This window comes from Rutidosis leptorrhynchoides, chromosome 3, assembly GCF_046630445.1.
Source record: "Rutidosis leptorrhynchoides isolate AG116_Rl617_1_P2 chromosome 3, CSIRO_AGI_Rlap_v1, whole genome shotgun sequence".
In the NCBI taxonomy this organism is placed as follows: domain Eukaryota; kingdom Viridiplantae; phylum Streptophyta; class Magnoliopsida; order Asterales; family Asteraceae; genus Rutidosis; species Rutidosis leptorrhynchoides.
The window spans coordinates 172,751,289-172,895,467 of NC_092335.1; the positions used below are offsets into that span (position 1 = coordinate 172,751,289).

The following is a 144,179-nucleotide window of genomic DNA, read 5'->3' on the forward strand; positions in this document are numbered from 1 at the left end:
CAAAGTACAAGCAAAGAGGTTCAAATTATTAATGAGGAACGCTTAAAAATGACAAGAGTACAAGCCGCAAAATACAAAGTACAAGATATTAAATTATACGAAAGGACGTTCGAAAATTCGGAACCGAGACATGAACCAGCTTTTAACGTACGACGCAACGGATCGGAAATTATAAATTAATTATGTATATAAATATAATATAATATATAATTAATTATATAAATTATATATTTATATTATATTTATAATAAAAACCGTCGGCAGCTTAGGATCCTGGTTTGGTGAGCTGAAATTGTGGGCTCCGCACTCACGGAGCTCTGAAGAGTAAAATCAACCGCACTCGCGGAGCATAGAATTCTATAAAAGCCCATGCAATTCGACGGTTTTGAGATACCTTTTATATTTATATATATTTTTCTTTCCCTATTTTTATGTATCAAGTATCACTCCAAATCGTAATCTCAATTTGTAATTTTAATTTTAAGTAAGTGATAATAATAAGGATCGATTAGTCGAATGTTTTAAAGTTTTGTAAGTCGAAACTCTGTCCGTGTACCACTACGCTAATAACACCCACTGTAAGTTATGTTTATGTTATTTTCATTAATGTCTCATAGCTAAGTTATTATTATGCTTATTTAATGCCGAAGTAATCGTGATGTTTGACTAAAAATATTAAAATTGGGTAATTGGGCTTTGTACCATAATTGGGGTTTGGATAAAAGAACGACACTTGTGGAAATTAGACTATGGGCTATTAATGGGCTTTATATTTGTTTAACTAAATGATAGTTTGTTAATTTTAATATAAAGATTTACAATTGGACATACCCATAAATAACCATATACACTCAATCGGACACGATGGGCGGGGTATTTATATGTACGAATAATCGTTCATTTAACCGGACATGGGAATGGATTAATAGTCTATAGAATTATTAAAACAGGGGTGAAATTATGTACAAGAACACTTGGCGTAATTGTTAACAAAGTATTAAAACCTTGGATTACACGCAGTCGATATCCTGGTGTAATTATTAAACAAAGTATTAAGACCTTGTTACAGTTTAAGTCCCCAATTAGTTGGAATATTTGACTTCGGATATAAGGATAATTTGACGAGGACACTCGCACTTTATATTTATGACTGATGGACTGTTATGGACAAAAACCAGACGGACATATTAAATAATCCATGACAAAGGACAATTAACCCATGGGCATAAAACTAAAATCAACACGTCAAACATCATGATTACGGAAGTTTAAATAAGCATAATTCCTTTATTTTCATATTTAATTGCACTTCTAATTATCACATTTTTATTTATTGTCATTGTATTTAATTGCACTTTTAATTATCGTACTTTTTAATTATCGCAATTTTATTTATCGCAATTTCATTATCGTTATTTATTTTATGTTTTAAATTAAGTTATATTTATATATTTTACATTAGGTTTTAACTGCGACTAAAGTTTTAAAATCGACAAACCGGTCATTAAACGGTAAAAACCCATTTTTATAATAATAATATTACTTATATATATATTTGTATTTTTATAAATTAAAACTAATATAGAGTTAAGCTTTGTTTAAAAGATTTCCCTGTGGAACGAACCGGACTTACTAAAAACTGCACTACTGTACGATTAGGTACACTGCCTATAAGTGTTGTAGCAACGTTTAGGTATATCCATTCTATAAATAAATAAATATCTTGTATAAAATTGTATCGTATTTAATAGTATTTTTCTAGTAAAATATACGCTATTTCCTAGTACGCCTCGCACACATCATGTTAGCATCACTTTGACCAAGATTCAACCATCAACACACAATATGTTAAGACAAAGTAAGAATACAACTCACTTAAGAGTTTTAGAAGGATGATGAACCAAGGTTACATCATATTCTTAGTCTTAACACAAATACAAGTTCTATTTTCAACTAAAGCTAAAAACTTTCCTTCAATCAAACAAGTATGAACACAAACTTGATCAAATAAAGTAATGGAACCCTAAGCTAGAGAGCTTGGATCCTTTTCACACAAGTTATGAGATTACAAAGCTAGAAAGCTTGAATCTTTGGTGTTCTTGAAGATCTTGAAACATAAAGCTTAGATCTTCAAATTACATGAAGATCATAAACACAAGTTTTGATCTTTATAACAAAATAATGAGATCATAAGTTAGAAAACTTAGATCCAACAAAAGAAATGAAGATTCAAAGCTAGAAAGCTTGAATCTTGGTTGTTCTTGGAGATCCTTGAAGCATGAAGCTAGATCTTCAAGTTACATGAAGACCACAAACACAAGTTTAGATCTTTACAACAAAATACAAAGATTATAAGCTAAAAGATTTAGATCTAACAAAATAAGTGAAGATTCAAACCTAGGAAACTTGAATCTTCCATGTTCTTGAAGGATTCAAATCCAAATTTGAATCTACAAGATATAACAAGATCTAAAAGCTAAAGAGCTTAATCTTCCAATGATGATGATGTCGTGACCAAGAAAGGAAGAAGAAGAAGAAAATCAAGAAACTTACAAGTTTTAGAGTGAGAAAGACTAGAGACAAAATAAGAGAACAAGTGTGTGAAAAATGAGAATAAAATCAAGTATGAAATGTGAGGAAATGTCTTGATATTTATAGGGGTGGGGAGGCCCTTTGGCCGTCGACTTTAGGGGGACAAAAGGGGGGACAAGTTGCTTTTTGATTAGTGGTGGTCTAAAGGAGGTGATTATTGTTAGGATCTCATGCAACATTAAGGATAATGGTAAGCAAAAATGCTAGTTTGTTGGCTCTTATAAATGGGCATTTGTCTTACATATAATTGGGTCATAATCCACTAATAATTGGGCTAATTAAATAGTCCACTAGCTAGAGTAGGGTGGGCTAAAGTCCAACAAGGTAGAAAGTCCAACAAGACTAACTAGTATGTTCTGGTAAATTACTAAGCGTAATTAAGCATCCAAAAAGCCCAAGTAATTTTTATTATAAAATAAAAATTAGTATTTCGTAGTCATAATATTCTGATTATGACCAAAGTTAAACGTGTACCAATAAACATAGCTCGTTCTAAACGTTAAGTGACACTAACGGTCGTAAAGGCTTCCGGGGATCAAGTTAAGTAACCTACGTACTTAATGACACGTTTTAATATATAAACGAAAGTAATCCACATGTAGTAAGATACCATAGTATAATATAGCTCAGTACGCACAAATACGCAGTTTCGTGAAGGCACAAAGCACAAAAGCAAGTCAAAAAAGTCGGGTCGTTACATTACCCACCTGTTAATGAAAATTTCGTCCCGAAATTTTAAGCTGGGGTAGATGGTAGAGTTGTGAAGAGGTGATGATATTTCTGTTTCATCTGATCCTCTCGCTCCCAAGTAAACTCAGGTCCTCGTTTTACTGGGGTAGATGGTAGAGTTGTGAAGAGGTGAAGAGGTGATAAAATTTATTTAACGGGTAGGTACTGTAGTGACCCGAACTTTTCCATGTTTATATATATTAAATGATATTGTTATTTACATGATTAAGTGTTTCCAACATGTTAAGCAATCAAACTTGTTAAGACTTGATTAATTGAAATAGGTTTCATATAGACATTTGACCACCCAAGTTGACCGGTGATTCACGAACGTTAAAACTTGTTAAAAATATATGATGACATATATATGGTTATATATATAGTTAACATGATTTTATGATAAGTAAGTATCTCATTAAGTATTTTAACAAAGAGTTATATACATAAAAAATGAGACTATTAATTAAGAAACTCGAAAATGATATATATAACGATTATCGTTATAACAACGTCTTACTAAGTACATATGAATCATATTAAGATATTGATACACTTGGTTAATTATGTTAAATGATAAGTAAATATATCATTAAGTGTATTAACAATGAACTACATATGTAAAAATAAGACTACTAACTTAATGATTTCGAAACGAGACATATATGTAACGATTATCGTTGTAACGACATTTAACTGTATATATATCATACTAAGATATATTATATATCATACTATCATGATAATGTAACAATTTAACATCTCTTTAGATATAATAAACAATAGGTTAATAACATTTAACAAGACCGTTAACCTAAAGGTTTCAAAACAACATATACTAACGATGACTTAACGACTCAGTTAAAATGTATTTTCATGTAGTGTTTTAATATGTATTCATACACTTTTGAAAGAATTCAAGACACTTATCAAAATACTTCTACTTAACAAAAATACTTGCAATTACATCCTCGTTCAGTTTCATCAACAATTCTACTCATATGCACCCGTATTCGTACTCGTACAATACACAGCTTTTAGATGTATGTACTATTGGTATATATACTCCAATGATTAGCTCTTAGCAGCCCATGTGAGTCACGTAACATATGTGGGAACCATCATTTGGCAACTAGCATGAAATATCTCATAAAATTACAAAAATATGAGTAATCATTCATGACTTATTTACATGAAAACAAAATTACATATCCTTTATATCTAATCCATATACCAATGACCAAAAACACCTACAAACAATTTCATTCTTCAATTTTCTTCATCTAATTGATCTCTCTCAAGTTCCATCTTCATGTTCTAAGTGTTCTTCATAAATTCTATAAGTTCTAGTTTCATAAAATCAAGAATACTTCCAATTTTGCTAGCTTACTTCCAATCTTGTAAAGTGATCATACAACCTCAAGAAATCTTTCTTATTTATAGTAAGATATCTTTCTAATACAAGGTAATACTCATATTAAAACTTTGATTCAATTTCTCTAACTATAACGATCTTATTTCGAGTGGAAATCTTACTTGAACTTGTTTTCGTGTCATGATTCTGCTTCAAGAACTTTCAAGCCATCCAAGGATCCTTTGAAGCTAGATCCATTTTTCTCATTTCCAGTAGCTTTATCCAGAAAACTTGAGGTAGTAATGATGTTCATAAGATCATTCGATTCATACATATAAAGCTATCATATTCGAAGGTTTAAACTTGTAATCACTAGAACATAGTTTAGTTAATTCTAAACTTGTTCGCAAACAAAAGTTAATCCTTCTAACTTGACTTTTAAAATCAACTAAACACATGTTCTATATCTATATTATATGCTCACTTAATGATTTAAAACCCGGAAACACGAAGAACACCTTAAAACCGGATATACGCCGTCGTAGTGAAACCGGGGGCTGTTTTGTGTTAGAAAAATAAAAACTATCTTAATCTTTGAATTGAAAGTTTATTTTCTGGAAAAATGATATTTAATATGAACATGATAATATATCCAAAAATCATGGTTAAACTCAAAGTGGAAGTGTGTTTTTCAAAATGGTCATCAAGACGTCGTTCTTTCGACTGAAATGACTACCTCTTACAAAAATGACTTGTATCTTATATTTCTGACTATAAACCTATAATTTTTCTGTTTATATTCATAAAATAGAGTTCAATATGAAACCATAGCAATTTGATTCACTTAAAACGGATTTAAAACGAAGAAGTTATGGGTAAAACAAGATTGGATAATTTTTCTTGTTGTAGCTACGTGAAAATTGGTAACAAATCTATATTAATCATATCCTAGCTAACTTATATTGTATTATACATGTATTCTAATATATTATGTAATCTTGGGATACCATAGACACGTATGCAAATGTTTTGACATATCATATCGACCCATATGTATATATTATTTGGAACAACCATAGACACTCTATATGCAGTAATGTGGGAGTTAGCTATAAAGGGTTGAGGTTGATTCCAAAAATATATATACTTTGAGTTGTGATCTAGCCTGAGACATGTATACACCGGGTCGTGGATTGATTCAAGATAATATATATCAATTTTTTTCTGTACATCTAACTTTGGACAACTAGTTGCAGGTTACTAACGAGGACAGCTGACTTAATAAACTTAAAACATCAAAATGTATTAAAAGTGTTGTAAATATATTTTGAATATACTTTGATATATATGTACATATTTGTTATAGGTTTTTACTTCCCGACGAAGTAAAAATCTGTGAAAGTGAGTTATAGTCCCACTTTTAAAATCTAATATTTTTGGGATGAGAATACATGCAGGTTTTATAAATGATTTACAAAATAGACACAAGTACGTGAAACTACATTCTATGATTGAATTATCGAAATCGAATATGCCCCTTTTTATTAAGTCTGGTAATCTAAGAATTAGGGAACAGACACCCTAACTGACGCGAATCCTAAAGATAGATCTATTGGGCGTAACAAACCCCATCCAAAGTATCGGATACTTTAGTACTTTGAAATTTATATCATATCCGAAGGATGTCCTGGAATGATGGGGATATTCTTATATATATGCATCTTGTTAATGTCAGTTACCAGGTGTTCACCATATGAATGATTTTTATCTCTATGTATGGGATGTGTATTGAAATATGAAATCTTGTGGTCTATTGTTACGATTTGATATATATAGGTTAAACCTATAACTCACCAACATTTTTGTTGACGTTTAAAGCATGTTTATTCTCAGGTGAATACTAAGAGTTTCCGCTGTTGCATACTAAAATAAGGACAAGATTTGGAGTCCATGTTTGTATGATATTGTGTAAAAACTGCATTCAAGAAACATATGTCGATGTAATATATTTCTATTGTAAACCATTATGTAATGGTCGTGTGTAAACAGTATATTTTAGATTATCATTATTTGATAATCTACGTAATGTTTTTAAAACCTTTATTGATAAAATAAAAGTTATGGTTATTTTAAAAATGAATGCAGTCTTTGAAAAACATCTCATATAGAGGTCAAAACCTCGCAATGAAATCAATTAATATGGAACGTTTATAATCAATATAAACGGGACATTTCATGAAAAGTGCAAGAGGAGTGGACATTTGGCTGCCGAGTGTAAAACTGGTACGAACATGTGTTTTGGGTGCGGAAAAGAAGGTCATTTCCGGAAGGATTGCCCAACTGCTAGTAAGACTAATGAACCTGCAAGAGGAAGAGCTTTCAACATTAACTCCAGTGAAACTCGTGATGATCCTAAGCTAGTCACGGGTACGTTTCTTCTTGATAATCAACATGTCTATGTACTTTTTGATTCTGGAGCTGATAGAAGCTTCGTGTCTAGAGATTTTTGCCATAATCTTAAGAATGTTGTATCGTCACTAGAAAACTTATATTCCATAGAGCTAGGTAATGGTAATCTAATGAGTGCTGATAAGGTTTTCCGTGATCGTACTTTGACTTTGGCTGGAATGTTGTTTAAGATAGATGTGATACCGATTAAACTAGGAAGTTTCGACCTTGTGGTTGGAATGGACTGGTTAGCCGAGAATAGAGCCGACATTGTTTGTCATCAGAAAGCGATTCGCATTCCTGTTACTAAAGGTTAACCTCTAATGGTGTATGGAGAGCGAAGCAATACACCGTTACATTTCATTAACTATTTGAAGGTGCAAAAACACATGAGAGAGGGTTGTCTTGCTATGCTAGTTCACATGAGCAAAACTGAATCTGAAGGCAAGAAACTCGAAGATGTGCCCATTTTTAGAGAATTTCCTGATGTTTTTCCAGATGAGTTACCCGCATTACCTCTGCCTAGAGATGTAGAGTTCCAGATTGATTTAGTTCCTGGAGTGGTGCCAGTAGCGCGTGCACTGTATAGACTTACACCACCCGAATTACAAGAGTTATCTAGTCAACTACAAGTACTTTTGGACAAAGAATTCATTCGACCGAGCACGTCACCTTGGGGAGCTCCAGTACTATTTGTGAAGAAGAAGGATGGATCTATGAGACTCTATATTAATTATAGGGAGTTGAATAAGTTGACTATCAAGAATAGATATCCGTAGCTGAGGATTGATGACTTGTTTGATCAATTGCAAGGATCGGCCTGTTATTCTAAGATCGATCTAAGGTCAGGTTATCATCAGATGAGAGTGAAGGAAGCAGATATACCAAAGATAATGTTTAGGACAAGCTATGGTCATCATGAATTTACTGTAATGCCGTTTGGATTGACGAACGCACCGGCTGTGTTCATGGATCTCATGAACCGTGTGTGTAAGCCATATCTAGACAAGTTTGTTATAGTGTTTATCGATGATATATTGGTATACTCTAAAAATGAGAAAGAACATGAGCAACATCTCCGTTTGTTACTAGATATGCTCAGGAAGGAGCAGTTGTACGCGAAATTTTCGAAATGTGACTTTTGGTTGCGAGAAGTGCAATTTTTGGGTCATATCGTGGGAGTCAATGGTATTCAAGTTGATCCTGCGAAGATTGAGACAGTAAAGAAATGGGAGACTTCTAAGTCGCCAACGCATATACGACAATTTTTAGGACTTGCTGGTTACTATAGAAGATTCATTGAGGGATTTTCTACTATTGCCCGACCATTAACAGCATTGACTCACAAGGGTAAGAAGTATGAATGGACAGAGTTGCATGAAGCTGCATTTCAATTGTTAAAAGAGAAGTTAACGACTGCACCAATTTTGTCTTTGCCCAAAGGAACCGAGGATTTTGTAGTCTACTGCGATGCTTCACGACAAGGTTTTGGTTGTATGTTGATGCAACGTACGAAAGTGATTGCTTATGCATCCCGACAATTGAAAATACATGAGTTAAACTATACGACTCACGATCTAGAACTTGGTGCTATAGGTTTTGCACTGAAAATGTGGAGACATTATCTATATGGTACTCAGTTCACTGTATTCACTGATCACAAGAGTCTGCAGCATATTTTCGATCAGAAACAGCTTAATATGAGACAGAGATGTTGGATCGAATTGTTGAACGATTACGATTGCGACATTAGCTATCATCCTGGTAAGGCTAATGTAGTGGTAGATGCTTTGAGTAGGAAGGAGAGAGTTAAGCCTATTCGAGTTAGAGCGTTGAATTTGACTATTCGAAGGAACCTTACTTCTCAGATACGTGACGCACAACTAGAGGCCTTGAAAGAAGAGAACGTTGCTACCGAATCACTTCGAGGAATTGATAAGAAGTTTGTTATTCGAGACGATGGAACCCGGTATTTTATCGACAGGATATGGGTGCCGAAGTTTGACGGATTAAGGGAACTAGTGCTAGAAGAGGCACACAAGACAAGATATTCTATTCACCCTGGATCCGACAAGATGTACCAAGATCTTAAGGCACTGTATTGGTGGCCTAATATTAAAGCCGAAATTGCTACTTATGTTGGTAAGTGCTTGACTTGTGCTAAAGTTAAGGCAGAGCATCAGAAACCGTCAGGTTTGTTGACACAACCAGAAATTCCCCTGTGGAAGTGGGAGAATATTACAATGGATTTTATCACTAAGTTGCCTAAAACGGTAGGAGGTTATGATACAATTTGGGTTATCGTTGATCGTCTTGCGAAGTCTGCTCATTTTCTACCGATTAAGGAAACAGATAAGATGGAGAGGTTGGCACAGATTTACATAAAGGAAGTAGTTTCATGACATGGAGTGCCACTATCCATTATTTCCGACAGAGATAGTAGATTTACATCTAGATTTTAGCAAGCTTTGCAAGATGCCATGGGAACTCATTTAGACATGAGTACAGCCTACCATCCGCAGACTGATGGGAAAAGTGAGAGGACGATTCAGACACTAGAATACATGTTAAGAGCGTGTGTGAATGATTTCGGAATTGGATGGGATAGACATCTACCGTTAGTAGAGTTTTCCTACAACAATAGTTATCACGCAAGTATAAAGGCAGCGCCTTTTGAAGCACTTATGGCAGAAAGTGTAGATCACCTTTATGTTGGACTGAGTTAGGAGATAGTCAGTTAACTGGTCCGGAGATTGTACATGAAACGACTGAGAAAATCGTGCAGATTCGAGAAAGAATGAAAATAGCACGAGATCGTCAAAAGAGCTATGCAGATCTTAAAAGGAAAGATTTGGAATTTCAGGTTGGAGACAAGGTTATGCTTAAAGTGTCACCCTGGAAGGGTGTAGTGCGCTTTGGAAAGAGATGAAAGTTAAGTCCGAGGTATATTGGACCGTTTGAGATTACCGAAAGAATTGGACCGGTAGCGTATAGATTGAAACTACCGCAGGAACTTAGCGAGATTTACGATACTTTCCATGTTTCCAATTTGAAGAGGTGTTTATCAGATGCAAGTTTGGTGATTCCTTTAGATGAAGTGCAAGTAGATCTTAAGATTAATTTCATTGAAGAGCCTGCTGAGATTATGGATCGCGAGATTAAGCAACTAAAGCAAAGCAGAATTCCACTGGTAAAGGTTAGATGGAATGCCCGTAGAGGACCGGAATTCACGTGGGAGCGTGAAGATCAGATGAGACTTAAGTATCCGCAACTGTTTCCCGAGGAGACGACTACGGCGGATGACCACTAAAATTTTGGGACGAAATTTTTCATAACAGCTGGGTAATGTAACAACCCGACTTTTTCCGTTTACTATCATTAATTTTCCGTAAAGTATTTAGAGGTGATTGCTTAGATTTGTGTGTTTAATAGAATTAAATACATACTTATTAGAGGAATGTTTGAATTAATATGTTATATTAATTTACGAACTTATTTCGGTTAGCGAAATAACTAGAAATGTTACGATTAAGTTTATCGTCTAGAAAGCTTTCCAGTTTACGGAACTCAGAAAAATGACACAATAATTATTTTCGATAATTATTGACTTTAAGAAAATTATTTTTAATTTATTATTTATTTAATGAATTAAACTCGGTGATTGCGTTTCAACGACTAGTTAATGTTCCGGAGACCCGGTACGATTAACGGCAACGAAACGGACCACGCGCATATGAGTAACTTAGAAAATCCGAGCCCAGGACACCCTTAAGTGGGCCAATCGGCCGAACCCACCCCCCATGCACCTTATTAGACTTGTGTTGGCTTAGTGGGTCATTAGTGGTCTTTTAATTTAGGGCCTAACTTAATCTAAATAACAAGTAAACATCCCTAGCTCCTCATTCTTCACTTTGATCGACTAAAAACTGCCCCCCCTCCCTCTCCTCTAGGCCGTCGGCCATCACCACCACCATACCACTCTCAAACTTCAAAATTAGATAAAGTTTTGTGCATCAAAGTTGCTCGTTACATCGTTCTACATCTAGTATTGTGCATTGATTATGCTAGAAAGGTATAGTTGTAAACCCTAATCTCTATAAATCAGTTTTTTGATCAACTACATAGTGTATTAGAGTCTAGTGCTCAATTAATGATGTCTAGTGTTGTTAATTGTTGATTGATTGTGTAATTAACGTTGTTTGATTGATGAACGAATTTGTTTATTGATGATATGATTAAATTGATATGAGATCTGACTTTTTAATATGTTTATTTAGAAATATATCGAAAAGTTATTAATTTTAGACTCCGATTTTGCGTGATTTCGTTATCGTATGCTCAAGATATGCGTAATCGAAGTTTACGTTAGGGTTTGCATGAAATCCGAATTTTCTGAGTTACATGCTATGTGTTTAGCTTGTATAAATTGTACTAATGTATTCCTTGTGAAAATTTATGCAATTCGGACTAAATATTTGCGTCGAAAGGTTATGTAATGCTCCCGTTATGATAAAACGAATATTTGATTTGTAAAGTATGCTGAATCAGTTTTCAAGTTCAAATAAAAAATTCTAGGATGAACTAGGAATTGATTTAGACTTTTATCTTCTGGAATATGCTATTTTATATGTTACTTGACATGTTTCATTTGTATGCAAACTTGTGAGAACGTGATTTTCCATAAGATAAATGCTCGTCTAAATGATATGTCCGATTGATGGTAAAAAACTGATGAGTATGTAATGTTTTGCAAATATGTACGAATTGGATAAAGCAATGCTTCTGATTATTTTATCACCTAAATTTTGAGATGTCTTGAGATGACAGCAATTGGCCGTTCATTAAAATCTATTTTCTATATTTTTTAAAAAATGTTTAAAAACTAACGCGCGAGCAGAAATTTGTGTAATGAACTCAGACTTGATCCCTTCTGACTTCTGACTTTTAATTATCGTATGAGGTTTTGGCCAGACTTTTTGGAATTGATTTTAAGTCTAGTTATGATCTAGAGTTGGTCATAATTTTATGAATTATGTGCTATGTGCTATGAGTGTATTTCTTTACGGCGTATGATTTTCGAAGGATTACTCTAAGGTACGAAAAATGCAATTTGCTAAACTACGAGCGTTAACATTTTATACGACCTATGTTTGACTTATTGACCATGTTTTCATGACCTACTGAGATGTTTGACTTTAGTTGACTACTTTGACCGAGTTAACTTTTGGTTTGACTTTGGTTGACTTTTGTTGACTTGCTTGGATTAGTTGACTTTTACTTACTCGTTGAGTCAGTCTGAGCACTAGGACCTTGCGTACACTATGGGTTGACGAAGTTTGACCTATTAGTGTATACTTAAGATGATTTACTTGATTAGATTGCATTGTTCAGTCGAGAGTTTCGACAACAGTACGATTTGCTAAGATCTTTACGAGTGCTTTTGCTAAGGTGAGTCTACAGTCCCTACTACGTTTTACAGGGATGAGATGCATGCTTTTTACAAATGTTTTACGTGTTTGGCACAAGTAACTTACTAAGAATATACATATAAGTTCATATCAAAAATCCCTTAGCTTGATTATATTAATTACTTTGTAAGCTCGACTTATAGGGACGGTACCGTTAGGTTTGACAAACCTCACCGCAACGTTAAACAGGTGCTTATGTAGTTGTAACACGTACACTTGATCGGTGTATCACCAGTATATGGTAAACTAAAGACGTATGCTCGGCTCACTCAAAGGTTAAAGCTTTATAATCAAGTGCTCATGATAATGTATACTTTTCCAATGATGTTTTCTAAGAAAATCTTGTGGCCTTACTTAAGAAATGATTTACTAAACCTATAGATTCACTCAACGTTTTTCGTTGATGTTTTGCATGTTTCATCTCAGGTACATAGAGCTAGTGCTTCCGCTTTATTTGAAGTTATATGCTGTTTGCTGCTAGAACTGGACGGCGTCCAGCATGTTTGTCGAATTCATTTCAAGAACATATATTCGCATTTAAACAGTTTTCTTTTAGGATGTTTGGGTTCATATACATTAGTCATTGACGTCAAATGTTTCCAGTTACATTTTCTTTAATAAATGACTTTGTTTTAATGATTAATGCGAATACTTTTCAGAAACGTCTCATATAGAGGGCGTGACCGCTAAACTGTGGGACCAGGAGTTAATATTCCGTTAGTGGATTCTGACGTGGTATTACAGTATCTATGGGACGTATGATGTTGATGTTTGAGGTACTGAGTGTGATGTTGAGGCGTGGAATGCAGATGTTGTTGCTGGTGAAGCTGATGCTGTTGGTGGTGATGCTGATGGTAATGGTGGTGTTGGTTATGCTGCTGCTGGTGCTCGTAGGTTTTGCACCATATTTTCTAAAGCCAGTACTCTAGCGCGAAGCTCGTTGACTTCTTCTACTATTCCGGAATGATTGGCAGTTCGGACAAGGGGATGAATAAGATCTAGAATTCTAGATATTATATATTCGTGGCGGGATATCCTGGAAATGAGGGTGAAAATGGTGTTCCGGATTGGTTCGCCGGTAAGTGCTTCAGGTTCTTCGCCAAGAGGTGAATTCAGTTGGTGGAAGGGATCTCCTTCTTCTTGTCTCCATTGATTGAGTCGACTACGAACCCATCCCCAATTCATCCAGAATTGATGATGGCTAATTGGTTCATTCGTACCGGTTACGCTGCCATTGGAGCTCGAGGAATCAAGTGAAAAATCCATATTATGTGATCGGAATAAGGGTTTGATATGAGATGGGTGTTGGATACTGAATGATATATTTGTCTCCTCGAATACGTATATATAGCAAAAAGATTTCCGTAATTTACGGAGAAAATTTAGAAAAAGTGTTAGACAAAGTCTACTGGGATAGATATGATAAGATATGATTTGTCTATACTCCATTTATGCAATAATTGCAGTATGACGTATCTAGATTAAAAATGATAAGTATGTAATCAGATAAACTTTCGATTAAAGACTTTCAATTCGTAATGGCCTATTCAGGTCTAGGGGCTTGAGCTATAGGATCCTTTAAATCGGTAATCCAAACCCTTCCATTCTAGAGTTTCGTAGACGCCGCCCGTCAAGAAGGTTCAATGATCAAAAATAACTAGAAAACAAAAATTTTAAAAGTAATGAATATGAATAGTGATGACATTATAATGTCTTTGAGTTATCGAGAATCTTTATGAGTCAATAATGACATTTTTTGGTTCTCAAACCAATGCACAAAGGCATAAGGGCACATAGGTACGTGATATAACAAGGAGGTTATATACGTATGAGTATGAGTAGTAACAAACATAGGAGTTTCAAAAATCAGGGATGACATTTCATGTAATACATACGTAATACACAAAACCAGGATAGATGACATAGGAATGTCAAGAATTTCAGAAATCATGAGTGACATCCCTCAATTTCACCAACCGAGGTGATCTTATAAAGATAATGTGCGTGAGTTATAGAATATTGTGAATCACAATGGGAGTTCCTCCCGGAGTCACAGAATAAGAGATATGTATATGTATGATGAAAGTAATAATGTTCTAAAGCTATAGGTCAGGCTGTAGACTAGACTTTAATGCACCCTATAAATCTGGGTTATCCATGAGAATTTCAGTCAATATGGCCTAGATGGCCCACTCATCAAAATTTGATTTTTTTAATTAGCCTGAACAATTAAACGAGCGCGATTCGAGAAAAATACCGCTACGCAAATTAAATACGCGAGAAGAATAATAACTCAAGAAATAAAACATAGGAATACTTTATTAACTCATACGACATCGGAATATCGTATTTAAAATAATTCGGATTTGAAAATCTTGAAAGTCTAATCATTGATTTGGAAACCGAGACGATTCATCGAATACGTTATACGTAGGAACGTACAAACACGTAGTCACACCTTTTTATTTAATAAATAATATAGGAATATTAGAATATAATTTAGTCACATAAAATGACTTCATAAAACCTTTCAAAATTTTGAGACTCATAATAACAAGTTTGTTTATCGAGTCGAAAGCATTTAATCATATAGAGAATTGACTTAAAAATAAGTTGAAATTTTCTGGCAATAAATGATAAGTAAAATTTAAAATAAACAAGTACGGTCAAAGTCCAGACTCACTAATGCATCCTAACAACTACCGGTTAGACACATTAATGCAAATTCTGGTTCGCTAAGACCAACGCTCTGATACCAAATGTAACGCCCCGTCAAAAACCATTAACGGCGATGTTAACTCTGGTCCCAGTGATTGGCTTGACTTCTATGTAACAGCAAAGTTTTACAGCGGAAGCAAAAAGTACATAAGAATAAACATGCTTAAAAAGTCAACACGAGGTTGAGTGAATTCATAGGTTTGTCATAATTAATGATTTTGATAATAGTAATAGATCACAAGATTTCAATTTTCATAAATATCCTTACACCGCAGTGTAATAAAAATATTTCTACAACCATGGGCACCAGGTAACATCCTTAACGATAATAATATAATAATGAATACCCCTGATGTGTATAGAGCACCGAATCAATTGCGATAAATACTCTTGAAGTACTAAACATCCGTTGACTGCTAGCGCGACTAGCCCGGATGGGTTTGTCAAACCCGATAGATGTGATGATCTGTCCTAATCCATCTGGACGAAGTCCATATCGATTATAAATGATTCACAACAGTTGATTACATCGCGAGGTACTTGACCTCTATATGATACATTTTACAAACATTGCATTCGTTTTTGAAAAGACAATCTTTCATTACATCGAAAGTTGACGGCATACATACCATTTTATAATATATCTAACTATAATTGACTTAATAATAATCTTGATGAACTCAACGACTCGAATGCAACGTCTTTTGAAATATGTCATGAATGACTCCAAGTAACATCTCTAAGATGAGCAAATACACAGCGGAAGATTTCTTTCATACCTGAGAATAAACATGCTTTAAAGTGTCAACCAAAAGGTTGATGAGTTCATTAGTTTAACATAAATAATCATTTCATAATTTTAATAGACCACAAGAGTTCATATTTCCATTTCTCATAAACATACGTCTCATGCATAGAGATAAAAATATCATTCATATGGATTGAACACCTAGTAACCGACATTCACAATATGCATATATGAATATCCCCATCATTCCGGGATCCTCCTTCGGACATGATATAAATTTCGAAGTACTAAAGCATCCGGTAATTTGGATGGGGCTTGTTGGACCCGATAGATCTATCTTTAGGATTCTCGTCAATTAGAGTGTCTGTTCCCTAATTCTTAGATTACCAGACTTAATAAAAAGGGGCATATTCGGTTTAATAATTCAACCATAGAATATAGTTTTAAGTACTTGTGTCTATATTATCAAACATTTATAAAGCAGCGCATGTATTCTCAGTCCCAAAAATATATATTGCAAAAGTATTTAAAAAAGGAGCAAATGAAACTCACCTAATGTATTTTGTAGTAAAAATACATAGAACGACAATGAACAAAAGTAGGGTTGGCCTTGGATTCACGAACTATATCATTTGTGTATATATATATATATATATATTAATACACATAATCGTAATCGAATAAATACATATATAATTTTCTTAGTTATATCATTTTTATGTTAATAACTTATATGTTGTATGTATTCATTTTATATATTTTAACTAAATAAGATATTAAGTTTGTTATGTTTTATATATTAAATATACTTATATATATATATATATATATATATATATATATATATATATATATATATATATATATATATATATATATATATATATATGTATGTATATCATTTGTGATTTAAAACAGTATTTTAATAATACTAAGATAATATGATATTACTAATATTAAATATAATGATAACATCAATAGTTTTAATAAGATTGATAATTTAATAATAATTGTAATGATATTAAAAATTTTGATATTAATACATAATACTTAATAATAATTATAATTATAACAATCTTATTACTAGTAGTAATCCTAATAATAATTCTTTTATTCATAATAATAATAATAATAAGTCTAAAATAATACTAATACTTTTAATCATGATAATAATAATAAAAATAATAATAATAATAATAATAATAATAACAATTATGATATTTATAATACTATTTATAATGTTAAATTGTATTATGTTCTTAATAATGTTAATAATAATAATAATCATTATTATAATAGTAATATTACATATATTAATATTAATATTAGTAATAATAACAATAATATTAAGTAATGATAATGAAAATAGTAACTTTTATGATAATACATAATACATAATAATAGGTAATATTAATAATATTACTTATGTTAATCATAATCATAGTCTCCATGTTTAATTTCTTAAATTAATAACTAAAGCTGCTATAACCTCAGTTCGCAATCCTAATAATAATAATAATATAATAATAATAATAATAATAATAATAATAATAATAATAATAATAATAATAATAATAATAATAATAATAATAATAATAATAATAATAATAATAATAATAATAATAATAGTATTACTTATATTAATAATACTCCTAATAATAATAATGTTTAATGATAATAACAATAATACTAAATATTAATACTTGGTGAGGATAATAATAATAATATTAGTAATAACAGTAATAATAATAATTATACTTACTATATATATATATATATATATATATATATATATATATATATATATATATATATATATATACATATATATATATATATATATATATATATATATATATATATATATATCAATATTTGTATATTGTATATGTATTTATATTTATATGTATTTATATTATACATTAAATTTCTATTAATAATTAATATATGTTAATAATAATAATAAAAACAAATACTAACAATAATTATAATGATAGAAGTACTGTATTTTTTTCAATGGTAAGGATAATTAATAATTTTAATAGTAATAATGGTTCTTAATATTTAATAACTATATAATTTTAATAGTACAATTAATATTATAAATAAAAATCAATTACTATATTAATATCGATAATACAAATAATAATATTGATATTAACATTAATATTAATGATGTGAATAATACTAATAATATAGATATAACAAATTTTTATATTACTAATAACTATATTGATAATACAGATATTAGTATTAATGAATGTAATAATAACAATAATATTTATATAACATTTACCTTAACTTGTAATTAAATTTACTATATCAATCTTATGTATTATTAATTATGTAATATCTAATATATTATATAATAGTTTATATTGAATAATTAGTATTTATACTTTTTATATATAATTCAATATATCATAATAATTATTTATAGAATCCATATACATTTATATATAGCTTTATTTTAATAATCTCATAATATATTATATACTAACTCTTATTAAATATTTACACTTTATAAATAATACAATATTATAGTGATCATATAAATTCATTTTTAATTACACTTAATTATTTTATTTATTATTTTTACATTTTAATTTTAATGATTCATTTATTTTTATAATTTCCAACACATACATTTATATTTAAATATATATATTTATTTATTTACAAACAGTTGTTCATGAATCGTTGGGAATATAGTCAATGGTTCACTGAATCCATATAAATAGTTCAAGGGTCAAATGCAATTATGAAAATAGTTCAAAGTTTTTAAGGTTTCACATTACAGACTTTGCTTATCATGTCAAAATTATATAACGATTAAGTTTAAATTTGGTCGGAAATTCCCGGGTCATCACAGTACCTACCCGTTAAAGAAATTTCTTCCCGAAATTTGAGTGAGGTCGTCATGGCTAACAATAAATATGTTTTCCTGACGAATATGAGCTGATAAATAGAGTTTTATCATTATTGAATAATACAGATAAAATAATTCGATTATTCGAAGAGCACGAATGAGGCTATCACAAAAGAGTGAAATGAATAAATAACGATTCGTCTTAACTTTTGACGTAGTCAAGTTTGAATTTAGAAAATAAGATGCGTCAAATCTTTTGACGTTGTCTTAGTTGAATTCCGGAATTCAAGGGATTTAAAGAAAATCTTCGAAATCCGAAAGATTCGATTCTTCGGCGAATACGGAAATTAGGATCTCTTTAATTAAATACGGAGATCTGCCTCGATTTCTCCATCTGATATTTCCACTATAAATTTAAGCTCTTCATTCTATTATTCTCACCATTCCTATACTTTCTTTCTTAGTTCATACATCAAAAAAATTATGAAAATGCTTATTCCCGTTCTAATCCTTGTTATTTTCCTAATTATCATTTCTGTCATCCTTCTTTCAATCTCCCACCAGAAAAATCTGTCTACTTCTGCTATTACCTTGGGGTGATACTATTCTTAATTATACCGTGTTTTTATATTGCTATTCTTATTAATATCCATTGTTTGTGACCTCAGTGTTGTTATTGGGCTTTATATTTTCTCTTATATTTTGGTGCTCTTTGCTTTTTTTTATTATCCTCTCGACCTCTAATAAAGCGAGTAACGGTCCAAAATTCATAAATATGGAATTTCGAATAGACTTAATGTTCCAAACAAGAGAGAACGTAATCGCATGATTTGATTTGTCAAATTACCAGAATTACTGAGAATAGAACTATCAAGAATATACTTTCTTGATATGTTCAGAAGTTAAACAAAATGAAAGAGTTACGTGACATGGCACGTGATGACGTTATGATCTGTGATTCATCTCGTTCCATTAGAAACTCAGCATGACTTACTGTAATATAATCACGTTGATCAAGTGTCATTATATTATACTAACTCATGCATCAGTTCCCAACATTACTTCAATAACATTCATATTTTAAGATCAAAAGTTTACAGAATATAGAAACTAACAGTTTTTATATGATGTAATACTGATAGCACGAAGAGATTAATGATTTCAGATAAGAATAGTTATAAAAATATCTTTAGAAATATGGAGAATATTTATAATAAAAGATACGATGATATCTTGGAGTTTCTAATATCGATGGATGATGAAGAAGATTTATCCTTAAGGGTTTAGATTCGGAAGCAAGGTATTCGTTAAAGATTTCATCAGAAACAGAATTATCAGATTCTTTAAATACCGAGTTTGGTCCTTGAATTTGTCCTTGATCTCCTTCGTGGTTAGCTCAATCCGTTTTCCAGTTCCAATTTTTCTGAGCTTTTCCAACATACTATTCCTTATCATTAAACTTCTGACGATTAAGGTCGTTTACGGTTGTCTACAGTTTCTGCTGCTTCATTCAGCTTTTTCAACATTCAGAGTATTGATTTGTAGACTGAGTGCTGTTCAGAATTTCAGAATGGAAGATCATAATTCTAAGAGATAAATGTTATATGTTTACATATAACTGTTGATGTAGACATGCTGCAAGATTTCAGAATATTGATTGCTGATTCTCGGTGTTTGGTACAGCAATTCTCGTTATCAGATGCAGATGAGTAGATGATAGGATTTCAATGAATATAATAACTTTTCATAAAGTCAAAGATCAATGATGTTGCTAGTAAGTTTACTGCTAATGTGGTGGGATATAAACGGTTTCCCGGTATCGATGACGAAAGACAACTTATATATTAGGGTTATAATAAGATGGTTTCGAGCGAAAAGTCGAAGTTGACTTGTTGGAGCTGTGACAAAATAGGCTAATCCGAACGAGATTCGAAGTTGATTTGCTAAAGCTGTGACAAAATTGGCTACTTTGAAGAGGGATTGTAAAGTTATTTTCGGTAATAACAACGCCAAAGGAGATAGCACAAATACGTGTTAAACGTTTACTCAGATTCCAAGAGTTTTTCAGGTGCATATCTATGTGCATAAATCTTTCCTTCCGTAGATGAAGTGCGGTTGGTTCATCATCTCGAGTGAGGTGTTTTCAAGAATCATGAATGGGTTGAACGCGGATTGTAATTGTCAAGATACAAATGAGGTTTAATATGAAATCAAGTGGAAAACTTGAAGAATTGTTTAATTTCATATGTTATAATCAATATTTTAATTCATTTTAATTGTCCAATGTTATTAGTCCACAGTCGATAGTCCACAGTTGGCAGTCCAATAATTCATATATAATTTAATATATAATATTCGAATTAATTAACACGTATCGTGACCCGTGTACATGTCTCAGACTCGATCATAACTCAAACTATATATATTATTATAGAATCAACCTCAGCCCTGTATAGAGAACTCGATCATTACTGCATATAGAGTGTCTATGGTTATTCCAAATAATGTATATATATGCGTCGAAATGATATGTCAAAACTTTGTATACGTGTCCCGATATTTAAAGTGCGTAAAATAAATACATAAATTAAATGACGATAAATAAAATTGCGATAAAATAAAATGTGATACAGAATTAACAGTTAGCTAGGAACAGTTAGCTAGGATCTTGTTAGCGTGGATTCTTAACAACATTTCTCATAGTTAATTTGTTTGTTTCTATCAAATTTTTATTTCGTCAAATGTTTTCTTCATTATGCCACTTGTTGAATTCTGATATGTCAAAATCCGAATATGAAATTGAATAAAAATGGTTATTCTGCGGTGAACGGATACGTATATCGGTGGTTGTAAGTAAGATAGTAAATGACTGTTGAATCATATTCGAAGAATGTACAGTATAACTTATTAATGTGAAATCTAAATATTTCTCGGGTATTACCTATCAGTTAAAATATTTTCACCATTAACAGTTTGTACGAAAGAATTTTTAATTACAATCTTTATGAAAATATATATACATATATATTTTCTTCAAATGTAATTATGGATTTAATGAGTCAATATGATATTAAACTTATTAAATTTTCGGTTTGAGCTAAGATAAATAATCTCTAAAACTTTTAGAAACCACATATTCTTCGCAGAATATTTCTTCAATGAAGTTATGAATTAATACTTCATCGTTCATTGTTGTTGGTACTCCTTGGTATCCATGGTGCGTATGACGTTGATGTTCGCGTGACAGATTGTGAAGTTGAGGTTTGCGATGTGATTGTTTTTGGTGGTGGTAATGGTACTGTTGGCGTTGGTGGTGGTACTGGTTATGCTGCTGGTGCTGCTGCTGGTGTTTGTAACCTTCGCACCATATTCTCTAAAGCCACTACCTGAGCGCGAAGCTCGTTGACTTCTTCTATTACACCGGGGTGATTTTCGGTTCGGACTGGCGGATAAATATAATCTAGAATTTGGTATAGTATATAATCGTGGCGAGATACTCTGGAAATGAGAGAAAATATGGTGTTTCGAACGGGTTCACCGGTAAGTGCTTCAGGTTCTTCGCCAATAGGGCAATGTGGCGGATGGAAAGGATCACCTTCTTCTTGTCTCCAATGATTGAGGAGGCTACGAACCCATCCCCAATTCATCCAGAATAGATGATGACTTATTGGTTGATCCATTCCGGTCACACTGCTTTCGGAGCTTGAGTGGGATTCTATTTCGGAATCCGAGTGACTTGAACTAATAACGAATTCCATTTCGTATGATTGAATAAAGAATTTTTAGATATGAAATGATTTTCTGGCTAACGGATGGTATTCTAATTACATAGAATATCCATATATATAGAACAAAAGGTTTCGTAGATTACGGAGGAATTTACGGGATACGCCAGGTAAGGTTTATAGTAACAGATACGCTAAGATATGAATTTTGTCTATACACTATTCATGCAATCAATGCAGCAAGACGTGTCTAGACTAAGAATGATAAGCAGATAATTTTCGACACAAAATGATAAGCAAAACTTTTTGACATGCAGACCAGGTCGAAGTCCAGACTCACTAATGCATCCTTACAACTACTAGTTAGATACACTAATGCAAGACCTGGTTCGCTACGACCATCGCTCTGATACCAACTGTGATGACCCGTCCTAATACATCCGGACGAAGTCCATATCGATTATAAACGATTCACAACAGTTGATTACATCGCGAGGTACTTGACCTCTATATGATACATTTTACAAACATTGCATTCATTTTTGAAAAGACAATCTTTCATTACATCGAAAGTTGACGGCATGCATACCATTTTATAATATATCTAACTAGAATTGACTTAATAATAATCTTGATTAACTCAACGACTCGAATGCAATGTCTTTTGAAATATGACATGAATGACTCCAAGTAACATCTCTAAGATGAGCAAATGCACATCGAAAGATTTTTTTTCGTACCTGAGAATAAACATGCTTTAAAGTGTCAACCAAAAGGTTGGTGAGTTCATTAGTTTAACATAAATAATCATTTCATAATTTTAATAGACCACAAGATTTCATATTTCCATTTCTCATAAACATACGTCTCATGCATAGAGACAAAAATATCATTCATATGGATTGAACACCTGGTAACCGACATTCACAATATACATATAAGAATATCCCCATCATTTCGGGATCCTCCTTCGGACATGATATAAATTTCGAAGTACTAAAGCATCCGGTAATTTGGATGGGGCTTGTTGGACCCGATAGATCTATCTTTAGGATTCGCATCAATTAGGGTGTCTGTTCTCTAATTCTTAGATTACCAGACTTAATAAAAAGGGGCATATTCGGTTTAATAATTCAACCATAGAATGCAGTTTTAAGTACTTGTGTCTATATCGTCAAACATTTATAAAGCAGCGCATGTATTCTCAGTCCCAAAAATATATATTGCAAAAGCATTTAAAAATGGAGCAAATGAAACTCACCTAATGTATTTTGTAGTAAAAATACATAGAACGACAATGAACAAAAGTAGGGTTGGCCTTGGAATCACGAACCTATATCATTTATGTATATATATATATTAATACACATAATCGTAATCGAATAAATACATATATAATTTTCTTAGTTATATCGTTTTTATGTTAATAACTTATATGTTGTATGTATTCATTTTATATATTTTAGCTAAATAAGATATTAAGTTTGTTATGTTTTATATATTAAATATATTATATATATATATATATATATATATATATATATATATATATATATATATATATATATATATATATAGTGGACCAATCCATGGATAAGCACTAAATGGGGCACAAACTGGATAAGTAAAATTTCAAATTTTTTTTTTTAAAAAAAAACGATCCTTTAATATGCAAATAGAAGAAAACGAAAAAATTTTAAAAAGTTTTTGAACAAAATCGTTCGAAAATCGATGATGAATGGTAAAAATTGATGATGAATGGTAAAATTAACCATTCATCTGGTTAATTTATCATTCATTTTTGTTCGCGATGAATAATAAAATTAATCAATGCTAAAAAAAAGCAGATGAATGGTTAATTTAACCATTCATCTGTTTATGATGAATGATAAAAAACAGATGAATGGTTAATTTAACCATTCATCTGGTTTTTTTTAGCATTGATTAATTTTATTATTAATCGTAAACAAGATGAATGATAAATTAACCCAATGAATGGTTAATTTTACCATTCATCATCGATTTTTGAAAGATTTTGAACTTTTTTTTTATGAAAAAAATTGATTAGAGGTGCATTTTAATGCAGATTTATGAATGTAAAAAAAATTCAAAAAAAAATAATTTTATTTTGCTTATCCAGTTTGTACTCCTTTTAAGCTTATCCATGGATCGTGCCCCTATATATATATATATATATATCATTTGTGATTTAAAACAGTATTTTAATAATACTAAGATAATATGATATTACTAATATTAAATATAATGATAACATCAGTAGTTTTAATAAGATTGATAATTTAATAATAATGTTAATGATATTAAAAATTTTGATATTAATACATAATACTTAATAATAATTATAATTATAACAATCTTATTACTAGTAGTAATCCTAATAATAATTCTTTTATTCATAATAATAATAATAAGTCTAAAATGATACTAATACTTTTAATCATGATAATAATAATAATAATAATAATAATAATAATAATAATAATAATAATAATAATAATAATAATAATAATAATAATAATAATAATAATAACAATTATGATATTTATAATACTATTTATAATGTTAAATTGTATTATGTTCTTAATAATGTTAATAATAATAATCATTATTATAATAGTAATATTACATATATTAATATTAATATTAGTAATAATAACAATAATATTAAGTAATGATAATGAAAATAGTAACTTTTATGATAATACATAATACATAATAATAGGTAATATTAATAATATTACTTATGTTAATCATAATCATAGTCTCCATGTTTAATTTCTTAAATTAATAACTAAAGCTGCTATAACCTCAGTTCGCAATCCTAATAATAATAATAATAATAATAATAATAATAATAATAATAATAATAATAATAATAATAATAATAATAATAATAATAATAATAATAATAATAATAATAATAATATTAATAATAATAATAATAGTACTTATATTAATAATACTCATAATAATAATAATGTTTAGTGATAATAACAATAATACTAAATATTAATACTTGGTGAGGATAATAATAATATTAGTAATAACAGTAATAATAATAATTATACTTACTATAATCATAATAATAATTATAGGCATTAAATAATAACATTAATAATTATAACTCAAATTAGATTAACAATAATAATATTAATAATAATTTTTGGTAAGGAGATATACCTTTAAAAACATCTATAAAAAAAATATGCCCCAACCCGGGCTCGAACCCGAGACCTCTCGATAAACCAACATCACCCACGACCACTGCACTACTTACTACTTTCTGTTTAAAATCGTCTCCTAAAATACATAACCCATTTACTATTCTAGTTCCTTCTCTTCATCTCCTTCGTCACTGAATCGAACAGGGATCAAGTAATTTAAGACAACGAATTTGTGACAACATTTAAGGCTTGTAACCAATATAGAATTAGAAATGATGGGTTATTGATTGAATAAAAATGAAAAAAAAATCAAGAACACTGCTACTGCAGTCGCGACAGAAAAGAAAGAAAAAAATTTGAAACTCGATTTAACATTCGTTTTAGACAAAGTTTATAATACAAATTGTGTTTCAAAAGGTTCATAGAAACTTTATAAATCATTAATTTCAACAAAATCATCCATACGATTCCGAATTTTGCTATGAACAAAATGTTTGACTTTTTGAATTCGTAAGTTTGACTCTTAAATTCTCACTTGTTTTAAAGAATCCAGGATTGAGACTTTACAGACAGATTAGATAGATGATTTCAAGCATAACTACTTTTAAGGATTTTGAAAAACAATTCGATATCGCGTTTTGGCTGAAAACTGGAACAACAGAGTGAACGGCTTTTTTTATACTTTCTACATAATTCAATTTATTCTGATATCAAGTGTAAATGAGATAGTAATATAATACCAATTTAGTTAGGTTTTGTTTTGTATCAAAAAGTGGTTCGACAGCTTGCAAATCAGGAACATCAAGGGAAGAAAAAATAAGAATATGTTAAAATTCATTGATTCTATTTGTACCAACTCCAGATTTTGTATATCAGTTAATTTAATTAAACAAGCATATTATTTGTATCTGTATATTTATGGATTTAACAGTGTATATTTAAATAGCTGTATATCTATATATTCGTATTATATACATGTATATGTATTTATGTATATTTGATTTTATATATATATATATATATATATATATATATATATATATATATATATATATATATATATATATATATATATATATATATATATATCAATATTTGTATATTGTATATGTATTTATATTTATCTGTATTTATATTATACATTAAATTTCGATTAGTAATTAATATATGTTAATAATAATAATAAAAACAAATACTAACAATAATTATAATGATAGAAGTACTGTATTTTTTTCAATGGTAAGGATAATTAATAATTTTAATAGTAATAATGGTTCTTAATATTTAATAACTATACAATTTTAATAGTACAATTAATATTATAAATAAAAATCAATTACTATATTAATATCGATAATACAAATAATAATATTGATATTAACATTAATATTAATGATGTGAATAATACTAATAATATAGATATAAAAAATTTTTATATTACTAATAACTATATTGATAATACAGATATTAGTATTAATGAATGTAATAATAACAATAATATTTATATAACATTTACCTTAACTTGTAATTAAATTTACTATATCAATCTTATGTATTATTAATTATGTAATATCTAATATATTATATAATAGTTTATATTGAATAATTAGTATTTATACTTTTTATATATAATTCAATATATCATAATAATTATTTATAGAATCCATATACATTTATATATAGCTTTATTTTAATAATCTCATAATATATTATATACTAACTCTTATTAAATATTTACACTTTATAAATAATACAATATTATAGTGATCATATAAATTCATTTTTAATTACACTTAATTATTTTATTTATTATTTTTACATTTTAATTTTAATGATTCATTTATTTTTATAATTTCCAACACATACATTTATATTTAAATATATATACTTATTTATTTACAAACAGTTGTTCGTGAATCGTCGGGAATATAGTCAATGGTTCACTGAATCCATATAAATAGTTCAAGGGTCAAATGCAATTATGAAAATAGTTCAAAGTTTTTAAGGTTTCACATTACAGACTTTGCTTATCATGTCGAAATTATATAAAGATTAAGTTTAAATTTGGTCGGAAATTCCCGGGTCATCACAATAGATCTATCAATAGGATTCCCGCCTACGGTACAGAGACCAATAAATTACGTTACAAAGCTAGGAGAATATTTGTGATTCTAACCCACGTAGAATTAAGTTTAGTACTTATATCTATTTTGTAAAACAGATATAAAACATTGCATGTATTCTCAGCCCAAAAATATGTGATGACCCGGGAATTTCTGACCCAATTTAAACTTAACCTTTATATAGTTTCGACAAGATAAGCAAAGTCTGTAGTGTTGAGTCACAAAAATTTTGAAACTATTTTATATATGCAATTGACCTTTGGCTACTTCCGACGATTCACGAACAAATGTGGTAAATAGATAAATATATATAAGACAATTATAATTTTCATATTTAATATGTAAATACATATTATATAGTGTATTTATATTTAAATGAATAATTAATAAACATATGATATCATATAATATATATGGTATAATTAAAATATATAATAATAATATGATGAATGTAATTACAAATATGAGTTTTATACTAATATTAATATTAAAATTTAGTGTTAGTATTATTATCTTTTGTAATAGATAATATATGGATAAGAAAGTTTATATATATAGATTGATATATTATTATTGGTATTATTGTTATAAATTTTATAATGGCTACTATTATTATTATTAGTAATAATATTATTACTATTACTATTATATACAATATACAAATGAATGCAGACAATTAAGTTTCATATGATTTCATTTAGATTTACTATTTTTTTTTATTTTTTTTATTTTTTATTTTACAAACAATGTCATGCAGAGTAATATCCACATATATAATGCAGTATATGCATTTAGTCCATTAGATAACAAAACCCATTACTTTTTCTGTTTCATTTCACTATCAATATCTATATATATTCAACGTTACTGTATTGATTTTTGTCTTCATAACTTTATAGTGTACGGAATAAAATAAATAAATATGTTATACTCATTCGTTCATTCATCACCAAGAACCCACTTTGAAAACATCTTTTTACTTTTTAAATTATTGTCAAGCTCCACATACAAACCAATTGGTTACTACTAGTTGCTGTATTCCATATAATCATCACCAACATCCACCATATAATCTGATCTATCTATATATATATATATATATATATATATATATATATATATATATATATATATATATATATATATTATTTACATATACAAATGCAGAGGAAAAATGATCGACCAAAACCACCATAACAACCCAAACCCATGATCAACAAAACCATCACCTTTCTTTCTTTCCTTCCTTCTTTCTTTCTATTTTGCTTTCTATTTCTAATCCCAAAAGACACCATCATCAAACATTTTAAATCACTGCTCAACCGCAACTCATCATTAACTGCTGTGCTGCTACTCTTATTCTGCAAAAATCAAATAACTGGTACCATTTAAATCTTCTATTAAACTATTGCAAGGTTTTATATTTCTGTCTATTTGACTATCCCACGAAACCCATAAAAAAAACTACTTCTTTCCTGTCCTCTAACCTGCTGTTGCATACCATGTTTTCTATATCTAATTTTAATGAAAGTGATGAACTGCAACCTGCAGCCAGTGTTCGCCTGCCAACACCACCACACTTTGTATTATCATCATTTGCAAATTCTTTCCTCTGTTTCCTTCTTCTTCCTCTCTATAGTTGATACATTAACACAAATTTCATAACATATTATCAAAATATATAAGTCATAACTAAAAACAAATTTATAGGATGCTATTCAACCACTTATGTTTCTATCCAAATACCTGAGTAATTTTTGCTTTTCGAATCAGGTCACAATCATATCCTTGAATCACTACCGCCCTCAATCACTTATTAATTACCTTCCTGCTTGAAATCTTTTCAAACCCAGAACAGACTGCTACTGTGCTAACCATTATCTACTGCTGCTATGATCCTGTTTCTAATTCTGTTTCCTTTCCTGGTTGATACTCGATTCGAAACCCACTTGTTGTAGTAGATCAGAAACCAAGAATTAAAACACTATCATCAATTTTATCATCATCATCATCATTGTTAATTTATCCCTGTCATGATTATTCGACAGTCACCAAACAAAGCATCATATTTCGATCATTGTTGCTACTGTATAGAAATCATAACCAAAAATTATCATCAAAACAGTATCAATACCTGATATTAACTGCTATCAATCTGCTACCGTGTTATTGTTTGCTCAAACATACTCAACAAACCGAAGTCACCATCATCACATATTCTGCTACAAATAACCAATAAATCCATTCATACAACAAATAATAAATTAAATCTCCTTCCATCAACTAACTGATTTTCAATTGATTCAAAGAAATTGAGATCTATTTTCTTGTATCTGTCTATTCGATTAGAACAAAGTAAAAGAAAGTACCTATGACTTGTTCCCATTTCCTGAAGAAGAAGCTGGAATGAGCGAACGATCTAGGGTTGATGAATGAAATAAGGATGAAGACGCTAGGGTTTCTATTTGGGCGTAATTGATTGAAGGAGATGAATACGGTGGAAGTTATTGGGGCAAAAAATAAATCAATCCGTGATGAGGGATAGGAACCGAATGATTTATGTACACTATCAGGCTTTTTAATGGGTTTAAACACTTTTGAAGGGCCCAACATTTAATGGACTGACTTTATGCTTTTATGGCCCAACTCATTTTTCCAGCCATAACATGGCCCATCGAGATACGGTTTAGATACATTTCAGTATGTGATGTTAATCAGAAAAAAAACAGGATAGACGAATGGCTAAGGATGTGTTTGGGGTAGTGTGAAGTCATGGGTTCGAGTTTTGGCGGAGGCAATTTATTTTCTTTTTTTGAAACTTGATACTTCAAAGGTAGTATGATCATTATTATTATTATTTATTGTTATTATTATTATTGTTCTTCTAATTATTACTAATATGATATGATTATAATTATTATTATTATTTTTAATATCAATATTATTATTATTATTATTATTATTATTATTATTATTATTATTATTATTATTATTATTATTATTATTATTATTATTATTATTAAAAGTAACATTACTAGTAAAGTTATCATTTTAATTAAAATTATCATTTCCAATGTATCATTATTTTAAGTATCACTATATTATTATTATTATTATTATTATTATTATTATTATTATTATTATTATTATTATTATTATTATTATTATTATTATTATTATTATTACTACTACAAATAAAATTTCTAGTATTATTATTAGGATTAGTATTTTCATTATAGAAACTAATTATTATTATTATTATTATTATTATTATTATTATTATTATTAACACTATTTTAATATTAGTAAGGTCATTATTTTAACAAACCATAAGTTATTTATACAAAAATATGTCAAATACATATATCGTAACTATATGAATATTACATTATTATTTTAAATAAGTAAGTATATAATTAATATATACAAACGGGGTTGATTATTATTACATGTTAATTATATGTGTTAATATAAATGTACAAATGATATAGATTCGTGAATCCGAGGCCAACCCTGCGTCGTTCAATATAGTCATATGTATTTTTACTACAAAATACATTAGGTGAGTTTCATTTACTCCCTTTTTACTCATTACATTTTTTGGGCTGAGAATAAATGCACTGTTTTAATAACTGTTTTACAATATTTATATGTGTGAGTTTCATTAATCCCTTTTTAAATGCTTTTGCAATATTTATTTTTGGGACTGAGAATACATGCGATGTTTTTATAACTGTTTTATGAAATAGACACAAGTACGTGAAACTACATTCTATGGTTGAATTATCGAAACCGAATATGCCCCTTTTTATTTAGTCTGGTAATCTAAGAATTAGGGAACAGACACCCTAATTGACGCGAATCCTAAAGATAGATCTATCAGGCCCAACAAGCCCCATTCAAAGTACCGGATGCTTTAGTACTTCGAAATTTATATCATGTTCGAAGGAGGATCCCGGAATGATGGGGATATTCTTATATACATATTGTGAATGTCGGTTACCAGGTGTTCAATCCATATGAATGATATTTTTGTCTCTATGCACGGGATGTATGTTTATGAGAGATGGAAATATGAAATCTTGTGGTCTATTAAAATTATGAAATAATTATTTATGTTAAACTAATGAACTCACCAACCTTTTGGTTGACACTTGAAAGCATGTTTATTCTCAGGTATGAAAGAAATCTTCCGCTGTGCATTTGCTCATTTTAGAGATACTACTTGGAGTCGTTCATGACATATTTCAAAAGACTTTGCATTCGAGTCATCGAGTTCATCATGATCATTATTAAGTTAATTATAATTGAATGTATTATGAAATGGTATGCATGTCGTCAATTTTCAATGAAATGAAAGTTTTTCTTTTAAAATGAATGCAATGTTTGTAAAATGTATCATATAGAGGTCAAGTACCTCGCGATGTAACTAACTATTATGAATCGTTTGTAATCGATGTGGACTTTGTCCGGATAGATTAGGACGGGTCCTTTCAGTTGGTATCAGAGCGGTGGTCTTAGTGAACCAGGTCTTGCATTAGTATGTCTAACTGATAGTTGTTAGGATGCATTAGTGAGTCTGGACTTCGACCGTGTCTGCATGTCAAAAGTTTTGCTTATCATTTTTTTTTTCGAAAATCATCTGCTTATCATTCTTAGTCTAGACACATCTTACTGCATTGATTGCATGAATAGTGTATAGACAAAATTTATATCTTAGCGTATCTGCTAATTCATATCTTAGCGTATCTGTTATTGTTAACGTTGCCTGACAACTTTCGTAGATTCCTCCATAACTTATGGGATTTTAGTATTATATATGCATATGTAAATTATGTATTACAGGGTACTAATCTACATCCTATAATCTATTTCTTATCGAAAATCCTTCATCTGATCGTACGAGATGAATCCATTAACAAGTTCGAGTCCCTTAGACTTCGATAGCTATTCCGATAGTTATTCCGATAACTATTCCGACATAGATATTCACCTAAGCTCCGAAGAGGTGTCACCAGAATGAATCAACCAATCAGCCATTATCAATTCATCTGATGGGTTCGTAGTCGACTTAATTAATGAAAACGCGCAGAAGGCAATCTCTTCCACTAATCGAATTCACCTCTTGACAATGAACCTGGAGCGTTTACCGGCGAACCTGTTCAAGACACCATTTTCAGTCTCATTTCCAGGGTAACTCGACAAGATTATATTCTATCCACAATTCTGAACCTTATTCATCCGCTCGTTCCGACCGACAATCATCCTGGAGTAATAAGTCAATGAACTTCATGCTCGAATAATCAATTCGGAGAATATGGTGCAAAATGTACCAGCTTCAGCAACATCACTGGCACCAACAGTACCACCATCAGCAGCATAACCAGTACCAACAACAATAACATCATCACATGTCTCAACCTCGCAAACTATACCTCAAGCATAATCATCGTTCTACGAATCGTTCTACATAAACTATCTTCGTCCTTCGTGATGATTATGTAATCTCTAATGTTTTAGAGATTATGTAATCTAGTTCTAGCCGTAAATCAGATGAGTTTAATATCACATTAACTCATTAAATCCATGATTACATCTGAAGAAAATATATATATATATATATATATATATATATTCATAAAGATTGTAATTAAAAATTTTTGCATACAAACTGTTAATGGTGAAAATATTTTAACGGGTAGGTAATACTCGAGGAGTATTTAGATCTCACATTAATAGGTTACACTGTACATTCTTTGAAGCTAATTCAACGGTCAGTTATTATCCTACTTACATCCACCGATATACGAATATGATTCACCACAGAATAACCATATCCATCCAATTTCATATTTGGATTTTGATTTATCAAAAATCAAGTGGCATAATGAAGGAAACATTTGACAAAATAAAATTTGTTAGAAACAAACAAATTAACTATGAGAAATTTTGTTAAGAATCCACGCTAACTGTTCCGAGCTAATTGTTCCCAGCTAATTAATTACACTTTATTTATCGCAATTTAATTATCGCAATTTACATTCTCACAATTTTATTTATCGTCATTTAATTTCTATATTTATTTTACGCACTTTAAATATCGGGTCACGATACGTATTAATTAATTCGAATATTATATATTAAACTATATATGAATTATTGAATTACTAACTGTGGACTATCAACTGAGGACTACCAACATTGGACAATTAAAATGAATTAAAATATTGATTATAACATATGAAACTAAACAATTCTTCAAGTTTGCCACTTGATTTCATCTTAAACCTCATTGTATCTCGACAATTACAACCTGCATTCAAACCTTTCATGATTCTTGAAAACACCTCAATCAATAGGATGAATCAACTGCACTTCATCTACGGAAGGAAAGATTTATGCATATAGTTATGCACCTGAGAAACTCTCGACAATTGAGTAAAAGTTTAACACGTAGCCGCATTAGATCCTTTGGCATTTATTAGCAAAAATAACTTTGCGATCCCTTTTCAAAGTAGCCAATTTTGTCACAGCTCCAGCAAGTCAGCTTCGACCTTTCATTAGAAGTAGCTTTACTATAATCCAGATATATACAATTACCCTTTTGATACCGGAGAATTCTTTTATATTCCACCATACTACCAGCAGACATACCAGCAACCTCGTTGCTTCTTGACTTGAATCTCTCTGACAAATCATTATATTTATTCATTGAAACCCTATCATATAATCATTCGCATCTTGTAACGAGAACTACCATACCAATTACCGGGAATCAGCAATCAGTACTTTGAAAACTCACAGCATATCTACATCAACAGTTATATGTATGACATTTATCTCTTAGAATTATGATCTCTCATTCTGAAATTCTGAAAAGCACTCAGTCACAAATCAATACTATAAATGTTGAAAAAGTTGAATGAAGCAGCAGAAACCATAGACAACCGTAAATGACTTTAATCATCGAAAGTTTGATGATAAACAATAGTATGTTGGAAAAGCTCAGAAAAGTTGAAACTGGAAAACGGATTGAGCTAACCACAAAGGAGAACAAGGACAAATACAAGGACCATACCATATATTCAAAGAATCCAGGTAATTCTGGATCCGATGAAACCTTCAACGAATATCTTGCTCCGTACTCATGTTAAAATCTTGCGGAAAATCTTCCTCATCAATCATCGAAGTTAGAAATTCCAAAATATCATCATAAATACCTTCGATATTTCTGAAGATATTTTCATAAATATTCTCGTCCGAAATTATTTATCTCTTCATGCTATCTATATTACATCATAAAGGAAACTACTTTAGTTTCTAAATTTCTTTAAAAATTCGAGTTTAAATTATGAATATTTTTGAAGTAGTGTTGGGAACTGATGCATGAGTTAGTATAATATAATGACACTTGATCAACGTGATTATATTACAGTAAGTCATGCTGAGTTTCTAATGGGATGTGATGATTCATAGATCATAACGTCATCATGTGCCATGTTACATAACTCTTTCATTCTACTCAACTCATGAACAAATCAAGAAAATGTATTCTTGATGGTTCTATCTTCCGTGATGTTGATAAATTTGAAAATCAAATCGTGCTATCACGTTCCTTCCTGCTTAGAACATTATAATCATTCGAAACTCTATATCTACAAATTCTGGACCATTATTCGCTTGACTTGAAGTCGGGAAGAGAAAACAAAAGCATAGAGCTTTGAAATTTAAGGGAGAAGATAAATCCCGATAGCAACACATAAATTACAAACCGTATATATCAATGTTTATAGCAACATAAATACACGGGAGAATTAAAAACATTATAATCCCAAGGGCGAAGTAGAAGAAAGCAGATTCCTCTGGTGGAAGTTGGAAAAGGAGAATGATTGTTGTGATAGTAAGGATGAGGACAAGGATCAGAACTGGATTAACCATTTTCAGAATCTTTTGTATGTATGAAACAAGAAGGAAAGTATAGGAATGGTGAGAATTAGGGAACGGAAGAGTTTAATTTATAATGGAAATATCAGACAGAGTAATCGAAGCAGATCACCGTATTTAATTAGAAAGATCTTAATTTCCTCATTCGCCGAAGAATCAAATCTTTTAGATTTCGAAGATTTTCTTTAAATCCCTTGAATTCCGGAATTCAACCCCGACTCTGCCAAAAGTTAAGGCGAATCTTTATTTTTCCTATTTCAATCTTTCGCGATAGCTTCATTCATACGCTTCGATTAATCGAATCATTTTATCCATAGTATTCAATAATGATAAAACTCTATTTATCAGCTCATATTCGTCAGGAAAACATATTTATTGTTAGCCATGATGACCTCACCCAAATTTCGGGACTAAATTTCTTTAACGGGTAGGTACTGTGATGATCCGGGAATTTCCGACCAAATTTAAACTTAACCTTTATATAGTTTCGACACGATAAGCAAAGTCTGTAGTGTTGAGTCACAAAAATTTTGAAACTATTTTATATATGCAATTGACCTTTGGCTACTTCCGACGATTCACGAACAAATGTGGTAAATAGATAAATATATATAAGACAATTATAATTTTCATATTTAATATGTAAATACATATTATATAGTGTATTTATATTTAAATGAATAATTAATAAACATATGATATCATATAATATATATGGTATAATTAAAATATATAATAATAATATGATGAATGTAATTACAAATATGAGTTTTATACTAATATTAATATTAAAATTTAGTGTTAGTATTATTATCTTTTGTAATAGATAATATATGGATATGAAAGTTTATATATATAGATTGATATATTATTATTGGTATTATTATTATAAATTTTATAATGGCTACTATTATTATTATTAGTAATAATATTATTACTATTACTATTATATACAATATACAAATGAATGCAGACAATTAAGTTTCATATGATTTCATTTAGATTTACTATTTTTTTTATATTTTTTATTTTTTTTTTACAAACAATGTCATGCAGAGTAATATCCACATATATAATGCAGTATATGCATTTAGTCCATTAGATAACAAAACCCATTACTTTTTCTGTTTCATTTCACTATCAATATCTATATATATTCAACGTTACTGTATTGATTTTTGTCTTCATAACTTTATAGTGTACGGAATAAAATAAATAAATATGTTATACTCATTCGTTCATTCATCACCAAGAACCCACTTTGAAAACATCTTTTTACTTTTTAAATTATTGTCAAGCTCCACATACAAACCAATTGGTTACTACTAGTTGCTGTATTCCATATAATCATCACCAACATCCACCATATAATCTGATCTATATATATATATATATATATATATATATATATATATATATATATATATATATATATATATTATTTACATATACAAATGCAGAGGAAAAATGATCGACCAAAACCATCATAACAACCCAAACCCATGATCAACAAAACCATCACCTTTCTTTCTTTCCTTCCTTCTTTCTTTCTATTTTGCTTTCTATTTCTAATCCCAAAAGACACCATCATCAAACATTTTAAATCACTGCTCAACTGCAACTCATCATTAACTGCTGTGCTGCTACTCTTATTCTGCAAAAATCAAATAACTGGTACCATTTAAATCTTCTATTAAACTATTGCAAGGTTTTATATTTCTGTCTATTTGACTATCCCACGAAACCCATCAAAAAAAAAACTACTTCTTTCCTGTCCTCTAACCTGCTGTTGCATACCATGTTTTCTATATCTAATTTTAATGAAAGTGATGAACTGCAACCTGCAGCCAGTGTTCGCCTGCCAACACCACCACACTTTGTATTATCATCATTTGCAAATTCTTTCCTCTGTTTCCTTCTTCTTCCTCTCTATAGTTGATACATTAACACAAATTTCATAACATATTATCAAAATATATAAGTCATAACTAAAAACAAATTTATAGGATGCTATTCAACCACTTATGTTTCTATCCAAATACCTGAGTAATTTTTGCTTTTCGAATCAGGTCACAATCATATCCTTGAATCACTACCGCCCTCAATCACTTATTAATTACCCTCCTGCTTGAAATCTTTTCAAACCCAGAACAGACTGCTACTGTGCTAACCATTATCTACTGCTGCTATGATCCTGTTTCTAATTCTGTTTCCTTTCCTGGTTGATACTCGATTCGAAACCCACTTGTTGTAGTAGATCAGAAACCAAGAATTAAAACACCATCATCAATTTTATCATCATCATCATCATTGTTAATTTATCCCTGTCATGATTATTCGACAGTCACCAAACAAAGCATCATATTTCGATCATTGTTGCTACTGTATAGAAATCATAACCAAAAATTATCATCAAAACAGTATCAATACCTGATATTAACTGCTATCAATCTGCTACCGTGTTATTGTTTGCTCAAACATACTCAACAAACCGAAGTCACCATCATCACATATTCTACTACAAACAACCAATAAATCCATTCATATAATAAATAATAAATTAAATCTCCTTCCATCAACTAACTGATTTTCAATTGATTCAAAGAAATCGAGATCTATTTTCTTGTATCTGTCTATTCGATTAGAACAAAGTAAAAGAAAGTACCTATGACTTGTTCCCATTTCCTGAAGAAGAAGCTGGAATGAGCGAACGATCTAGGGTTGATGAATGAAATAAGGATGAAGACGCTAGGGTTTCTATTTGGGCGTAATTGATTGAAGGAGATGAATACGGTGGAAGTTATTGGGGAAAAAAATAAATCAATCGGTGATGAGGGATAGGAACCGAATGATTTATGTACACCATCGGGCTTTTTAATGGGTTTAAACACTTTTGAAGGGCCCAACATTTAATGGACTGACTTTATGCTTTTATGCCCCAACTCGTTTTTCCAGCCATAACATGGCCCATCGAGATACGGTTTAGATACATTTCAGTATGTGATGTTAATCAGAAAAAAAACAGGATAGACGAATGGCTAAGGATGTGTTTGGGGTAGTGTGAAGTCGTGGGTTCGAGTTTTGGCGGAGGCAATTTATTTTCTTTTTTTGAAACTTGATACTTCAAAGGTAGTATGATCATTATTATTATTATTTATTGTTATTATTATTATTGTTCTTCTAATTATTACTAATATGATATGATTATAATTATTATTATTATTTTTAATATCAATATTATTATTATTATTATTATTATTATTATTATTATTATTATTATTATTATTATTATTATTATTATTATTAAAAGTAACATTACTAGTAAAGTTATCATTTTAATTAAAATTATCATTTCCAATGTATCATTATTTTAAGTATCACTATATTATTATTATTATTATTATTATTATTATTATTATTATTATTATTATTATTATTATTATTATTATTATTATTATTATTATTATTATTATTACTATTATTATTATTATTATTATTACTACTACTACAAATAAAATTTCTAGTATTATTATTAGGATTAGTATTTTCATTATAGAAACTAATTATTATTATTATTATTATTATTATTATTATTATTATTATTATTATTAACACTATTTTAATATTAGTAAGGTCATTATTTTAACAAACCATAAGTTATTTATACAAAAATATGTCAAATACATATATCGTAACTATATGAATATTACATTATTATTTTAAATAAGTAAGTATATAATTAATATATACAAACGGGGTTAATTATTATTACATGTTAATTATATGTGTTAATATAAATGTACAAATGATATAGGTTCGTGAATCCGAGGCCAACCCTGCGTCGTTCAATATAGTGATATGTATTTTTACTACAAAATACATTAGGTGAGTTTCATTTACTCCCTTTTTACTCATTACATTTTTTGGGCTGAGAATAAATGCACTGTTTTAATAACTGTTTTACAATATTTATATGTGTGAGTTTCATTAATCCCTTTTTAAATGCTTTTGCAATATATATTTTTGGGACTGAGAATACATGCGATGTTTTTATAACTGTTTTACGAAATAGACACAAGTACGTGAAACTACATTCTATGGTTGAATTATCGAAACCGAATATGCCCCTTTTTATTTAGTCTGGTAATCTAAGAATTAGGGAACAGACACCCTAATTGACGCGAATCCTAAAGATAGATCTATCGGGCCCAACAAGCCCCATCCAAAGTACCGGATGCTTTAGTACTTCGAAATTTATATCATGTCCGAAGGAGGATCCCGGAATGATGGGGATATTCTTATATACATATTATGAATGTCGGTTACCAGGTGTTCAATCCATATGAATGATATTTTTGTCTCTATGCACGGGACGTATGTTTATGAGAGATGGAAATATGAAATCTTGTGGTCTATTAAAATTATGAAATAATTATTTATGTTAAACTAATGAACTCACCAACCTTTTGGTTGACACTTGAAAGCATGTTTATTCTCAGGTATGAAAGAAATCTTCCGCTGTGCATTTGCTCATTTTAGAGATACTACTTGGAGTCATTCATGACATATTTCAAAAGACTTTGCATTCGAGTCATCGAGTTCATCAAGATCATTATTAAGTTAATTATAATTGAATGTATTATGAAATGGTATGCATGTCGTCAATTTTCAGTGAAATGAAAGTTTTTCTTTTAAAACGAATGCAATGTTTGTAAAATGTATCATATAGAGGTCAAGTACCTCGCGATGTAACTAACTATTGTGAATCGTTTGTAATCGATGTGGACTTTGTCCGGATGGATTAGGACGGGTCCTTTCAAAATATATATAAAAAGGAAACTATGAAAACTCACGATACGATACGATAGTTTGTAGTAAATATGCATAGGATGACACTGAACAAGTATAGAGTTGACCTTGGATTCATGAACCTATATCAAGTATATATATTAACACATATATTCGTAATCGAATAAGTTTATATATATTATTTCAATTGTTATATATTTCTATATATATACTTTTAAATACCTTTATATATATATATATCATATATATAAATATTTGTTTGATAAAATGGTTTTAATAATGATAATGAATAAAGAGTTGTATTATTTTGTAATAATAATAATAATAATAATAATAATAATAATAATAATAATAATAATAATAATAATAATAATAATAATAATAATAATAATAATAATAATAATAATAAAAATGATATTAATCATAATAATGTTAAAAATAATAATAATAATAATAATAATAATAATAATAATAATAATAATAGTAAAAATGAAAGTTCTAATAATAATAATAATGATAGTAATAATAGTTTCAATAAAGATGATAATTTTGAATATAATGATAAGATAAAATGATAGTTTTGATATTAATAATTCTTTTAATAATGATAACTTTATTAATAATGATAATACTTATAAAAATGGATATTAATATTAATAATAATACTGATAATAATAATAATTATAACAATAGTTCTAATACAATGATAATAATGATAATAGTTTTAATAATAATAATAATAATAATAATAATAATAATAATAATAATAATAATAATAATAATAATAATAATAATAATAATAATAATAATACTAATGATATCATATTAGTAATAATAATTGTAATATTAATAATACTTATGTTAATGAAAATAATAATTACAATACTAATAGTAACAATAATAATAAATGATTTTTAATTCTTATATTAGTAGTAGTAGTAGTAATAATAATAATAATAATAATAATAATAATAATAATAATAATAATAATAATAATAATAATAATAATAATAATTATATTACTAATAATAATAACAATAATAATAATAATAATACAAATTATAATATGAGAACTACCTTATAAAGCTTTTTCAAAAAAAATATGCCTCAGACCGGACTCAAACCCGTGACCTCTCGTTCAACACACAACACTCTAAACCATCCTTCCATCTATTTCTTTATGATTTAAACTCAAGTTAAATTCTATTTAACCCGTAATAAAACAGGTTCCATCTTCTTCTTCTTCTTAATAATTCAGTCGACCAGGGACAACAAATAACAACAAATTGATTTTTATTTTGGTTTATAAATCGTAACGAAATAGACTACAACCGCATTGGATTATCAGAAAAAGAAGAAAAAAAATAATAACACAAAAAAAAAGAGAAGTCTGTTGTCGCAGAAAAAAAAAGGGAAAAAAATAATGATTTCAACTTTGAGAACGTTTTAGATTAAAGTTTCTACATGAAAAAGTTTCTAAATCACTTCTATAAACTTTATGTAACCTCAATTGGATCCAAAACATTGTATTAAACTCGAATTTTATGATGAATACATTAGTTAACTTTTTGAAAACTTAACTTTGACTTCGAAATTAGGACTCGATAGTTGAAATTAGAGGTTGAAACTTTGCAGATAGTTTAAAGACACGATTACTAACAACTTGGCATTAATACATTTTGAAATCTAAATTGAAATCGAGTTTTTGCTAAAAATACCAAGAACAGAGATACGTGCTTTCTTTTCTAAAATTTCTATTTTGTTTTTAGATATTGCAGTGAAAAACTTATATAGAATGATTGAGAGAGGTAAGTGAATGATTGTAGTTGAAATCCAGAGGTGATCGATGGTTTTATAGCAAAGAATGGGGTCGACAAGTTTTAACAAGGAGGAAGAAAAAAAAATATAAAAAAATATAAAAACCGATCACGATTACTAAAAAAATTTAAGAAACAGGTATGGATCAATAATGCAGAATCACGATCAGTTTAAGAATCAAAAGCAGTTAGGATAACTAACAAATTTTTATTTTGTATGATATAATTAATATTAATAATAAAATAATAATACTTTTAATAATAATAGAATTAATAATAATAATAATATCAAAATAATACTAATAATAATATAAAAATATAAAAAGCAGATTATATAACTAGTACATTGTTTTTAACTTTTATTTTATTTTATTTTATTTTATTTTTATTTTAATTGATATTATTATTAAATATATTAATAAATATATAATAATAATAATAATTGTAAATATGATAATAATAATAATAATAAATAATAATAATAAAGATAATAATAATTATTAATATTAGTTAATGATAATACAAATAATAATAATAATAATAACATTAATGATAATAATAATAAGTTGTAAAATAACAATACTAATAATGATGCTAATATACTTTTAATAAGAATAATGATAATAAAAATGATAATTTTTAGTAATAATCATAATAGAATTAATAATAATATTTATGATAAAAATTCATAAGGTGTATCATAATGATAATAACCATAATTATAATAATTATAATAATTTTAGTAATAATGGTATTACTAATAATGTTAGTAATAATATTAGTAATTATATTAATGATAATATTTAATAACAATAATAATAAAGATAACACTAATAATATTGATATCAATATTAATAATGAAAGTAATAATAATTGTAAATGATAATGATGAGTTATAATAATAATATTAATATAATAATTTAATATTAATACATAATTATTTACGAAGGATTGTTCGTGAATCGTCGGAATTAGTCGAGGTTAAATTAAATAGTTCAAAAGTTTCTGAGATTCCGGATAACAGACTTTGCTTATCGTGTCTGAATTATGAAATCATTTATAGATTCAAGTTAAAAATAAGTCAAAAATTTTCGGGTCATTACAGACGCTGCCGCCGAAAAAATTTAACTCGTGGCGAGCGGGAAGATATGGGTTGTCGTTGTGTTTAGTGTTTTTTTAAATTGTCTGTTTCGTGTATAGTTAGTCCCGTTGGGTTCGTAAGATTTTTCCGAATTGAACAGTGGTCTCGAAAAAATTTAACTCGCACCGAGCGAGAAGATATGGCCCGTTATAAATTCGGGTGGAATTAGTTTCTTTTATTTTAATAAAATTATATATTTACACTTTAACTCATGAAAAAGTGTAAATTTGAGGGATCGTTGTGTAAATATAGCCGAAGTTGAGGGACCGGTTGTAAATTGTAATGTGAACGCAAACTTAATACTACAATCGGATATAACTAAAACTACACTTTTTCCCACCACATTTAGTAAATAAGAGTTAATTAATTAATTAATTATTATAAAGAGTAATTAGTGGATTTGTTTATATATTAATTGTTACATTTCAATTATTAAAAAGATATAATTGAAAATTAAGTCACTTTTTTATTGTTATTTAAAGTAAGAAATAATTTTCTCAGAAGAAACTAAAATAATAAGGTACATATATATGTATTTTTGAAAAGAAAAAAGTAATTTGAAATTAAAAAATGAATATCGTAGATAAAAAAAAGAAAGAATTGCCATAAAAATATTACATGTGTTAAAAAAGGGTTTTTGATCAATGTTAGTTATCATTTGTTTTGTAAATGTTAATGTTAAATATTGACCAAATAATTGATGATTTTAGTTTCAGGAAGCTTTTATCATATTTATTCGGGGGATTACATATTACTAGGGTAGTGATGATAATGGATCTGATATATATTGGGTGATGTCACATTCATATTCATATTTGTTTAATTTTTGTTCATCTATATTCATATCTATTTAATTTCAGTTCATTCATTCATATCTATATCTAATAGATTAATTGAGTTAATTAATATACGTGGGAAGTTAACTTGTTTTTAAAGATACGCTATTATAAAATGGACTAATCAAAGTATTTTCAACAGATATAAATATACCCTATAAAAAGAAGAAAATTTTCCAGTTTTGACGTTTGTCAATTTTGGTTCTTCTTAGTTGGGTGATACTTTCTGTTTTGTCGAGAGAAATGACCTAAAATGTCTCATCAATAAAAGTTTTGCAACTATTGACATCAATAAAGCAAAATACGGAGTATACATTTATTAACTGATGTTAAGAGATACTTCATCCGTCCCATATTAATAGTGTATAGACAAAAAACACACAGTTTAAGGAAATGTCATAAAAGTACTGTACTTTCTGTTACTTTACAGTTTTACCCTTACATTTTCTTTCTCCTTTAATTCTATCCACATACATTAAGGACATAATATAACTTAAGTTTCTTATTCTTTTCTATTTATGAAATTAATTTGGGACATTCCAAAATGAAATACTGTGCTATTAAAAGTGGACGGAGAGAGTAGTAATCTTTAAAAGTATTGATTAGTCGTAGATGTTTTGGGGTACTTTTGATTGTTATTATAGTTGATTAGGATTTATATATACATTTTGATTTGTTAGATGTTGATAATAATAAAAACAAAAACTCAAATAACATTAGATGCATATATTTAAGTAAATATATGTATATATTTATATGTATAATATACTATTCGGGCGATAAATAGATATATTCGTGGATGATAAATTGTCATTTATATCCAATCCACTATTTTTCTATATCATCCATATTCATATCCATATCCGTTTAGATTATCCATATCAATGATAATGGACCGGATTGGATGAATATCCGATGGATAAGATATCCATTGACTTCGCTACATATTAGTCATTTTTATAAAAGAAAATATTAGTTTTAAATACAGAAAGTTGTTCCCATTTCTTAAATGTTTTCTATGAAAACATTTCAGACTATTCCAATCTTGACTATGTCACTGCATATCACAAATATAATGTAAAAGCAGAGAGTTTACATTTGATAAACTTTTCACATAGATATATTTTCTCTTTAATGAAGAAAAAACCATTTTAATACATTTTTTTTTTGTTGTACAAAAGTGTCTTTTAGACTTGGAGATGGTCTAACACTATAGGCGTCTTTGGACATAGACAAGATAGGCAACCGCCTATGGCCCAAAAAGTTTGAAGGGCCCAAAATTATATATATATATATATATATATATATATATATATATATATATATATATATATATATATATATATATATATATATATATATATATATATATATCTCAAAATATTCTATTTAGTTAAATAAAAAATTGTCAATTAAAGTTGTAATATTGTTATTTTAAATAGTTAAATGCATTGTAAGTATATACAAATTAATAAATTTAAGTATTATCTTTTCATATATATTAAAAAATTAAGTGTGTATGAGGGTCCATTTTGGTTTTCGCTTAGGGCCTTTAAATTGTTGAGTCGGCCCTCTAACACTTCAAATTTTCTATCTCCATTTATAAAATAAAAGTACGGGTTGTAGCAATTAGCAACCAAGACGACCCGAATAGCCCTGTCCATATAGATATGAAGTCAAAACTTGAGATATTATGTTAGCATGTTAGATTTGATAGGTACTCGTTCATCGTTGATTTGATCAACCCATGTTAAAAATCAATTAATTTCAAATCAAGTGACCTTTTTTTCACTGAAAAAACTTGAATTAAATATAAAAGGATTCTTTCGTCGATAAATATGAGAGAACCAGAGAATGAACAAATACTAAAAACTATCGAGCAAAACCTGCAAAAAGCCTTGGCTAAATCACTACCTGAACTAACAAAACACACAATACCTTTAAACATCGTTCGACAGCACTTCGATCTTGAACTTGTTCTCTTCTTTTTGATATTTCTTTGGAATTTTTTTTTTAACTCATTTTTAAATTGTAAAATGGATCGTGTTTTGTGTAATATGAGATATGAATATTTTGTGAATGGAATGTATATTGTGTATGTGTATATATAGAGTTCAAAAAATAAAAAAATAAAAAGAAAGAAAATTAAGAAAGCCGTTGCACTTATTTTTTCTTTTTTATAACGGTCAAAAATTGGACAATTTGTCCGTTCTGCGAGTTGCTTGAAAAGGGTTGGAACAAGGGCGATGAACATGGCGGTGGCCTGGGCGGCCCGCTGCCAACGCCGTCCACCTAGACAACAAGTTGGGCGGCCCTCAAGCACAAACCATTTGGGAACACTTAGAATCAAAAAGTTTAACTTACATGACGTACATTTATGAGTACATTTTATCATTCAAATTAACGAGTAACGCCAAGAATAGATAATAATGCATTTTTTAAGTTGAAAATTCTATGGGGATACCCGAGGTTTTACCTTCTATGGGGAGCAAATGTGCTCGTTCATAGAAGGGTTCATCGCTTATCTAAAATAAATAGTTGAAAAATATATATTAATTGTCACGTGCTGTCATGCGGCGAAAACCAAAGCATGCAAAATAGATTTTTATAAACATAGATCTATGTTGTATAGGATAGGATGGAAAATGTGAAAAACAAACCCCTCGCATTTAACATAGACATTTTGTGAAAATTCTCTTGCGTTTGCAATATTTAATCTAAAAACACTAAATTTAATTCGTAAATGAACAAACAAGTGAGAGTTTTCTTTTCACGACACTAGAGACGGCAAGTATTAATGTTTAAGTGTATGTGGGCCTAATCATGGAATATTATTGAATTACCGTTAAGTTTACGATCCCTAATGTGGACCCTCTTAGATGTGCTGGTAATAAGATTTGTATATTTGACGTTTTGTAAGAATATCAGTAAGTTAGTTATTAAGTCTTCTTGTGATGATTAATAATCCACTACATAATTTGTAAAAAGAAATACATTAAATTCGCTACAATTAAAATATGCACCGTATGTGATAAGCAGTTTTATGCTCATAATCTCGATTCACCTACACAATCCCATGACTAAAGTCACCAAACTATTTTGTTTGATATATTAATAAAAACCTAGATTAGAACTCACCCTACTGGTTCACCCCTTTACGCTTATGTATTGGGATGAGATGATGAGGTCTCAAGTTCGAGTATCTTTCTTTAAAATTATCCGTGAGATTTATTTCCTGAAAGTTGGATTGCCCCGGGAGGTTTTACTGACTTGTATTCAGGATTCAAGTCCGACCTGCTTGCCCTTCGGGATGGTTTAAGGTTCGGATCTCTGTAATGCGGTTTTGGTTTCCATCCGAGAACGTATGCATACGTGGCAAATGAGAGTATTCGATGCCAACAACTTGTCTTTCAATAAAATAAAAACCTAGATTAAGGTTCTTTCTATAATCAGTTCACATTAATTAAATTATACTCGGTGTTTATATTCACAATATAGTCTTTAAATATATTATTAGCTTGTCAGAAAAAAAGTACATAGTAGTAACTCAAGATATTACTTTACACCTTCGAATAAAGAGTTAATTTTATTTAATAATTGTTGAAATTTACTCATAATATAGTACTTTATTGACTTTGAGAAAAAGTAAAACGCTTTCTTGCATGCTAGTTGATCATAGTTGCATGTATCTATCTACCTCCAAACAAAAGAACAAAGTCAAATAATTCTATTATCTGATCAAACAAATACATCTAAATCTTGTAAACCACCAACCACGCGTTTTACAACTTACTATAAATTCCATCCCCATATCCTTTTCTTTAACATTCCATTCACAATTCCTTCACATAATCTATTAGTTATTATCAAATCAAATACAACAACAACAATACCCAATTCTACTAAAGTGGAGTATGGGGGAGGTTAGATGTAGACAGTCCTTTCCTCTACCCTAAAGTAAAAGGGAAGTCATTCCTCCACCCACGGATACCTATCGGTCCCCAGGTAGAGGAAGTCGTCCCTCCCTATTCTGTAGAGCAGAGAGGCTGCTTCCTAGGGACCTCCGACCATAAAGAACCATGAATTCCAATATGTGCAGTAAAAATATACAAGTAAAGTAGATAAAAAAAAGAAACTTTACCATGAATAAAGTATATATCAATACGATATGTATAGGTAAATAAAGCATGTAACAAAATAATGTAATATAACATATAATTAAAATATGTGCGTGTCAAATATGCAAGTATAACCAGTCATGGTAGTACAATAAGTATACGAAAACATGTTGGTAAGAAGCATGTAGGTATACTATGCAGTATAAGATAGATGGTATACAATGTAAACATAGACAAATAAGCATACAATGATAGCATAAAAAGCATGTGATATGTAAGTATGTATAAATTAATTGCTATATAATGTAATACAAACATGTAACCATAAAGTGCAATAAATCCTCTGAAAATGCTACAATAAGTATAGATATATAATATAACCGTAATACAGGTACAGCCAATACGATAAGGCACACAAGCAAGTAGGCAGGAAATATAATATAAATATAAAAAAAAAAAAAAATAAACAAAATGTAAAGCCTAGTCATCTATTCTAATTCTACTCCTCCACAAATTTCTATCAGAAGTCATGTCCTCAGTCAATAAGAGCTCCTTCATGTCAAGCTTCAATCTATCCTCCAACCTACGTCTGGGTCTACCCCTTCTCCTTACGCCCCCAACAACAAGGGTCTCGACTCTCCTAACCGGGGCTAAAAGTGGGCGCCTCAAAACATGTCCAAACCATCTTAGTCGTCCTTCCCTCAGCTTGTTGGTTATGTTCCCAACTTTCAAGTTCTCCCTAAAAACTCCATTTGGTATCAAATCTAGCATTGTCTTACCACACGTCCACCTAAGCATCCTCATATCTGCCACCTCCATCCTTCTCTCCTGGGCTTTCGTCATTGGCCAACACTCCGATCCGTACAACATGGCCGGTCTGATTGTCACCTTGAAGAATTTCCCTTTCAATTTGAGGGGTACTTCTCATTGTTATCAAATCAAATGGCTTCCAAAAATACGTTTGCACCCATCTGCTTATTGCTACTTCTCATTGTTACCACCTACACACCATCGCAAGCGCAACTATCTACCACATTCTACGACGATACATGTCCCAATGCATTACGTACAATCAGGACTCTATCCGAACAGCCATATCTCGTGAACGTCGCATGGCAGCTTCGTTACTTCGTCTTCACTTCCACGATTGCTTCGTTCAGGTAATAACTAAGTATTTGTTTGAATGATTAAGTGGTGAATGATATCAACATTCATTGTGTTTATTTTGTAAACTCCGAATGACAAATATTAGTAGGGCTAAATGAAACCAAAATATGGACGTGTTATTGAAAGTTGATATTCTCATAAGCATTAAACACACATCCATTTTCTTTAATTAACCTTCTTAAATTATATACTCGTAGAAAATAATTATATCTTTTATTTATTCATGTAAATGTAAATAAATGTTAACACGTTAACTTTTAATAAAATAAGTCATTGTCATTTTAACGAGGTTGAATAAGAGCCTTTATATTAATCCGATTATGAACTATAAACGATTCAGTACGTGCTTAATCACTTATATTTTATCAATTAAAGCACTTATATATAACTCATCCATATATAACATCTGCACATATAGTTAGTTTTCAGTTGATTTGAATATATCGTATGTAACGTTTTTGAACATGTTATGCAGGGTTGTGACGCGTCAATCTTACTAGATGATGGTCCTTCAATAGTAAGTGAAAAGAATGCATTTCCTAATAAGAATTCAGTTAGAGGTTACGAAGTAATAGAAGCTGCAAAGTCTGAGGTTGAGAAATTATGTCCTGGTGTTGTATCATGTGCTGATGTACTGACTTTGGCTGCTCGTGATGCATCTGAAATGGTTGGTGGTCCATCTTGGTCAGTCAAGCTCGGAAGAAGAGATTCAACCACTGCTAACATGGTTCTAGCAGAAACCGGTGCTCTTCCTGGTTTCACAGCTCCATTAGAATCGCTTATTTCAACCTTTGATAATGTTGGACTCAACACAAGGGACATGGTTGCACTATCAGGTGATTATTTATTACACAATATAATTTAATTTGCCTTATAAAAACATTATGACTTAGTAATTGTTTTTTAGGCAAAAAAAAAAAAACATTATGATTTATTAAATGTTACTCTCCGTCTCAAATAAATGTCTTTGGTGTCTTTTACATAAAATTAAGAGTCTAAAGTCACTTTATCCCTTAATTTAGACATATACTTCGAGTAAAAGTATAGTTAATGGTAAAAAGGTTAATTTTCTACTCATATTCTTTAAAGTGGAGACTTATTTTGGGATGAATATAGTATTAATTAGCAAAAAATTAATAATATATTGATATTGACAATGCAGGAGCTCATACTTTAGGACAAGCTCAATGCTTTACATTTCGCGGCAGGATATATAGCAATGGATCAAATATTGACGCTGAATTTGCTAGGACTCGTTGACGTCGTTGCCCTACAATCGATGGGAATACGAATCTAGCAGCACTAGATTTGGTGACACCGAATTCGTTTGACAACAACTACTTCAAGAATTTGATACAAAAGAAGGGTCTACTTGAATCAGATCAAGTGCTTTTCAGTGGTGGATCAACTGATAGCATCGTTACGGAATATAGCAACAATCGTAACAAGTTCAATTCTGATTTTGCAGCTGCAATGATCAAGATGAGTGAAATTAAGCCATTAATGGGGTAGGAAGGAGTCATAAGGAGAATTTGCGGTGCTCTTCCTTAATTATTTTTCCGTTCTTCATATAATACGTTCTTTGATTTATTTGTCTCATTCTTTTCAAGTGTAACTATGTATACTTTATACTATATACTCTATATAAAATAAATAAAGCCATATTATTGTTAGTTGATCGCACTGTTTGCGTTTTACGTATAAGAAAAAACTGTTGGTTTACTACAGAGTATATTCTTTTGGACATATATTCAATCCTTAATTACACCTAAAAATAAAATAGACAGAAAGCAATTAATTTTCGGAGGAAACAAATCATTGATTCTCTAGACAAGGTTTTGCTCTTTCCCTTTTCATTTATTTTCTATGTTAAGAAATTTGTGTGTTAGTATTAGTTATTTATTTTCTCCTTAGTCCACGAAGTCTGGTTTTTACTGGTTGTTTGTGTTTTTGTGCTCTTGAGGCTTTGTTTGTTTTGTTTTCGTTTGGTTTGTGTCTCGTATAGTTGGGTTTTTTATCATTTGATAAAAGACCCCTTTGTTTTATGCTAGTTCGTTTATTCGAAAAAGAAACAAATTAACTTAGTACTTGAATGCATTTCTAAAGAGGTGTCATGTAGATAATTGTTAAGAAAGTGAGAATACTAAAATATCAACAATACTTTCAATCTTTATTCAATTAACAACAACCAATATTGACAAACAAATAATACAAACTTTGCCTGAAGCATCACACTGATAAATTCTGAAATGCAAATTTAGATTTAGAACTGCAGAGAAGAAAGATTACCAATCAAAAGAATACCAGATTATACGTAAGTATAAGTCCGAACTAACTCAACTATAATTCAATAAGATTTCAAATTGTATATTGTAACAATAATTTGTTCAACATTCAAGTTCATATTATGTGCAATCCTGTTCATACATTATACATTAATCTTAATTATTTGAAAAGTTTAAATGATAACTAATAAAACTGCAAGAGCAAATTATCAACATAACGTATTAAGTGTGAACGTAGTTTGTTCTTCAAATTTATAGGTTAAATCTTGTGTACACAAAATAATACAAATGTTCAAAATGTTTTATAGATAAAAAGGCAAGTCGTTAATTTAAGTCCAAGACCTTATTTGTGAATAGTGTGTCATATTACATTATTTTTCTGCATAACATCAACGTCCACTACATGGGTTGAATATTGTTATATCATTTAATGACTAGCACTATTGTGTATGGTTAACCATATTTGTGTGTTTGTAGTGTAGCATGTTATATTGTGATTATATGCGTTGTGATGCTAGCTTGTATGTAGTTGTGTGTAAGTATGTGCAAGTAAATATGTTATGTATGTATGCATAGAAGTATCGCACTCACTAAGTGTGTTGCTTACTTCCTCGTTGTTTACTCTTTTATAGATTCAAGTGCCGCAAGGGACAATGGTAAGGCATTGGAGTTTTAACGACCCGGCTTTTTTGACTTGCTTTTGTGCTTTATCGAAACTGCGTATTTGTGCGTACTGAGCGAGTTTATGCTCTGGGATCTTATTTCATGATAATTACTTTGGTTAATATCTTACAACATGCTATTAAGTGTTTAATCACTTAGCTTGATCACCGGAAGCCTTTATGACCGTTAGTGTCACTTGACGTTACGAACAAACTGCGTACTGCGTACACATTTAACTGTTGTCGTAATCGGAATATTATCACTACGAAATCTTAATTATTATTTCATAATAATAATTACTTGGGTTTTTGAATGCTTAATTACGCGTAGTAATTTACTTATGCTTACTAGTTAGTCTTGTTGGACTTTCTACCTTGTTGGGCCTTAGCCCACCCTACACTAGTTAGTGGACTATTTAATTAGCCCAATTATTTATAGCTAGTGACCCATTAATATGTAAGACAAATACCCATTTATTAGAGGGAACATGCTAGCATTTTAGTCAAGTATTATCCTTAATATTGCATGGGATCCTAACATAAGCACCAACTTTAGACAACCATTAACCAAAAAGCAAAAGTGTGTCCCCCTTTTCCCCCTCCCATTCCAACGGCCATCACCACCACCCTCACCCTCACCCTCATTCACCTATAAATACAAGCCTCATTCCATCCATTTTACACTTGCTATCATTTACAATCCACGACCCAGTGTATACACGTCTCAGGCTAGATCACAACTCAAAGTATATATATTTTTGGAATTAACCTCAACCCTGTATAGCTAACTCCAACATTACTGCATATAGAGTGTCTATGGTTGTTCCAAATAATATATATACATGGGTCGATATGATATGTCAAAACATTTGCATATGTGTCTATGGTATCCCAAGATTACATAATATATTAGAATACATGTATAATACAATATAAGTTAGCTAGGATATGATTTGTATAGATTTGTTAAACATTTCCCGTAGCTAAAAAGATCAAAAATATCCAATCTTGTTTTACCCATAACTTCTTCATTTTAAATCCGTTTTGAGTTAATCAAATTGCTATGGTTTCATATTGAACTCTAATTTAAGAATCCAAATAGAAAAAGTATAGGTTTATAGTCGAAAATTTAAGTTACATGTCAATTACTAAAGAGGTAGTCATTTCCGTCGAAAGAACAACATCTTGATGACCATTTTGAAAAACATACTTTCACTTTGAGTTTAACCAAGATTTTTGAATATAGTTTCATGTTCATATGAAAAATCATTTTTCCAGAAGAACAACTTTTAAATCAAAGTTTATCATAGCTTTTAATTATCCAAATCAAAACAGCCCCCGGTTTCACTACGACGGCGTATATCCGATTTTATGGTGTTCATCGTGTTTCCAGGTTTTAAATCATTAAGTTAGCATATCATATAGATATAGAACATGTGTTTAGTTGATTTTAAAAGTCAAGTTAGAAGGATTAACTTTTGTTTGCGAACAAGTTTAGAATTAACTAAACTATGTTCTAGTGATTACAAGTTTAAACCTTCGAATAAGATAGCTTTATATGTATGAATCGAATGATGTTATGAACATCATTACTACCTCAAGTTTTCTGGATAAAACTACTGGAAATGAGAAAAATTGATCTAGCTTCAAAGGATCCTTGGATGGCTTGAAAGTTCTTGAAGCAGAATCATGACACGAAAATAGTTCAAGTAAGATTTTCACTCAAAATAAGATTGTTATAGTTGTAGAAATTGAATCAAATTTTGAATATGAATATTACCTTGAATTAGAAAGATAACCTACTGTAAATAACAAAGGTTCCTTGATCTTAGATGATTACTTAGAATGGATTAGAAAGATTGGAAGTAGACTTGCAAACTTGGTAGTATTCTTGATTTTTATGAAACTATACTTATGGAATTTATGAAGAACACTTAGAACTTGAAGATGGAACTTGAGAGAGATCAATTAGATAAAGAAAATTGAAGAATGAAAGTGTTTTTAGGTGTTTTTGTTCGTTGGTATATGAATTAGATATAAAGGATATGTAATTTTGTTTTCATGTAAATAAGTCATGAATGATTACTAATATTTTTATAATTTTATGAGATATTTCATGCTAGTTGCCAAATGATGGTTCCCACATATGTTAGGTGACTCAAATGGGCTGCTAATATCTGATTATTGGAGTGTATATACCAATAGTACATACATCTAAAAGCTGTGTATTGTACGAGTACGAATACGGGTGCATACGAGTAGAATTGTTGATGAAACTGAACGAGGATGTAATTGTAAGCATTTTTGTTAAGTATAAGTACTTTGATATGTGTCTTGAAGTCTTTCAAAAGTGTAAGGATACATATCAAAACACAACATGTATATACATTCTAATGGAGTCGTTAAGTCTTCGTTAGTCGTTACATGTAAGTGTTGTTTTGAAACCTTTAAGTTAACGATCTCAATTAATGTTGTTAACCCAATGTTTATTATATCAAATGAGATGTTAAATTATTATATTATCATGATATTATGATGTATGAATATCTCTTAATATGATATGTACATTAAAATATCGTTACAACGATAATCGTTACATATAAGTCTCGTTTCGTAATTCTTGAGTTAGTAGTCTTGTTTTTACATATGTAGTTCATTGTTAACACACTTAATGATATATTTAAATATAATTTTATCATGTTAAATATAGTTTATCAATATCTTAATATGATACATATGTATTTAGTAGACGTTATCATAACGATAATCGTTATATATATCATTTCGAGTTTCTTAACTTAGTAATCTCATTTCTTATGTATATCACACATTGTTAATATACTTAGTGAGATACTTACTCATCATAATCTCATGTCAACCATATATATATGTCTATATATACCACAACATGTAGTTTTTACAATTTTGTAACGTTCGTGAATCGCCGGTCAACTTGGGTGATCAATTGTCTATATGAAACTTATTTTATTTAATCAATTCTTAACAAGTTTGATTGCTTAACATGTTGGAAACATTTAGTCATGTAAATATCAATCTCAATTAATATATATAAACATGGAAAAGTTCGAGTCAGTACACTTAAACCCTTACAAATTGTTGTCGTTATGGTTGTTGCTGACGTTATTTCTATCGGCCAATTCACCTCAAAGTAAGTGTTTACAAACTTTTAATTTTTCAGTCATTTTAGTATTTTAGATGAGTTACTTTTGTTTGGATCGGCCAATTCACCTCAATAGTTCTTTACTTTTGCTTTTATCTTTCTTTGTCTTCATTGATCTTATATTCTTTGTAATTGCTTTTTCCCCCCTAAGATTCATAAAGATAAATCGATGATTTGTCGGTATCTCAGTTACTTTTGATGTGATTCATAAAGTTGTCGGTATCTCATGCACATACATCTATTGCTTACCATTATACTTAAATTATGATATTAGAAAATTTAAACGATGTCGTGTGGTAGGAAGTATCCTAAAATCTGAAAACTTTTCTTCAAGAAATATCACATCAATATTTTGACTCTTATGTATAGACCCATCACTCGATATACTTTTCACTTTCATGATATACCTTTATACATACATATACATATATAACTTTCATGCATCAAATATGTATACCCATAGTAATTTTGACTATTAGTTAGTTATTAGAAAATTAATAACTAAATTTGTTTAATCTAAATTTATTTTTAGCAAGAGCTGTATTACATAAAGTAGTTCATATTCATAATGTTCATAAAAGAATTCATGGTGGAACATACCTTTTTCTTATTATTTATTAAAAACAAAACCATAGCTCTCAATATCGAAAAGGACTAAAAATCATCTTTCTTGTGGTCTTAAAACACATAACAACCAAGTTGTGTTATTAAAAAAATATAGATATAAACAAGTGGGGTTATCAGTTTAAGGGTTGTCGACCAATACTTAGTCCCACTTGTTTGATTAGTAAACGCCAATAATCTTCATTCTATAAACAAGTGGCCAGCTAATTTGATCCTTTCTATCCCATCGAAAGCTACACATATATTATTAATAATCTCCTATTAAATTTCATCATTGGTGAGTGGGGTTTTTTTTATTACTTGTCGGCCATAATGTTAGTAAAGAACATGCAGGATCAAATTTGGCATTATAATATCATTTACCAACCATAGACTCAAATTCAAAGTGGTTGTTGTGGTTTTGCTTATACGGTGAACAAGAGTCTTCCATAGCAGCAGTAGATTTCATCGGAGGAAGTTCCGTCGGAGGTAGTGATCGACGGTGGTTAGTTCTAAAAAGACTTTCTAACTTTCTGGTGTTTACAAACTTGATTTTATTTAACATACGAGTGAAGGTTTGTATATAATTTCAAGACTTACCTGAATGCTAGCAGCAGATTCGATAGATCAGTCGGTCGGAAAGACTATCTCTAACAGAAGCCTTTCAAAAATCACAGCTACAATTTCTTCACCAGGTTTGGTTCGTACTCAATTTGATTTGAGCTTTTTCTGGCTGAAAGAATTTCTTAACTGCTGTTGTGCTTGCAAACCTTGATTATACGGAGCACTTCGTGCTGATAACGTGTTATAATTCAGTAGGCTTATAACTACCTTTGTTATAATTCAGTAGGCTTATAACTACCTTTGTTATAATTCAGTAGGCTTATAACTACCTTTAGTGGCCTATGTTCAATTTATGTGAAAGAAGAAAGAAGAGAGTAAATTCTTATTGAAGAATGGTGTACATAATGATTAATATCGATAACATACTTATAGTACAATAATTCACTATGCAGTTAGGTAGAAGAGTAATATCCGTGATCCACCAAATATATTGAATCACCAAATTTTACTTTATCAAAAGTGTCGACCACTACACCATGAAACTTGACTTATAACAAATATCAATATTTATATTTATAAAAATATACACAAGATGCAAATTGATAACTTACCAAGATATTTCTCCAAAATGCCACACTTATTTGCAAATGAACTAGTATTACTTCGGCCCATCATTTGCACACATCGGCCCAGAAGAAACAGTGGGCTCAGCCCCATCCAAAGAACTTGTATCCAACCTCTCTGATCTGACCTCTGTTACGACTTGCAACATTTGATCTTTCCACAAATCCATGAAGATTGAAGGCTGACTTCAACTGCCACATTCACATGCGCACATAAGGTAGCATATTCAGCAACTTCGACACCACTATTAACACGAAGCTCTACCCCTACTAATTTTAGGGTTTCTTGAAACGATCCCAACTGATTTGAGTAAACCTAAGTGACACCCAAACCACCTCCTTAATTACAAACATCCGAAAAAATACTCTACAACACGCCTATCAACACGTCGATTTGAAGACGACATCACCTCCGGTGAAAATCTATCCAAAATCAAACTAGAAATATCCGATTTTAATTCAATTTGTGAATGTTAATTTGTTGTGAATAAAGAATAAGAGTATTTTTTTAATCCAGTTGAATAAAAAATACTCGTATTTGGCTGCAAGAATTGGCGAAAACAAAAATAGGTTTAGAAGGGTTTAGCGCCACGCTTCTGTTACATTACCTCCCTCACAAACACAAACCCCTCAGAATCAAAGACTAACTTTCGCATCGTGGTAATATTTCGACCTATACTTAAATATCTATGCATACATGCTTACAAATCCATTTAATTTCTTCAAGTATGTAATAAATAGCCTCAAATTAGCATGTGGAGAAACATATGTAACCGACCTTCAATTAACAAGCTAAAACCCCTTGCTGACAGAAAAATATATAAACAAACCGAATTTCTTTCACAAATTAGACATTTTGAGCTGCACCCATATCATAATTCATCATTTGGAGTCAAGGGTATTCGACAAAATTGTATCTTGGGTGATTCTATTTTTGGGAGTTTTAAGATTTCTTTAGGTTTATTACATGGGTATTATAAGGGTTCTGCTAGTAGTTCAGCTGCAGCTGAAGAGATTGTATCTACTGAAGAAGAAGATACTGATGACATTCTAGAATTGGTACACAATTTGAATAAGGAGATCAATGTGGTTGAATTGAAAAGTAACGATTTTGATAACTTGAAACAGCCAGAATTGGTGAAAGAAGGGAAGAATTGTGGGGCGTATGCTGAAATAATGCCCGAGTCGTTGAAGAATGAGTACGGATTTCAGCATTCGAAAGTTTCTCAGTTTGTTATTGCTCATTCTCTGGCTAGTCAACGACGACTTAAGCCGTTGCGATCGATTTTCATTCAAATGCTGCAACAAGATGGTACCTTTTTGTTAATCTAATATATATGTAGATGAAAAATGTAGGAATTGCCTTGACCTACACATTAGTCAATTTAGTTATTAAACTTACTAAAAGTACTTTACCTAATATAATTTCTAATGTTACAAAATACTAGCAGCTTACTTTTTCGAATGTTGCACACATTCATGTTAATCAACATTTATATATATCTTTTTTTCTAATAGGTGCTGGCTCAGGGCCTTTAAATTGTGAGCTGCTTTCGTTGCATTTTAAGGGTTGGGATGCTAATGAAATCGTTTGGGACATGTTGGCATTTGCGTACGCTAAATTAGAGATGGTTCATGATGCTCTTTATGTTATATCTAATATGAAAGATTTGAACATTCAGCCATCAATATTGACTTACAAAAGCTTATTGTACAATTTAAGGCACTCTAATATCATCTTGGATGTCTACAACGACATCAAAGAAAGTGGGGTCTGCACGAGCAAACAGACGAACTCCATACTTATAGACGCCTTGTGTAAACAATCTATGATTCAAGAAGCAGTCACCCATCTTCACAAAACAAACGATGTTGTTTCGTTCAATACAATCATGTCAAGTTTCTCCAAATTGGGATTTGTTGATATCGCGCAATCGATTTTGTGTTTAATGTTGAAGTTTGGAGTACATCCTGATACATACAGTTATAATATTCTCATTAACGGGTTATGTTTAGCGGGTTCAATTGAAGACGCGTTGAAATTGACGTATGACATGGATAAACATGGTGTGGGGCTCGATACAATTATATACAACACGATTTCTAAAGGTTTTCGTGTACTCGGTATAATAGATGGGGCACTTAATTCGATTCAATAAATGGTGATAAACGGGTTGAAGCCCGATAGTATTACATATACGTTACTTATATGCGGGTATTGCCAGGCTGGCAAAGTTGAGGAAAGCCGTAAATTGCGAGACGAGATGATTTCAAATGGATTTAATCTAAATTATATATCGTATAGCGTTTTGGTGAGTAGTTTATGTAAGATTGGCCTTGTCAAAAAAGCTTTGTTTTTGTTGTATGAGATGGAAATAGTCGGTTTGAAACCCGATGATGTCATGTATTCGACCGTCATATATCATCTATGCAAACAAGGTGACATTCAAATGGTGAGTAAACTATCTCTAACAGAAGCCTTTCAAAAATCACAGCTACAATTTCTTCACCAGGTTTGCTTCGTACTCAATTTGATTTGAGCTTTTCCTGGCTGAAAGAATTTCTTAACTGCTGTTGTGCTTGCAAACCTTGATTATACGGAGCACTTCGTGCTGATAACGTGTTATAATTCAGTAGGCTTATAACTACCTTTGTTATAATTCAGTAGGCTTATAAATACCTTTGTTATAATTCAGTAGGCTTATAACTATCTTTAGTGGCCTATGTTCAATTTATGTGAAAGAAGAAAGAAGAGAGTAAATTCTTATTGAAGAATGGTGTACATACTGATTACAATCAATTACATACTTATAGTACAATAATTCACTGTGCAGTTAGGTGGAACAGTAATATCCGTGATCCACCAAATATATTGATTCACCAAATTTTACTATATCAAAAGTGTCGACTACTACACCATGACACTTGACTTATAACAAATATCAATATTTATATTTATAAAAATATACACAAGATGCAAATTGATAACTTACCAAGATATTTCTCCAAAATGCCACACTTATTTGCAAATGAACTAGTATTACTTCGGCCCATCATTTGCACACATCGGCCCAGAAGAAACAGTGAGCTCAGCCCCATCCAAAGAACTTGTATCCAACCTCTCTGATCTGACCTCTGTTACGAATTGCAACATTTGATCTTTCCACAAATCCATGAAGATTGAAGGCTGACTTCAACTGCCACATTCACATGCCAACATAAGGTAGCATATTCAGCAACTTCGACACCACTATTAACACGAAGCTATACCCCTACTAATTTTAGGGTTTCTTGAAACGATCCCAACTAATTTGAGTAAACCTAAGTGACACCCAAACCACCTCCTTGATTACAAACATCCGAAAAAATACTCTACAACACGCCTATCAACACGTCAATTTGAAGACGACATCACCTCCGGTGAAAATCTATCCAAAATCAAACTAGATATATCCTATTTTAATTCAATTTGTGAATATTAATTTGTTGTGAATAAAGAATACGAGTATTTTTTTAATCCAGTTGAATAAAAAATACTCGTATTTGGCTGCAAGAATTGGCGAAAACAAAAATAGGTTTAGAAGGGTTTAGCGCCACGCTTCTGTCACATTACCTCCCTCACAAACACAAACCCCTCAGAATCAAAGACTAACTTTCGCATCGTGGTAATATTTCGACCTATATCTAAATATCTATGCATACATGCTTACAAATCCATTTAATTTCTTCAAGTATGTAATAAATAGCCCCAAATTAGCATGTGGAGAAACATATGTAACCGACCTTCAATTAACAAGCTAAAACCCCTTGCTGACAGAAAAATATATAAACAAACCCAATTTCTTTCACAAATTAGACATTTTGAGCTGCACCCATATCATAATTCATCATTTGGAGTCAAGGGTATTCGACAAAATTGTATCTTGGGTGATTCTATTTTTGGGAGTTTTAAGATTTCTTTAGGTTTATTACATGGGTATTATAAGGGTTCTGCTAGTAGTTCAGCTGCAGCTGAAGAGATTGTATCTACTGGAGAAGAAGATACTGATGACATTCTAGAATTGGTACACAATTTGAATAAGGAGATCAATGTGGTTGAATTGAAAAGTAACGATTTTGATAACTTGAAACAGCCAGAATTGGTGAAAGAAGGGAAGAATTGTGGGGCGTATGCTGAAATAATGCCTGAATCGTTGAAGAATGAGTACGGATTTCAGCATTCGAAAGTTTCTCAGTTTGTTATTGCTCATTCTTTGGCTAGTCAACGACGACTTAAGCCGTTGCGATCGATTTTCATTCAAATGCTGCAACAAGATGGTACCTTTTTGTTAATCTAATATATATGTAGATGAAAAATGTAGGAATTTCCTTGACCTACACATTAGTCAATTTAGTTATTAAACTTACTAAAAGTACTTTACCTAATATAATTTCTAATGTTACAAAATACTAGCAGCTTACTTTTTCGAATGTTGCACACATTCATGTTAATCAACATTTATATATATCTTTTTTTCTAATAGGTGCTGGCTCAGGGCCTTTAAATTGTGAGCTGCTTTCGTTGCATTTTAAGGGTTGGGATGCTAATGAAATCGTTTGGGACATGTTGGCATTTGCGTACGCTAAATTAGAGATGGTTCATGATGCTCTTTATGTTATATCTAATATGAAAGATTTGAACATTCAGCCATCAATATTGACTTACAACAGCTTATTGTACAATTTAAGGCACTCTAATATCATCTTGGATGTCTACAACGACATCAAAGAAAGTGGGGTCCTCACGAGCAAACAGACGAACTCCATACTTATAGACGCCTTGTGTAAACAATTTATGATGCAAGAAGCAGTCACCCATCTTCACGAAACAAACGATGTTGTTTCGTTCAATACAATCATGTCAAGTTTCTCTAAATTGGGATTTGTTGATATCGCGCAATCGATTTTGTGTTTAATGTTGAAGTTTGGAGTACATCCTGATACATACAGTTATAATATTCTCATTAACGGGTTATGTTTAGCGGGTTCAATTGAAGACGCATTGAAATTGACGTATGACATGGATAAACATGGTGTGGGGCCCGATACAATTACATACAACACAATTTCTAAAGGTTTTCGTGTACTCGGTATAATAGACGGGGCACTTAATTCGATTCAACAAATGGTGATAAACGGGTTGAAGCCCGATAGTATTACATATACGTTACTTATATGCGGGTATTGCCAGGCTGGAAAAGTTGAGGAAAGACGTAAATTGCGAGACGAGATGATTTCAAATGGATTTAATCTAAATTATATATCGTATAGCGTTTTGGTGAGTAGTTTATGTAAGATTGGCCTTGTCGAAAAAGCTTTGTTTTTGTTGTATGAGATGGAAATAGTCGGTTTGAAACCCGATGATGTCATGTATTCGACCGTCATATATCATCAATGCAAACAAGGTGACATTCAAACGGCGAGTAAACTATCTCTAACAGAAGCCTTTCAAAAATCACAGCTACAATTTCTTCACCAGGTTTGCTTCGTACTCAATTTGATTTGAGATTTTCCTGGCTGAAAGAATTTCTTAACTGCTGTTGTGCTTGCAAACCTTGATTATACGAAGCAATTCGTGATGATAACGTGTTATAATTCAGTAGGCTTATAACTACCTTTGTTATAATTCAGTAGGCTTATAACTACATTTGTTATAATTCAGTAGGCTTATAACTACCTTTAGTGGCCTATGTTCAATTTATGTGAAAAAAGAAAGAAGAGAGTAAATTCTTATTGAAGAATGGTGTACATACTGATTACAATCGATAACATACTTATAGTACAATAATTCACTGTGTAGTTAGGTGGAACAGTAATATCCGTGATCCACCAAATATATTGATTCACCAAATTTTACTTTATCAAAAGTGTCGACTACTACACCATGACACTTGACTTATAACAAATATCAATATTTATATTTATAAAAATATACACAAGATGCAAATTGATAACTTACCAAGATATTTCTCCAAAATTCCACACTTATTTGCAAATGAACTAGTATTACTTCGGCCCATCATTTGCACACATCGGCCCAGAAGAAACAGTGGGCTCAGCCACATCCAAAGAACTTGTATCCAACCTCTCTGATCTGACCTCTGTTACGACTTGCAACATTTGATCTTTCTACAAATCCATGAAGATTGAAGGCTGACTTCAACTGCCACATTCACATGCGCACATAAGGTAGCATATTCAGCAACTTCGACACCACTATTAACACGAAGCTCTACCCCTACTAATTTTAGGGTTTCTTGAAACCATCCCAACTGATTTGAGTAAACCTAAGTGACACCCAAACCACCTCCTTGATTACAAACATCCGAAAAATACTCTACAACACGCCTATCAACACGTCGATTTGAAGACGACATCACCTCCGGTGAAAATCTATCCAAAATCAAACTAGAAATATCCGATTTTAATTCAATTTGTGAATGTTAATTTGTTGTGAATAAAGAATACGAGTATTTTTTTAATCCAGTTGAATAAAAAATACTCGTATTTGGCTGCAAGAAATGGCAAAAACAAAAATAGGTTTAGAAGGGTTTAGCGCCACGCTTCTGTCACATTACCTCCCTCACAAACACAAACCCCTCAGAATCAAAGACTAACTTTCGCATCGTGGTAATATTTCGACCTATACTTAAATATCTATGCATACATGCTTACAAATCCATTTAATTTCTTCAGGTACATAATAAATAGCCCCAAATTAGCATGTGGAGAAACATATGTAACCGACCTTCAATTAACAAGCTAAAACCCCTTGCTGACATAAAAATATATAAACAAACCCAATTTCTTTCACAAATTAGACATTTTGAGCTGCACCCATATCATAATTCATCATTTGGAGTCAAGGGTATTCGACAAAATTGTATCTTGGGTGATTCTATTTTTGGGAGTTTTAAGGTTTCTTTAGGTTTATTACATGGGTATTATAAGGGTTCTGCTAGTAGTTCAGCTGCAGCTGAAGAGATTGTATCTACTGAAGAAGAAGATACTGATGTCATTCTAGAATTGGTACACAATTTGAATAAGGAGATAAATGTGGTTGAATTGAAAAGTAACGATTTTGATAACTTGAAACAGCCAGAATTGGTGAAAGAAGGGAAGAATTATGGGGCGTATGCTGAAATAATGCCCGAATCGTTGAAGAATGAGTACGGATTTCAGCATTCGAAAGTTTCTCAGTTTGTTATTGCTCATTCTTTGGCTAGTCAACGACGACTTAAGCCGTTGCGATTGATTTTCATTCAAATGCTGCAACAAGATGGTACCTTTTTGTTATTGCTTATCGTGTCGGAAACATATAAAGATTAAAGTTTAAATTTGGTTGGAAATTTCTGGGTTGTCACATTAATTGGATATCAACAAAAAGGCCCAACCATTTAAAAGAAACAAGCCCAACTAGAAACTGACGGCCCAACATAAATCATGAATTGTTCTCGGCCCAAATTGCATAATAAGGATTACGACCCAATTGCTTGTCAAATGGTAGGGTTATCGAGAACATGTACTTGTATCAGAAAGTACATAGATTCTTATTTATATCCCAATTATCATAAAGTTGTCGTTATCTCATGCACATACATCTATTGCTTACCATTATCCTTAAATTATGATATTAGAAAATTTAAACGATGTCGTGTGGTAGGAAGTATCCTAAAATCTGAAAACTTTTCTTCAAGAAATATCACATCAATATTTTGACTCTTATGTATAGACCCATCACTCGATAAACTTTTCACTTTCATGATATACCTTTATACATACATATACATATATAACTTTCATGCATCAAATATGTATACCTATAGTAATTTTGACTATTAGTTAGTTATTAGAAAATTAATAACTAAATTTGTTTAATCTAAATTTATTTTTAGCAAAAGCTGTATTACATAAAGTAGTTCATATTCATAATGTTCATAAAAGAATTCATGGTGGAACATACCTTTTTCTTATTATTTATTAAAAACAAAACCATAGCTCTCAATATCGAAAAGGACTAAAAATCATCTTTCTTGTGGTCTTAAAACACATAACAACCAAGTTGTGTTATTAAAAAATATATATATAAACAAGTGGGGTTATCAGTTTAAGGGTTGTCGGCCAATACTTAGTCCCACTTGTTTGATTAGTAAACGCCAATAATCTTCATTCTATAAACAAGTGGCCAGCTAATTTGATCCTTTCTATCCCATCGAAAGCTACACATATATTATTAATAATCTCCTATTAAATTGCATCGTTGGTGAGTGGGGTTTTTTTTTTATTACTTGTCGGCCATAATGTTAGTAAAGAACATGCAGGATCAAATTTGGCATTATAATATCATTTACCAACCATAGACTCAAATTCAAAGTGGTTGTTGTGGTTTTGCTTATACGGTGAACAAGAGTCTTCCATAGCAGCAGTAGATTTCGTCGGAGGAAGTTCCGTCGGAGGTAGTGATCGACAGTGGTTAGTTCTAAAAAGACTTTCTAACTTTCTGGTGTTTACAAACTTGATTTTATTTAACATACGAGTGAAGGTTTGTATATAATTTCAAGACTTACCTGAATGCTAGCAGCAGAATCGATAGATCGGTCGGTCGGAAAGACTATCTCTAACAGAAGCCTTTCAAAAATCACAGCTACAATTTCTTCACCAGGTTTGCTTCGTACTCAATTTGATTTGAGCTTTTCCTGGCTGAAAGAATTTCTTAACTGCTGTTGTGCTTGCAAACCTTGATTATACGGAGCAATTCGTGATGATAACGTGTTATAATTCAGTAGGCTTATAACTACCTTTGTTATAATTCAGTAGGCTTATAACTACATTTGTTATAATTCAGTAGGCTTATAACTACCTTTAGTGGCCTATGTTCAATTTATGTGAAAGAAGAAAGAAGAGAGTAAATTCTTATTGAAGAATGGTGTACATACTGATTACAATCGATAACATACTTATAGTACAATAATTCACTGTGCAGTTAGGTGGAACAGTAATATCCGTGATCCACCAAATATATTGATTCACCAAATTTTACTTTATCAAAAGTGTCGGCCACTACACCATGACACTTGACTTATAACAAATATCAATATTTATATTTATAAAAATATACACAAGATGCAAATTGATAACTTACCAAGATATTTCTCCAAAATGCCACACTTATTTGCAAATGAACTAGTATTACTTCGGCCCATCATTTGCACACATCGGCCCAGAAGAAACAGTGGGCTCAGCCCCATCCAAAGAACTTGTATCCAACCTCTCTGATCTGACCTCTGTTACGACTTGCAACATTTGATCTTTCCACAAATCTATGAAGATTGAAGGCTGACTTCAACTGCCACATTCACATGCGCACATAAGGTAGCATATTCAGCAACTTCGACACCACTATTAACACAAAGCTCTACCCCTACTAATTTTAGGGTTTCTTGAAACGATCTCAACTGATTTGAGTAAACCTAAGTGACACCCAAACCACCTCTTTGATTACAAACATCCGAAAAAATACTCTACAACACGCCTATCAACACGTCGATTTGAAGACGACATCACCTCCGGTGAAAATCTATCCAAAATCAAACTAGAAATATCCGATTTTAATTCAATTTGTGAATGTTAATTTGTTGTGAATAAAGAATACGAGTATTTTTTTTAATCCAGTTGAATAAAAAATACTCGTATTTGGCTACAAGAGTTGGCGAAAACAAAAATAGGTTTAGAAGGGTTTAGCGCCACGCTTCTGTCACATTACCTCCCTCACAAACACAAACCCCTCAGAATCAAAGACTAACTTTCGCATCGTGGTAATATTTCGACCTATACTTAAATATCTATGCATACATGCTTACAAATCCATTTAATTTCTTCAAGTATGTAATAAATAGCCCCAAATTAGCATGTGGAGAAACATATGTAACCGACCTTCAATTAACAAGCTAAAACCCCTTGCTGACAGAAAAATATATAAATAAACCCAATTTCTTTCACAAATTAGACATTTTGAGCTGCACCCATATCATAATTCATCATTTGGAGTCAAGGGTATTCGACAAAATTGTATCTTGGGTGATTCTATTTTTGGGAGTTTTAAGGTTTCTTTAGGTTTATTACATGGGTATTATAAGGGTTCTGCTAGTAGTTCAGCTGCAGCTGAAGAGATTGTATCTACTGAAGAAGAAGATACTGATGACATTCTAGAATTGGTACACAATTTGAATAAGGAGATCAATGTGGTTGAATTGAAAAGTAACGATTTTGATAACTTGAAACAGCCAGAATTGGTGAAAGAAGGGAAGAATTGTGGGGCGTATGCTGAAATAATGCCCGAATCGTTGAAGAATGAGTACGGATTTCAGCATTCGAAAGTTTCTCAGTTTGTTATTGCTCATTCTTTGGCTAGTCAACGACGACTTAAGCCGTTGCGATCGATTTTCATTCAAATGCTGCAACAAGATGGTACCTTTTTGTTAATCTAATATATATGTAGATGAAAAATGTAGGAATTGCCTTGACCTACACATTAGTCAATTTAGTTATTAAACTTACTAAAAGTACTTTACCTAATATAATTTCTAATGTTACAAAATACTAGCAGCTTACTTTTTCGAATGTTGCACACATTCATGTTAATCAACATTTATATATTTCTTTTTTTCTAATAGGCGCTGGCTCAGGGCCTTTAAATTGTGAGCTGCTTTCGTTGCATTTTAAGGGTTGGGATGCTAATGAAATCGTTTGGGACATGTTGGCATTTGCGTACGCTAAATTAGAGATGGTTCATGATGCTCTTTATGTTATATCTAATATGAAAGATTTGAACATTCAGCCATCAATATTGACTTACAACAGCTTATTGTACAATTTTAGGCACTCTAATATCATCTTGGATGTCTACAACGACATCAAAGAAAGTGGGGTCTGCACGAGCAAACAGACGAACTCCATACTTATAGACGCCTTGTGTAAACAATCTATGATGCAAGAAGCAGTCACCCATCTTCACGAAACAAACGATGTTGTTTCGTTCAATACAATCATGTCAAGTTTCTCTAAATTGGGATTTGTTGATATCGCGCAATCGATTTTGTGTTTAATGTTGAAGTTTGGAGTACATCCTGATACATACAGTTATAATATTCTCATTAACGGGTTATGTTTAGCGGGTTCAATTGAAGACGCGTTGAAATTGACGTATGACATGGATAAACATGGTGTGGGGCCCGAAACAATAACATACAACACGATTTCTAAAGGTTTTCGTGTACTCGGTATAATAGGCGGGGCACTTAATTCGATTCAACAAATGGTGATAAACGGGTTGAAGCCCGATAGTATTACATATACGTTACTTATATGCGGGTATTGCCAGGCTGGCAAAGTTGAGGAAAGCCGTAAATTGCGAGACGAGATGATTTCAAATGGATTTAATCTAAATTATATATCGTAGCGTTTTGGTGAGTAGTTTATGTAAGACTGGCCTTGTCGAAAAAGCTTTGTTTTTGTTGTATGAGATGGAAATAGTAGGTTTGAAACCCGATGATGTCATGTATTCGACCGTCATATATCATCTATGCAAACAAGGTGACATTCAAACGGCGAGTAAACTTTACGTTGAAATGTTTAGTAAGAAGATATTTCCGGCTACGTTTTCTCAACGGGCGATTTTGATCGGCCTCTGTGGGACCCGGTCGTTATCGGAGGCAAGGATGTATTTCGATACGTTATCTAGTAATTGCGATAATCGGGATATTGTTCTTTACAATATCATGATCAATAAATACGCGAAACTCGGTATGACTTGTGAAACTCTACATTTGTTTGATAAGATAATAGAGAAAGGGATTAATCCTACTATCGTCACGTTTAATTCGTTAATCTATGGATTTTGCAAAAGTAGACAATTAAACGAGGCGTTAAGGACCTTTGATAACATTAGGGATCATGGATTAGTACATAATGTTATAACGTACACAACGCTTATGAATTTTTTTGGCGAAGAGCGAAATTTAAGAGCGATGCGTGATTTGGAGGTGGAAATGCAAGCGAATGGTGTAGAACCGACTTGCGTTACGTATACGGTAAATATAAAGGGTCTTTGTATACAATGGAAGCTTAAAGAATGTTTAATTGTTCTTAATGAAATGTTTTCGCGAGGTTTGTATCCCGATGAAGTTTCGTACAACGTTTTAATTCAACGTTTTTGTAAAGCGCGTAAAATACGGGAAGCGTTTGAGTTACATAACGAAATGATAACACGGGATTTGAAGCCGGATGCGGTTACGTATAATATTCTTATTAATGGTTTATGTGTGTATGGTAATTTACATGATGCCGATAAGTTGTTTATGAATTTACGAAAGGGTAACTTTCGGTTAACAAAAGCGGCTTATACTATACTTATTAAAGCACATTGTGTAAAGGGGGATGTAAATAGAGTATTGGTTGTGTTTTTTGAAATGATGAAGATGGAATTTAATGTAACGATTAGAGATTATAGTTCGATTATTAATTGGTTGTGCAAAAGACGTTTAACGAATGAAGCTAAGATTTTTTTCAATTTGATGTTTGTTAATGGTGTTCGACCTGATCATCAGCTTTATATGGTGATGTTGTATGCGTTTCGCTTAGCTGGCGATCTCGATTCGGTAGACGAGCTCATCCCTAATATGATTAAGTGTGGATTAGATATTTCTTAAATGTATATTGAAGATATCATCCATAAACATTTGGATGAAATTCTTTGGATCGACCTTAAAAAGGAAAACGGTTGTGTAGGATCCGTTTTAACGCTTCGCTAGATGTATGAATGTCTCTGAAGCCATAGGAAGCTCGTCTCTCGAAACTATCATATCCTATATATCTATCCACCAGATTCTATTGTAAGTAATTTATATTTACTTTTTATATTTAGTAGTGGCAAATTGGGCGGGTTGTGTAACCGTACCGTATGGGCTAAGGTCACAACATGTAGTTATTTGGGACTTGAAGCATTTCTTGTCCAAGATTTTAATTAATGTGCCAAATCGATTACCAAATCATATTATTTTAATAATCTGATTTTAGATAACATGGTTTCAAAGGTTTTATGCATTAAATCTACTCTTTGAATGGGTCCCGAATTGTTTGACCATTTGACCCTGATACTTTGTTTTTTGGTTAACTTGTTTGACCTGTTAGAGATAGCAAGTAACCTTACAAAATAGCACCTACAAATTTATAGCATTATTTTGTAACTTTGGACTTAATACAATGCCCTATTGTCTTCCTCATTAGAATCCCTTAAAACAGGATTCAGCGCTCTCAAAAAGTTATTCTGTTTAACCAAGTATAATATCGTTACCTTACCTAAAATAAGTTACAGTTTTTATGATTGCTTTTAACGCTTTGATATTTTGGTTGCTCAATCAATAAAATATATTCTTATTTTGGCCATATAACATTTCTAAATGCATGAGTTATATATATATATATATATATATAATATAATATATAATTGAATATGTTGCCGGGTCAATGTTTACATTAATATACATGAGAAACTAGTGCAGAGACCCGTGGAATCACGGGATTTTTAAGAAATTTTTTTTGAATGATATGTAGGTGGATGAAACCCATTCTTTATTATCTTCAGACTATATATATAATTATAAAAACCAACATCAGTGTCAAAATAAAGTACAAAATTAGAAGATGAAAAACATAAGCAATCATACAAGGAGACCAATAAATCAACCATATATAGTGCAAAACATACTATAAAAAGTTGCTGAATATACTTACAAATACCGGTTGAAGGTAGGCCTCAAATGTCAGTTACAATGAGAGAACCGATAAGCTTTAAAAAAATAGAAACATACCAATACCAAGTCTTCCTCAAAGTTAAACATATAAAGAACCTTGCAGTTTGCCTTCTTATGCCCAATTGGCCCTCAAAACTTGCTGCCAAATTATCTTGCTTGCTACCATTTACACTCACATCCCAAACTGCTTATGCATTAGAGTTAGAATTTGTAGACGTCGAAATCATATTTCCACCCCATTATTCCTTCATTACCACGTAACGATGCATGATCAAAGAGTCATATTACATATGTGCAAGTGCCAAGCCCATCACCAACATTTCCACCTTTCACTTTGCCTTTTGTAGCCTTTTGTAGCACCATAGGGTTAGTGACCCAACCATTTTGCCACCTTCAAAAAATTAAGACGTTATATTTGACCCAAGCATTTTTCCACCTCAAATGCTTAAGATAGAGTACATGAATCTACTTACTGACCATTGAAAGTAAAACTTTCATACTATTCCAAAATCTTTCATTTTCATTTTGACTTCAAAATTAGCCATTAGCAAGTATGACTAATTTTAGGATTTAATATTTACCAGTTAGTTTCAACAACATTAGAATTACCAAAGTACCAAACCATCATCCTTTTGGTCTTCATTAGCCTGCATACAACTAAAGCACGTTTTTGTAAGAATTCCACACAGAGTATAACAAATCAAAGATGAATTGATAATTACATGTCATGTGCAAATCAAAGATGCATTATAGTAAGAGTATGTATTAAAAGAACATTCAGCATCACACTAAGAGTATGCTAAAACATTCAACACATCCAATTTCTTTGTAAGTAGAAATAGGCTTGCTACCAAATCAAATAATTTAGAAAGCCTCAAGAGGATCCAAATAATTACATACATGAACCGTAGAAATAAAATAATCAAAGATTTGAAATTTCTTTTTTCAAACTTACACAGATTAGCATCCCAATAAAAGTTAAATTGAAGTAGTCACTTTTTTCAAACTTATACAGATTAGCATCCCAATAAAAGTTAAATTGAACTACTAAAATCATATAAAATATGGAGTATTAAATTTCTTATTTGGTAACTCAGTCTCAATTTCGAGTAAAATAACCTCAATCGAGAAGAGGAATACACACATTTTTGATGAAAAGTCCTCCAAATTTGAAATCGTCTTGATCTCCTGTATCCATTACGAACTACCATCAAACTCGTTTATCAAAAAGATTTGCCATCTTTAAATGTTTAAGTTTCCTTGTTGCCATCTACATGCACAATATATATTTCATCACTTAGTACAAAGACAAATACATAAAAATAAAGTCGAACAAAATCATGTATATATGTTATTCTTTGTTACCGTCTGAATAGAAAGTATGTTAGGGTTTAAGAGATGAATGGATAATCAAATAACGCCAATAAATATTGAAACTTAAAAGATTGACTTACCAAAAGGAATCGTGAAGAAACAACACATATTCGATACGACAACACATATCCGATACAACAACAAAAAATGGAACCCAAATTACCACCTACTAACTCAATGTTAGGAACATAATTTTCACCCACACAGCCTATACATAACTCAAAATGTCAACTACTCCCATGAATGCAGTTGGACATTAAGAACTCTTTATGTTTAAGAGATAAAGCAAATATGCAATGTTCAAACATCAGAGCATAGTATTACAAAGATATGGGTTACTGGAACTCTGGAAGACAATAGACACCCTTTCATACCAAATGTGGAAAATATTTAACATAACAAATGAAATTATTTACTTTACTCCTAAAAAGAAACTTATTTAAAACACATAACATGAAATATAGTAAATGGGTCCAGATTACAACTTACAACTAATGCTACTTTAAAACTTGCACATAATACCATTTCATATCTTACAAAAATTGTACCTATAAATATACGTAACAAAATCCTCACCTACAAATTTCATCATATAATAGAAGTCGGAACAATACCTCACCATTGTAATTTGACTTCAGAATTAACTACAAAAATGAAGAAATAGATGTGAATGGTAAATCAGATAAGGCTAATAAAAATCTGAAACTTCTAAAATCGATTTACCTTAAACATCATACAACCTGAATCAGCACCCAGAAATATCATAAAATAACAAAAGAAAAAATCAAAACCCTATTTTCAATAAACATAAAAAAAAAAAAATAAAAATAAAAATCTAAAGCGAATCGACTAACCTGTGTAAGATTTCTTCAAAAAGTAAAAATTAGGGCAAATCGACTGATTAAGGGTTTATTTATATGGCGGTGAGATTAATGGCACTTGTAGATGGCAGCAACGGTGGTGGTGGCAGCTGTAGATGATGGCGGTGCTGGCGGCGGCTGCAGATGATGGCGGTGATGGTGGTTGTAGGAGAAATTCATAGAGAAGAAGTTGAAGAAGATGAATTGCAGAGAAATTTGAAATTGAGATATTGAATCGTGCCTAACCTAATTTAAATGCTTCCTATACAGATTGGCTAGTAGAAAGGCGTGCACGCGTGTGGTGGGGTTTTCAAGAGAAGCATTCTCTGTATCTGTCTTGTACCCGTATTTGTCCTTTTTATTTGTCCGGTTATTTTTTTTAAAATACGTTTTTTTTTAAATACTTAAAAATGTTACTACCTCCGTCCCATCACAGGTGTCCACCTTTCTATTTTGAGATGTTTCATTTCAAGTGTTCACTTTGTGTTTCAACCAATGAGAAGAGGTTATTCTGGAGAGAGAAGATTTCTGATTGGTGGAGAATGAAGTTAGTGGAATTTCCTAAAATTGTGTGCAAAAAGTAAGTGGACACTTGTAATGGGACGGAGGGAGTATTTATTTGATGATGTAAGCAATGTTATCTATTGTTGTGACAAGTGTCCAATATTTTTTTTAACCTAAAGTTTAAATTACAAAATGATGTCATTGACATGGCCTTTTCATAGAATGTAATAGATAGATTATAGTCACGATTGCAAGTCTATCAATTCTAATATGGAATCAGAGGTGATGATATAGGTCCTTCAATCAAGAAAATTTATTTATATTTTAGCAATATAATTTTTTATTTTATTGATATTTAATGCACGACTTATTTATAAAATTAAAAATAATTGAACAGAAAGGTGTTTCCGGGTCAATATAAGATTGTATTTGATACTGTTGCATCCATTGGTAGAAGCGTTTGATCCAAGATTAATGGTGCCTCGTGCAGTTGCCCGTGTCATCAATTTTACTACCATGAAGGTATCTCAGTTTTTTTAATTGCTAATAATACCATTTTTTATTGTTACAGTTTTACGTCTTGACAATGTGCTTTCAATTATAGATATCTGTGACTGTATGACCTTCAGAGTTAAAATACTCGTGCATGGGTCAAACTGGGTACTCTTATGTAGTGGTGGCAAAGGGTAAACTGGGTAATATTAATGTATATAGCAGAATAACAGAATTTGTACAAATAGGGTGACTTTGATTGTACAAATAAATTCTGATGCACTTTCCATGTGTAAGTGATGTTTCAACAGTGTTGTAAACGTCGGCCGTCTCGGCTGACTAGTCGGTTTGATGACTAGTCCTTCCCGTTTCGCCCAAAAACGTCTGGTTAGTTGGTCTAACACTAAAAAAGTCAGGTCAAAGTCGGTCTGAGTTTGGCCGGTATGCAGTGGCGAAAATACATGGGGGCAGGGGGGCGCCTGCCCCCAGTGGTTTATTTTTTTTTTCAGTGTTAAAATTTTGAGTTTTTCGACTTTGCCCCCGGTGGATTTTTTTTTTGCCCCAAAACCAACATTTTTTGCCCCAAAACCTACATATTTTGCCCCAAAACCTTTGAATTTTGCCTAAAATTCTCCAACTTAAGCCCCAAAACCTTCAAATTTTGTCCAAAAACCTTCAACTATTGCCCAAAAACCTTCATATTTGCCCAAAAACCTCAAATTTTTTCCTCGAAACTTCAATATTTTGTCCAAAAAATTACTACGGTTTAAATTTTTTTTTTGCCCCTGGTGAAAAAAAAATCCTAGTTCGGCCACTGCCGGTATGTTTTTCTTTGAACCGGTTACTGTTTCTGATCTTTTACATATTTGGTGTTATGGTATAAATTAAGTTGGGATTGTGATAATAATCTTATTAAATTCGTACACTTATAGTGTAAATTTATAATTTGTATATGCATGTACCAGTCATTTATAATCATCAATGGTTGTTGACACATAGTAAATGCTCGTGTTGGTGTCCCTTAGGTATATCTTTTTACAGATAGTGGTACATTTTGTACTGCTAGAGGTTATTTATATTTTTATTGATTTTTTTTCCCTTCTTAATAGTTTTGACATAAAAAACTTTGTCATGAAATGTTTCAAATGATCACATAAATACTTTTTATTTATTTCTGTACATGTTTGGATCTAATCCGCAAATGTTCAAGTCAATTTCCATTTGATGCAGCATTTCTTAAAGACTCAAACATGCAAGTTTGGTCCCAGGTGCAGATTCGATCACCTAAAAGATAAAGTTGCTTCATTGGTAGGTTTGTTTGCGTTGTGATCGATGAATCATTTCATACCTATATTCGTTCTAACTATTTATTTGCTTATTAATGCATCTGCAGTCCTAAAACCAGATTTGAAGTTCAAATAGAATGCACTACAATTTTTTTTTTCTTTTTTTTTTTTTTAATTTTAGCTAGGATTATATTTTGAAACAAGGCAAAAAGCAGACTGCATTACACATGAAAGACAAAATTTCATTCCTCGTCCCTGAACTTTATATCAACTTTGACTGCTCGTCCTTTTTCTTTTTTTTTGTGCATCCCTCGTCCAAAATGTATCACAATTCTACATCTCTCGTCCTCCCGTCTATTTTCTGTGTATTTTTCCGTTAAATGAAGTCATGTGCTAAGCATGTGAGGGTATTTTAGTCTTATTCTCTTTTTCCCCTTCACCCCTTTGTCTGTATATAATACAGATACATATACTAATATAATACAGATCCAAAAATTCAGTTGATGAACTCAGGCATCAAAAACACTTGAATCTTCTTCATAAAGCATCGAATAACACATTAGATGAAGCAATATAGATCAAACAGCAGCATAGAACTCGAATTTGATCATGAACAATTTGGTTGACTTTTTACTCGAAGTTTGACCTTCAAATTCGAACTCGAATCTTCGAGTTGAGATCTATAATTTTGCATACACCATCACGAGATGAATTACAACGATTCTACATTTTTACATTTCAATGGCGTTGTACATCTAAGATTTACAACATAGGATGCTGATTAATCTTGTGTATATGTTTGTTACTGTAATGTTTCCAACCTGACCCAGATCGATGGATGCATATATATATATATATATATACAGTAGAACAATATCCAGCAGCACAAAGCATCTACTATACATTAGCTAGCTGCAACCCAAGTTTGGAACTCAGCCACATAAAGATGCTTGTGTTTGACCACCTATCAACAACATATCTACGTACGTCTTCAACCGTGACCCATTTCTTGCATTTTTCCTTATAGATATATAATTAGCAGCTGACATAAGGGAGGGTGGGTGAGTCGATGAACACCCCGCCCAGCAATTTCTTTCTTTCTTTGCAACAAACAAAAAAACCTAATAATGTTAGCCGCCAGTTTTTGTAGAAGAAAAAATACATCATAGTCTGTCTATTGAAAGGATGCACCCATTCAGATTGATGCTCAACAACAACTCGTCGATACCTTTCCAGATCTGTCGATTCATCGTCGTCAGGTACTTAAGGTTTTGTTTTTATTGTTAATTTAAGTTATATTTAATAAATCAATTACCTTTATTTCGAAATTGAAGTTATCTAGGGTTTTCTAGCTTTTTGATTTTATAAATTGATTTAGGATTTTCAATCGGATCAGGAGGATGAGAAGAAGGAAGTTGTGGCTTCTAGGTCTGAAGGGAATCAAAATCGGAATAATCACAAGGGAGAGGGATTAGTAGGCGATGAAAATTGTGCAATATGTTTGAATAAGAAAGAGGAATGAATTTGATTATATTAGGGTTTATGATTTATGATTTTGGGACTAAAATGAAGAAGTTTAATGACTTTTTTACCCCCACATGCTTCGCACTTGATAGGAGGTAACGGCAAAATAGCCGGGAGGACGAGGGATGTAGGTTTCTGACATATTGGGACGAGGGATGTATAAAAAAAAAGAAAAAGGACGGGGAGTCAAAGTTGATGTAAAGTTCAGGGACGGGGAATGAAATTTTGTCTTAAACATTCAAAAGTTAGGTAGGGTTTGTTGGTTTGTGAACTAACAATTAGATTTTTGTTTCACAAAAAAGGTAGCAAGAAAGTGAAGAAAAAGGGATCCAAACAACGTAAAAGTTACCAATGTATTTTCTGTTCATATAATGCTACAATTCAGCAAGTCCTTTTCATGATCATTTGTAAGTTATTTACTTTTTATTATTACAAGAGTTATTGTTGTTGGTTTCGGAATCATAATTTTTGAGAAACATCAATTATCTCTTGCACACCAAGTGTTTGGTAAAATACCTGAATGAAAAAATGAAGTTTAGCAATGCTAGCAATGCTTCGATTTTGTTGCTTTTAAGATTGTATAAGCTATTCCATACTTCTAAATAAATTGAGAAGCTTGCAAACTTTTGTATAGTTGTTTATTGTCTATGTGCAATTGTGAGTGTGATTTTAGTGTTACACAAAAATTGTCATGGATGATCATTAATATTTTTTTAGAACGGCAATTTCGGCATCGAATCCTCTCATTTGCCACCCACGCACCCGTTAGGAAGAAACTCCTCGCATCCATCGCGCAAAGCGTACCCAGAATGCTTTAGGTTAACTGCTTGGCGTGCACAGAGTGAAGGATACCAGAGACACAACCTTGGAGAAAACTCCCCTCAGGATTTGAACCTGCACCTATTTTTTCAAGGATACAAGCTCACAACCAACTGAGGCTTTTTACCACTCAACCAATGGTTCGGTGGTGGATGATCATTAATATTGAGAAGTCAAATAACAAAGTCATGTTATTATTTTACCCGTGTGTGTTTATAGCGACTGTTTAAAGAAGTGTTTCTTATAAACCTGCTTAAATGTTTTCTTCTGCTCTTTGTGTGATCTGTTTAGTAATTTTAATGTTTTACCCTTCTTTTTTAATTGTGTGTTTCTTAAAGTACCTGCAGCTTATCTGAATCGTTTGTTGTTATAGTTTTCTGATTAACATTAGTATATCTTATTGCTTTTGATTTTGTTCTTTACTATATGGGGTTTAATTTTGTTCTTTATTATGTATGAGTTAGAATTTAGCAACAGTTAGGTTTTGACCTATTTGTTTAAATACATCAGTCTATACACACCCATTGGCATTTTATGATTAAAAAGATTATCATCCCAAAGGATGGAACAAGCTTTTTCTTTTGTTTGGACAAATTTGAAAGATGTGAATATATGATTAGTTAGCATAAAACACTACTTATTAAATTTTGTCAGTTAAAGGTACAGAAAAGAAAGAGATCAAGTAATTTGACTAATAGTCAAACAATTTGATATACAAATACACACCATATCATAATAGCATTTTGGTATCCAGTTCACTAGATTGCATTTTGATATACGTATTGAATTTACTGGATGTGTGCCAGAGGGTTTGCAATTGTTAGTGAACAAGTTATTAACAACATTGTTCTGTTGTGGTAGTATGTGCAATCATTTTGTTAATCGTTATTGTTTGGTCTCTCATTATGTTATTCTGGATGTTTTATGTGCAGCCATGGGTATGCTTTTTCTTCCTAGTTTAGTGAAGTTTAAATGTCCACAATCTGTTTTTCTTGCTGAAGCGGCTTTTGGTGGGCATGTGGTCTCTTCTTTGGTTTCAATGTGCGAGTGATCCACCTCGGTCACAGCATCCAAAAGCTGCCGCATCAGGGTTCGGTTTATCACTGCTTCCAGTCAGAGATGGTCAAAGTCAAAGTCAAAAAAGTAAAAACGACAAAAGTCAAAATCTTTGTAAGCTTACCCGTATGGGCTATTGTTGCTAAAGTTGCAGATTCGGATCTTTCGAGTCCCGATAGCTGGAGAGCAGTGTTTTTCATTCCTGGATTGCTCTGCATTCTGAGTTCGGTTGTATTTTTGTTATTTTCAACAGGGGAGAGGATATTTGATTGAGGCAAGTCTGTTTTAATTAAATTAATCTTATTAGTTATTACTATCTTAGAGCTTATATATTTATACAATCTATACCTATACCTATTAATGATTATTAATGCTGTTTTACAGCATTACAATTTTTGCAATACAAATATGGTCGACTTTTACACAGAACTTGAACCCAACTACAGAGGGGGTAAATTAGTGAAATTAGGGACAGGAGGGGTAAAAACTAAAAAAAACCTTATTTTTTAGTAATATTTTTTTTCCTTTAGTGTAAATTTTTCCCCCGAAAAAGGGGCGAACTCCCCCTCCGGAGTACCTTAAGTACTGCCCCTGCTTTTACATTATAGTGCGTATGTACTCCTTTAGTCAAAAGTTATCTTCATATTTTAGTTTGTTTGATACTTTCGGTAGACCATTGGACATGAGGCAATTTTTATGGAAATTTGTTGAATAAAAATATCAGCTGTATTTGTAACCCAGTGTAATGTTTTAAATCTTATTATATTTCATATACTATTTGAAAAACTTGCCTACTGCCCTGTGAGATTACTGTTTCCATTGTCCTGAATTGTCCTTTTACACTATTTTCGAGGGTACTTTGGCCATTTCACAAAACCTCCCAGCCTCATCTCTATATTTTTATTAACAAAATGTATCTGTTAATGTTTTAAGTAAATGATATGAATGATAACGATGGATTCGCAGTTGAATATCCTGTTTATCTGTTATAATGATGAGGTGTTTTTTGAAAACAAAAAGCTGTATGTATACGCGATTAGTAAGAGCAATGCAAGTAAAATGAATGCAAATTAGCACGACAGGTATCCTTTTATGTGCAATCATTTTGTTAATCGTTATTGTTTGGTCTCTCATTATGTTATTCCGGATGTTTTTATGTGGAGAGCATCTAGAAATAGACTTCCCACCAGGCTCAATTTACCGGCGAAAGGTATCGGGATTGAAAGCTTGGGCTGTGCCATTTGTGATCACAGTTATCAGACTTTAGAACATCTACTGTTTGAATGTAGTGTGGCTAAACAACTTTGGGTGATGGTTGGTATGTGGCTTGATTTTAAGTTCCTTTATTTACTAAATGGAATGATTGGTGGGCCTGGTTCATTGGTTGGCAAACAAACTTGGATTCGAAGAGCAAGGTGTACGTTGTTATTTCGTGTCTCTTTTGGCATTTATGGAAGCTCCGGAACAACACTTTATTCAAATCGCAAGTGGCTAAGAGGAATTTAGTGTCCGACTCAATTTGTTTATAGTCATTAAAATTGGGTGAATAATAGAGGCAAATCAAACTTTAGTTGGTTAGAGTCGCTAAAAAGCCATCGTAATTTTCAGGGCCGTCTCAACAATTTAAAGGCCACATATACGTTAAATTTTTTTACTACGCATAAAAAAATAATACTACAATTTATCCATTTATTTACTTACATTGTATTTATCTACTCCAAAAACCAGATATTTTAACTTTAATTGACAATTTTTATTTGATTTAATTAAATATATTGAAAAAAATATTTGCATATTCAAAATTTTGGGCTTCTAAATTTTTGGACCATAGGCGGTTGCTTATCTTGCCTATGTTTAAAGACACCTCTGGTAATTTTCAGAGTTCTCTTTCGGTTGTAACCTTGTTTGGCGGTTCCTCTGATGCCTCACTAGGGGCCTGTTTGTTTATAAATAAAATTGCCGTTTTGAAAAAAAAAAAAATAATAAATATATTCTCTCTTTCACAAAGAAAAAACCATTTTAATACATTTTTTTGGGTACGAAAGTGTCTTTTAGACTTGGAGATGGTTTAATACTTCAATTTTTCTATCTGTATTTATAAAATCAAAAGTACGGAAAGTACTCCGTTGAAATTAGTTCGAGTTGTAGCATCCAACCCGAATAGCCCTGTCCATATAGATATGAAGTCAAAACTTGAGATATTCTGCTAGCATGTTCAATTTGATTAGTACTCGTTCTTCGTTGATTTGATCAACCATTGCATGTTAAAAATCAATTAATGTCAAATCTAGTTAGCTTTTTTTTTTTTCAGCGAAAAAAACTTGATATAAAAGGGTTCTTTCGTCAATAAATGAAAGAACCGGGGAATGAACAAATACTAAAAACTATCGAGCAAAAACATGCAAAAAGCCTAAAAGCTAAACCACTACCTTGAACTAACAAAAAGTTCAAGAATATACAAACATGACGTACATTTATGAGTACATTTTATCATTCAAATTAACGAGTAAGGTCAAGAATAGATAATATGCATGTATTAAGTTGAAAAATGAAAAGTATATATTAGTTGTCGCGTGCTGTCATGGGCGCGGCGAATAAACCAAAGCATGCAATATATATAGATTTTTTATTACTGTAATATAAATATAAATAAATCAATGTTTTATAGGATAAGATGGAAAATGTCAAAAACAAACCCCTTGCATTTACGCTGTGTTCTCGAGTTTTTTTTAAGTAGAAAAGAATGGGATGGAAAAGAGAAGGGAGAATAAGGATGGAAAGGATTGTGATATAAAATATTTTATAGGAATTCTCGAGTACAAAGGAAAGTAAATGAAAAGAAGGGATAGTAATTACGGTATCTGTATATTGGTGCGATGCGTGCAAGATACTGATAAATTATATACTTGTAAAAAAATCATATTAATCCGTAGAGCATATACTCCATGATTGTGTACTTTCAAAGAGTACAAAATATATTGTTTTTGAATACAAATTTCATGCATGCCTTTATGTTGTTGACTTTTAAAAGATTAAGTACATGTAATCACCTACTGCAACTGCTGTAAAGCACCTACTGCAACTATGCCGGAAACGTTTTGGAGATTGCTTTCATAAAACATGAATAAAATACAAAAAATAATAAGGTTACATGGGATAAATTAGTACGTATATACACAAAACAATTGTTATCAGCTCAAATCCTTCCAAAATTGGGCGGATAGTAATGTGAATAAAAAGCCTATGGACTATCACCTCAAACCTTCTCCTATCCTTTCTTTTCTTTTCTTAAAAAAAACTCAAGAATGGTTGTTTAGAACACTATCCCTTGATCCCCTTTCCTTTCCCTTTAAAAAAAATCTCAAGAATGCAGCGAACAAGAGACATTTTGTGAAAAATATCTTGCGTTTGACAATATATAATTTGAAAACACTAAATTTAATTCGTAAATGTACACACAAATGAGATTCTTCTTTTCAGGACACTAGAGACGGCAAGTATTAATTTAAATTTTTTTTTTTAGAACGGCAAGTATTAATGTTTTAGTGTATGTGGCCTAATCATGGAGTATTATCGAATGACCGTTATGTTTACGATCCTTAATGTGGACACTCTTAGATGTGCTGGTAATAAGGTTTGTATATTTGACGTTTTGTAAGAATATCACTAGGTTAGTTATTAAGTCTTCTTGTGATGATACATTTTGTAAAATAAATCCACTACAAATTTGTAAAATATCAAAAATAAATCCACTACACATACGGTATGTGATAAGCAGTTTTATGATCATAATCTCGATTCACCTACACAATCCCATTACTAAAGTCACCAACCATATAAATGGTACACAACATTAATTAAATTATATTTATATTATATTCACAATATGCTCTTTAAAATACTACTTAGCTTGCCAGAAAAAAGTACGTAGTCACTCAACATACTCCGTATTACAAAACACCTTTGAATAAAGAGTTAATTTTAATAATTGTTTGAAATTTACTCGTAATACACAGTACTTTATTGACTTTGAGAAAACGTCAAACGTTTTCTTGCATGCTAGTTGATCAAGGTTGCATGTATCTATCAACCTCCAAACAAAAGAACAAAGTCAAATAATTCTATTATCTGATCAAACAAATACATCTAAATGTTATTAAACCACCAATCACGCGTTTTACAACTTACTATAAATTCCATCCCCATATCCTTTCTTTAACATTCCATTTCACAATTCCTTCACATAATCTATTAGTTATTTTCAAAACAAATGGCTTCCAAAAATACGTTTTCACCCATCTGCTTATTGCTACTTCTCATTGTTACCAACTATACACCATCTCAAGCGCAACTATCTACCACATTCTACGACGATACATGTCCCAATGCATTAAGTACAATCAGGACCTCCATCCGAACAGCCATATCTCGTGAACGTCGCATGGCAGCTTCGTTACTTCGTCTTCACTTCCACGATTGCTTCGTTCAGGTAATAACTAAGTAAATAAGTAATGCCTCCTGAATGAATGATTAAGTGGGGAATCATATTCAACATTCATTGTGTTTATTTGTAAACTCCTAATGACAAATATTAGCAGGGCTAAATGAAACCAAAATATGTGTTATTGAAAGTTGATATTCTCATAAGCATTAAGCACACATTTATTTATTTAAATAACCTTTTTAAATTATATACTCGTAGAAAACAATTATATCTTTTATTTATTCATGTAAATAAATGTTAACACGTTAACTTTTAATAAAATAAGTCATTCATTTTAACGAGGTTGAATAAGAACCTTTAAATCAATCAGATTATAAACTATATATAAACAATTTAGTGCTTAATCATTTATATTTTATCAATTAAAGCACTTAAATATTACTCATCCTTATATAACATCTGCACATATAGTTAGTTTTCAGTTGATTTGAATATATCCTATGTAACGTTTTTGAACATGTTATGCAGGGTTGTGACGCGTCAATCTTACTAGATGATGGTCCTTCAATAGTAAGTGAAAAGAATGCTTTTCCTAACAAGAATTCAGTTAGAGGTTACGAAGTAATAGAAGCTGCAAAGTCTGAGGTTGAGAAATTATGTCCTGGTGTTGTATCATGTGCTGATGTACTGACTTTGGCTGCTCGTGATGCATCTGAAATGGTTGGTGGTCCATCTTGGTCAGTCAAGCTCGGAAGAAGAGATTCAACCACTGCTAACAAGGTTCTAGCAGAAACCGGTGCTCTTCCTGGTTTCACAGCTCCATTAGAATCACTTATTTCAACCTTTGATAATGTTGGACTCAACACAAGGGACATGGTTGCACTATCAGGTGATTATTTATTACACAATATAATTTGCCTTATAAAAACATTATGACTTAGTAATTGTTTTTTAGGCAAAAAAAAAAAAAAAAAACATTATGATTTATTAAATGTTACTCTCCGTCTCAAATAAATGTCTTTGGTGTCTTTTACGTAAAATTAAGAGTCTAAAGTCACTTTATCCCTTAATTTAGACATATACTTCGAGTAAAAGTATAGTTAATGGTAAAAAGGTTAATTTTCTACTCATATTCTTTAAAGTGGAGACTTATTTTGCGATGAATATAGTATTAATTAGCAAAAAATTAATAATATATTGATATTGACAATGCAGGAGCTCATACTTTAGGACAAGCTCAATGCTTTACATTTCGCGACAGGATATATAGCAATGGATCAAATATTGATGCTGGATTTGCTAGCACTCGTAGACGTCGTTGCCCTACAATCGATGGGAATACGAATCTAGCAGCACTAGATTTGGTGACACCGAATTCGTTTGACAACAACTACTTCAAGAATTTGATACAAAAGAAGGGTCTACTTGAATCAGATCAAGTGCTTTTCAGTGGCGGATCAACTGATAGCATCGTTACGGAATATAGCAACAATCGTAACAAGTTCAATTCGGATTTTGCAGCTGCAATGATCAAGATGAGTGAAATTAAGCCATTAATGGGCCAGGAAGGACTAATAAGGAGAATTTGCAGTGCTCTTCCTTAATTATTTTCCGTTCTTCATATAATACGTTCTTTGATTTATTTATCTCATTCTTTTCAAGTGTAACAAGTGTAACTACGTATACTTTATACTATATACTCTATATAAAATAAATAAAGCCATATTAATGTTAGTTGATCGCACTGTTTGCGTTTTACGTACAAGACAAAACTGCTAGTTTACTACAGAGTATATTCTTTTGGACATATATTCATCCTTAATTACACCTAAAAATAAAATAGACAGAAAGCAATTAACTTTCGGAGGGAACAAATCATCGATTCTTTAGACAAGGCTTTGCTCTTTCACTTTTCGTTTATTTTCTGTGTTAAGCAATTTGTGTGTTAGTTTTAGTTATTTATTTTCTCCTTAGTCCATGAAGTCTGGTTTTTCCCGGTTGTTTGTGTCGTTGTGCTTTTGTGGCTTTGTTTGTTTTATTTTCGTTTGGTTCGTGTCTCGTATAGTTGGGTTTTTTTATCATTTGTTAAAAGACCCCTTTGTTTTATGCTAGTTCATTTATTCGAAAAAGAAACAAATTAACTTAGTACTTGCATCCTCTTTGTAATCACTTGGTGTCATGTAGATAATTGTTAAGAAAGTGAGAATCACTAAAATATCAACAATACTTCCAATCTTTATTCAATTAACAAAAACTAATATTCACAAACAAAGAATACAAGCTTTGAATGAAGCATCACACTGATAAATTCAGAAATGCAAATTCATATTTAGAATTGTAGAGAAGAAAGATTACCAATCAAAAGATAATACCAGATTATACGTAAGTTAAAGTCTGAACTAACGCAAATAAACGCTTAATTTGACACTTAATAAACGCTTAGTCCGAATTAATGCAGATTTAGAACTTGCATCCTCTTTATAATCACTTGATTTATCAAATAAAGCAAATAAACGCTTAATTTGACGATAAAGTTTATATCTTTAATGTTTTAGGACCAAATATCGGTTGTAAGAATGTGACTTTTAGCCGATATCATGTTGTCTCTTCCTCGGCTAGTAATTTTTGAACCAACAAAGCTTTCTAAGCTTGCTTTTGGAAGCAACAAAAAGGCAACATATTATGTGTTGGTCACTTGATAAACAACAGGAGTATTGTAGAGGGGGGTGAATACAATTTCTTATATTTAACTAACCAATTAAACACAGTTTAGTATTCAAGCATGTAATGTAAATAAAGTCAAAGGTAATTTTGCAATTGTTATTCTTTATTGATTAAATCACAAAGAATTTCAACTATACTTGGTGGAATGATAGTTGGTTGATACAGATTTACCTAAGTATAGCTAAGAGGATAAACTTAAAGCTATTACACGTTTTGGACTCTAAATAAATAAACCCACACCACTAGTTGTTACAATAGTGGATACAACAATTTATAGTAGTCCTATTAATCGTGTAATGGTTCTATTGTCCACAGGTACATAGGATGTCTGTACTTGTGGGGACAACTGCATCAGAGAGCGTGCTCTCTTCTTTCCTCTTTGGTAGCTATTTGCAGGAACACCCCAATCTGGTTTGGCACCACTATTCGTTTAAACAAATAGAATGTCGTGTTCCCTAGGCATTGACAAAGTATAGCACATGTCTGCACATGCGTTAAACTTCTGCATTCCCACGTGGTCTTGTAAGGTCACTTGTCAGCTGCCGACGCGTGTCCTTTCCTGTTCAACTTTGTCTTTTACTTCTGTTGAATAGTACAATTGATGTAGACCACTCGGGAAACCACCATGCTTGTAATGGAGCATGGCTGTCTTGTGTTGTATGCTGCTTACCAGGTTTACTGGTTCTTCTTATGCTGAGTCACTTGATATTCTTGAATTGCTGAGTACTCATCCTGTGCTGATTCAAAGAATACACTCTACCTTGTGCTGGTAGACTAGGCAGCATACTGAACACTTGACACAGCAATATTTGCTGTCTATACATAAACAAACTTATGCTGGCTGCACATAACATTTTAGTGTAAATAAATTACAGTTTTGTCATAATTAAATCCTTAATTATTTTGGGGACTCAACAATCTCCCTCTATTTGATGATGACAAAACTTATGACATTTAGAGAAAACACTAAAGCCAGCACAGATGGACCTAATGAAAAATAGGCAGAAAATTTGTCCCTTTTAAGTTTGTTTTTGGGATCTTTTGATGAGTTAACTATATCTTATAACTTGATATGATTTTGAAGATTAACTCATTTCATCTTCATTACAAAAGAGTATATACAGTAATTACAAAACATCATAATGAAAAATGAAGTAACAAAAGACACAATTTAAGCACTAGAAGGCTTTCTGTCTTTATCTTTATCGTTTTCTAGTTCATCACCAGATAGCTCTTCTTCTTTTACTTTCCAGGCAGCCCAGGCTTCAGGAAACAAGTAAGGCAGCTCAGCAGGGTCATAAAATGGAACATGAGGAGGTAGAATGATGGGATCTCTTCTGTAAGGGCCTTCACCAGTAGATTTCTTTCCTTTAGGATTTTGAGAAAGTACTTCTTCTACGTTTACTACTGGTGCATTCCCAAATTTTGTTGCTTTGTTGAAGTGCTCTTGGAGTTCTGGCTTCAATGTCTTTTTAATACCACTTTCAGCTTTACCAATGAAGTCCTCCAATATCTCCATCCATTCACTGAATCCTAAGGTTCTCAAATCAGTGTAGTCTACCCTCTCTTGAATGTTATCTTCCCTGCTGATACTGAAAGCTCTTTTTGTGCCTCTGTGCACTTTGATGATCTTGCTGGGATTTGATCTCCTGGTCAATACATCACTATACTTGCTCCTATAATAGTGATCAGATAGCTCAATTGTTCGTTCAGTTTCTATAGGAGCAGTAGCAGGTGCTTTCTCAGCAGCTTCCAGTTCATCAAGAGCTTTATCTTGTTCCTTAACAATAGCTTTAGCTAGCTTGAGGGACTCAGCCTCTTGCTTTCTATCAGCAGCCAATTTAGCTTCTACTTCCTGAAGCCTTACCCTTTCATCATATTCAGCATCAGCATCCTCCCTTTTTTGCCTTTCAACTTCTAAGCCCAAAATATAATCATCGGCAGTAATATTCAGGGACTTTGCTGTTTCAATCATTTTCCTTCCCTCTTCAGTTCTAAGGGCATCACGATACTACCTTAGATCCATACCCAGTTGCTGAGCCTCATGAAATTGAGCTTTATCTTCATCAGTTTGTAGCCTTTGACCACTGTTATTTAGATACACGCCAATTTCAATGCCATAACTTAAGGCAGTGATGTAGAATGGCTGATCAAGAGGATGATGCAGCAATCTAACTTGGCATATCCTTTCAGAAATAGCTACTTGTCTTTGCTCAAGCAATTCAGGTACAGTGATCTCCAGCCTGTAAGCCTCTCTTTCATCTGGATTCATTCTTAATAGATTTGGCTCACCACGGGCAACTGAATCATCTTCCCAAGTTGTGTGTTTATCATGTGGCTTTGGGGAAGATGGAGGATACATGATTGATTCTGATATGCCTGAAGAACTCACTGAAAACTGATTAATACATTCATCCTGTGTTTTGTTAAAATAAGCAAGAGTCCGGGGAGAGATAGGTGATTGAACAAATAAGTGATCTCCTCTACTCAGACTCTGAAGTCAGCAGGATCAACAGTATCATCATCTTGTTTAACACCCAGCTCAACTGCCTTGGCTGGGTCTTCAACACTTGTTTCACCCAGCAGCACTCTACTGGCTAGGTCTTCTATCACAACCCTCCTTGCTGTGTATTCAGTACCAGCTAACTGATTAGTATCAGCTGGAGGTAGATAGGGAACAATAGCAAGATGCTCCCCCTTAACATCATCAACATCAAGGTCTGTTATTTCTGCTGGCTTTTGTTGTGTAGCTTACTGAGTAGAAGATGCTGGTTGAGAAGATGAGCTAGTTTCCAATATTGCATATAGCCATTTAATGAACACGTCAGCTCTTACTCCTCCTGATCCAATAGATTGCAGATAATCTTTCATTTCTTCAGGGGTCATTCTTTTGATCATGTCTGCTCGCTCAGCATACAGCTTTGCCCTTTTCTTGTCATACTTAACCATGAACTTAGCATTTCTTTTACGAGCATCTCTTTTGTACTTTTTAATGCTGATTAGTTCATCATTAATATCCAACTTGTCTGGTTCCAGGCTTCTTCTATGTTTAATTCTGTGATGCTTACGAGCAACATAAGCCTCCCATTTGGCATTAAAGACATCATTTAAATCTTGCTATCTCTTCTGATGTCTCTCCAGTTTTCTTTTCATTTTCCTTTCAATCGTTTGAGAGACAACAAAAGATTCAGCAACAGCTAGCTCAGAAACATCAATGGACTTACTGCCAGAACCAATATCATCCACTGATGTGGCAGACACACTGGGTTGAGATTCACCAGCTGCCTATACACCAGCTTCAGTATGAGCGTTGCTGGGCTTAGTACCAGCATATGACGATTGCTCCAAATCCATATGGACGAACACGTCATTCATTGATTTCATTGCGAGGTATTTGACCTCTATATGATACATTTTATAAACATTGCATTCATTTTGAAAAGGTATATCATGAATGAATATTTAAATTCAAAGTTTTCGACATCTGATGATTTCTACATATAGACAATCATCGTAAATAATGGTTTACAATAATACTTCCGTTGACAATGTAATCAAATAGATACATGGTGATGATTTTGTGAATGCAACGTTTTCTTGAATAAAGCATGCAAGACTTCATGCACATAGCTTGTATCACATATAAGCAAACAGCGGAAGACTTCTAGGGAACCTGAGAATAAACATGCTAACAAGTGTCAACACAAAGGTTGGTGAGTTCATAGTTTTAGTGTTTTGCATAATCTGTATATAAAAGTGGATCACAAGATTTCAGTTGTTTCATCCAGAAACGTTTATCAATTGATTCTACATAATTGAGCACCCTGGTAACTAAACTTAACGTATATATAATTTGTACCCTTTGTATAATCATCTTAATAATACACACAAACCAACGTGTACGCTTATCAAATAGCATACATTCGTTAAAAGGTTAGTGCTCTAGCTCGGACGGGGATATCAAGCCCTATGGATCCATATACTACTACTCGCGCCCACCAGTTCTTATAACCGGCAGTTACTAGTTACCAAAGCTAAGAGATTTTTGGTTCAATCTCAGTATAGAATTTAGTATGTACTTGTGTCCATTGTTTAAAATAAAGTGCATGTATTTCAGCCCAAAAATATATATTGCAAAAGCATTTAAAAAGGGAGCAAATGAAACTCACCTTAGCAGCACATAAAGTTGTTCATCGTAATGTGACCGAAACTCGAAATATCAAATAATCGTGGATCTCAACCTAGAGAACATATGTTGGTCAATAAATGTCTATCAAGCTAGGTCAGGTCATAGTGTATCACAATCCTAATGCTCGAGATCGACATACAAAAGTTATCAAAAGTTATTTCAAAAAGTCAATCTGATTCCATACAATAGTTGAATGATCATGGCAATCGAATCATTTTAATATTTCACACAGTTTCCCAATTCTTGTAAAATTAAACTATAGTTTTTATAAGGCTTTAAAATATGATAAAACAATCAGTTTTGACAATTGTTTAACAAAATGAGACGTACCTTATATAAGGATTCATTTACTCGGTTGGTAATATTCAAAAATCCAATTTATCAATCTTACAAACAAGTTGTTTAAATATTAATTGCAGATTCAAAAGCAATTTTAATTAATGTCAATCATAATTCAGTTGATCATATCTTTTAATCCGTTCATCGAAACTATTCGGTGTCTAAATGAAAAGTTACTGATTTTTCATCAGCTTTCCAAAAACATGTATATCATATACCTTTTACCAGTAATATATGTATTTAATTCGTGATTCATTATAAACTATTTAACGACGAAATTTAGCATACAAGCCTTTATAAATATATATACTCGAGCACTAGACATGGATACATAATTAATATATAAAAGATAAAATATGAGTGCTTACATATCAATATTGAGATTCAATATTGTAGGAAAATACGTAGACGCAACGGAGATGATAAACACTAGGTTTGACTTGCGAATAGAACCCATGAATATTACCCATAACCTCCTTAATAATAACCCATAATTTCCTTAGCTCTATCCCGCTCGTAAAACCCGTTTTTAAATTATTCGGACAGCACTCCGTCGTAGTATTTTATGTATAATACTAATTAATAATACTAATAATAATAAGATTAATAATAATAATAATAATAATAATAATAATAATAATAATAATAATAATAATAATAATAAGTATAAGTATATATATAGAGAGAAAGATCGAAGTTGAGAAGGAATTGCATCAGAAACAGAAACAGATCGAGCTTTAAATAGATGTGGCCAGAAAAAGTACCCCATGCGAGTGCATGGGATTTTAGTGCAAATCTCATGCACTTGCATGGGTTTTAGGCCTATTTTCCATGCGATCGCATGGCCGTCAGATCCAGCTCACATATTTTTTGTTTTCTTATTTGTCGACATAATTAAATATAATATATATAATATATATAATTTAAATAATTAATTATATATTATATTAAATTCATGTGCGTAGTTGACTTGTAATTTTTGTTCCGATGACTCGTACGTTGTCACTCAACTTATGTCTCTATTCCGGTTTCTAGAACGCATTTTCGTACGCTTAGAAAACTCGCAATTTACGTTTTGTGACTCGTATCTTTGTCAAAATATAGCCTTAAATTATCCATAAACTATACCACTCAAAGTATATCTTAATCTTTCGAGTGTTTTGGTCATTTACTTCTATAAATCATTGTCTCGTTATTTATTAATATAATAATATTTATCAAACGTTTCATAACCAAGTTAACATCTATTCTCAATATTTATAAACATGTTTTAAAATACATATCGCAAGTTATTAATACAATTAATATTCAAACTTATCATATATATTCAAATAAATATTTAAACCAATAAGTTTAATGTACGGTATCAAACAATTAATACATTATTACGTTTTCAAGTTATAGTATATATATATATATATATATATATATATATATATATATATATATATATATATATATATATATATATATATATATATATATATGTATCTATATACATATAATTGTTCGCGAATTGTCAAGAACAACCGAAAGGTATTTGAATAATTCAAAAATTTTGAGATTCAGTTTAACAGACTTTGCTTATCATGTCAGAAATATTAAACCATATCGAGAATTTGGTTCAGAATAATTCGAAATTTTTCGGGTCATCATAGTACCTACCCGTTAAAGAAATTTCGTCCCGAAATTTGAGTGAGGTTGTCATGGCTAACAATAAGAATGTTTTCATGACGAATATTAGTTGGTAAATAAAATTTTATTACCGTTGAATAATATGGATAAAACACTCCGATTACTTGAAGCGTATGAGGGAAGTTATCGTAATCGAGTGAAATGGAGAATAGAGATGCGTCTTATCTCTTGATGTAGTAACGATTGATTTTTGGAATTTAAGGAATAGAAAATCTTCATAATCTAAATAAGATTTGATTATTCAGATTTTAAGGAAATTAAGATTTCCTTTGATTAAATGCGTAATCTGCCTCGATTGCTATGTCTAATATTTTGCTATAAATTAACCACTTACGTTTCATTATTTTCATCACTCCTACATCTTCTTCCTTAATTCATACTTTCAAAAGATTGTGAAAATGCTTCATCCAGTTCTGATTCTTGATATACTCCTAACTTTCATATCTGTCATTCTTCTTTTTCATCTACCACCGGAGGAAGTTATTTTCTTCTACCATTACCTTGGGGTTATAGTGTTTTTCATTCTCCCATGTCTTTATATTGCTATACGCATTGATATACATGGTTTGTAAATTTCGGGGTTGTTATCGGGCTTATATTCTCTTTTATATTTCGGAGCTTCATGCTTTCGTTTTCTCTTCCCGACTTTAAGTCAAGCGAATAATGGTCCAGAATTCGTAGGTATGAAATTTTGGATAAACAATACCAACGTTCTAAGAAAGAAATTGTAATGGCACGATCTTGATTTGTCAAATTACCAGAATATCTGGAAAAGACCGAATCATCAAGAAATATATTTTCTTGATATATTTAGAGAGTATATAGAATGAAAGAGTTATGTAACATGGTTCATGATGTGGGTGGGATCTGTGAACCTTTATCACGTTCCATTAGAAACTCAGCATGACTTACTGTAATATAATTACGTTGATCAAGTGTCATTATATTATACTAATTCATGCTTCAGTTCCCAACACTACTTCAAAACATCCATTTTTCGAATTTTTCAGATTTTAGAAACTAAAATAGTTTCTTTTATGATGTAACACAGATAGCGTGAAGGAATGAATAATTTCAGATAGTTACAAAATTATCTTCAGAAATATTGAGGATATTTATAATGAAAGATACGATGATATCTTAGAATATTCAAGATAAGATGATGATGATGAAGAATATTATCCGTAAAGGTTTTAGAGTAAGGAGCAAGGTATTTTCTAAGGATTTCAGCAGACACTGAATCATTTGGATTCTTTGAAGGCAGGTTCAGTCTTTGTGATTTATCCACGGCCTCCTTCATACTTTGCTTAATCCGTTTTCCAGTTCCAAACCTTCTCTTTTCTTGAGCTTTGCCAGCACACTATTCTTTATTGTTAAGGTCGTTTATAGTTTTTGCTGCTTCATCAACATTTTTCCAATTTCGGAGAACTAGTTTCGCAGTTTGGGATGTTTTTCAGAAACTTCACATTCGAAGTATGTAAGTTTAGAGGATAGACATTATATGTATATATAAAACTGTTGGCGTAGAATTGCTGTGAAATTCAAATACTGATTGCTAATTCCCGGTAGTTGGTATGACAATTATTGTTACAAGATGTGGATGAGTACCTGATAAGGTTTCAATGAGTATTATGATTTTTTGAAAGGTCAAGGATCAATGAAGTTGTTGGTAAATTTACTGCTAATGTAGTGGAACATAAAACGTTCCCCAGTAACAAAAACGTATATGCCAAAGTTACAAGTCTGAAAGGTCGTCGTTGACTGGTTGAATGGTTGATAATACTGGATACTTTGAAAAGGAATTTGCAAGGTTATTTTCGGTAAAAACAATGCTAAAGGATTTTGCACAGTTTTGAAATCAAAGTATAGCCTTGAAAGATGTAGAGATCTAAGAATGATGTCACTGGTTCAGAGTTATGAATTGGATTCTGATCCGTCAATATCAGAATATGTAACTGAATTTGTATGAGAATGATTGTGTATTGCAGTTAAGGTAGTGAGCATAGTTAGTGATTTTTAAATCAAAATTGAAGAATGCACAGTGTAACATATTAATTGCGAACTTAATTATTTCCCGGGTATTACCTACCCGTTAAAGATTTCACAATTAATATTTTGCACAAAAGAATTTTCATTACAGTCTTTATGAAAATATATGTATGTACATTTTCTTCAGATGTAATACAGATTTAATAAGTTAATATCATATTAAGCTCATTTGATTTTTGACTTGAATTTAGAAATGAATAATCTCTAAAACATTAGAGATTACATAATCTTCGCGGAGTATTTCACTAATGAAATTAATACTTCATTATTTATTCTTATAGATATTCCTTGGTGAAGGATGTTGATGCTCGTGGAATTCTTGCGAACTTCGCAAGGTACGAATGATGTTTTCTAGAAAGTTTCGAGTGCATCGAAGATTAAAGTGTAAAATCAACCATGTTATTGAATAATACACTTGGTTTATTATGAAACGAAATTCATTGAATTGAAACAGAGCTTGTAGTTAACGAAGGTTAAGTTGTTAACGAAGGATATATATCATAGCATATTAGTAATATGAATTTAACCGAGTAATATTTACCCTTTTTCAATTCATACATAATAGCTTAGTACGAAAAGATTTATGATGGTTTTAAAATTTATATATATAAGATATACATATAAATTCTTTAGAGGAATTGAGTTATTACTTCATAACTCATTGATACAATATACGCGTTATTGATTCGAAATGATGTCCACGGTGCTTTCTTGAACTGGCGGAGCTTGCGATATTAGAGGCGATGTTGACAGCACTGACTGTGCTGGTGCTGGTGCCTACGGAGCTTGTGGTAATTGCAGTACTTGTGGTGCTGTAGAGGATGCTGGTACTGGGGGTGTTGTTGTTGGTGTTGGTACATCTTGTGGTACCTGCGTAGTAGATGCGAGCCTAGCTTTCAAATCGAACACCGTCACCTCCAGGGTTTCTACTTTACGCTCGAGTTTATGAATTAGTTCTACCCATTCTTCCGTAAGATTTGTCAATTCTTGATATTTAGTTCGAAGTCTTCTAACTTCTTATAATAATCCTATCTGGTTAGGATTCGAAAGTAAAGGACGAATACTATCTTTAACTACATCGAGTCGACCTTCGAAGCGGAAAAATCATGGCAAAAAAGTGAAAACGGTGTTGCGAACAGGTTCGCCGGTAAGCGGATCGAGTACTCCGACGTTAGGTGGTAAGTTCGGATCGTGATATGGAGTACCTTCTTCATTTCTCCATAGGATAAGTATTTCGCGAACCCATCCCCATTTTCTAAAGAAATCACAGTAGTTGATCGGTCGGTGCGGTCCCGTCATGCTGTCTTCGGAGCTGGAGGGACTTGGTCTATTCGAAGAGGCCATCTTACGCGATCACTGAAAGTTATGAAATTATTCTCAATATGAATTGAGGGTTGAATACTGGATGATACCTTCGTTTTCTCGCATACGTATATATAGTAAAAAGATTCCGTAATTCAAGGAGGGAATTCCGAAAAATGCCAAATACGATCCATTGTAGTAGATATGATAGGATATGATTTTTCTATAAACTATTCATGCAATCAATGTAGTAACACGTGTTTAGACTTGAGATGATAGACAGGTAATTTCCGACAAGAAATGATAAGCAAAACTTTTGACATGCAGACACAGTCGAAGTCCAGACTTACTAATGCATCCTAACAACTATTAGTTAGACACACTCATACAAGACCTGGTTCACTAGGACCAACGCTCTGATACCAACTGTGACGATTGCTCCAAATCCATATGGATAAATGAAATGTCCTGTTCTTATTGATTAAAAACGTTCCATATTAATTGATTTCGTTGCGAGGTTTTGACCTCTATATGAGACGTTTTTCAAAGACTGCATTCATTTTTAAAACAAACCATAACCTTTATTTCATAAATAAAGGTTTAAAAAGCTTTACGTAGATTATCAAATAATGATAATCTAAAATATCCTGTTTACACACGACCATTACATAATGGTTTACAATACAAATATGTTACATCGAAATCAGTTTCTTGAATGCAGTTTTTACACAATATCATACAAACATGGACTCCAAATCTTGTCCTTATTTTAGTATGCAACAGCGGAAGCTCTTAGTATTCACCTGAGAATAAACATGCTTTAAACGTCAATAAAAATATTGGTGAGTTATAGGTTTAACCTATATATATCAAATCGTAACAATAGACCACAAGATTTCATATTTCAATACACATCCCATACATAGAGATAAAAATCATTCATATGGTGAACACCTGGTAACCGACATTAACAAGATGCATATATAAGAATATCCCCATCATTCCGGGACACCCTTCGGATATGATATAAATTTCGAAGTACTAAAGCATCCGGTACTTTGGATGGGGTTTGTTAGGCCTAATAGATCTATCTTTAGGATTCGCGTCAATTAGCTTGTCTGTTTCCTAATTCTTAGATTACCAGACTTAATAAAAAGGGGCATATTCGATTTCGATAATTCAACCATAGAATGTAGTTTCACGTACTTGTGTCTATATTGTAAATCATTTATAAAACCTGCATGTATTCTCATCCCAAAAATATTAGATTTTAAAAGTGGGACTATAACTCACTTTCACAGATTTTTACTTCGTCGGGAAGTAAGACTTGGCCACTGGTTGATTCACGAACCTATAACAATATATACATATATATCAAAGTATGTTCAAAATATATTTACAACACTTTTAATATATTTTGATGTTTTAAGTTTATTAAGTCAGCTGTCTTCGTTAGTAACCTACAACTAGTTGTCCACAGTTAGATGTACAGAAATAAATCGATAAATATTATCTTGAATCAATCCACGACCCAGTGTATACGTATCTCAGTATTGATCACAACTCAAACTATATATATTTTGGAATCAACCTCAACCCTGTATAGCTAACTCCAACATTCACATATAGAGTGTCTATGGTTGTTCCGAAATATATATAGATGTGTCGACATGATAGGTCAAAACATTGTATACGTGTCTATGGTATCTCAAGATTACATAATATACAATACAAGTTGATTAAGTTATGGTTGGAATAGATTTGTTACCAATTTTCACGTAGCTAAAATGAGAAAAATTATCCAATCTTGTTTTACCCATAACTTCTTCATTTTAAATCCGTTTTGAGTGAATCAAATTTCTATGGTTTCATACTGAAATCTATTTTATGAATCTAAACAGAAAAAGTATAGGTTTAAAGTCAGAAAAATAAGTTACAAGTCGTTTTTGTAAAGGTAGTCATTTCAGTCGAAAGAACGACGTCTAGATGACCATTTTAGAAAACATACTTCCACTTTGAGTTTAACCATAATTTTTGGATATAGTTTCATGTTCATAATAAAAATCATTTTCTCAGAATAACAACTTTTAAATCAAAGTTTATCATAGTTTTTAATTAACTAACCCAAAACAGCCCGCGGTGTTACTACGACGGCGTAAATCCGATTTTACGGTGTTTTTCGTGTTTCCAGGTTTTAAATCATTAAGTTAGCATATCATATAGATATATAACATGTGTTTAGTTGATTTTAAAAGTCAAGTTAGAAGGATTAACTTTTATTTGCGAACAAGTTTAGAATTAACTAAACTATGTTCTAGTGATTACAAGTTTAAACCTTCGAATAAGATAGCTTTATATGTATGAATCGAATGATGTTATGAACATCATTACTACCTCAAGTTCCTTGGATAAACCTACTGGAAATTAGAAAAATAGATCTAGCTTCAAAGGATCCTTGGATGGCTTGAAAGTTCTTGAAGCAGAATCATGACACAAAAACAATTTCAAGTAAGATTTGCACTCGAAATAAGATTGTTATAGTTATAGAAATTGAATTAAAGTTTGAATATGATTATTACCTTGTATTAGAAATATAACCTACTATAAGTAACAAAGATTTCTTGATCTTGGATGATTACTTGGAATGGATTTAGAAAACTTGGAAGTAAACTTGCAATCTTGGAAGTATTCTTGATTTTATGAAACTAGAACTTTTGGAATTTATGAAGAACACTTAGAACTTGAAGATAGAACTTGAGAGAGATCAATTAGATGAAGAAAATTGAAGAATGAAAGTGTTTGTAGGTGTTTTTGGTCGTTGGTGTATGGATTAGATATAAAGGATATGTAATTTTGTTTTCATGTAAATAAGTCATGAATGATTACTCATATTTTTGTAATTTTATGAGATATTTCATGCTAGTTGCCAAATGATGGTTCCCACATGTGTTAGGTGACTCACATGGGCTGCTAAGAGCTGATCATTGGATTGTATATACCAATAGTACATACATCTAAAAGCTGTGTATTGTACGAGTACGAATACGGGTGCATACGAGTAGAATTGTTGATGAAACTGAACGAGGATGTAATTGTAAGAATTTTTGTTAAGTAGAAGTATTTTGATAAGTGTCTTGAAGTCTTTCAAAAGTGTATGAATACATATTAAAACACTACATGTATATACATTTTAACTGAGTCGTTAAGTCATCGTTAGTCGTTACATGTAAATGTTGTTTTGAAACCTTTAGGTTAACGATCTTGTTGAATGTTGTTAACCCATTATTTATTATAACAAATGAGATGTTAAATTGTTATATTATCATGATATTATGATATATAATATATCTTAGTATGATGTATATACAGTTAAATGTCATTACAACGATAATCGTTACATATATGTCTCGTTTCGAAATCATTAAGTTAGTAGTCTTATTTTTACATATGTATTTCATTGTTAATACACTTAATAATATATTTACTTATCATTTAACATAATTAACCAAGTGTATCAATATCTTAATATGATTCATATGTACCTAGTAAGACGTGGTTATAACGATAATCGTTATATATATCGTTTTCGAGTTTCTTAAATTAATAGTCTCATTTTTATGTATATAACTCATTGTTAAAATACCTAATGAGATACATACTTATAATAAAATCATGTTAACGATATATATAACCATATATATGTCATCGTATAGTTTTTACAAGTTTTAACGTTCGTGAATCACCGGTCAACTTGGGTGGTCAATTGTCTATATGAAACCTATTTCAATTAATCAAGTCTTCACAAGTTTGATTGCTTAACATGTTGGAAACACTTAATCATGTAAATAACAATTTCATTTAATATATATATAAACATGGAAAAGTTCGAGGCACTACAACAAACACGTCATTCATTGATTTCATTGCGAGGTATTTGACCTCTATATGATACGTTTTATAAACATTGCATTCATTTTGAAAAGGTAAATCATGAATGAATATTTAAATTCAAAGTTTTCGACATCTGATGATTTCTACATATAGACAATCACCGTAAATAATGGTTTACAATAATACTTCCGTTGACAATGTAATCAAATAGATACATGGTGATGATTTTGTGAATGCAACGTTTTCTTGAATAAAGCATGCAAGACTCCATGCACATAGCTTGTATCACATATAAGCAAACAGTGGAAGACTTCTAGGGAACCTGAGAATAAACATGCTAACAAGTGTCAACACAAAGGTTGGTGAGTTCATAGTTTTAGTGTTTCGCACAATCTGTATATAAAAGTGGATCACAAGATTTCAGTTGTTTCATCCAGAAACGTTTATCAATAGATTCTACATAATTGAGCACCCTGGTAACTAAACTTAACGTAAATATAATTTGTACCCTTTGTATAATCATCTTAATAATACACGCAAACCAACGTGTATGCTTATCAAATAGCATACGTCCGTTAAAAGGCTAGTGCTCTAGCTTGGACGGGGATATCAAGCCCTATGGATCCATATACTACTACTCGCGCCCACCAGTTCTTATAACCGGTAGTTACTAGTTACCAAAGCTAAGGGATTTTCGGTTCAAACTCAGTATAGAATTTAGTATGTACTTGTGTCCATTGTTTAAAATAAAGTGCATGTATTCTCAGCCCAAAAATATATATTGCAAAAGCATTTAAAAAGGGAGCAAATGAAACTCACCTTAGCAGCACATAAAGTTGTTCATCGTAATGTGACCGAAACTCGGAATATCAAATAATCGTGGATCTCAACCTAGAGAACATATGTTGGTCAATAAATGTCTATCAAGCTAGGTCAGGTCATAGTGTATCACAATCCTAATGCTCGAGATCGACATGCAAAAGTTATCAAAAGTTATTTCAAAAAGTCAATTTGATTCCATACAATAGTTGAATGATCATGGCAATCGAATCATTTTAATATTTCACACAGTTTCCCAATTCTTGTAAAATTAAACTATAGTTTTTATAAGGCTTTAAAATATGATAAAACAATCAGTTTTGACAATTGTTTAACAAAATGAGACGTACCTTATATAAGGATTCATTTACTCGGTTGGTAATATTCAAAAATCCAATTTATCAATCTTACAAACAAGTTGTTTAAATATTAATTGCAGATTCAAAAGTAATTTTAATTAACGTCAATCATAATTCAGTTGATCATATCTTTTAATCCGTTCATCGAAACTATTCGGTGTCTAAATGAAAAGTTACTGATTTTTCGTCAGCTTTCCAAAAATATGTATATCATATACCTTTTACCAGTAATATATGTATTTAATTCGTGATTCATTATAAACTGTTTAACGACAAAATTTAGCATATAAGCCTTTATAAATATATATACTCGAGCACTAGACATGGATACATAATTAATATATAAAAGATAAAATATGAGTGCTTACATATCAATATTGAGATTCAATATTGTAGGAAAATACGTAGACGCAACGGAGATGATAAACACTAGGTTTGACTTGCGAATAGTACCCATGAATATTACCCATAACCTCCTTAATAATAACCCATAATTTCCTTAGCTCTATCCCGCTCGTAAAACCTGTTTTTAAATTATTCGGACAGCACTCCGTCATAGTATTTTATGTATAATACTAATTAATAATACTAATAATAATAAGATTAATAATAATATTATATTAATCTTAATAATAATAATAATAATAATAATAATAATAATAATAATAATAATAATAATAATAATAATAATAATAATAATAATAAGTATAAGTATATATATAGAGAGAAAGATCGAGGTTGAGAAGGAATTGCATCAGAAACAGAAACAGATCGAGCTTTAAATAGATGTGGCCAGAAAAAGTACCCCATGCGAGTGCATGGGATTTTAGTGCAAATCTCATACACTTGCATGAGCTCATGCACTTGCATGGGTTTTATGCCTATTTCCCATGCGATCGCATGGCCGTCAGATCCAGCTCACATATTTTTTATTTTCTTGTTTGTCGACATAATTAAATATAATATATATAATATATATAATTTAAATGATTAATTATATATTATATTAAATTCATGTGCATAGTTGACTTGTAATTTTCGTTCCGATGACTCGTACGTTGTCACTCGACTTATGTCTCTGTTCCGGTTTCTCGAACGCATTTTTGTACGCTTAGAAAACTCGCAATTTACGTTTTGTGACTCGTACCTTTGTCAAAATATAGCCTTAAATTATCCATAAACTATACCACTCAAAGTATATCTTAATCTTTCGAGTGTTTTGGTCATTTACTTCTATAAATCATTGCCTCGTTATTTATTAATATAATAATATTTATCAAACGTTTCATAACCAAGTTAACATCTATTCTCAATATTTATAAACATGTTTTAAAATACATATCGCAAGTTATTAATACAATTAATATTCCAACATATCATATATATTCAAATAAATATTTAAACCAATAAGTTTAATGTACGGTATCAAACAATTAATACATTGTTACGTTTTCAAGTTATAGTATATATATATATATATATATATATATATATATATATATATATATATATATATATATATATATATATATATATATATATATGTATCTATATACATATAATTATTCGCGAATTGTCAAGAACAATCGAAAGGTATTTGAATAATTCAAAAATTTTGAGATTCAGTTTAACAGACTTTGCTTATCGTGTCAGAAATATTAAACTATATCGAGAATTTGGTTCAGAATAAGTCAAAAGTTTTCGGGTCATCATAGTACCTACCCGTTAAAGAAATTTCGTCCCGAAATTTGAGTGAGGTTGTCATGGCTAACAATAAAAATGTTTTCATGACGAATATTAGTTGGTAAATAGAATTTTATTACCGTTGAATAATATAGATAAAACAATCCGATTACTTGAAGCGTATGAGGGAAGTTATCGTAATCGAGTGAAATGGAGAATAGAGATGCGTCTTATCTCTTGACGTAGTAACGATTGATTTTTGGAATTTAAGGAATAGAAAATCTTCATAATCTAAATAAGATTTGATTATTCGGATTTTAAGGAAATTAAGATTTCCTTTGATTAAATGCGTAATCTACCACGATTGCTATGTCTGGTATTTTGCTATAAATTAACCACTTCCATTTCATTATTTTCATCACTCCTACATCTTCTTCCTTAATTCATACTTTCAAAAGATTGTGAAAATGCTTCATCCAGTTCTGATTCTTGATATACTCCTAACTTTCATATCTGTCATTCTTCTTTTTCATCTACCACCGGAGGAAGTTATTTTCTTCTACCATTACCTTGGGGTTATGGTGTTTTTCATTCTCCCGTGTCTTTATATTGCAATACGCATTGATATACACGGTTTGTAAATTTCGGGGTTGTTATCGGGCTTATATTCTCTTTTATATTTCAGAGCTTCATGCTTTCGTTTTCTCTTCCCGACTTTAAGTCAAGCGAATAATGGTCCAGAATTCGTAGGTATGAAATTTTGGATAAACAATACCAACGTTCTAAGAAAGAAATTGTAATGGCACGATCTTGATTTGTCAAATTACCAGAATATCTGGAAAAGACCGAATCATCAAGAAATATATTTTCTTGATATATTTAGAGAGTATATAGAATGAAAGAGTTATGTAACATGGTTCATGATGAGCATGGGATCTGTGAACCTTTATCACGTTCCATTAGAAACTCAGCATGACTTACTGTAATATAATTACGTTGATCAAGTGTCATTATATTATACTAATTCATGCTTCAGTTCCCAACACTACTTCAAAACATCCATTTTTCGAATTTTTCAGATTTTAGAAACTAAAATAGTTTCTTTTATGATGTAACACAGATAGCGTGAAGGAATGAATAATTTCAGATAGTTACAAAATTATCTTCAGAAATATTGAGGATATTTATAATGAAAGATACGATGATATCTTAGAATATTCAAGATAAGATGATGATGATGAAGAATATTATCCGTAAAGGTTTTAGAGTAAGGAGCAAGGTATTTTCTAAGGATTTCAGCAGACACTGAATCATTTGGATTCTTTGAAGGCAGGTTCAGTCTTTGTGATTTATCCACGGCCTCCTTCATACTTTGCTCAATCCGTTTTCCAGTTCCAAACCTTCTCTTTTCTTGAGCTTTGCCAGCACACTATTCTTTATTGTTAAGGTCGTTTACAGTTTTTGCTGCTTCATCAACATTTTTCCAATTTTGGAGAACTAGTTTTGCAGTTTGAGATGTTTTTCAGAAACTTCACATTCGAAGTATGTAAGTTTAGAGGATAGACATTATATGTATATATAAAACTGTTGGCGTAGAATTGCTACGAAATTCAAATATTGATTGCTAATTCCCGGTAGTTGGTATGACAATTATTGGTATAAGATGTGAGTGAGTACCTGATAAGATTTCAATGAGTATTATGATTTTTTGAAAGGTCAAGGATCAATGAAGTTGTTGGTAAATTTACTGCTAATGTGGTGGAACATAAAACGTTCCCCAGTAACAAAAACGTATATGCCAAAGTTACAAGTCTGAAAGGTCGTCGTTGACTGGTTGAATGGTTGATAATACTGGATACTTTGAAAAGGAATTTGCAAGGTTATTTTTGGTAAAAACAATGCTAAAGGATTTTGCACAGTTTTGAAATCAAAGTATAGCCTTGAAAGATGTAGAGATCTAAGAATGATGTCACTGGTTCAGAGTTATGAATTGGATTCTGATCCGTCAATATCAGAATATGTAACTGAATTTGTATGAGAATGATTGTGTATTGCAGTTAAGGTAGTGAGCATAGTTAGTGATTTTTAAATCAAAATTGAAGAATGCACAGTGTAACATATTAATTGCGAACTTAATTATTTCCCGGGTATTACCTACCCGTTAAAGATTTCACAATTAATATTTTGCACAAAAGAATTTTCATTACAGTCTTTATGAAAATATATGTATGTACATTTTCTTCAGATGTAATACAGATTTAATAAGTTAATATCATATTAAGCTCATTTGATTTTTGACTTGAATTTAGAAATGAATAATCTCTAAAACATTAGAGATTACATAATCTTCGCGGAGTATTTCACTAATGAAATTAATACTTTATTATTTATTCTTATTGATATTCCTTGGTGAAGGATGTTGATGCTCGTGGAATTCTTGCGAACTTCGCAAGGTACGAATGATGTTTTCTAGAAAGTTTCGAGTGCATCGAAGATTAAAGTGTAAAATCAACCATGTTATTGAATAATACACTTGGTTTATTATGAAATGAAATTCATTGAATTGAAACAGAGCTTGTAGTTAACGAAGGTTAAGTTGTTAACGAAGGATATATATCATAGCATATTAGTAATATGAATTTAACCGAGTAATATTTTTCCTTTTTCAATTCATACATAATAGCTTAGTACGAAAAGATTTATGATGGTTTTAAAATTTATATATATAAGATATACATATAAATTCTTTAGAGGAATTGAGTTATTACTTCATAACTCGTTGATACAATATACGCGTTTTTGATTCAAAATGATGTCCACGGTACTTTCTTGAACTGGCGGAGCTTGCGATATTAGAGGCGATGTTGACATCACCGACTGTGCTGGTGCTGGTGCGTACGGAGCTTGTGGTAATTGCAGTACTTGTGGTGCTGTAAAGGATGCTGGTATTGGGGGTGTTGCTGTTGGTGATGGTACATCTTGTGGTACCTGCGTAGTAGATGCGAGCCTAGCTTCCAAATCGAACACGTCACCTCCAGGGTTTCTACTTTACGCTCGAGTTTATGAATTAGTTCTACCCATTCTTCCGTAAGATTTGTCAATTCTTGATATTTAGTTCGAAGTCTTCTAACTTCTTCTAATAATCCTATCTGGTTAGGATTCGGAAGTAAAGGACGAATACTATCTTTAACTACATCGAGTCGACCTTCGAAGCAGAAAAATCCTGGCAAAAAAGTGAAAACGGTGTTGCGAACAGGTTCGCCGGTAAGCGGATCGAGTACTCCGACGTTAGGCGGTAAGTTCGGCTCGTGATATGGAGTACCTTCTTCATTTCTCCATAGGATAAGTATTTCGCGAACCCATCCCCATTTCCTAAAGAAATCACGGTAGTTGATCGGTCGGTGCGGTCCTGTCACGCTGTCTTCGGAGCTGGAGGGACTTGGTCTATTCGAAGAGGCCATCTTACGCGATCACTAAAAGTTATGAAATGATTCTCGATATGAATTGAGGGTTGAATACTGGATGATACCTTCGTCTTCTCGCATACGTATATATAGTAAAAAGATTCCGTAATTCAAGGAGGGAATTCCGAAAAATGCCAAATAAGATCCACTGTAGTAGATATGATAGGATATGATTTGTCTATACACTATTCATGCAATCAATGTAGTAACACGTGTTTAGACTTGAGATGATAGACAGGTAATTTCCGACAAAAAATGATAAGCAAAACTTTTGACATGCAGACACAGTCGAAGTCCAGACTTACTAATGCATCCTAACAACTATCAGTTAGACACACTCATGCAAGACCTGGTTCACTAGGACCAACGCTCTGATACCAACTATGACGATTGCTCCAAATCCATATGGACGAACACATCATTCATTGATTTCATTGCGAGGTATTTGACCTCTATATGATACGTTTTATAAACATTGCATTCATTTTGAAAAGGTATATCATGAATGAATATTTAAATTCAAAGTATTCGACATCTGATGATTTCTACATATAGACAATCACCGTAAATAATGGTTTACAATAATACTTCTGTTGACAATGTAATCAAATAGATACATGGTGATGATTTTGTGAATGCAATGTTTTCTTGAATAAAGCATGCAAGACTCCATGCACATAGCTTGTATCACATATAAGCAAACAGCGGAAGACTTCTAGGGAACCTGAGAATAAACATGCTAACAAGTGTCAACACAAAGGTTGGTAAGTTCATAGTTTTAGTGTTTCGCATAATCTGTATATAAAAGTGGATCACAAGATTTCAGTTGTTTCATCCAAAAACGTTTATCAATAGATTCTACATAATTGAGCACCCTGGTAACTAAACTTAACGTATATATAATTTGTACCCTTTGTATAATCATCTTAATAATACACGCAAACCAACGTGTACGCTTATCAAATAGCATACGTCTGTTAAAAGGCTAGTGCTCTAGCTCAGACGGGGATATCAAGCCCTATGGATCCATATACTACTACTCGCGCCCACCAGTTCTTATAACCGCAGTTACTAGTTACCAAAGCTAAGGGATTTTCGGTTCAAACTCAGTATAGAATTTAGTATGTACTTGTGTCCATTGTTTAAAATAAAGTGCATGTATTCTCAGCCCAAAAATATATATTGCAAAAGCATTTAAAAAGGGAGCAAATGAAACTTACCTTAGCAGCACATAAAGTTGTTCATCGTAATGTGACCGAAACTTGGAATATCAAATAATCGTGGATCTCAACCTAGAGAACATATGTTGGTCAATAAATGTCTATCAAGCTAGGTCAGGTCATAGTGTATCACAATCCTAATGCTCGAGATCGACATGCAAAAGTTATCAAAAGTTATTTCAAAAAGTCAATTTGATTCCATACAATAGTTGAATGATCATGGCAATCGAATCATTTTAATATTTCACACAGTTTCCCAATTCTTGAAAAATTAAACTATAGTTTTTATAAGGCTTTAAAATATGATAAAATAATCAGTTTTGACAATTGTTTAACAAAATGAGACGTACCTTATATAAGGATTCATTTACTCGGTTGGTAATATTCAAAAATCCAATTTATCAATCTTACAAACAAGTTGTTTAAATATTAATTGCAGATTCAAAAGTAATTTTAATTAATGTCAATCATAATTCAGTTGATCATATCTTTTAATCCGTTCATCGAAACTATTCGGTGTCTAAATGAAAAGTTACTGATTTTTCGTCAGCTTTTCAAAAACATGTATATCATATACCTTTAACCAGTAATATATGTATTTAATTCGTGATTCATTATAAACTGTTTAACGACGAAATTTAGCATACAAGCCTTTATAAATATATATACTCGAGCACTAGATATGGATACATAATTAACATATAAAAGATAAAATATGAGTGCTTACATATCAATATTGAGATTCAATATTGTAGGAAAATACGTAGACGCAACGGAGATGATAAACACTAGGTTTGACTTGCGAATAGTACCCATGAATATTACCCATAACCTCCTTAATAGTAACCCATAATTTCCTTAGCTCTATCCCGCTCGTAAAACCCGTTTTTAAATTATTCGGACAGCACTCCGTCGTAGTATTTTATGTATAATACTAATTAATAATACTAATAATAATAAGATTAATAATAATATTAATCTTAATAATAATAATAATAATAATAATAATAATAATAATAATAATAATAATAATAATAAGTATAAGTATATATATAGAGAGAAAGATCGAGGTTGAGAAGGAATTGCATCAGAAACAGAAATAGATCGAGCTTTAAATAGATGTGGCCAGAAAAAGTACCACATGCGAGTGCATGGGATTTTAGTGCAAATCTCATGCACTTGCATGAGCTCATGCACTTGCATGAGCTCATGCACTTGCATGGGTTTTATACCTATTTCCCATGCGATCGCATGGCCGTCAGATCTAGCTCACATATTTTTTGTTTTCTTGTTTGTCGACATAATTAAATATAATATATATAATTTAAATAATTAATTATATATTATATTAAATTCATGTGCATAGTTGACTTGTAATTTTCGTTCCGATGACTCGTACGTTGTCACTCGACTTATGTCCCTGTTCCGGTTTCTTGAACGCATTTTCGTACGCTTAGAAAACTCGCAATTTACGTTTTGTGACTCGTACCTTTGTCAAAATATAGCCTTAAAGTATCCATAAACTATACCACTCAAAATATATCTTAATCTTTCGAGTGTTTTGGTCATTTACTTCTATAAATCATTGTCTCGTTATTTATTAATATAATACGGAGTAATATTTATCAAACATTTCATAACCAAGTTAACATCTATTCTCAATATTTATAAACATGTTTTAAAATACATATCACAAGTTATTAATACAATTAATATTCCAACTTATCATATATATTCAAATAAATATTTAAACCAATAAGTTTAATGTACGGTATCAAACAATTAATACATTGTTACGTTTTCAAGTTATAGTATATATATATATATATATATACATATAATTGTTCGCGAATTGTCAAGAACAACTGAAAGGTATTTGAATAATTCAAAAATTTTAAGATTCAGTTTAACAGACTTTGCTTATCTTGTCAGAAATATTAAACCATATCGAGAATTTGGTTCAGAATAAGTCAAAATTTTTCGGGTCATCATATAGCACCTTGATCAGTACCAGTACCAGTACCATCATCATCACCATCTCTCCTTTGCTGTCTAGGAGCCTTTTCATGCTCCTGCTCCCCCTCAGATTGTTTTCTCTTTTTAGACTTCTTCTCCCCCTTTTTGTCATCAACAGGGGTAGAAGGGTGATCAGGGGAAACATGTGCATCAAGGTCACTGTCTGACTCAGGCACTAAAAATGCAAAGTTGTTCTCGTCAGCATCAGCAGGAGAAAGATGGGCACCAGGATCTACACCATATTGTCGGAGACACAGATTCGAAGTTCTAACTTCATTTCTTGCAACACCCATGGCCATTTGATTAACAGTGGCCCTAACATCTGCTTGTAAGGTAGCCATTTGTTGCATAGTCTCTACCAATTGAAGATAAGCAGAGACAGGGACCATATTAGCCATTTGTTGTTCCTGCGAATCCAACCTCTCTGTCAATACCCGATTCTCTTCATTAAGATAAAGATTCCTGCAATTAGCAGCATCAAGATCAGTTTGAAGACGGGCAAGGTGATCAGTATATTCATTATGAGAGATGATTCATCTCTTGAGATCCTCCTCTTCTTTAAATTGTTTGACAATAGCATCCATCGCTAGATCAGCAAAAGCACATACTTGTTTGAGCTGGTTTTCAATGGTAGAAGTGGTAACCTCCCCAGCTCTGCGTATGGCTTCAGTCATTCTATCAACAATAGTAGAGCGAATGGTGCTTTGTAGATCTGGTGTAACATTGGCTAATGTCTTATAGACAGCCAGAGTGGAGATGACAGCCACCTCATCAGCATTAAACCTGCTGGTTGAGGGGCGATCAGTAGCAGCCAACATAGAAGTACCTTCGTGGGGTGGTGGAGGTGGAAGGTCAGAATCTGACTCGTCACCATGATCACCATCATTTTTACCTTCACTCGAAGGTTTAGAACCACTGGTATTCTTGTCAGCATCATTATCAGCATCATCAGTTAGATCCACTAGTTTGTCTTTGGAACCAGTCACATTATCATGAGTGACTGGTTCGCCCTTACCAGTACCTTTATCAGCATCACCATCAGATGAAGAAGATGATGAGGAAGAAACTGATGAATCAGAAGGTACTGGCGAATCAGGGACATTTTGCATAATACATTTACCAGTTGCTGGATCTATGATGAACCTGAGAGGCCTCCATGTACCAGGCCATGGAGAAGCAGCTGGAGTCATACCAAAGTAGTGATAGTATGGCTGCTCATTAACGTGTTGTAACGTGGCCAACCTCTCATATATCTCTTCTCTTGCTGGTCGATCCAGCTGAGATAGTAGCTCAGTCAGCTCCTCTTCTGGTAATTTGCTGGCTGAGACTATAGCACTTTGGGGATCAATAGTCAGCTGATCCACTAGCAAGGCAACTCTGGGAGTGATGGATGCTCCCATATAGACGAAGTTAGGTACAACTTCATCAGGATCTGGTACCTGGCACACATATGGTACCTGGCACACATATGGTACCTGGCACACATATGGTTTCTTCTCAGCAGAAGCAGTAGCCTGAGAAGAATCAGTGGTGTAACGACCCTGGATTTTCCGACTTATATTTATTAATATTTATTATTAATACTTGTGTTTTAATAAATGTATTATTGTACATTTACTTGTTACCGTATTTGACTTTACATGTCCCGACTTGTCTTTGTGACACACGTACTTTTCACGAATAATATTTCAAATATTATTTACGTTCATGATTAATTATTATTAATCATTTTTATTTAACTAGTGTAAGTCGTTAATTACTTGGACTTTTATTTAATTAATTGTTACGTACTTAGAATTGGGCTTTTGTTAATGGATTTGGACTTGAAAGCCCACCCTACTTTTCTTAATGGACTACTAGTAAGCCCACTATTATGCTAATGACTCATTAAGGTTAAGAACAAGATTAATTAGTGATATGAAGAGACTTGTCACAAGCATGCTAGCACCAAGCTCCCATGCAATTTAACTTTAATACCATTTTAAGCTTACACCATTCTCCAACACTTGAAAGTAGCATTTGACCTTCCCTTTTTGTGACCCAAACCGTCGGCCAATATGGGGGGAAAAGGAGTTCCATTTTCAATTTATCTTGTTACTTATTTGCAAGTATTCTTCATTCCACACACACACACACACACACACTCTTCATTTTACACTTCTCTTTCTCTCACATTTTCTCTCAAACTTTGTAAGTAACAACCTTATTTCTTTTTTTTCCTCCTTAAAACCGAAATAATTCATCATCATGTTACTTGTTTTGATTACTTGTTGTTTGTTGTTGTTAAAGATCAAGTTATCTAGCTTGAATCTTCATGTAATCTTGTTACTTCCATCTTTATTTGATGAAGAACCAAGAACAAGGATATAAGTTCCTATAACTTATGATTCTACACTTAAATGTTATAAGATTTAAAGTTCATGAGCTTTATAATCATACTTGTATTCATGTTTTGTAGACTTAAAGTTTACCTTCCTAAGATCCAAACTTTGATTTGAATCTTCTTAAGTATGAAAAAAACATGAACATAATACTTGTAACTTTAGTTTAATTCTTTCTTTTGTAAGTACTTTAAAGTTGTGATGTTGTTAATTTGGTCAAGTATTACTAGTTAAACTTGATCTCATATTTCTTGAAACTAAAGTTAACTTTATAAGTTCAAGAACATGGAAGTATAACTTTCTAGTTGTAACTTCACACACTTATGTTGGATCTAAGTTTTTATTGCTTATGGTCTTCTAATTTTGTTGTAAACAAGAGCTTATAAGCTTATATACATTTTACAAGATGAAAATCTAAGTTTCATAACTTATGGTTTCATTAAAGTGAAGATCCAAGTTCTATAACTTAGGATCTAACTTAAGAACACTAGATCTAGACTTTCTAGTCTAGGATCTTTAAGATCTAACTAAGATCTAGGTTCTACAACTTAAGATCTTATTTATTTCGTAACGACCCGGTTTTTTTGACTTGCTTTTGTGCCTTGTGTTTTTGCAAAACTGCGTATTTGTGCGTACTGTGTTACTTTATACTCTAGAAACTTGATTTACGTGGTTTACTTCCATTTATATGTTAAAACGTGCCTTAAAGTATGTAGGATACATAACTTGATCATTGGAAGCCTTTATAACCGTTAGTGTTATTTGACGTTTCGAATAAACCGCGAACTGCGCGCACGTTTAACTTTTGTCGTAATCGGAATATTATGACTGCGAAATATTAATTATTATTTTATAATAATAATTACCTGGGTTTTTGGATGCTTAATTACGCGTAGTAATTTAATTATGCACAATAGTTAGTCTTGTTGGACTTTCTACCTTGTTGGACTTAAGCCCACCCTACTCTAGCTAATGACCTAATTAAATAGCCCAAGTATTATTACTAGTGACCCATAATAAATAAAAAAATAATAAATAAATTAATTAATGAGTCATACTAGCATAATGGATAAGGTTTATCTAATTGTCACATGGGATTCTAGCATAAGGACACACTTTAGACAACCATGATCCATAAAGCAATGTGGTGTCTCCCTCCCTCTACCCAAAACCCACGGCCACCAAGGCCACCATGGCCTTGTCCATGTCATCAATCCTTGTCATTTCATTTGTATATAAATACTAACCATTTACCTCCCATTTTACACTTGATCATTTTGGTTTTTCACACACTTGTTCTTTCTTTCTTTCCATACTTGTAAGTTTTCTTTTTCTTCCTCTTTTCTTCATCATTTTCGTGTACATCATCATCATTCTTATGGAGATCAAGTTCCTTTTAGCTTTGATCTTACTTATATCTTGTTGATTCAAGCATGAATCTTTCAAGAACATGGAAGATTCAAGCTTTCTAGCTTGAATCTTCCTATCTTTTATAGATCTACTTCTTTTATACTTTAATCTTTCTATTTTGTTGAAAAGATTTAAACTTTTGTTTGTAATCTTCATGCATCTTCAAGATCCAAGCTTTATGCTTCAAGATCTTCAAGAACAAACAAGATGCAAGCTTTCTAGCTTAAATCTTCATATCTTTTTGTTAGATCTAAGTTCTTTTTGCTTTGATCTTGTTATTTTGTTGAAAAGATTCAAACTTTTGTTTGTAATCTTCATGTATCTTCAAGATCCAAACTTTATGCTTTAAGATCTTCAAGAACACTTAAAGGTTCAAGCTTTCTAGCTTTGCAACCTTGTAACTTGTGTGAATAGGATCCAAGCTCTCTAGCTTAGGGTTCCATCACCTCATTTGACTTAGATTGTGTTCATACTTGTTTGATTGATGTAAAGTTTGTAGCTTTAGTCGTTATTAAGAATTGAAATTGTGTTAAGACTAAGGATATGACGTAACCTTGGTTCATCATCCATCTAAGACTCATGAATGAGTTGTGTTCTTACTTGGTCTTAACATATTGTGTATTTATGGTGAATCTTGGTCAAAAGTGATGCTAAACCATCAACGAGTTGTACACTTGAAGCTACAAGCATCAAGGATGAGAACCGTGATGAGCATCAAGCACCAAGAACCCCACCGGAGCACTTGTCCTACTGTTTTTCGTATCTGAACAGACCACCTGGGCTACTAAAAATTTGATTTTCAGTTAGTTCGGTTCGAGTAGATGATTTTCCGTTTAGGCCTCGTCTTAATCCGAGTTACGGTTTAGGATTTATGGCCCTCCGAGAGTCACTACACCCTATTAACGTTGTGCTGAAATTTCTGACCTACTAGCACTTAAACCATCGTCACGGTCAAAAGAAGATGAGTTAGGTTCTGAAAATTGGTTAGATGTTAGGGGACTCATATACGGAGCCATAGCCACTGACTATGCATCTTTTTGATTTACGTAGAGGTCGTAGCAGCTGACCGAATTCAGCCTATTGTTTCTATCTCTATTCTTGTCAAACTTACTTAGCTTTTATGATGATGAATGATGATGATGATGACACTTAAACTTATTTTATGTACTATTAGAATTTATAAAGATAACCTACTGACCTAGTAACCCTTGATTTAGGTTGACGACCTTTCGGACCGACTTACTACTTGCGTACTTTCATTACCGACTTTACCGCTTTTATCACAGTGAGTTATAGCATCCCTTTTTTACTTTAACTATTTTGGGACTGAGAATACATGCGCTTTTTATGTTTTACATAGGAGGCACGAGTACTTAAACTTTATATGTGTGTGGGTTATATAACGGCATAAACATTCCCTTTAGCACGGTAACGTTTAGTCATTGGTCTTTGAACCGGTGAACGCGAATCGTAGATATGGATCCATAGGGTTTGACATCCCCACTCGGGCTAGTCGCGCTAGCATTTAACGAGTGTTTAATACTTCGTGAACATACGCACTCACCAAGTGTACTTTCAGGGGGTTATAAACGTTAAGTCTAGTTACCGGGTGCCCACGGTTATGCATATACTTTTCATACTATTTTGATACGCTGTCGCAGCACTGAAATCTCGTGGCCTATCTTACGTTACTATTACAACTTACACTATAGCTCACCAACATTCGTGTTGACTTTTTAAGCGTGTATTTCTCAGGTGCCTAGAGGTTTATTGCTTCCGCTATTAGACTTGATGTCATGCTGTTATTGAATTGCTGTTAAGGACCTGCTGTATTAGTTATCCGCTGCATTACTAGAGATGTCTCATTCATGGAACCTTTCTGTTGCATTCGTAGTTTATGTTAATTTCAAACAATGGCTTTGTAACGACCTTAGGGTCAAATAATTATGTTTATGCTCCTATTCGTAGGATGCGCGCTATCTTTTGTAAAACGTTATCTTTTTATGAATGCAAACTGGTTTTCAAACAGCATGTAGTATTCAACCGTGTAAAGATCCTGTTGTTGACGAATCGTACACGATGGTTTTGTACGGGGCATCACAGTTGGTATCAGAGCATTGGTTGTAGGGAATTAGGTTGCATTAGTGAGTCTAGGACCGACCCGAGTAGGATTCACTAATAGGACTAATCTACAACATGCTAGTTTACTTGTTTCTGCGGAACCTGTTGCATGCTACTGTGTTATATTACTACATGTTACTGCTTATTACTACTGTATTCCACTGCTTACTTTTACTACCGTATGAACTTGCTGCATGCTACCGTTTCCTTTTACTGCAATGTAAACTCACTGCATGCTTTTGCTTATTCTAGCTACTGCATGCTACTATCTGCTTTCGATTGCATGTTACTCCTGTTTAGTACTGTTAATATTGCCATGCTATATACTGCTGTAAACGAGCTAGGTTGCTGTAGTGCTTGATTACGTGCTTACTTCATGCCAGCTATTTGCTGCACCGACTTGGAAAAACTTACCTTTCCTAGTTCAGATGTTCTTCTGAACCCATTTCCCACACGTCTAACCCTAAGGATTAGTATTGTAATCCACCTGTTACTACTGTTCCACCGTTCCAGAGATCGAAGCATTACTTCACGCAATCTAGGAGGAGTACCCCTCGGATTACACGCCCACTAAAGTTGATCCTCAGAGGAGGAGATATGCGAGGACTTATCGGAGTAACCGCACCCCGAGCTCACTCTAATTAGCCACGTACAACGTTTGAACAAATTGAAGGTTGTTCAGTTTCTGCAAGATGACTCGTATCCCGTACACTTTCATGACCATCACTTATCTCTTCCATTCTCCACCACTACTCGACGATCTAACTACACTTCTGGACTTAGGTCTCTAACACTCATAGGCATTGGTGAAGTCAGGAAGGCATCTCCTTTCACAGGGTCATAGTGTTTTCCACTGATACTCAGCCATACTCAAAGGCTTGGGAGTCGCCTCAAGATATATCGTATTACTACTTGTTACACGTACAACTCGACACGAGACCTAGATTGAATTTCTAGAAAGGAACCTAACGACGTTACTTGAACCCGGACATTTTGAAGAAATTTCGGGACATTTAGACATTGAGGCATGACCTACGGATCCTACGCACCCACACCGAGAAACCTTGAGATTAATTATGTAGATTTTGTTTTGAGATAGCATAGATAAAGCACTGTTAGATGAAATTGAGTAGAACTTGAAGTGAACACGTTACATTGACCATATGGAACGATGTTGGAATGAACGTACGATTTAGTACAATATAATGACGCCAGGCCAGCGTGGTTATATTGAAGTAAATCATGCAGAAGTCCCAATGTTACTAGATAAGGAATATGAAGTGATTCAAAGAAAATTTTGGTAGGAACCACTCGAGTGTACGCATTATGGTCTGTTAGAGGTAGGAATAACCACTAAGCCTAGATACTATACAAGAAGGGCCTTGATTGCAAAATTGATAACCCAATAATCTGTTATGAATATAGACACCCTAGAGACTTAAGGAAAAAATTTCTCAAATAGGGAAAACTTTGGACTTACTTGTTATAGAGCAATCGTTATCTCAAGCTATGGAGACTCGCATGGATCCTGATTTTAGTTAGGGTACGTTTTGTCATAACGTTTTATCGTCTCAGAGATGTTTAATACTAGAGTGATAGAAACCTTATATCTAAGAACATTATTGTTATGACTAATAAGCCATTAACAACCATGAGGGTTAAGTATTCTATAGGACAAGCTAATGGTAAGCTGGCAGAGATAGAGGAGTAATTTAAGGTAGTACCTTAAAATTAACAAGTGGGTCATTCGGAGATGACCTCATGTCAATAAAACTTGGAAGTTTTATAGTAGTAGTTGGAAAGGATTAGTTACCTACGCACAAGCAGATGTTATTTGAGAAAGTTGATAGAATTTTTTGCGATAGTATAATAAGGTTTAGTTGGAATGGACTTTAAGATTAACCTAATACTCATCAAATCAGGAAGTTTGATATAAAAGTTGGAATGAACTTTAGGGTTAACCTAATGCTCATCGAGTTAGGAAGCTTTGATGAAATAGTTGGAATGGACTAGCTTTCAAGGATGAAAGCGAAAGTTATGTATAGTAAGAAGATTTTTCGTATACCTTGCGAGAATGGTGAGCCAAAAGCCATCTGGGTTACTTCAACAACCCGAGATACCACAATGAAAATGGGAAGGGATGACGATGGATTTCATCCCGAAGCTACCAAAAATAGTCGGCAGTTATGACACTATCGGGGTTATCGTTGATCGCCTTACCAAATATGCTCACTTTATAGCCATGAAAGAAACCGATACAATGGACAACGATACATAAAGGAAATTGTATCCCGTCACTTCAGCAATTCAAATTCTATACTACCCAAGAATCTTATTTGATACTCATTCTTACGCGACTCTAAGTCCTAACTTATTCTGAGAGATATCTTAATCGATAATAATCACACCATCACCCTTCTTACTTCGATATTAGTCATACCAGTTCGGAATTCCCAAAATCAATGGGTAGTTAATCCCCGTCCTCATACTCTCCCTTTCGTGTCTCACTTATAAGCAACAACTTTATACTTAAGCATTTTTGGTCGAAGGACTTATGCCCTACTAATAGTCATCAACCACATTTAAATTCAACAGTTTTCATTACCTCGTAACATTTTTGCTCAAATATCACCCGAGATTTTCAAAAGTCTTTTACTCGATTCTCATCAATCTTTTTCCAACTTGTAACCTTCGAAATATGAAAATTTTGTTTGCCAAAATTTTACTTACACTATTTTACCGTGCGATCCTCTCAAAACTTAATAAAAATAAATTTATTTTGTTTGCCATTCGTGCATATTTTTGAAATCGTATACGTTATATACAATAAAGTAAATAATTACTTCTTTTTGACAAATACATATGAAATTTTACTTTCACTTTTACAAATCAAATCTTTTATTCAAAGGATATTTTACCTTGAATGGTACGTGTTGTACATAATCCTAGTTTACTAAGAACTTCGTTTCTTTTCTTACATTGTCACCTTAAACGAATTCTATATAAAAAAAAATTTGTTGCTTGTTATATAAAAATTTTTCGTTGCTTATTCGTATCCAAATCATCATGAAGACTTTACAACCGTCGAAACCGAGGGGTTCATGTATGTGTATGTGAAGAAGGCACTTACTACCAAGTCATGCAGAGCCTTCAGGCGTCCATCAACACTTAAACCATTCAAAATTACTGTGTTACCCCAGGAATCTTATTCGTCACACCTGTCGGAGCGATGCACTATCTTACATAACTCAAAGTCCTGACCTATTCCAATGGATTCTCCTATTTATTGAGCCGAAGTAGGCGAAACGCAAATCACCGGACCCGAGATAGTCCATGAAACAACTGAGAAGATTGTCCAAATTCAAGCGAGACTTAAGACGGCCCGTGATCGCCAAAAGAGTTATGCCGACCTTAAACGTAAAGACTTCAAATTCAACGTGGGTGACCGTGTAATGTTGAAAATTGCACCTTGGAAAGGTGTAATTCATTTTGGAAAACTTGGGAAGCTCAACCCACGATATATTGGTCCTTTCGAAATCTTGGAGCGTGTTGGACCCGTTGCTTACCATTTGGATCTTCCAACTCAATTGAGCTCAGTTCATCCTACCTTTCATGTATCGAATTTGAAGAAATGTCTTGCTGAACCGGAACATGTCATACCATTGGAGGAACTTACAATTGATGACAAACTCCAGTTCGTGGAAGAGCCTGTCGAAATTATGGACCGTGAGGTCAAAACTTTGAAACACAACAGGATTCCGATCGTCCGAGTCCGATGGAATGCCAAACGAGGACCTGAGTTTACCTGGGAACGAGAGGATCAAATGATGCAGAAGTATCCTCACCTTTTCCCACCTCCTCCATCTCCCTCAGCTTAAAATTTCGAGACGAAATTTTCTTTAACAGGTGGGTAATGTAACGACCCTGGATTTTTCGACTTATATTTATTAATATTTATTATTAATACTTGTGTTTTAATAAATGTATTATTGTACATTTACTTGTTACCGTATTTGACTTTACATGTCCCGACTTGTCTTTGTGACACACGTACTTTTCACGAATAATATTTCAAATATTATTTACGTTCATGATTAATTATTATTAATCATTTTTAATTAACTAGTGTAAGTAGTTAATTACTTGGGCTTTTATTTAATTAATTATTACATACTTGGACTTGAGTTTTTGTTAATGGATTTGGATTTGGAAGCCCACCCTACTTTTCTTAATGGACTACTAGTAAGCCCACTATTATGCTAATGACTCATTAAAGTTAAGAACAAGATTAATTATTGATATGAAGAGACTTGTCACAAGCATGCTAGCACCAAGCTCCCATGCAATTTAACTTTAATACCATTTTAAGCTTACACCATTCTCCAACACTTGAAAGTAGCATTTGACCTTCCCTTTTTGTGACCCAAACCGTCGGCCAATATGGGGGGAAAAGGAGTTCCATTTTCAATTTATCTTGTTACTTATTTGCAAGTATTCTTCATTCCACACACACACACACACACATTTCATTTTACACTTCTCTTTCTCTCACATTTTCTCTCAAACTTTGTAAGTAACAACCTTATTTCTTTTTTTTCCTCCTTAAAACCGAAATAATTCATCATCATGTTACTTGTTTTGATTACTTGTTGTTTGTTGTTGTTAAAGATCAAGTTATCTAGCTTGAATCTTCATGTAATCTTGTTACTTCCATCTTTATTTGATGAAGAACCAAGAACAAGGATCTAAGTTCCTATAACTTATGATTCTACACTTAAATGTTATAAGATTTAAAGTTCATGAGCTTTATAATCATACTTGTGTTCGTGTTTTGTAGATTTAAAGTTTACCTTCCTAAGATCCAAACTTTGATTTGAATCTTCTTAAGTATGAAACAAACATGAACATAATACTTGTAACTTTAGTTTAATTCTTTCTTTTGTAAGTACTTTAAAGTTGTGATGTTGTTAATTTGGTCAAGTATTACTAGTTAAACTTGATTTCATATTTCTTGAAACTAAAGTTAACTTTATAAGTTCAAGAACATGGAAGTATAACTTTTTAGTTATAACTTCACACACTTATGTTGGATCTAAGTTTTTATTGCTTATGGTCTTCAAATTTTGTTGTAAACAAGAGCTTATAAGCTTATATACATTTTACAAGATGAAAATCTAAGTTTCATAACTTATGGTTTCATTAAAGTGAAGATCCAAGTTCTATAACTTAGGATCTAACTTAAGAACACTAGATCTAGAATTTCTAGTCTAGGATCTTTAAGATCTAACTAAGATCTAAGTTCTACAACTTACGATCTTGTTTATTTAGTTTACTTTCAAGTTTGTAGCTTAATATTACTATTAGAACTCATGTATGTGTCGGATCTAAGATCTTGATGTAACTTTGGTTCACCAAACTACTTACAACCCTTAATTGAGTTGTGCTACATATCTTAGACTTACACTAGTATTATGATGGTCAAAACTTGGTTAAGATGATGCAAACACATCAACGAGTTGTACACTTGAAGCTATAAGCATCAAGGATGAGAATCGTGATGAGCATCAAGCACCAAGAACCCACCGGAACACCTTACTTACTGTTTTTATGGAACTGATCAATAACCTGGGCTACTGGGAAAGTTTATTTCCAGCTAGTTCGGTTCGAGTAGATGATTTTCCATTTAGACCTCGTCTTAATCCGAGTACGGTTTAGGATTTATGGCCATCCGAAAGTCACTACACCATTTTAACGTTGTGCTGAAATTTCTGACCTACTCGCACTTAAACCGTCGCCACGGTCAAACGAATACGAGTTTAGTTCTGGAAATTTGTCAGCCTCTAGGGGACTCATATACAGAGCCATGGCCATTGGTCTCACCTCATTTCAGTTTGTATAGAGGTAGTGGCGACTGAACAAAATCAGCCTTTATTTCAAACTCTATTCTTGATTGAAACTTACTTTACACTTTTTGATTAATGATGAATGATGATGATACTTAAGACCTAATTTACATACTTTTAAAACCTTTGGGAACGAATTACTGACTTAGTAACTTTTGACTTAGGTTGAGGACCTTCTGGACCGACCACTTTCTTACTATTCCCGCGTATCGACTTTTACTACTTTCCACTGTGAGTTATAGCATCCCTTTTTACGTTAACTATTTTGGGACTGAGAATACATGCGCATTTTATGTTTTACATACTAGGCACGAGTACTTAAACTTTATATATGTGTGGGTTATACAACGGCATAAACTTTCCCCTTAGCTCGGTAACATTTAGTCATTGGTCTTTGAACCGGTGAACTTGAATCTTAGATATGGATCTATAGGGTTTGACATCCCCACTCGGGCTAGTAGCGCTAGCATTTAATGGGTGTTTAATACTTCGTAAGCTTACGCACTCACCAAGTGTACTTTTAGGGGGTGTTATTTATGTTAAGTTAGTTACCAAGTGCCCACGGTTATACATATACTTTTCATACTGTTTTGTAACACTAAAATCTCGTGGCCTACCTTACATTACTATTACGTTAAACTATAGCTCACCAACCTTTATGTTGACATTTTAAGCATGTTTTTCTCAGATGCTTAAGAGGTTTGTTTGCTTCCGCTGTTGTAGTCTTGCTATAGACACCCGCTGCGCTTATTAGAGATGTCTTCGCATGAAATATTTAATTTGCATTCAAACTATGTTACTTTCGAAACAATGAATTTGTAACGACCTATGGGTCACGTACTATTATTATTGCCTTCTATTCGTAGAAGCACACTATCGGTTGTAAAACTTTTAATGTTGGTTAAGACGTCACTCCGTTTTATGAATGCAAACTTATTTTAAAACAGCATATAGTGTTTGACCTTGTAATGATCCTGTTGTTGATGATCCGTACACGTTAAATTTGTACAGGGCATCACAAGTGGTGGCAGTAGCAGAGGTACCAGTATCCATAGTGGGTTTCGTAGAACCAGTGACATGTGCAGAATAGGCAGCATTTGATGCGATAAGCTCATCAGTAAGCACCACGTCACCTTGGTCACTACCTTTGATAATCTCCTCAATAGAAGCAGTTGGAGAAGTAACAGTGGTAGTGCCAGAAATATCAACATCAAGAACCTCCTTAACAATATTATCAATGACCTTTTCAAGTGCGGGAGGAGGTTCCATTATCATCTCCTCAACCACTACAGAATCAGTGGTTGAAGCAGCAATACCAGAGACAATAGGAGGAGTAGCAGAAATATCAGCAGTAGCTAACTCCTCATTATCAGTAAGAACAGTGGAACTAGCAACCACATTGTCTTCAGTAGAGCCAGCAGCAGTAGAAGCAACAGTACGAGTAGCAGTACCACTAGTAGACAAATCAGTAGCACCAAAACCAGTAGCAGAAATGGAGAGTTCATCAGTAGAAACAATAACATCCTTTTCATGCTCCCCCTCTGCCTGTTCATCTACCCTGCTAAGAACTGAAACAAAAGAACATTTTATGTTAACAACTGTAGAACCAAATAAATTTGACTCAACAATTGCATCTGTTGTTGGCCTCTGGGGATAGACTGGTAATTTAGTCAGCCCGTCGTTTGAGATAGAGTTAGGTGTCTGTAAGTATAGCTGTGACTCTGCTAACTCATTGGTAAAACATGTTGACCCAGATAGTGTAAGAGTTCTGACTGGTAATGATGTAGGAGTGAGACTCTTAGCATGATCCAAGTAACATTTATGCTGTGCAGTGGCTTGAGCTGATTCAACACGATGAGGAACCAGCTCAAGACTACTTTGGGGGTCAGTTATGTTCTCTACTGGTTGTACTGTCAGCAGAGTATATTGCATGATGTTCATTTTAGAAAAATGTGGAAGTGTCTGGTTAGAAGAGTATGGGTTGCTACTCTTCTTAACACTAGTTTTAAAACCAGCCAGCTTGGGAGTAAAGGTTATGCCTTTAACTCCATTTTCATTTTTCAAGTCAGCAGTGAAAAGATTTTTAATTAGGTTAGAGGTTTCTGTCATTTGGTCTAGAGACGCACCAGGTTCCATAGCAGCTTTCTTTGCAGAAGCAGCAGTTGAGACTGGGGTAATCCCTCATGTGGTTTGCTTGGAGCCAGCTTTAGCTCGTTTGGATTTGCCTGTTACCAAGAAATAGTTAAGAAACAGATTCCAATACTAGAAGTAGGTAGTCAGTATATAAGACTAGGGTTGTTCTTTATGATCAGAGAACACTAGATTCTAATACAACTACTACTTTACCAGTATGTGAGACGGTAGCTGTACTAGTTGAGGTAGCTGGTTTCTTCCTTTTCACAGCTGGCTTTCGCTGAGGTCCCTCCCTCTCAGCTGGTGCAACACCAGAGGCAGTCATTGGGTTTACTCCACCTCGAGCAGCAAGATACTCGAGCATGCCTGGTGTTAAACCAGTATATGGAGTAGCAGGAGCATCTTTTGGCATTCCCTCTTGTTTTGGAGGCAGGTCGAATGATTGATCAGCAACCTGCTGGTAAGCTTCACCCAGCTCATTTTCAAAAACAAGGCTCAAGAACCTTGGAAAGGGGATTAGATGTGCTCGTTTGGGTGCAAGCACCATTTCCCTTAACCAGAGGTAGATCTCAGCTGCTTAGTCAATGTTCCTGTTGAACAGCAAACCATGACCAATTTTGAGCTCAAAATCTGAGCACTGATCAAAGATACCGGACTTTTGGCTGATGCACTGGGTCAGCAGTCCAAAGAAGTAATACCATAGCGGTGGCATGTTCTTCCTTAGTGGTGTATGAGCAATTGAACTAGCATATCCAATCATTTCAATCACTTCCCTCCTCAAATCATCGCTCGTCAGTGAATTAACAAATGGACCACCGGGTAATTGAAGGGCACGTCGAAGGGTATCAATAGTGATCGATCAGTTTAGGGTTTCAGTCACCATGCCACGAATACAAGGAGTATTCTGTTGAGTGGTGACCATGGTGGCAGTATACCAAAATCTCGCTAAACAGGCCGGATAGATGCGAGAAGGAACTCAGGTGATGGATCTTGCCAAGGGGCATTGCCTGATGTAGTCGATCAAAGCCTCATAGCCAATGTTGACTTTAGACTTGGGAATAGAGAGAGTGTGTGCTGCATTGCCTCTGGAAAGGCGAATCAGTGCATGGTCTGGTGCATTACTGGCCCTGATCAGGTTGGGGTGAAGATTGAACAGTGGATCCTGTACAGCTTGTTCCTCAATGACCGGATGAGGGTGTTGTTGCTGTTATTATTGTTCCACCTGTTGTTGTTGCTGTTGTTATTCCTCTGGCTAATTCTCAGCAGGTGGTGATTGGTGTTGTTGTTCTGCCATTGATGAAATGTTGAAGATGAATGTATGAAGTATTTGAAGATTTGGGATTTTTAGAGAGAAGAGTGTGTATTTAAAAGGTAAATCAAAGAGTTAATAACCGAAGGTTATTATGTGGAATTGATCGCCTTATTTAACCTTTCAGATTGGTGGAAAAAGTGCAGGAGAGAGAAAGTGGCAAATGTCATCTGCAGGCGCGTGGGCAGATGTGACAGACTTGCACGTTTTCGAGGGGACACAGACTGTTGACATAACGTTTAATCAGCTTGAACACTCATGCCTCCCATTAAGCATTAAATGCAGCAGTTATCAATTCAATTTGAAGTTAAAAACCATAAGATAAATTTTGTATTAAATACAAAAATTCTTTGTGACATTTAATATGTAATGAATTTAATTTTAAATCATTGGGAGTAAATGAGTTTCAGATTTAAGGTATCATTTAAGTATTGTGAGCTATTTATTATATCGTTTTGAACATTGAATGATCGTGATATAAAAGACCTTGTTGTGCTGACTGTTTGACATGTAGGCAGTAAGTGAAAGAAATTTTTGACTTACTGGTTTGCCCTACATGTTGTAGAGCCAGCACACCAACAAAATTGCCTTTTATTTTAAAGTTCAAGCATACCCAGCTCAGAAATGAGATAGTTAAAACGTTTCTCATCTAAGGGCTTTGTGAAAAGATCTACTAACTGCTGGTCTGTTGAAATAAAATGTAGCTCCACATCTCCTTTTTGAACATGATCCCTTATGAAATGATATCGAACGTCAATGTGCTTTGTTCTAGAATGCATCACAGGATTGTTGGTAATAGCAATAGCACTTGTGTTGTCACAGTAGATTGGAGTTTTTGTAACATGAACACCATAGTCCTTCAGCTGGCTTTGAAACCATAGTACTTGTGCAGTACAACTACCAGCAGAAACATATTCTGCCTCAGCAGTAGATGTGGACACAGTATTTTCCTTTTTGCTCATCCAGCTGACTAGCCTACCACCCAGTAACTGTCAACCACCAGTAGTACTTTTCCTGTCTATTTTACACCCTGTAAAGTTAGCATCTGAATACCCAATTAGCTCAAAATCCTGGTCTTTGGGATACCAAAGACCACGTTTGGCAGTACCTTTCAGATACCTAAATATCCTTTTTACTGCTAGCAAGTGTGACTCTTTAGGATCAGCTTGATATCTGGCACAGAGACATGTGGCAAACATAATATCTGGTCTGCTGGCTGTAAGATAAAGTAGGGATCCAATCATACCTCTATATTCAGTGATATTGACTGGTTTACCATTGAGATCAGCATCTATTTTAATAGATGCTACCATTGGGGTTCCTATATCTTTTAAACAGGTCAGACCAAATTTCTTTAACATATCTTTGATATATTTATCCTGACTTATAAAAATTCCATCATCAAGTTATTTAATTTGCAATCCTAAAAAGTATTGCAAATCTCTTTGTAAGCTCCTTTCATATGTCTTTGACATAAGTTTTGAAAAATCTTGACAATGTTTCTCATTTTTAGATCCATAAATAATATCATCTACATATATCTGTACCAGAAAGAGATCACCATCTATCTCTTTTGAGAACAGAGTGGTATCAATTGTTCTAACTTTAAAACCTATACCAGTGAGATACACATGAAGTGTCTCATACCATGCTCTTGGTACCTGTTTGAGGCCATAAAGAGCTTTGTCTAGCTTGTAGACATGGTCTGGATATTTACTGCTTACAAAACCAGGAGGCTGTTTGACATAAACTTCTTCTTGCAGCTTCCCATTTAGAAATGTAGATTTAATATCCATCTGGAATACCCTAATGTTCATCTTAGCAGCATATGCCAAGAATAATCTGATAGCTTCCATCCTAGCTACTGGAGCATATGTCTCTCCATAATCCAATCCTTCTTCATGTTTGAAACTCTGAGCTACCAATCTAGCTTTGTTTCTAATTACAATCCCATCTCCATCCATCTTGTTCTTGAAAACCCACTTGGTACCAATGATCTTCTTAGTTTCATCATCAGGTTTAGGTACCAATGTCCAAACCTTATTCCTATCAAACTGGGAGATCTCTTCTTGCATAGCTCCTGCCCATCTTGGATCTTTGATTGCTTCATCAGGACATGTAGATTCAATGGTAAACACAAAGTTTACATGCATAAAAAATTGCTGGTTGCATGTCTTCTTGTTTTAACACCACTTGCCAGATTACCAATAACTTATTCAATTGGATGCTCCTTTATCCATCTAGTGTTATGAACAGGTGAGCTTGTTATGGAACACACAGCATCCTGATCATCAGCTGGCTCAGAGTAATGAGCAGCAGTGGGAGACAGCTATTCATTATGAGTGTAACCAGTATCAGCTTGAGATCCTTCAGAACCAGTAGACCTATGCTCCAATTATAAAACTTCAATAGAGCCAGTAGGTCCACATGGTTTAGACACAGATGGAACAGAGTGTTCCATCTCATCATCAGAGAACCCAGTAACATGGATTAGTGAGGGATTTGCTGCTGGTTCTTCTTCATCATCAAGAGCTTGCTGAGTTGACTCTTCAAACAGTAACTCCTCATCTTCTTGACCAGAAGATGAAGTAGGGGCAGTTTCATCAAATGTAACGTTAATGGATTCTTCAAAACAGCCCCTTCTTTTATTGAAAACCCTGTATACCTTTGATATGTTAGAATATCCTAAAAATATACCTTCATCAGCCTTAGCATCAAACTTACCTAGCTGATCCCTATTGTTTAGAATGAAACAGGGAGTGCCAAATACATGAAGAAATGAAATTGAGGGTCTTCAGCCTTTGAGAACTTCATAAGCAGTTTTCTGATGTCTTATCACTATTAAAGATCTATTTTGGGTAAAACAAGCAGTGTTCACAGCTTCTACCCAATATGAATTTTTCAGCCCAGACTCAGCCAACAAAGATCTTGCTGCTTCAATGAGAGTTCTATTTCTTCTTTCTGCAACACCATTCTGTTGAGGTGTTCTCACAGCAGAAAAGTTATGTAAAATACCTTTGTCAGCACAAAATTCTTCCAATGTTGCATTTCTGAATTCTGTATGATGATCACTTCTAAGCTGCTTCACCAATTGCCCATTCAGTAATTCCATTCTTTTGATAAAATTGATAATTTCATCAGCAGCTTCACTCTTTTACTTTAAAAAGAACACCCAAGTGTATCTGGAATATTCATCAACAATCACCAGTGTAAACTTCTTCCCACTATAGCTGGCTATATTAACAGGACCAAAAAGATCCATATGAAGAAGGTGAAATGGTTTCTCAATAGATGAAATCTGCTTTGATTTGAATGAGGCATGGTGATGCTTCCCTTTTTCACATCCAGGACATAATCTGTCCTTCACATAAGACATTGTGGGTAGCCCAGACACCAAAATTTTACTAGATAACTTATGAATATCTTTGAAGTTGAGATGTGAGAGTCTCTTGTGCCATAACCACTTGAGGTTGTCTGCTGCCTTTGAATAAAAACAGGTATCAGTTGTTGTGACTGCTGTGTTCATGTCAATTTGATACATGTTCTCATGTCTTTTTGTTGTCAGCAGTGGATTCCATGTCTTATAAAAAATAGTGCCAATCTTTCTTCTGAACTGGACTATCTTACTTTTGCTTGTCAGTTGGCTTATGCTGAGTAGATTATGTTTAAGCCCAACGACATATGCTACATTTGAAAAAGTAACATTCCCATTTGTTAAAGTACCAAAACCTTTTGTGTAACCCAACGAATTATCTCCATATGATACAACTGGACCATCCTTTTCTTGATAGTCCATCAGCAGGGACTTACATCCAGTCATATGTCTCGAACAACCACTATCGAGATACCAGATTTTCTTATTTTGAATGCCCTGCACAGTAGCTAAGAGATTAGTTCTTTTTGGGAACCCATCCAAGGATGGGTTCTGGAAGGGTCATCTTTGATGATCTCTTCCTATCTGCTGGTTTGCTTGAAGAGGCAGCAGCAGATGGGGTTAAGATTAGAGTACGCCGGTTGGCTAAGTGAAACTTGCTGCCACATTTGTAGAATTTTCTCACATTTGTTATTGGTGACTGGTCATACAATGAGTAAATGGGTGCAGTAAGATCGGGTCTACTTTCAGATATGGCAGCTATGAGCTGGTTAAACTTGACAGTCATTATCTCAGTGATAGATGACCCAGCACTTGATTCCACAATTTGGTTTACTTTAGCTTTTCCCTTAAGGGCAGCTTTCTTTTTAGAACCAGTACCATAATCATGGTATACTGCTTTGCCTTTGTTCGACGAATCAGTGTGGGAAGTTACTGACCCGTCAGCTGATGCTGGTCGATTCTTGTGAATCTTGATTGTTGCCTTTGACTTGCCAGTATTGCATTTTACTGGCTTGTCATTAGCTACTGGTTTACCAGTACAATTTTCATCAGCTGGCTCAGCATTGGTGGAATTTGAACACGAAGGGGAATTAATTGATTTTAACTTTCTTTGATTGTTTTCAGTGATTTCCCTTTTAATGCGTCTTTCCTTTGGAGTCATATAGTAAATGCTAGAAGGATCAGTAGCTTCATCAATTGAAGTACTGGTTTCCTTGGCTTTTACTTCATCCTCCAAAATTTCTTTCATGGACGGTGGTGGGGTCACAGTAGGTCTGACAAACTTATTTGTTAAGACCTTTTTACCCTTAACTATCTTGGGAAAGATATTTGGCAAGACAGCTTCAGGATCTGTTTCAAGAATGGGGTTCATGTAAGTAACTTCTGCAAGAGCAGCAGCAGCAGCATAGTCACCAGCAAAGAAAGCTTCAACTTGGGCAGGCACCTACTCATTTACACACTTAGCTGTGCGTTGAGCAGATGTACACCATGAAGCAACAACCTTCTTGAGGTCGTTTAGCTGGTTCTTAACATCTGCTGCCTCAACGTGAAGAGACTTTAAAGCAAAATTTTGTTTTTCAAGTTTTGAAATTTCATCCTTCAAGATCTTAATCATCAGTTTTGCTTTTAAATTTATTATTTAAAGATTTGTTATCATTTTTCAAAACTTCTTCACGTTTACTGCCTCTACATAAATCAACTCTTAGGTAGTCAAGCATTTCAGCTTTTTCATCATCAGTATAAGTTCGAAAATTATCAACCTTATACAGCATTTCAGATTTCCATTGAGGTAAATCCTTTTTCCGATCAGCTTCCCTCACATCAGCCAAAAACATACTACCATTATCATCCTCATCAGACTCCTCGACCTCCTTGGCCATCAAACACAACTTTTTACCAGAAGCATAACCAGTATCATCATCATCAGTATCACTGTCAGAAGATGAAGAAGAGCTGGTTTCATTCCAATCATGATGCTCAGCAACTAGAACCTTTTCTGGCTTCTTTCCCTTCTTATCAGCCTTTGCACTTTCCTTCATCTGAGCCTTCATAGCTTTGTACTTGTTCTTGTACTTATCATCTTTTGAGAAGGAGTTAGCATGTGATGTTGAAGATTTCCTGGACATGCATTCAGCAGCAAAATGTCCAACCTTCCCACAATTGTAACACTCAGATTTAGGACCCTTGATTGATTTGCTGATGTACCTAGCACTTGGTTTCTTACTCCCTTTGTATGGCTTGTTGGTTCTATTACGATTGAACCTTTTGAACTGCCTAGCCAGCAAAGCCATACTTTCAGCAAACCCTTCCACATCATCTTCATCATCACTGCTTTCTTCAGACCCAGTACCACTATCCACCCCATCTTCAGCTGACTCATCTTCTGCCATCAACTTTTAAACTAGTAAAGCTTTTTTAGCTTTCTTTTTAGCAGCAGCAATAAGAGCAGTATCATCAGTTTTTGAGGATTTTGAGGTGGTGGGGGCAGACTTAAAGTTTTCTTTTAAATTCAGTTCAAGTTTAGCTACTGCCTTCTCATGGTTCCAAAGTGTACCATAAAGAGAGGACATGTTAAAGTTCTTTAAGGTCTGGGTGGTTCTTAAGGGGTCAGTGACAGGTTTCTATTTAGTAGGCAGTGAGTCAATGAATTTGTTTACTTGTTCAAAATCAGTATATGTGATTTTTAAAGTAAGCAGGTCAGCAACTAGGGAGTTAAACCTAATGAAGGTTTGCTTAAGGGTCTCATTCTTATAGGCAAAGAACATTTCATACTCTCTTTTCAAAGCAATAATCTTGTTCTGCCTAACCTCATCCATGCCTTCATAAGTGACATCTAGATAATCTAACATAAGCTTAGCATTCAGCTTTCCCTTAATCAGTTTGAACAGGTGGTTAGGTAAAGTTATAGCTAACAGAGTTCTGATCTTAGGGTCAAGTCCAACACGACGTTTGTCCTCAGCATCCCATCTGGCTGGAGTGAGAATAACCTCTCTACCAGGAACGGCAGGAGTGTCAGCAGTAGCTGGGATGCTATCAATAGTCTCAGTTGGGACAAATAGACCATCTATAGCAATACCAGGCATAAGTGGGTCAATAGACTCCAAGTGAAGCATGAACCTTGCCTTCCAGGTTTCATACTCATCTTCATCAAATTTGGGTGGTCTATTGGATGAGCCATTATCAAGGTAAGCTATATTTGAGTATGCAGCCATGAGAGAATTCAGATCCAAGATATTAAATTATCAAGACTGAAGCTCTGATACCAGTTGTTGGTCCCTTGATAAACAACAGGAGTATTGTAGAGGGGGGGGGGGAGGTGAATACAATTTCTTATATTTAACTAACCAATTAAACACGGTTTAGTATTCAAGCATGTACTGTAAATAGAGTCAAAGGTAATTTTTCAACTCTTATTCTTTATTGATTAAATCACAAAGAATTTAAACTATCCTTGGTGGAATGATAGTTGGTTGATACAGATTTACCTAAGTATAGCTAAGAGGATAAACTTAAAGCTATTACACGTTTTGGACTCTAAAAAATAAACCCACACCACTAGTTGTTACAATAGTGGATACAACAATTTATAATAGTCCTATTAACGGTGTAATGGTTCTATTGTCCACAGGTACATAGGATGTCTGTACTTGTGGGGAAAACTGCATCAGAGAGTGTGCTCTCCTCTTTCCTCTTTGGTAGCTATTTACAGGAACACCCCAATTTAGTTTGGCACCACTATTCATTTAAACAAATAGAATGTTGTGTTCCCTAGGCATTGACAAAGTATAGCACATGTCTGCACATGCGTTAAACTTCTGGACTCCCACGTAGTCTTGTAAGGTCACTTGTCAGCCGCCGACGCGTGTCCTTTCCTGTTCAACTTTATCTTTGACTTCTGTTGAATGTATACCACTCGGGAAACCACCATGCTTGTAATGGAGCATGGCTGTCTTGTGTTGTATGCTGCTTACCAGGTTTACTGGTTCTTCTTATGCTGAGTCACTTGATATTCTTGAATTGCTGAGTACTCATCCTATGCTGATTCAAAGAATACACTCTACCTTGTGCTGGTAGACTAGGCAGCATACTGAACACTTGACACAGCAATATTTGCTGTCTATACATAAACAAACTTGTGCTGGCTGCACATAACATTTTAGTGTAAATAAATTACAGTTTTGTCATAATTAAATCCTTAATTATTTTGGAGACTCAACATTATGTGTTAGAATATTTTGAAGTACCTGGAGCAGACTTAAAATTCTCTTTGAAGTCCAATTCAAGTTTTGCTTTTGCCTTCTCATGATTCCATAGGGTTCCATATAGAGATGACATATCAAAAATTTTCCAAGTTTGAGTTTTCCTAAGAGGTTTAGTAACAGGTTTCCACTTAGCAGGGAATGAGTTAATGATTTTGTTTACTTGTTCAAAATCAGTGTAAGTGACTTTAACACATTCAAGATGAGTTATCAGAGAAGTAAATTTGATAAAGGTTTCTTTCATTGTCTCATTCTTGTAAGCATAGAATTATTCATAGCCCATTTTCAAAGCAATAATTTTATTTTGCCTGATCCCATCCCTACCTTCATAGGTTAGATCAAGATATTTTATTATAGCTTTAGTAGTTGATTTCTTTTTAATCAATTTAAAACATGATTAGGTAATGAGATAGGTATGATAGTTTTGATTTTGGGCTCCAGACCAAATCTTCTCTTATCTTCATCTTGCCATCTATGAAGAGGATGAACAACCTCTCTAGCTTCAGTGCCAGGAGTGTCCTCGATAGCTTGGATAGCTGGAAGAGTTTCAATAGGGATAAGGGCAATTTTTTGCAATGTCAGGCATGCAAGAGTCAGCTGATTCAAGATGAAACATCAATATATCTTCAAGTCTCATATTCATTCTCATCGAACATTAGTGGTCTATCAGTAAAGCCATTTTCGAGATAGGATGCATTCAGATATTTGGCCATTATTGAGATACAAATCCAAGATATGAATTATCAAGACTGATGTTCTGATACCAGTTGTTGGTCCCAATTAACAATAGAAAGTATTGTAGAGGGGGTGAATACAATTCTTTTGCTAATTGACGTATTTTAACAGTTATGTATAATTAAGCAAACTATTTAAACACACACACGAGTCCAAGTAATTTTCAACTTATTCTTTTTATTGATATAATCTCAAAGAATCACTATTATCTTAGAGCGAAATAGATAATATGTTGATGCAGATTACGCCTTGATAACTCATACACACTGAAAGCATATACAAGATTCTAAAGACTCGATGGTTTAAATCTCACACCACTAAATATTACATTTGTGGACTTGTCTATTTATAATGAGTCTATTAACCATCTAGTGGTTCTATTGTTCGCTGGATACTTGGATGTCTGTACTTCAGCGGACAATTATTTCAGAAGTCTGTCATATTCTTTTGGTTTGAAGCTAATTTACGAACAACCCAAAATGGATAGACACACTATTTGAATAAACAAATAGAATGTTCCGTTCCGAAGGCATTGACAAAGTATAACCATGAACTGTGCATGAGTTGTACTTCTGCATTCCACTATTATCTTGTAAGGTTACTTGTTAGCTGCCTACTTGTGTTCTTTTTTCTTCAACTTAGTCTTCGATGTCAGTTGAATAGCACATTTGATGTAGACAACACAGGAAACAATTATGTCTTTGATAATCATAATTCGTCTAATTTTTTTATGTTGGTTCTTTTTTGGCTGGTTCTTCTTTGATCTTAAGTTGGGTCAGTATCATACAATGTTGTTACAAACTTAGAACAATTTAAGTGAACCTATGTTGGCTGCACATTACAATTAGTGTTAATAATTTTATTTTGTCATAATTAAATCCTTAATTACTTAGGGGACTCAACATTGTTTAACAAAATTTCTTTTCTTCAAACTTTATGAACATTTAAATTATGTGAATTTGATTGTTTAAACTATTTTTATAACTTTTTAAGCACGGTATATAATTTAACAGATAAATTAATCATCCAACCAGTAGCAAGAACTGGGGAAGACACGAAACTAACTCAAGATTGAATCAGGGAGTTAGCCTGGACTAGCCATAAGATCAAATGTAGAACTCACTCCCAAAAGCTAGCTTGAAGGAAGATGTGACACCTTGACTTATAAGTCATCCCCCAATCTCATACTTGGACGATGTAGGACCGTAACAATACCCCACCCCTAAAGAGCCAACATCCTCGTTTGTCACGGTTGACACCCTCTCTTTGGGTCCAAGCAACCACTACATAGGCCACCACTTTGAGGTCTCGGGTCCTGAAAGATGAGGCTAACTCAGAAACGAATCGGAGAGTTATCCAGAACTAGCCATGAGCTCAAGTGTAAAACTCACTCCCAAAAATTAGCTTGAAGAAGGAGGTGACTCTTTAACTTATAAGCCATCACCCAATTCCATACTTGACACGAGATGGTAACAGAATTTGAGTTTATGTAACTAAATAAGTCTAGTTAGATACTCGATCCAGTTCATTTGTCAATATATAAATAAGCTGGGGGCTAGAAACCCCTGCATATCACAGCCAGCGTACACACTTTACACTCTCACATCACAAAATTAAGGTTCTTAGAGTGCTCGCAACCATGAGAAGCTTCATCACCAGGACTAACTGCCACATCAGCGCCACATCAGCACTTCCTCACCAAAACTAACCATGGACTATACACTATCAACCATGACATACTTTCTCAAATAAATTGGGCACCTTTATATTAACTAAATATTGTGTGGTACAAATAGTAAAATAAAATGTACAAGTCGTTAAACCCTTTTCTTCTCCTTTTCTTCCGTCTTAGTGCATGCGTGAGGAAGAAATAGATAAGGGCGAGGAGATCGGGTGGGTGCAGGGCGGACCGAAGGCGGGGTGGTGCCAGCGACGGCCTGCAAGGCGGCGACGAAGGTGGCTACGATGACCAAACCAATGGAATTGCTCTTATAAAAACACATTTCACATTTTCAGCTTAAGGTTCATATCAAATTTAAATTAAACAATATCTCTTAGATCACAACCACTTGATATACTCGGAGATCGTCAATCCGGTAAAGATGTGTGCACCCAAAATAGTAAGTATTCATTTTTCCTATATATATATATATATATATATATATATATATATATATATATATATATATATATATATATATATATATATATATATATATAATAAGAAAATATTATATATTTCGTTGCAGTTACTGCTTGTCAATCTGTTTCAAATATCGTGACGACTTCAATAGGTCATGTTGGACTTGACAAGGTAATTTATCTGATATTAATTGAATATGATATACTATGTTTCGTTGGTGTTAATAAAGTTAGGGTTTTGTGTATTTTAGTGCCCTAAGACCTTTCCCAACGGACATGCTAGAAGCCTCCCTCGAGCATGCTATCCAGGGTGTCGTTGGCATTCAACATGCTACGGGCCGCCCTCGATCACACTTCAATTCGGCGGCCTGCATTGTGCTTCGTATAGCATATTTGAGTATGGGACAAAATCTTTAAAAATTGAAACGGTAATATTACCGTTGAATGTAGCAACAGTTGTATTTTTTTCCCACTTTTATACACTATATATTTAACACTTTTAAACCAAAATACCACTCCCAACACTTCCAACACTCTTAATACTTTCAACATTTTAAACACTCTCAACACTCCATCCATTTAATTTCAAAATACCTAAAAAATCTTCATAAAAAAAAATTCAAAACAAATCAAACGATTAAATCGATACACAAAGAAGTAATGATTTTTTTAATCACTACTTGAAACCCAAATGTACAACTCACCAAGCGGGTCATCTTCCAACCCGAATCAAGGAATGGGGTTTGCCTCATACGCATCACAATCACCCGCTTTTACTCCTCCCCAACAATACACCAATTATCCTCCCCAACAACAATATGTTAATCAACCTTATCAATAATTCAAATATCCTCAACAACAACGATTTCCTCAACAAAAACAATTTCCACATCAACAAACTCGTATAACAATTCGAGTTCCTACACAAATTCCAACGTATACCTAATTCGATGATGAAGATGATGAAGCCGTTCAAGAAACTCAACCCGAAGAATTTGAAGACGAAGGTGAAAGTGAACCAAAAGGAGAATGGAAAAAAGAAAGTGAGATGCAAAAAAGTGGCGTGGACGGACTAGAAAAGTGCGCTTTTGGTGAGGGTGTGGATGCAATCCTCCGAAATAACGGGAACGGGTCAAACAAAAGATTCATTTGGGCTTATATCTGAGAAACTTACAATTCGTAAGTGCAGGAAAAACGTCGAGCCGATCAAATCTCGGGAAAATGGAGCAAGATGTCGAAATATATGAAGATTTTTATCGGCCATTACACAAAGCTTGAAATTTTTTGGCAAAGTGGTAACAACGATGCCAATATCGTCCAAAGTGCACGTCACACATTTACGGGACAAATGGGTCGTATTTTATTTACGAGGATGCGTGGAGAGTTCTCAAAGATTGTCCTAAATTCTTAATGTTCAAGGGCGTCGTGCCCAAAAGAAAGATGCCGGTCGAGTTACACCTGCCACTTGTGAGTGGACCGGTTGAAGGTTCCAACCAAGGTTAAGGTGCGGATCCACGTCAGTTTCAAAGGTTATTTCACGAGGAACCTCTACGTCGTCCACCGGGTAGTGCAAGTACCAAGAGACAAAGGAGTTCGGGGTCATCCGATGCGGCTTCGCAATTGTCGTCCGACGAAGCCCTTATACAATTGATTGAAACCGCCAACGCTACAAGGCGGGCGATGGATAGGATATACGACGTGACGGAGACCCGTGTAATGTTGGATAGTTTGACCTTTCTTACCCAACCATGCGCACCCGATTTGAGGCCCGAACAACGCGAATTGGTATTAAAAGCCCGATCAAAAATTACCCGAAAATACCAAAAAGCCTTTGAATTCTGACGAAGAGTAGTTTTAATTGTTTTATGTACTATTGTTTTTAATTATGTCTTTTAAAAAAATGTAACCGTATCTTTGTTGTTTAATAAATGTGGTGTTCAAAAACAATTATTACATGTATAATTATTATTTATTTGTTAGTTAATAATAATAATAATAATAATAATAATAATAATAATAATAATAATAATAATAATAATAATAATAATAATAATAATAATAATAATAACAATCTCTCTTCTCTCTTCTCTCCTATATATTATAACAAAATCAATATTAGCAAATCATTTTGACTAAAGGATTACATGACAAAGAGATAACCCTTGGATTAAAAAAACAATTTTAAATAAGGATCATTAGATCAAACTTTAAACATATATTTGTCAATATATGAAACACGAGTCAATTTTTATCAATTATTATACCCTTATCCACGTACAAGATGATAACTATTACTAATAATAACATATCAATAATAAACGATTAAGATTAATAATTTGTAGGGCTCTAATTATTGAGTCGACAGCAAGAGTCGATTTATTGGCGACTTAACTGACTGTTAGAGCTTAAAGTAAATTTTAGTCATGATTTAAAACCCATGGAAATTTGATTTTACCATTTTCATGGCGTCGCTATTTTATTTTTTTAATTTAATTTAAATTTTTTTTAAATATTTTTTCCTACTTATTGCCCGAAGGTCCACTCGGAAGCAATCTCTCTATCCGTCGAATAGAGAGAGGGGTGAGTTTTTTCTACTTTTGAGAGTGTTTTCACTATGGGTAGAGATATGACTTGTCTTTATTCTCGGATAGAAGAATGATTGTCTACATCTCACTTCTCTCATACACCACTTATGTGGTATTGAGTTTTGTTGTTGTTATTGTTGTTGTAAGATTAATAATTTGAAGATAACTATTACTAATTTTATTTACTTACTCTATACTTAATTAATTAAAAACTCCACGTAACAAGATAAACAATAATTATTATTGTTATGTTATATATTATTATTATTATTATTATTATTATTATTATTATTATTATTATTATTATTATTATTATTATTATTATTATTATTATTATTATTATTATTATTATTATTATTATTATTATTATTATTAAATATTGATGATTATTATTATTGTTACTATTTATTTTAATTACAATTTACAATAAAATATCCGTAATAAAAGAACTATTAACGAGTACGCAGCCCCACTGGATAAAGAAATTATTGTTTTGGACGAGTATTTGATAAAAGGGATTGTGTCATGCAGGTGTCATCCATATACACACTTAATACTAACTTATATCTAAGTTTTATAATTTACGCACTTAACATAAATCACGATCATCATAGGCATTATAAAAGATTTCCTTATATTCTTACGACATTACGTATTAGCATTTAACAATCTTGTCTAAATCATGAGCATATATTTTATCCTTTTAGATAAAATTCAAACTATTTTCATGATTTATGTACATGTCATTTTTATATCATGTTCAGTTGAATGACTATAACATCGTTCATTGTAATTTGTTTTATATAACTTTGGATATAATTTATTTAGTATTACCCTAGTATTTTTAAGCAATATTCTAGTACAGAGTGATCGATTAGCGGGTAGAGCGATTACATTGTTTACATACACCGTGTGTGATAAGTAGTTTTATGAGCATAATCTCGATTCACCTACACATGACTACAAGAAAAGAGATTTTTTCAATTCGACAACTTTTACCGACAAAGTTATATAATTTGTTTCATATAACTTTGGATTTTGTTAACTTCCGACGACAAATGAGTTCCAAGTTTACTATTACGGTCAAACTTATTTTGCCGATGACATTTTCATAGCTTCCCGACAATCACATGATTAAAGTCACTAAACATTTTGGTTGACATATCTATAATCTATAATAATAATAATAATAATAATAATAATAATAATAATAATAATAATAATAATAATAATAATAATAATAATAATAATAATAATAATAATAATAATAGTAATAGTAATAGTAATAATAGTAATAATAGTAATAATAGTAATAATAGTAATAATAGTAATAATAATAATAGTAATAGTAATAATAGTAATAATAATAATAGTAATAACAATAATAATAATAATAATAATAGTAATAACAATAATAATAATAATAATAATAATAATAATAATAATAATAATAATAATAATAATAATAATAATAATAATAATAATAATAATAATAATAATAATAATAATAATAATAATAATAATAATAATGATGGCCATTACACCGCTGCAGCTCGTGTTCTTTCTTCATCAGGCGTTGCTCCTTATAATGACGCCACGCTGGCGGACTTGCTGTCTAAGCATCCTTCTTCTATAGCTCCATCCTTGCCTGATATGTCGGTTGATCACCTACACTTCGTTACGACTTCTGCTGTTGTTTTGGGCCAGATTAAAAGTTTTCCTCGGGGCACATCATGTGGTAGGGATGGTTTACGTGCACAACACCTTATGGATTGCTTGAGTAGTGCTGCTGTGGCAGTCTCAGATGAGTTAGCTGGCTCTATTACCGGGGTCGTTAATCTCTTTCTAGCTATAAGGTGCCCTATGAAATTAGGAGAGTAAATAGCTAGTGCTCCCCTCACACCGCTTGTCAAGCCCGGCGGTGGTATTCGTCCTATAGCTGTGGGTACTGTTTGGCGACGTCTTGTTTCGAAGGTTGGCGCTGCTATGGTTGGCCAGTCTTTGGGAAGTTACTTCGTTGGTCTTCAATTTGGTGTTGGTGTTTCTTCAGGTGGTGAGGCTATTCTTCATGCTGTGAATCGGTTGATTGAGGATCGTGGCTCTGATGTTGGCCTCTCTATGTTATTAGTTGATTTTCAAAATGCATTCAATCTTGTTGATCGTACGTTCATGTTACATGAAGTTCGCCGCCTTTATCCGAGCATTTCTCAGTGGGTTGAATTTTGCTACTCTAATCCAGCAAGATTGTATTATGGGAACCACACCTTATGGTCTTCTCAGGGGGTGCAACAGGGTGATCCCCTTGGTCCGCTGCTTTTTGCTTTGGTCTTACAACCCTTGGTTTTTAAAATCAGAGATAATTTTGAGGTTTGTCTTCAGGCGTGGTATTTGGATGATGGCACTATTATTGGGGACACTTTGGTGGTGGGGAAGGTTTTGCATTTGATTATGGGGGATGAGCCTCGTTTTGGGCTTCATCTCAACGTTGAAAAAACAGAAATTTTCTGGCCTACGGAGGACCCTCGCAGCAGGCAAGTGGGTGTCTTTCCTCCTAATATTGCTCGACCTTTAAATGGTGTTAAGTTGCTTGGGGCCCCCGCAAGTTCCGATCTTGGTTTTAGTAGTGAACTGGTGATGCAAAGGGTGACCAAGTCCATTGCGCTTATGGATAAGGTTGCTAAGCTTGATGATCCTCAGTGTGAGTTGTTGTTGCTTAGGGCATGTACGGGAGTTTCTAAACTCTACTTTACCTTGCGTACTTGTCCTCCTAGTATATTTGAGGCGGCTCAACGCACTTTCGATGGAGCCCTTCCATCTTCCTTGGAGCGTATTGTTACTGCTTCAGGGCCTGGGTTTGGTGATTGGCAGTGGCGGCTTGCCACCTTGCCATTTGCATTTGGAGGGCTTGGTGTTTATTCTGCGGGAGATGTTCGTCATTATGCTTTTCTGGCTTCTCGATTACAGTCTGCTGGGTTGCAGACCAAGCTCCTACGTCATGCGGGTATTGTTGGTCTTGGTCGTGCTTTTGAAGATGCATTGGGTCTGTTTAATAAAACGGTTGGGTTTGATATTTTAGGCAATCAGAGTGAGGTCGCTGCCCCCATACTCATGAAGAAATTGGCAGATGTTTATTTCACAAAGGTTACCGCTTCTGCAGAATCCACTTTTTCATTATCTCCCCGACAATCGGCCTTATGGAAATCGCAGCAGGGTGATCACACCTCTGCTTGGCTAAGGGCAGTCCCTATTTTGGGGTTGGGTCAGACGATGAACGCAAAGACTTACCGATGTGTGTTGTGCTACCGGTTGGGTGTTCCATTGTTCTCTATCTCGACGGCATGCTCTGCCTGTTCAAGGGTTTTTACTGGGGATATTTTCGGGGATCACGCGGTGTCTTGTGCTGGTATGGTGGGTGTTAAGCATCGACATAATGTTGTTCGGGATTCCCTTGTTGATGTTTGTTATCGATCTGGGATTTCAGCGAGAAAGGAGGTTGACATTGGGTTGTCTGGAGGGAACGACATGGCCCTCATACCTGCAGATGTGTTACTTTATTCCTGGGATTGTGGTCGCGATGTTTGTGTTGACTTGACAGGGTCTTCTCCTTTGACACAGTCTGGGCTTTCTGACTTTGTCCCTGGACGTGCTGTGGTTGATGCGGCTCGTCGGAAGCGGGTCAAGTACGAATCTAGCTGTCAGGCGATTGGTTATGGTTTCATTCCTTTCTCATTTTCTTCCCTTGGGGAATTAGAAAAGGATGCTGTTTCTTTGCTAAAGCGGGTTCAGAAGAGTTCGATGGCGCAAGATATTGGTGCCGGTGCTGCTGCTCATATTTTTACTAGGATAGGTTTTGCTATTGCTAGAGGTGTGGGGGCCCAGATTGTCTCTAGGCTTCCGACTAATTTTTTGTAAGTTTTAATACTTTTAAGTTTATTATTATAAAATAATAATAATAATAATAATAATAATAATAATAATAATAATAATAATAATAATAATAATAATAATAATAATAACATGTTATAAATTTCTTATTCTTTCTTAGATTCTTTTTAGGTATTCAACTTCTTATTCTTTCTTAGATTCTTTTTACGTATTCAACGGAGCACAAATGTGGGGTTGTTGTGAAAGGGCCTAAACTAAGTGGATATACTCCAGGAACACACCCATTAAAGGATAACATGTTACTTTTACTAGCACAACCTCTTGAATAATACTGTAGAGGCAAATCTTACTGCAACCATTGTTAATGAGTTATCCAAGGAAATCTCTAAAAGTTTGGTTTGTCATCCTTTTAATGGGAAACGTGCATCTGAAGGAAGAGACCATTGCCATTGCGGTCCTTTTACGAGGATGTGCTATTAGAATTGAGGTATGGTCTATTATCCATTCAGAATCTCTTCATTGAGAAAAGCGACATAGTCTTTCTTTGTGTACTTTGTTTATGATCAGAGATGCCCTTGGGCTATCAATCGTTATAGATATTTTAGAAGCTGAAGAAGCCATGGGAGATTATCGAACATTATTGACATGTAAAGCAACTAAAATATCAAAGGGATTATCGGATCCACTGCAGACCTGCCCCAATGTTTTTGTACCTGGAGAAGACGAGCACAAACCTGGTCATTCCATTGATACCCAAAGTACCTTTCTTCTTTCCCTTTTTCCCCCTTAGATGCAGACGCACATGTGTTAAAAAGTTCTAAAATGGTCATTTCATTTATGTTTCAAATGGTCTTTAAGGAGCCTGTTTTGTTGCAGCATCTGTATATTTAAGGAGCCTGTTTCTTATAGGTATACTTTAATTTTTTCATTATATCATTATGAAATGGATATGATTTTAGGCATACATGAATGGAGAAGACGATTATTTTCATTTATTGGGACCATTTGAATAAAGTCGATTGTTTAGTTATAAGTCTTCGATACGACATCTCATTGCCTTAATGTATGTATTATAGATTTGTCATACTTCCAGTTTGATGTATGGAGATAGTTGATTGGAGCTCATAAGCCACTTTAATCCTTCCCTGTAGTTGGCAATGATATTCCATTACTTTTATTTTTAAAGCAAAACTCAAACCAACTGTATCAAATCAACTGCTACGCTAATCATATTTACACTTTTAATAGATATAAAAAATCTGATGGATGTAGTATTATTGTTAAAAATCTGATTAGATTCATTGTCAAATTCTAATCAAGGTATTGACCATGATAGATGTGGGTACGAAACTATGAACATGTATAGTCAATGCAAAAGGAATGGTTTCAACCAATTTTTAAGAAAGCATAATATAATTTCACATTTCGCCACATATAACAGTCAATATACACAAATTTTATCATTGTGTATGTATGTATCAATATGTATTAGCAGGTATAAACAAAGGGTATGTAATTATCAATTTGTATGTATCAATACGTATAGTCAAGATTTATGAGGCCCAAATGGTTCAACAAGGCTATCATATTATTCATTTTTTATTACACTATGTAACTTCACTCACACTTATATATTCAGATTTATGAGGCCGGTTCAACAAGGCTATCATATTATTCATTTTTTATTACACTATGTAACTTCACTCACACTTATATATTCTTTGTAGCTCAACTAACTTTGGTGAAATGAACACACATATGTAGAGTGTAATTTCTTTATTCATAATGATGGTTACAAATTTTTAATTAGTAAAGTGATTTGATTGCCCATTTTAGATACTTTAACCCGTTCTGAATTTTTAGGTTAATTAGAAAAAAAATAAAAATTACATTTATATATTGATATTGATATTGATGTTAATGTTAATGTTAATGTTAATATTGAAAATGCAGGAGCTCATACTTTAGGACAAGCTCAATGCTTCACGTTCCGCGATAGGATATATAGCAACGGATCAAATATTGATGCTGGATTTGCTAGCACTCGTAGACGTCGTTGCCCAAAATTAGATGGGAATGCGAATCTAGCAGCACTGGATTTGGTGACACCGAATTCGTTTGACAACAACTACTTTAAAAATTTAATACAAAAGAAGGATCTACTTGAATCAGATCAAGTGCTTTTCAGTGGTGGATCAACTGATAGCATCGTTACAGAATATAGCAAAAATCGCAACAAGTTCTATTCTGATTTTGCAGCTGCAATGATCAAGATGAG

General features: G+C 32.6%; 1 protein-coding gene, 1 long non-coding RNA gene and 3 pseudogenes across 6 annotated transcripts; 4 read left to right on the top strand and 1 right to left on the bottom strand.

Annotated features, from left to right (window-relative positions):
• Positions 1-49,563: 49,563 nt before the first annotated feature.
• LOC139897008 (lignin-forming anionic peroxidase-like) lies at positions 49,564-51,339 on the top strand (annotated as a pseudogene).
• A 7,120-nt stretch (positions 51,340-58,459) lies between these two features.
• Positions 58,460-60,246, top strand: LOC139900614 (uncharacterized; annotated as a pseudogene).
• Positions 60,247-64,468: 4,222 nt separating this feature from the next.
• On the top strand, positions 64,469-70,452 carry LOC139900615 (uncharacterized; annotated as a pseudogene).
• Positions 70,453-71,447: 995 nt separating this feature from the next.
• LOC139897009 (uncharacterized) lies at positions 71,448-74,153 on the bottom strand. 5 transcript variants are annotated; one of them, XR_011776418.1, is made up of 6 exons: positions 73,785-74,153; positions 73,654-73,670; positions 73,545-73,574; positions 72,701-72,826; positions 72,138-72,213; positions 71,448-71,947 (listed from the first exon to the last, which is right to left on the bottom strand). It is a non-coding gene; the product is annotated as an uncharacterized lncRNA (long non-coding RNA). The 5 variants fall into 5 exon arrangements; XR_011776416.1 differs by having other exon boundaries at positions 73,507-73,574; XR_011776417.1 differs by having other exon boundaries at positions 73,545-73,670.
• Positions 74,154-83,722: 9,569 nt separating this feature from the next.
• Positions 83,723-85,630, top strand: LOC139897010 (lignin-forming anionic peroxidase-like). The gene is made up of 3 exons (XM_071879650.1): positions 83,723-83,960; positions 84,444-84,804; positions 85,131-85,630. Exons 1-3 carry the CDS (start codon positions 83,742-83,744, stop codon positions 85,517-85,519), a joined length of 969 nt encoding a protein of 322 aa, XP_071735751.1. The 5' UTR covers positions 83,723-83,741; the 3' UTR covers positions 85,520-85,630.
• The last annotated feature ends 58,549 nt before the right edge of the window (positions 85,631-144,179 follow it).

Excerpts from the sequence above, each read along its gene's own strand:
- LOC139897010 (XM_071879650.1), top strand. The coding sequence starts at position 83,742 with ATGGCTTCCAAAAATACGTTTTCACCCATCTGCTTATTGCTACTTCTC. Across the intron at positions 83,961-84,443 it reads TCCACGATTGCTTCGTTCAG|GGTTGTGACGCGTCAATCTT; the intron begins GTAATAACTAAG and ends CATGTTATGCAG. Across the intron at positions 84,805-85,130 it reads GGACATGGTTGCACTATCAG|GAGCTCATACTTTAGGACAA; the intron begins GTGATTATTTAT and ends TTGACAATGCAG.